Source organism: Pungitius pungitius, chromosome 7, assembly GCF_949316345.1.
Source record: "Pungitius pungitius chromosome 7, fPunPun2.1, whole genome shotgun sequence".
NCBI classification, from domain to species: Eukaryota; Metazoa; Chordata; class Actinopteri; order Perciformes; family Gasterosteidae; genus Pungitius; species Pungitius pungitius.
This window is the reverse complement of record NC_084906.1, coordinates 19,382,895-19,508,977: the sequence shown is the minus strand read 5'-3', so window position 1 is coordinate 19,508,977 and position 126,083 is coordinate 19,382,895. Positions and strand designations below refer to the sequence as shown.

At 49.3% G+C, this 126,083-nt stretch overlaps 3 protein-coding genes across 5 annotated transcripts; 2 read left to right on the top strand and 1 right to left on the bottom strand.

Annotated features, from left to right (window-relative positions):
* Positions 1-2,007: 2,007 nt before the first annotated feature.
* On the top strand, positions 2,008-9,978 carry tm6sf2b (transmembrane 6 superfamily member 2b). Its single transcript, XM_037469774.2, has 11 exons — positions 2,008-2,078; positions 2,234-2,341; positions 4,248-4,351; positions 5,502-5,599; positions 5,709-5,812; positions 6,736-6,818; positions 7,012-7,136; positions 7,572-7,673; positions 7,826-7,918; positions 9,427-9,546; positions 9,656-9,978. The coding sequence occupies exons 2-11, from the start codon at positions 2,262-2,264 to the stop codon at positions 9,890-9,892; spliced, it is 1,146 nt and encodes a 381-aa protein (XP_037325671.1). The 5' UTR covers positions 2,008-2,078; positions 2,234-2,261; the 3' UTR covers positions 9,893-9,978.
* Positions 9,979-14,485: 4,507 nt separating this feature from the next.
* hapln4 (hyaluronan and proteoglycan link protein 4) lies at positions 14,486-19,744 on the top strand. Of its 2 annotated transcripts, none has more exons than XM_037470782.2 (7): positions 14,486-14,585; positions 15,292-15,424; positions 16,223-16,412; positions 16,492-16,664; positions 16,743-16,858; positions 17,462-17,648; positions 19,102-19,744. In XM_037470782.2, the coding sequence occupies exons 1-7, from the start codon at positions 14,583-14,585 to the stop codon at positions 19,494-19,496; spliced, it is 1,197 nt and encodes a 398-aa protein (XP_037326679.2). In that variant the 5' UTR covers positions 14,486-14,582; the 3' UTR covers positions 19,497-19,744. The 2 variants fall into 2 exon arrangements, with proteins under 2 accessions (XP_037326679.2, XP_037326678.2); XM_037470781.2 differs by having other exon boundaries at positions 15,289-15,424.
* Positions 19,745-28,966: 9,222 nt separating this feature from the next.
* Positions 28,967-120,952, bottom strand: ncanb (neurocan b). 2 transcript variants are annotated; one of them, XM_062563354.1, is made up of 16 exons: positions 120,658-120,952; positions 100,995-101,071; positions 91,622-91,851; positions 91,366-91,534; positions 88,768-88,942; positions 87,110-87,237; positions 84,534-84,827; positions 82,876-83,673; positions 76,997-79,243; positions 67,110-67,226; positions 47,463-47,576; positions 38,514-38,672; positions 36,550-36,632; positions 36,136-36,280; positions 31,474-31,656; positions 28,967-29,174 (listed from the first exon to the last, which is right to left on the bottom strand). In XM_062563354.1, exons 1-16 carry the CDS (start codon positions 120,756-120,758, stop codon positions 29,044-29,046), a joined length of 5,151 nt encoding a protein of 1,716 aa, XP_062419338.1. In that variant the 5' UTR covers positions 120,759-120,952; the 3' UTR covers positions 28,967-29,043. The 2 variants fall into 2 exon arrangements, with proteins under 2 accessions (XP_062419338.1, XP_062419339.1); XM_062563355.1 differs by lacking the exon at positions 120,658-120,952 and adding an exon at positions 120,534-120,650.
* Between the last annotated feature and the right edge of the window lie 5,131 nt (positions 120,953-126,083).

The following is a 126,083-nucleotide window of genomic DNA, read 5'->3' as shown; positions in this document are numbered from 1 at the left end:
GCGGGAAATAAACTAAAAATTCCGGTAAAACCGATATTTGGACATAGTTCAAGACTAATAAACTCCTTAATTTCAACAGAAAATCACCTCTTTCACCATTTATAACTGGAATTACAATGTTAAGCAATTGTTTTCTTTTTTTACTTTTAAAGGTTATTGACCTAAATTTAGCCCATGCACAATACTGCTGCTGCTGCTGCTGCTACGGCTATTACATCCCTCCCAGTTCAACCACTAATGATAATAATAATAAAATGACTCACTAAGAAACTCCCAATGCATTACACAACTGCATAAAATGGTTGTTATGGTTGGACAACAGAATAAAGAATGAAAATGGCAATACGTAATAAAAAAGGAGAAAGTAGATCATTAAAACATATATTGAGATTTTCTTTTGTGCAACTGAGAGCAAATATGTGTCGTTTCTGTTTTCTACATCTACATCCCCTTGACTACATCCTCACAGACACGTCCTTTTAGGCGGAGTACGTGTTCATCTTCCTCCCGCAGGTCACCGGCTCAATTTGGCCTCCATCTGTCCACTCCACCTTATTGAACGACAGAGCTGGAAGTGCTCCAGTTCGTTTCCAGCAAGCACGCATTGCCACTGCTTTCCGGGTATAACAGTCCCCCCTTTCCCCCCACGAAGGCGGATGGTGGGAAGCAAAGGCAAAGCGTGCACGTGTGCGCATGTGTGTGTTTGTTTGTCTTCAATTTTAAGGAACTGGTCCTGACAGATACTGGAAGGGCCGTGCTTTGTCTCCCCGGTCTGATACGCAGCTATTGTTCCATGTCAGCAAAGTAGTGGCTGATGATACCGGATGGAAAAGCCGCATTTTGATCACACCACTATGATGCATGTCAGCTCATTAACATTGGACCAACATTGGATCGAACACAGTGACAGCAGGAACCTGTGATGTAACGGTTGGGTAACACAACGGACGGAGACGACTTCTCTGACGCTTCGTGCAAATCTTGACTGGAAAGCGTAAATGATGTGGTATCTCAAAACATGCTTCAATTCCATCGCTATTTTACTTTGAATCTGGTGCGCCCTGCTGGAAACATTCTGCAAACACTCGGTTTAAAGGGAACTGGATTTAAAGTCATCCATGTTTGAGAGGATGAATTCATCAAATAATTCAACAGTATGTCCAGGGCCTTGGAGAAAAAGAAAGCACACAAAACAGAGCCGTCCTACACACAATGATCATTTGCCTCCGATTTGCCTTCCCACTTCCTGTTAGTGTCTAGTTCCCACTTAAGTCATGTTTTTTGACGTTCATTGTGACGCCAGCCCAAGTTACTGATACTGTAAATAGTTCAGTTCATGCACTGTCGGTTCGGATGAGGTCGAAGGCACTTCCTTTGTTTGAATACCTTTGCATAAGAAGCAGAAAAAGGGTTGTCGGAAGAAGAAAAAAAAAAGTTGTTACCTCCATTTTCATTAGATGAAGAGGGAAAAATGTCCATTTTGTGTCAAAGAGCAAAACATGAACAGAAAACCAGACACAAGGAAAACCACTTCCACACCAGGGCCGGGTCTAGGCAGGGGCAAGAGGGGGTCTGGCCCCCCTCAAATAAATGTTGTGCCCCCTCAAACTAAATCTAGCAGCTATGTTGCAGAGCACAATGCCCCCCTCAAGATTTGTGCCTGCCCCCTCATACATGCCTGTCTAGACCCGGCCCGGTTCCACACACATCTGGTGGTTGATCTGGGATCAGGCTCCATATTTCATTTTACAATGCGTGCTTCAGTCTCACCTGATTGCGAAGCCTTTGTTTGAGTGTTAGAGTTTGTCATGGCACAATGCACACGTTTCATAAACGCAGCATTAAGTGCTCAGTGGAACGGGATTCACTTGAAAGCGTCTTGCTGCACGAACAGGAATGTAGTCCTGCTCACTAATACGACTTATGTAAATCTCTGAGAAACTCAAATTGCGCAACTCCCCCCCCCCCCCCCCCCCCTAAAAGCTTCTTTGTGTCCACTTCATTATTGCCCCAGTAGAGGCCATGTCTGCCTGAGGCCGGCGGTAACTTGATTAATCCAGTGAAGGGAAACCCGGACGGTAAGAACCTGCTCTACTTCTTCTCAATTCACGATTTCATTTCGTTCAATGGTTTGAAAGACATATTTTTATTTGTCCCCTTATAAATGTATTGACATGGTTTGAAAAATGATTTTAAGAGTGTGCTGTGTTGCTCGGCGCTGGGTGTGTTTCAGGGACGAAGGCCGAGCAGCTCTCACAGAGATGGAGACCTTGGTCTTTCTGTTTTCACTGTCGGCTCTCGGCGTTCTTTACGCCATGAACTCCATTCCCGAGTTTCAAGAGTAAGTCCAAACATTTACTGGTTTCTTATCGCTCAGTTTGGGGTTTGAATAACATTGGTTCTTTAGTTTGGTTCCTTAATTTAATTCTTTAAATAATACAGTAATTTAAGAAACCCAAGAGAGCTTGTAAAAGGAAGCTTTCCCACACCGGCTTGCCAGCAATTTATAAAAAGACATCTTTAAAGTACTCAGAAGAAGGAAAATTAATTAGATTAGATGGGATTACAAATAATACAGAGGGTCATTTGTTTGATCCTCAACTTTCAGTTTTCAGTTTGGAACTGCCAATGATTACTTTCATGCAACCGAAACACATACACGTATTAACATAAAAGGCTTTTACTAAACGAATCAAAGCACCAGCGATGTATGATATGGTGTCATTGGATGAAAATGCACTTCACCACCACCAGAGCATGCTGTAAGCCCACCGCTGGACCTCTGTCCACCATTCATTACCAGATATATGACCATTTGCCTCTTTGGTTGTGCAAACTCTCGAAATGAGGAAACCATCCCATTTCTTGGAGGGACACGCAAAATGAACTGGGAGCAAAAAGAAGGGAGTGTGAAGAGATATTTGTGGAGATGAAGTGATTTCAGAGATAATTCCCGTCCCTCTTATGTGTACGTTATCCGTCATGCCCGTTCACTGGGACACTACAGTGCTGAATGAACAGAGCCAGGGCTAAATCACACATTCCAACTCCCCCCTTCTCACTTTTCATTGCAAGATATTTCTCACAGACTTTTACACACCTCCTGTGTGAATATCTCTGCTGGGCCTTTTTTTTTTTTTTTTTTTTGGAGCGCGTGGACATTAACAATCAATGCAGGCTGGCACGGAGGAGTTTGATAAACTGCTCGTGACAAGCGATGCGCCTCGTGCTTTTACACTCTGCAAACGGTTAATCTTCCCTCCGCTGTTGAATCGGAGAGAGGTGGCCGGGGGGGGGGGGGGGGGGGGGGAGCTTCCCTGTCCTCCGACGATGCGCCGTTGTTTACCAGGCAGATGCCTCGAAGGCATTAATCTTTTCCACCTTTGACCGGCAAACATGCAGGCCAGCGTTAGAAAATCACATGGCCCCCGCCGTACGGCCTCCCACTCCTCTGCCCATGATTGATTAAAGCTTTTTGAAGCTGTGCTTTTAAGCCCCCGGTGGGCCTCCTCAGCAGCAGCAGCAGGAGAGGCGGAATACTGCAGATCTACAGTTCAACAAAGAAAAGTACACCAGAAGTGTACATAATGGATCAATAGCCGATCAAGAGGTGTGTCAAATAGTCTCATAACGTGCATGCACATGTGACATAGATCAATTTGTCTGGCAAAATGTTAGAGTTTTGAAACTAAAAGGCTCCTCTTTGCATTCAAATCAAGTTAAGGCAACCGAAGTTTGGAAAGATGCATCAAAAGCCCCTCTTGGATGTCCCATTGGTCGATAAAACCGTTCAGTGGATGAGGTTCCATTGCAGAAGATGTGATTGGTGTGCCCTCTGCGACGCGATGGTGCCCTTACAGTGAAGAAAGCCTGATAACCGCGTTTCAAGGACGTCCTTCTGGTGGAGAAAATGAGATAAAGGGCCATCGGTGATGGCCTTCCAGTCGAGAAAAGACGACGGAGCGGGCGCACTTTCTGCTCGCTGGTTGCATCCATCACACAGACGTCCCCTCACACTTCTGCATTATTACGACTAACCCCGAGTTGCGTAATCATCCTTCCCTCCTTCCGACTTCCCATTCATCATAATTTACTAATTTAGCACTGCGCAGAGGACTGGCACAACTTCCATGGGAGGAACTAATTAGTAAAGAGAATGAAGCAGAAAATCCGAGGGGGATTGGTGTCCAAAACCAAAGCGTGTCAGCAGTCTGAGTGCTAACGGTTGAATTCCTCTTCTCCCGCAGGCCTTACGTGATCCTGGGGATCGGCGCCGCCGTGCTGGTGGTGGTGTTTCTATTCTACTTCCTCATCACTCGTGCCAACCGACCCAAAGACGCCCTATTCTTCGGTATTGGACACGAACACAAAATGTTTCCAAACAAGTTCAACAAAAGGTTGAACTGTGGGCGATTTACATCTGATCAGTCGAAAAAAGCTGCTTAGACTGATCAGGCTCAGGGCAGATCTCGGCCACGCCGTTGTGACATTTCAGCCATTGTTACCACAATCGAGTCCTTGATTGACCTCGAAGCAAAGCTTTTGGAGAATGTTCCTGTGTGAGAGCCAGCGGCTGCCACTCGGTGCCCGGAAGCCGTACTAGTGTTGTGCAGGTGGAACCATGACAATGAGCACAAAGGCTGCGGCAGGTTCTTCTCAGCGATAGAGAGCCATAATCCCCCCCCCTCGCCCCCCCCCCTCCGCTATCTCACCTGTTAGATGCCAGAGATAAACCTGGTTGTCCCGAGGATTACAGGGACACTGGTGGTAAACAAGAGGGACGATATGTGTGTGCAGGTACATCGGTGTGTGAAGGACAGATAGGAAGGATGTAATACGACCGTGGTATCTGCAGAGAGTCGCCCCCCCCCCCTTTATAATGACAGTCTGTGGGCAGAAAGTGAAATGTTTAGCTCTGAAATGTCCAGTAGGAAGCCCAGAAGGAGCAGAGCTAATGAGACAGTCTTCAGAAGTCATCGTACCAGGTTTTGTGTAAGAATTTTCAATTCATGTGTGTGTCCACACTATAAATGCTGTTTTTTTTTGTGTGCTGGGCTTTCACCCTGTGGATAGAAGATGGCTGTTCACCGTGGACTTGATATGAATATACTTCATGGCTCAAGACTTCGCCCCTACGTGGGCCATAAATCACTCACTAACCATTGAAATGGAAATATCTTTAATGATCTTTAAGAACCTGGAAAAGCCTGGAAGTACCAGAGGCTCTTGGTCTCTGCGTTGCGTCTAAATCACAAAGGCCTCTGAATGACGTTTGATTAAAGCTGAAAAAGCTGCTTAACATTTCTTGGTTTAATGAGGTCTGCTTGTTTTATCTTTGGGTCTGACACTCATATTTTACACTGGCAGACAGTAACCCCGGCCCACCATCCCTTCTACACACACACACACACACACACACACACACCTTTTAAGAAAATTACTTATAAGATGAGGTAATTGTCTTCATGTTTTTATACCCTGCATGATTCTTGCCTTTGCAGTTTTTGCCGTGTTCTCCTTTACTTGTGTCATCGACCTGACAAGTGCCTTGGAATATGACGGCATTATCTCTGGCTTCATGGAATTCTACCGGAAGACGGTGGGTTTCTGGCTGTCACTCCTAAAATGCCGATGTTAAAAATGCACACAATGCTAACTCCAGTTCAACCAGCCGTCTGTCATTGGCACTTGCGATATCTGTGTTTTAGGGGGAGCCTTACCTGGGAACAGCCTACGCCATCATGATGTGTTACTGGGATGGAATCGCACACTTTATTATGTATCTGATGATGATCGGCAGGATAACAGACAGGTGGGCGGTTTATGCATCTTCTATGATAGACTGCACAAAATAACGGTATAATGCTGTTTTTATACAGCACTCTCCTGTATGTTTTTTAACAGTATTATGCTATTGTAATTTACAATAGATCATTTCCTGTATTCTACTGTAATTCTGTGGAATTACAGTAGAATACAGGAAATGTGGCTGCCAGTAGATTACTGTAAATTAACGGGGGAATTTGTTAGTGGAGAATTACGTTATTTTCATTTTTTTTCTTCTTAAAGAAAGAGTTTGGGATTCACATTTTATCCCATGAAATTCACCAAAAAGCCTGAATAAAATGCTATTTTCAGAAGAACACAGGGTGAGTTAGTCATAAAGCGCAGGCTGTGAGTTCACAGCTCACAGTGAGCGCTGCCTCGGGCATCATTGAGATGAAATCCTCTATTAAACAATGTCGGCTTTTGTACCATGGGGAGAACATCTTTTTACACTAAACATGTGATATATGTGAAACAAATATCAGAGCTCTTAGTCACACAAAGAAACCTGTTGAAACCTGTATTCCTTAAGGGTCACATAAAGAACCCTTATTGGAAGATAGAGTTTTTCAATGATTGTTGAAAGCACGAGTGTGAAAAGAACCATTGTACCACCACACCGCTCCTCGGTAATCTCATGGGACTTAATGGAATATAAAAGGTGGTACTTTCCAGGGAAGTACTTGATGGAATCGATGCAATATAGAAGTGCACCCTTATAAAATGGAAAAAGTTCTGGATAAAACCTCAAGAGAAGGTTCTGGGTGGAAGTATCTCCCCACACAAGGGTTCTCGTAAGAGATTCCCTAAACATTTACGGCCATGACCCTTTAATTTGGGGTTTGGAAGTTCCTCTCTGTTCCCTGAGCAATCTGACTTGGTGTAACCTATTGTGGGTTTCCCTCCCAGGAAGGGCTACCGTACCATGGGCTTGTTCTGGGCCGGCTCTTTGTGCGCCAACATGAGCGTGTTCATCTCCGGCATAGTGGCAGGTGAGCCTAATCTCTAATCTGTTCCTCTCTACCGGTCCCGCGATGACAAGCGTTGATCAAGAGAACATCTGCTCTGCCGCGTACCTGCGTTTCATTTGGCTTGATTGCAGATGTTGTCATGTTTATATAAAGTCCGTTCATGAGTAAAACATGACAAAAGTCTCTTTCTTACTTTTCCTACTTTTCGCTGCAGGTAAATATGGGTCCGAGATCCGTCCAGTCTTCTGGCTCAACTTTGTCTTCCTTCTGGTGCCCGTGTGGGCGGCCATCACGCTTTTCACTCGGCCCAAGGACAGACCGCTGATCGGGGGGTACAACGTAAGTCTTGTGCATGAATGGTTGGACCTTGGTGGAACGGTTTAGCGCAGCGGTGTTTGGTCCAGTTGAATGGGCTCCAGGCTGTGAGCGACGACAAAGGGCACCCATTAACACATCTTTGAGCTGCTGTAGTCTCCAGCACGCAGTGTGATGTATTTTGTGATGTACTCACCTGAATCTTTGGTAGCAAGCAGAGTTTGAAGGTTTTCCCAGTACTGTACTGGCCCTGAGCCCTCCGTCTTACTTTTGCCTAAACTCTAGTTTTCCTGGTCAGAGAACACACAGCCGCCATCATAAATACGTGGGAGGGCTCGGGTTGAGGTGACGAACCCACAGAAGGTTGTCAGACCGAGTTAGCCACTTACGAAGAAATGACAAAGGAGCATTTCCCCAGCTAGAAATAACTAAACAGTGATGGTCGGCTTCTCCTCTCAGGCCCAGCAAGCCCAGAGCATGAAGCTGATCTGGCGTCCTGTGGATCTGATCCTGGTGCTGCTCCTCTTAGCTGCCATGGCCTTCACTACCCTCAGAGGCTTGGTGAGTGCAAACCGCTGAGTGTTAAAAGGTTTAAAGACAGCGGATGGCGGATTTAGTCAGACTTCCTCTGCCTTTATGTCTTATCTTTGGCTTCTTTTGCTTCTCTTTCTTACACTGTGGAGTGTTCCTGTTATTTTGTCCGCCCTCTGTAGGCGGCTCTGGACTCTCCGCTGGAAGCCTGTTCCGTCTACCTGAGACACTACGAACCCTACCTGAAGGATCCTGTGGGCTACCCCAGAGTGATGGTGAGTGAATGCCACCCCCCCCGCCTGTTTTCACACATCCAGCCACACAATGGACCTCTGCTTTCATGGAAATCCCACCGAGCGTGCCCGAGGCCTTCTCCTTATCTCCTCCGCTCTTTTTAGCCCACGGCTGATTATAGGGTCGTTTTTCATCATTACAGCAACAATGAGCGAAGGCGTCGAGGCGCAGAGAGGCCGCCGCATCTTTGTGTGTCTCTCTCTCTCTCTCCCTCTCTCTCTCTCTCTCTCTCTCCCTCTCTCTCTCTCTCTCTCTCTCTCTCTCTCTCTTTCCTTTGCATGAGACGGATAACATATCACCACCGCGGCGCGGCTTTTCCGCTCATTCCACCACTCTCCCGATCCAGCTCGGCGGCGGGCGTTGGCGCCTTTTGTTCCTCTCGCACAGGTTTGTCGATAGGTCAACCGAAGACCTTGTCGGGGGGAGCGGGGGGGGGGGGGGCGCCGTCCAGTCACAATTGGGAGCCATTGATCAGACGGACGTACCGCATGCCGAGAACTTGATAAGCTAATCCCTCTCCCTAAGGCCCCCCCCCCCCCCCCCCATCAGCATCTCGCTGGGTGGGAGTAGAGTGTGTGCAGCATGTGAAAGTATGCGTCGGATTGCGGCCTTTGCTTATCTGTGTGTGTGTGTGTGTGTGTGTGTTACTGCGTCTGGGCGGTGCATTGTGTGCACCTTCTAGGGGTGAAGGAGGGAAATAAAGTTTGGTCGCTGTTTCCTCGCTGACCGACCTCTTCGTTCATTGGCGATGATGAAGCGGATGTGACAGATTACCGCGGCAGCACTAAAAAGACGTTTGGACAAAGGACTGAAGGACATTTATGATTGGAACTCATTAGAATTCATCGAGACCTCAGACCCAGAATGAAAAGAAAATGTTCACTAGTGTAATTTGACTTTTTTTTTTTTAAGCGGGTAACTGGCTTTCATGCACCAAATATTACAAGCAGAAGGTCAGGACGGTTTCTGTAATAACCTTTGTGTCATTTCTGCTAACGATGCAAATTAGTGTTTTAGAGACTTGTTTACATTTCACCTTACACTTACCTAACAAGTCACGGTGATGAATAAAATGAGATAAAATAACGCGGCGGTAATTGGACATTTTAGTATAGTATAGTTGGTTATACAACATCAAAGTGCAACACAATGTCTCATTAAGTCTTTAAAGATTTAACACTCAACAAAAGAGAATAAGACATCAACCTCCATTTTACTGCTAATACCTGTTAACCTTTACTTCACCTTTGCTGCAAAGTTCTATTATTTTTCCACACTTCTGGTGCAACTTTTATTCTGAGGGTGTTTGTAATTCTGCATTCCAAGCATTCTAGTAGACGGAGACGTTTTCCACTGGAATATTCTGTACATCATAACACACTCCAACAATTGTGTGTGACAACAATTTATGCATGTGGCAATAAAACAGATAGAAATGTTTAATTTAGCAGAAAACAAGTAAAAGGGTTCCACATCTCTGTTTTTGCAGATGCTGCACTTGTTCTTCTACGGACTCCCTCTGATGGGTGCATTCGTTTACGGCCTCCTCAAGCCCGGCTGCTCGTGGATGTCGGACTGGACCGTGTTCCTGGCCGGAGCCGTGATCCAGGTGACACCTCGGAATGTCAACTGCCTCTGCATCGATTAAAGTCCCTCGACTACCACAAACCTCTGTGACGTCTGCGTGTGTGTGTGTGTGTGTCTGTGACTCCCTGCAGTGCCAGTGGGCCCACGTCGGGGGGGCCCTCCACCCCGGCACCGCGGCTCCATTCCGCGTCCCCGCCGACGCTCTGTGGTCGGTGGCGGCGGCCAACCTGCTCTACGCGGCCGTTCCCGCCCTGGTGGCCGCGCGGGTTCACAGCAACCCGTATTTCTTCCTGAAGATCGCCCCGTTCCCCGGGCAGACGGGTCTGCCCAACAGCGAGGAGAAAGATACCAAGTACAAAGACAAATAGCCCGGCAGAACCTAGGCTTTGACTCGCCGAGGGGAGCTGTTTTTATTTCAAATGTCACACAATACACGACTGTCTGGCTCCACGTCTTTGGCTTCAGTGCTTATTTGAACGCTCGTTCCTGATGTTGTGTGTCAGCTGACGTGATGGATCGACATTCATTACTGTTCATCATTATCGTCCCCAGAGGACGAGTAGCCACCACTGACGTGTCCTTTGGTTTTTATTGCAACAGCTGCACAAAGAATGGCTTCTCGTGCAGGCTCAGCGGTTCTTGTGTGAAGTGATACCGGGTTTTCTCACTTAGATGGTGAACATTATGCCGTCTAATAATCAGCATGTTAGCGTGGAGTTAGCTCACCTCACCGCCTGCACGTTCAAAGGTTTTTTTTTGCAGTTGGCTCTTGGGCCACCAACGAATAAGGGTTGGTTTAAAGCTTTGAATAGTTAGCGATACAGTCTACGTGACTGGAAACAACTTACCTGAAGGCTTAAAGCTCTGCACTAACGGGATGTTTTCTGTTCAGATAAAACTACGCTCGGTAAAGTCACATAGCTCCTTTTCATCCAGCAAAAAGTCCCCCCCTCACCCCCCGATAAGAGGAAAAAGGCACGTGATGTTTGATTCTTTCTGAGTGAGGGGTTTAGAGGCAGAAACAGCCTGCTTCTCATTCAAAATGATTACAAAAAGCCACCCTGATGCTTCTAAAAGTCACTCTACCTGCCCGTGGCCTTCCTCCGCTTCCTTTCAGCCCATCGGGGAACAAATGGAGATTAAAGAACAATTAATGAACAGTCAAAATATGGCGAGCCGCTTATGATGCACATAAATCAACTGAGGTGCAAAGAGGACGGACGACATACAGTAAAGGGTAATATATTGTTATATTTATATATTATATGCAGAGGCTTCAGTTTTCTCACTCTTTTCAGGTTGTTTCAGATTTAATATTTAAAACATCTTACCTGACATTGGAACCATTTCAATTTATGATCTATTATTTATACTCTCTAAATCTCTGAGACACTCTGCAGGCATGCCCCCCCCCCCCCCCCCCCCCTCGTTCACACTTGTTCCTACACCTCGGCTCTACTCTGTTCCACATGAACACAAGCTAAACGCAGCGGGTTCTGGGGTTCTGGAGATCGCTCTACTGGACAGAGTAAACAGACGTCTGTGTGACGGAACCAGAGGAGCTTCAACAACAACAGTCTGCAGGCAGGAAGGAGACCAAACCAGAAGAAATCTTGTTTTTCCTATTTATATACACATAGATCATCATTTTGAATGTTAATTTGCAATAGATATAAATGTTTAACATGGAACTCAAGCGTCAAGCCCCATGTTCTATATTGAGTTGAGTGCATAAAAAATCCCAAATCCAGTACAAAGCCACATTTTTTTGATTCACCTTTTTTTAGATTTTAGTCATTTTTACACTACATGTTTTAAAGTATTTTGGCCATTGGCTATTTGGATATGAAGGTATCACTTCTGTTCTGCAGCCTCGAACGGGACGTCCCGTATCCACCAAAACTATCGACTGGCGCACAGAAGGTTCATGTTGCACATTCGACCGCAGTTTGCTGCAGGACTGTGATGTTCAGACGTGGTGGTGGTTGGAGAAGGCAGGCGGGGGCCTTGCTGCAGCCCCCACGGACCATTGCTGAGAGCTGAGAGAGCGAGGACGTGCCGACAGAACGTGATGCAGTCTGCTGCCGGCCTTTATCTCCTGTTTTTTTTTTTGTGTCCTTTGTGGGTTTAAGTGGGAAGAAGCCATCCTGCGTCCTCTCTCTGATCCACCCGGGGGGGGGGGGGGCCCAGACTGCGTTTCATCCTGCCTCCACTTTACATTCCTTGATCCTGTTGGTTTGTGCTCCTCCGCGGTGTTGTGGCCCACGAGATGAAGTGTGCGTTGTCTTTTCACAAAGAGGCATAAACAAGCACACCGAAAGTCACCGACACCCCTCGCGCGGGAGAGGGTTCCCCCCGTTGCACTTGGATTGGAAGTGTGAGGACTATATTCTAGCAATGCAACGCAGTGACGGACCCATCTCCTTCGGGGAGGGGGGGGGGACGCTTCCGATGCGGCGCGGCTATTTAAATGAACACAGTGTTCTCCTGACAGAGACGAAGGAGGTCATCGGCGCGGTTAGATAAAGCCTTTTAAAGCAGCATTGTAGCCCTTGTCTCCATCCCTGACCCATCAATAACGGAGAGCCTCTCATAAGTAATTATCCCCGGGTGCTTCGCCGAGCAATAAGGCCAACCGACAGACACCGAGAGGCCGACTCATTTAATTCACTCTCCCTCAGCAGCTTCTTCATGCTGAAGTGTAGCATCGGCCGATACTCGCACATGCCAGCGGTGCACTCTGTGTGTGTGTGTGTGTGTGTGTGTGTGTGACAGAGGCTTTAAATCAAATCAGCCTGCTCCAAACAGCTCTGTAATGCATTGATGGGAGTCGCAGGGGGATCCCTGCTGCAGATGTCTGCTCGGGCCGTGTGGACGGGCCCCGGAGAGTCCGGAAACAAAGAAGAGCCGCTTAAAGTAATGAGGCCTGAATAAATCATCAGGCTATCTGGTATCTATTTATCTATCTAGTTGCATTACCATTCATTTCTTACCTATTGCATCAGCATGCATTCATCACTGTGTGTCATTTGTATGTTTATTGGCCTTTATCATATTGACAGAGCAACACTGGACAATGATGACAAACACAAACAGACACACACAAGAGTCCAAGGGTTCAGACACAAGTTTGTCTTCATCATCAAATCCTCCGAAACGATGTGATGATTTGCAGAAACACGTCTAGATTATCATCACCTAGATCACATCATCATCCTCACAACAATCGGACTACTTTACTGAAGCTCCCTGCATGTTTAGGTCTTATTATCTAGAGCAGACTGCAGGCAGCATTACATCGTGCATCAGTAAGCACCGAACATGTGTTCTATCTCTGAAGCTCTCGGAGCTGCATCCGTTGATATTTGGCCCGACAAAACTGAGCTCTGCTGCATTTACATCGGACGTTTTCATGCACCGATGCACCAACGCGGCGTGACTGATGGCTACATTTAGTGATCCTTCTTCCTGATTGTGATTTGGAAACTAGGCTTTTTTTATCCAGCCCACCAAATCACTGCTGAATCAAATTTGTGGCCGGTTTCATCAGCGACAGTCACCTCCCTCGAAGGTAACAAGTCATCTTAGAAAAACCTCTGCCCACTTTATTAGAAAAGAAGATGCCCTGCACGCTTTCTCTCAGCTAGTGACAGATTTTTTTAGGAGGATCATATTTGTCTGCTGAGCTCCGAGGTCCTTGAGCTGGAGCGACTCTTCTGCAAATCCAGCAGCAGGTGGGGAGAGAGCAGTTCAGCTCATTTAAATGGTGACCAATACATCGTTTAAGATGCCACGCTAAATCAACTCCTGATGTCTCTGTAGCTCCTGCCGGTGCAATGCATCGTGGGAGAGAGCCCAGGCAGACGCCCCTGCAGCGATGCAGCATCTCGGCGCTCTACAAGGCGCTGCCAGCCGAGATGAATCCCAGCGGCACGGCTGGGCAGCTTCTCCTTTTTCCAGCTTAACACAAAGTGCAGCTGCCCGATGTCGAGTGTCCCGTCTCCTCTCGTTGTCGGCCGGCTGCCATCATCTCGAGGGCCTCTCCTATGTCGCCCCCCCCTCCCCTCTCATATGGGTAAGAGAGAGAGAGGCCTGAGTGTCACTGAAGCTGCACTTCATGCCGCTGGGGACGAAGAGCAGGAGCCTGTCGGAGGCTCAGAAACAGACGCGTCCAAATTCAATGAAAGGGCCGCAACGGAGGAAAATATTTTCATTCCAAATATTGATGGCACGTCGTATTAAACGTGTCCCGCGCAGCCGGAGATCCGGTCTCAGATCTGCCGTCATCAGCAGCACTGGAGCCGGCCTCCATCTGCAAACCCAGCAAAGTCAATCAAGCCATCGATCCAATATGGTTTCTCCTTTGAAGTCATTAGGGTTAAAATCTCAATTCAATGAACTCTAGCTTTTTGTAATGTCTGTGGTATTTGAAATAAAGTTAAAGTTAATCTGAGATACTTATAACCTGTTATCAAACATAATCCGACAGAATTTTGAGACGCTAAAAGCAACAAGAGAGAAAGTTGCTTCTGGTAGCTTTAAGTAAAAGTGAATACCAGAATATTTAAAGGATTGTATAGAAATGTATATATTGTATTATTAAAACGTGGAAAAACGATCAAAGATGCTCAAAGTAGATAACAATGTGTATTATTTCCTTCTGAATCGTTATAGTTCAGTCTCAATTGTGCCTTTAAATACAGTTACTTGAGTAATAACGGCTGCTGACATTCAACTTAATTAATTACTTTATTCCAATGTAAAAAAAGTATTTTTCACTCTTCCTCAGCTAAAGTAGTTAATCGATCTTTAATTCAGGTTTCACTGCATCACCCGCTGCACGCGCTGCGCTGCTGCGTCATCGGAGGACTGCGGGACACCGGCGGAGATCAGCGATGGGACCGGGAACAGGGAGAGAGAGGGAGGAGAGGGGGAGGGGGGGGGGGGGGGGGGGGGGAGAGCGCTGCAGCAGGACAACGCTGAGCCCGGCCGAGGAGGTGAACGGCACACGGCGGCGCACATCTGCTCCATCCCGGCGTTCATCGAGTTCCGGCGGCCATGGTGAGTCCACGTCTGCGCTCCATTAGCGAGGCTCTGCCGCGCGGCCGGGGACCTTCATCCAACTGACCTTGGTGGGGAAAGGGGGGAAAAGAGGGGGGGGGCGCTGGAGTGCGGTAAAGGGCTGTTTGTATGTGTGCAACGTGCGTGCTGCTTCGGTTAGTCCGCCTCACTGGGGCCTGTCCAGATGTGTTGTGCCGCGGCACTACGCAGGAGACGGTTGTCCTCAGGTGACCCTGACAGTGCATGCGTACTCATCGGAGGGGCTCACAGCTGCAGCATACTGCACGTAGCGGCTCCCGTGCTGCGTTGTTATGATGATGCAATGTAGATCGATCGATATGTGTGGTGAAAAGTTTTGCTGTGTTTTTGTTTTCGAGAAATGCTTGAAATCCATCAGTCAAACCCACGCGAACCGCACAGTGCTCCGAGCAACCGCTGCAGCCTCATCCATAACCCAGAGTCACGTGTCTTTTCTGGGGTAATTGTGGAGATTTCCAGTGTGCATGTATCGCTCTTGAGAGTTTTCCCATGAGCACCTTTTCAAATACTTCCTTCTCCTTCAACTGCCAAAAGAAAAAGCGCCAAACAGGGATTCATATCGATGGCGCTCCTCCTCTCACTGAGTTGATCCCCTGCTTCCCCACATTGAAGACGTCAAGCTTTGACCTTTGGTAACCACTGCTCTCGGTTGTGTTCCTTCCAGCAGTTCCTGCAGCAGCTCGGGCCTCTGGCCTTCGGAAAAGTGACCTTTGTTGTCTTCATCCTGACCTCCACCGTCTCAGTGGCTTCCCTGCACGTTGACACGGACAAGGGGAGGAGGAAGGTGGTGCACGTGCTCGGTAAGGAAAATGTATTTATTTGCTGCGTGTCCGGTTCTGGTTCAGGTGGCAGTTTTGATCACATGGTGCGATCGCCGTCCCGTGTTTCGGCAACGACACGACTGCGCTTTCATGGCCGCTGGTGAGAAACAACTTTGCAGAGAGCAGCGGGGACATGACTAGTTGCTGGCCGGTATGGATAATTGTCGGTGGCTTTATCCAGTCACAACAGAGCAGAAAACACACACACACACACAGCGTCAGAGCGAGTGTCTGCAATAAATGCAAATCGGTCTACTGGCCATCAGGAGCAGCGGCCTAAGGTTCCCATTAGTCTTGGATCATTTTGGTGAATTGCTGTGGAGACACCGGGCAGAGATGCTTCCATTGATATGCTGGACGTGGAGGCAGCGTAAATAAACAGCACACGATTCATTCTCCTTTGGACCCCCGACTGCGCTTTGTGTCCGTCACCAAGACAACCGAGGACTGTGTTTTTTTACGGTTAGAACAGAGAGTTGAGAGTAGTGTGATCGCAGCGTTAGAGGGACTCAATGGAGAATTGCTCACTTTTACACATTTTCGGGCCAAGAAAGCAGCTGATGTTAAAAGTTTATAAACTTTGCACTCTCAACATGTTAAGCCTCGAAAGACTGACCTGGTGACCCGACGCCTGTAACCATGGCAACTCTCGCCTGCATGGTGGGGGGGGGGGGGGAGAATGGGTTTATTCGTTTATTATTATCAAACCAAATATATCATCTCCTATAATATAACATCATTAAGAAATGTATGAAAAAAAGGACACAACTCCTGCAGAGGACGACACCGGGGCGGTGATCGTGCAGACGGCGCCCGGTAAAGTGGTGACGCACCGCGGCGGCTCCATCACTCTGCCCTGCAGGTTCCACCACGAGCCGGAGAACACCGACCCCGACCGCGTTCGGATCAAATGGACCAAAGTGACCCATGCGCTGCAGTTCCAGGACGTCTTTGTGGCACTTGGAAGGTGGGGACCTTGATTCGTCAGTTCGCTCATGTGCTGTCGTCCTAAACGGGTCTCACCAGTTGAGCTGGACTCCCCGCAGGCAGCAGCGCGTCTTCGGATCGTACAAAGGCCGCGTGTTTCTGGAGCAGGCCGGACCAGGTGACGCCTCGGTGGTCATCCAGAATGTCACGCTGGAGGACTACGGGCGCTTCGAGTGTGAGGTCACTAACGACATGGAGGACGACACGGGATTCGTCAACCTCGACCTAGAAGGTCAGCGTTTTTTTTTGTCGAACTCTCTCTCGCACGAAGCAACATGAGACGAAAGTGAAATGTTTCTGTCACCGTTAGGAGTGGTGTTTCCTTACTACCCTCGGGAGGGGCGCTACAAGCTCAACTACCACCAGGGGGAGGACGCCTGCAAACAGCAGGATGCCATTCTGGCCTCGCACTCTCAGCTGCACAAGGTGGGTCCACGCGACAGACTGTGGACGTAAGAAGTGGACACGGTCCCCCGTGACGGCACCCATCGGGGGGCGGACTGACCTTTTCTGAACCTCGAGTTTGGCATTTTAGCTCATTTGCAACCAGACGTTCTAGTGCTGGATGTGTCTCGAATCGATGCTAAGCTAGCTGCTAGCAGCGGGCGCTGTCTTGTTTAGCTAAAACACATGATGTGTTGAGGTTGCATTTTGCTTACATTATAATGTGTTCACCCAAGTGACTAACTTTCATATGAGGCTCTAAGTTCTAAAAACAATCAACGGACAATGTCATTGAAGCCACCTGTCAATCTCCATTTAGCCCCGCCCTAAAGCACATCCTCATTTTGCTCCAAATGGACCATAATTCACTAAACGAAGGTTGAAACCAACTTGCACTTTCACAATATTTATGATATAAAATCAGGTGTGACCCTTTCTTCAGAGTCATTTGAGGATGCAGGCATATCCCAGTCTAGACGTTTTACTGCAGGCCCATTTATTAAAGCAAGAAGTAATGGAGTTATGTCAGAGGAGATAAAGCTCTTAATAATGTATTTAATCCTTCCCGCTATCTATCCTCTTCAGGCCTGGCTGGAGGGACTCGACTGGTGTAACGCCGGGTGGCTGGAGGACGGCTCGGTCCAGTACCCCATCTCTCACCCCAGAGACCAGTGCGGCCGCAAGGAAAACCCCGCCGGCGTTCGTAACTATGGCTACCGGCACAAGGAGGATGAGCGCTACGACGCCTTCTGCTTCACCTCCAAGCTCAACGGTGAGAGGCAGACGCGTCGACCACAGCGGTGACCACGGCTCCGCGGCCGAAGATCAGAGAACGATCGCACCGCCGAACACACGCGTCCAACCGAGGGCCAACGAGAGGGAGAAGCCAGGGGATTGTTGCGGTACCGTATAGAAAGAGGGGGGGGTTGGGGGGGGGGGGGGGCATTGTGAGTGTCGGGCGGCGGGGAAACGATGGGCCTGCGTCTTTGATCCCTGCCTGTGATCTCTCCGGGCCTCGGGTGGTCGGATTCAGATCAGGCCTCGTTGGTTCCCGCCGTCCTCTGGGTTCCAAGCGTCGGCTTTCATCCCCCCCGGTTCTTTGATTTACGCCCCCCCACCCCCCCTCCCCCCCTTCACACACCTCCAGGTTCAGATCAGAAAAACTTGACCGCTGGATCGTTGAATGAATCTGCAGTCGAGCATTTATTCTTTTAAATTCTAATTATCTGTAGCGTTAGATTAGATTAGTCAGTGAAGAAATCATGTAATCTACACTACTTGGCTGAGATTATAACCAATTTGATCTCTCATTTCAACCTTGACAAAAGCACCTCTTTACTCTCGACATGAAAGCAAATATTTCTCCACGGCTCGATCGAATCGAACAATTAGCAAAACATACAGTCAGCCGCCCTTTTAAAAAAGTCTGTTTGAGAAATACATGAAATGAATCCTGCAGGAGCCTCTTGGAAGCTTGAAAGAGAATTGAAAACTCCTCATGCATTATGAAAAGCAAAAGTTTTCTTTTTAAATGATTTAGATGAAAGCCGAGGCTCCTCAGTAAATCATGAAAATTTTTTGGGACGGTCCCTCCAAAGCGCAACAAAGACGCTCTGCCAGTGCTTTAACTTGGCGAGAAAGATGAAAAGAAAAAGCCAGGAACCTTAAACGGTTGCTCTCGGCTTCCCCTGTGTGTTAATTACTGTGGACAGTCTGCTGTGGGCAGGAGGTTTCAGCTGTGGTCGTGACCGATACCGTTGCTCGGTCCAGCTGGAAGGTATTTTACCCGGCGTCCCCCCCGGGGGGGGATGCGAGACAATATTCTGCCTCTCTAATAGCCAGCGTAGGATCGATAGCCGAGCCGAGTGCAGGCCTGAGGTAGCTGCCGTTCTGGAAGAAACGGCCAAACGTCTTTGAGTCTCTTCGTCCTTTTGTTTCTTCCTCAGAAGAACTCGCGGTTCAGTTCAGTTTCGAAGCGATTCATCCAATCAGGACGGCGGTTAGGCAACAAAGCCCCCCCCCCCCCCCCCCCCCTCCGTGGGGAGAGATGAAAGCAAAGACGGAAGCGCTTTAAGAGTAATTATGAGTGAGAGAGTATTGGCTTTCGATTCTGAGGAGCTGCCCGGACGGTTTGTGTAACGATATTCTAAAGGACTTCCACTCAAAGGGCCTCCCTCCTTCCCTCCTCCCTCCTTCTTTCCTTCGCCCCCCCCCCCCCTCCTCAGGCAAAGTGTACTTCCTGAAACGCTTCAAGAAGGTGAACTACGCGGAGGCGACGAAGGCCTGCGCCCGAGACGGCTCGGCGGCGGCCAAGGTGGGTCAGCTGTACGCCGCGTGGAGGTTCCAGCTCCTGGACCGCTGCGAGGCCGGCTGGTTGGAGGACGGCAGCGTCCGGTACCCCGTGGTCAACCCCCGCTCGCGCTGCGGGGGCTCCCAGCCGGGCGTCCGACACCTGGGCTTCCCCGATAAAAAATTCCGCCTCTACGGCGTCTACTGCTTCCGCGGGAACGAGGAGGAGCCAGCAGGGGGCAGCGAGGCGACGACGGCGGCGAACACCACTCGGACGAGGAGGAAGAGCGGCGACGGCGGCGTGCCCGGGAACGCCACCAAGGGGATTTGAAAACAGGGGTGGAGGAGGGGGGGTTTTGGGAGAGGGTGGGTGGTAGTAGGTCACCTGCCTTCTCTCCACGTCCTGATTGGTCGACTGTCAGAAAATAAAGGCGTCCTTTTCCCAAAGGGTTGCATGTAATAAACAAAAGAAGCCAAGGCGGCATCTTTGTAACCTCCGGTCATCAGAGCAGCTCCATCAACACGTCAGATCCGGAGAGTCAGCCCGGGAAGTCCTTGTTTACGTGCGACGATGCGTCGGCCCCTAGCGCCGAAAAAAAAAACACTAAATATATATAAATAAGTTCGGTAACCGCCTGTGTCCGTGTGCCATGTCATTAGCCTAAGACCCGAAATCTCGTAGCCAGAGCTGAACCTCTAGTAAACATTGCACTTGCTCTACAACATGACAGCACCTTGGCTTGGACTAAGCAGGCATGTGTTGCTTTGGCTGAGAGAAGCAAAAAGCTGCAGTAATGGCTTTCCTCTCACTTACTGCACGTCCTCTAAGCCACGCGGGTCACCAAATGCACCAGGAAGTGAACCCGCGGCGACCTCGATCTCAGAGTCCGTCTGACGCTACAGAACGGATGAATGTTCTTGAGAAAAACAATAAAAGTCTTGTTTTGGGGTCTTGTATTTTTGCCTCTATGTGAAGTCGTATTGGTGGAGAAATTAGGGAAGAAAACTTGATTAAATGACAAATATAGCAGACGCGCTACATACATTTAGCAGACTGAAATTGGACTATTGGAAAAAATATAATACGTGGTTATCACACCTAACAATTTAAGTCATTTTGAAGTAATTACTGAAATATTATTTTTGCCATAAGTGATTGTTTGAGCTACATTTGGATATTCCCGAAGATTTCATCGTAGCTTAGCCTGTTAGCATGCTAACGTTTGCTAATTGGCATTGAACACAAAGTCATAACAGGTATGTGAAGATGAATATGAATGAAGACGGTTTTGAGAAATGGAAGTAATGAGTATATAAGTATTTCTATATTTATATTGCACTTTTTTCAAACACAGGTTACAAGAGAAAGAGAAAAATTACAAAAAAATATAAAGAAGGTCATAAAAGCACCGGACTATGTTTGTTTTAGTAATAATGTATTGGATCATTCCGCGTGCAAACATGATGCGTTTTAATGCTGCTCGGATCTGCGGACAGAGGAAATTAAAGCAGCTGCTTCCTTTCCCCGAGAAGGAGGAGCAGCCTGTCGCCCTCCAGCTCCTCATCCAGCAGCTCCTTCTTGTTCCATTACTACCAAAAATGTTTCAATCAGGAGAGACAGGCGTTAGACGAGGAAAGATAATTGTTTGTTATTGGCGCGTGATGTGCGATGATGATGATGATGATGATGATGAAGTCTTTGCTGCTTGGACTGTGCAGAGGGACAGGCCACGTCACGGGGACCACCTCCGTCATTGGTTGCTTCAACAACCACAACACAATGTTAATATTTAAATACTTTAAACGTTAACTCGTTTGAAGGAGACGTATTTAGATTGAATTTACCTACACGACACTTTTCTACCGTGCGGAAGGAGACTGAAGAGCGGAGGACGAACCGTCGTGCCGGGAACGTCAGAAGCTGCTGAGGGCCATGTCATCGTCATAGCAACTGGCCGCATGTGCTCAACGGCGGGACATAACAGGGACGAAACATGACCTTAAAACGCAAAAAAAAAACGAATCGCCATCACAGAGCCAATGGATGTATGATCCCGCTGAAAGATTCTCTGAAACAACGATGATGTTTTTAAGTCTCACTGAAGGATTGAGCAAAGTGTGGCTTGATTCACCATCACATTCATGCGTTTGAAGTCATCTAAAAATTCCCCTTTTCTGCAAACTGCTCGCGTGCTTTGCTTAACCACAGTGACACGTGGCGTCGCGTTGGGCCGACGGCGTCCTTCAGGAAGCCACACAGCCGACAGATGGTGAGCTCAACAGGCCCGAGGTCAGAACCCCCCCCCCACCTCCTTCCCCCCCCCCCCCCTACGAGGCACCAGATCAGAGAGGCGCTGGCCCTGATCAGAGCTCCCTCGCGCGCGCGAGAGCGAGAGAGAGAGAGAGAGAGAGAGAGAGAGAGAGAGAGCGAAGGCAGACAGGTGGAGGGAGGCGGCGCAACGTCGGAGGCCTCTTTTCACGGCAGATGTTTCGACTTGTCGCGGCGGGAAAGTTACCCTCCGACCGAGCGATCCGTCGCACCTGTGCAGATACGACGAGGCGTGAAAACACCAGGGCCGTGCACAGCTTTTAATAACCCCACGCCGCAGAGATCCTCTGCGTGATTACTGTGAAAGTGCTTCACACCGAAGCCGAGCGGGGTCGCCTATAGACGCCTTTAAAGAGGACTGTTCTTTGGTAGCGAGCTGGTTTTTAAGAGACAACAACACAAAGTCAGGGGGGAAGGACGCCGTGAAAAGGGGAGAGAGTAAGATGTGTGGAGGAGGGAGATAAGGGGGGGAGAGGGGGGGAAATGCAGGACTGAAGGGTACACAACAGGCTGAACCTTATCTCACCTCAGTCACAACCCCCCCCCCCCCCCCCACCCAACACCTACAAATCACTTAGTGGCTTGTGGGCACTTTCATATTTTAAGGAACTTGGAGTGACTTCCCAGAGGAAGGACACTTCTGACCTCAAGAACTGCCGAGGTCTCTCTGTGCTGCGGGGGACTCGTCACACGTCTTCCCGTTTAAATATTTCATGAGCTCATTAGGACTTCCCCCGCCGCCCTGGCCGGTTCGCTTCATGCATGAGCTCATCGTCCGCAGAGCGCTGGGCAGTCCGGGCAGAACACGCCGGAGAGTCCTGAGGATACAGAGAGAGAATTAAAGCAGCCGCTCTGCTGCCGAGGGGCAGTGCTCACGTCCTTAAAGTAAAGAATCAATGCTCCTGTGCTAATTTGCAAAATGTTCTGCAATCAGGTCATTCAACGGACTACAGGACCGACTACTTTTCAAAATAAACAACGAATAAATCAATGTTAAATCTCTGCTGGGAAGCAGCTAGGTGTTTAGGTCAGGGATCTTTCACTGACATTTTTAGGCCGACCAAAATGTTCAGTTTCCCTTCCGTAACATACATAAAGTAAATGCACTTGTACTGACAGCAGCTTATTAAAGCCCGATTTCCTAATCGTCGCAGGTCGGGGGGGTCATTTAACAAAACACTGCACAGTGTACACACAGCTGGCAGGGCCGAACGTGAGGGCGACAGTGTATGAAAGATCTGGCTCACGCTGATGTTTGCGCTGGCTTTGCTCCTCAGGTCTGACTCGTTGACACACACACACACGCGCGCGCGCACACACACACACACACACACACGTACACGCACACGCACAGACGATGGTAAAATAAGCTGTTAGTGAGCCGAGGCGGCGCCATCTGCAGCCGTCGTTAGGACGGACGTGAATGCGGATTCATGGGTGAAGCTGTTCCACAACCTGGCCGCAATAAAGATGAGGAAGATAAACAGGGTTAAGACGCACATTAATCTTTCACTTTTAATTTGCATAAGCGGCGTGGAGACAAGAGGAAAAAGTGCCCGTGCCTGCAGCTTTTGGTGTTTATCTCCGAGATAAATGCTGGGAGGAGAAGAGAGGCAGCGCGGCTCCAGGGTTAAGTGAGAGACTGTCAGGCGTGAGATGATGCTAAACCCCTTGTTGATTTTCATAATCTTCTTGAACTTTGGCAGCGTCATTGAGAGATAATGCAGGATAATACCAGAGATCCCCATTGATTGGCCAGATGGCGCGGATATCGACCCGAGAACAAGGTTACGATGAGCTGTCTTTCTGTACCTCTGATTTATCTCCTCATCTAAAACAAAACACAATCGGGACGAGCCTGGAGTATAAATAGTATGTTGTGTGATGTCCTGAGAGGTCTGGTCCTCGATGGGAGGTCCAGTCCCATCCGCTTGCAGATTTCCCCGACGAGAGCAGAAAAGGAGAGGCGTCGAGAGAAGAAAGAGGGGAAAAGGTTGAAGTCATGTTGCAGAGCAGGAATGAGAATTACAACAAGAGATTTGTGTTGATTTTTGTTGTGACGGTTTTTTTTCTTGTCGGATTTAAGTTTACGTTTTTGGATGAATACAAGACTTTAAGTTTTGAATCATTGGTGGTCGTCTTTATTTTGTCCACCCACGCCTCACCTTAAGGTCCCAACCTCTCGAGACATCACAGTTGTTAGTGTTATTAAAGCAATAAGGTACGAGAGGCTGTACTTTATTGTCCAATAATGTAACAGTTCGAGGGTGTACTCGAACTGTTACATTATTACATCATTTTAGGCTAACACAGTAGCATAAAAGCTAACCCAGTAGGATAAAGTATAACTCTGTAGCTCAAAGGCTAACACAGTAGCATTAAAGCTAACCCAGTAGCATAAAGTATAACTCTGTAGCCCAAAGGCTAACACAGTAGCATAAAAGCTAACCCAGTAGCATAAAGTATAACTCTGTAGCTCAAAGGCTAACACAGTAGCATAAAAGCTAACCCAGTAGCATAAAGTATAACTCTGTAGCCCAAAGGCTAACACAGTAGCATAAAAGCTAACCCAGTAGCATAAAGTATAACTCTGTAGCTCAAAGGCTAACACAGTAGCATGAATAATATATCTGTAGCTCAAGGGCTAACCCAGTAACATAAAGGATAACCTAGTAGCATAAAGTATAACTCTGTAGCTCACAGGCTAGCACATTAGCATGAAGAATATCTCTGTAGCACAAAAGCACGAAGGCTAACCCATAACTAGTAGCACAAACGCTAATCCAGTAGCACAAAGGCTAAGCCAGTAACGTAAAGGCAGCACACAGGGAGTCCCTAAAGCTCAAACTTGTTTCCAAAAGGCCTGGTGTCATATTTTTTTTGTGGCTGCAACAAACCTGAAACTTCTGCACAGCAACAAAAATGAGAGCTGAAGGTCATTTTCAGCCGTGAATTCTGTAAAGAAACTAATGAGCGCCGTCCTTGGAACTCACCGAGCTGAGCGAAAAAACATCACTCAGCCAGCCGAGAAAGAGGATGTTAAAGAGCCGCTATATTCAGTGTGATTGATGGTCGACAGAAAGCACAACCCGGCGCGGTGGCTTCTTCCGGTGTTTTGGAATAATAATGAAATGAGTGAGTCACATATCAGAAGGGATGAGAGGAACGAGAGAGAGACAGAGAGACAGAGAGAACAACAGAGAGAAGAGGTTTTTTATACAGGAGACAGTGCTGTGAGGCGATGAAACCAAGCACTGAGAAGAGAGGACTCTCACACTCGGAGGTTCAGGTGAAGGGAAGGTCTCCGAGGTGGAACAGCACAACAGTGGGCGGATTTACCAACAGTTTTCTGCCAAAACAGAGCTTCTCTCTCTTACTTTCTGCTCCCCTTTTCGCCCTCTTCCCTCCTACCTTTGATCCATTTCTCTCAGTCTTGTCTCCTCCTGCTTCTCCTTCTCTGCCTCCTACACTTTCCCACTGAGGGATTCGCCCTCAGCGACCTACGCTGTTGCTTAAACTATGTGCAGAAGATTTTAAACATATTAAATAAAATCATATTCATGATATTGATATGTTTGGCTCCGGAGAAATGTTTTACCAAATTCTAGGAGATCTGCAAATGCATCTGGTGAAGGTCAGCGAGACGCAGATTGTTCTCTGGCTCCAGAACTTGCAACTTGGAGACAATCTGAATATCTCAGTAAGCAGGAACGTGATGGAGGGAGGAGATAAACTCTCAGAACTTCAAAATCCAGTCAGAAAAAGTCTACGTAGTCTAAATAACTGGCTTTTGAGGGTGAAAGCAGAACCCTTTCACAAAGCCTCCATCAGGTAGGTGTAGCTTTCAATGTGAATGTTCGAGGGTACATGTAGGTGTGAAAAAAAGAAAGAGAGGAAAGGATCAGAGCGCTCAGAGGTAAACAAATGGGAAACACCATTTATTCCTTCTGATATCATAATTAAATTGCAACTCAACATACTTGGCTCTGTCATAGTTTATTTTTTTTACATCTTTCCTTTCATTTGAATATTTGAAGTTCTGTGAAATGCTGCAACGCTTTTTTTTAGATTTCATTCGATGCATTCAGCTATATTGTACTGAATTGGATTTGATTATCGTTTTATTTATTGTGTTATGTACTATTTATTTAATGCTCATCACAGAGTGCTGTCGTGGAAACACTATGTCTACTTTGTTAAGCACTTTGCAGGTATAAGTTGTTGTGGCAACCAGAAATTCACCATTGTCTAACTTTTCTACTAAAAAAACAACAACAATTTTATGTCATATGTGTAATTAAGGAAGGTTCACTCAAACAGAAGTATAACACTTGAAATTAACCAAATCAACACAAATAATCAACCCAACGAAGACAGTCGACGGATCCAAACAAGGGTTTCCTTTAATGATCATTTGTCATGTAAAGAATATAATACAATGACTGGACTGGAATGCATAAGAACACTCATCAATCGGTACGGATAAATACTCGTGGACCACATTCACATTAAGGTGTGTTGTCGACACACAGGCAGCTGAAGAGCCGGATGGTTGAGGACCAACTCGCTTCCCCGCACAAAAAAATAAATAATGCGAGAGCAGGAGGGAGAAAGCGAAAGGAGGGAAGATGGGTTTTTGTATCTGTGAACATGGTCCAGAGGTCTAAGCAACAAGCACACACACACACAGTCTAAATGGATTCAACAGAAAAAGAGTATCTACATCACAGAGAAGAAGAAATGTTGGTCATGGACTCTGTTTCGTCCCTCATCCTCTCACTGGACGGGCCGCGAGACAACCGGGGGACAACGGGTCAACGGATCAGGGTCACGCATCCTTCAGCGTCTACTCAAACCAACACTTAGGACACGGTTTGAGTCCTGTGTGTCAACGGAGACTTATTTAACCGGACTTTTCTCCACGGGACTTTATTCCCCCCCCCCCCGAGCACAACCCTTTCTTGAACCTGACCCGTCAGTCTCGTTGTTTTAGAACGCTGGGCTCGGGGTCGCAGCCAGACTCCGTTAAGTCACTCATCCTCACAATTAAGGCTCCCAGTAATGAGGCTTCATCTCGGTCCATCTGCCCTCGGGGGGGGGGGGGGGGGGGGGGCTTCAAGCAGGGGGGGAACAACGAGGGGAAGAGAGAGCCGAGAGGATCAAAAGGAGGAGTCCAAAGCAAAGAGTGAGGGGTCAACGCCTTTGAAGTTTTAGAGAGGAAGAATGTGATAAAAATGTGTGTGTTTTTGTTGTTGTTGCATGAATTCAACACTGAAAGCCGTATGTGAGGGTGTGGGAGAGAAGCTGTGAGAAAGTATGGCACCTTCAAAGGAGAGAGACAGAGAGACAGGAAATAAACCGGTCTCAGAGGACGGGGCCGAAAGCAAGATGTCCCCGACATCAAGAGACAACACACACACACACACACACACAGACAGACACACAAAGACCTCAGCAGGCTGTTATTCCTGTGGACTGCTCGGTGACAGGACTCTAACTCCTCGGGCTCCAATGAAGAACCGAGGAGGATTAATATCGGCGGGACGTCTAAACTCATTCGGGAGAAAAGCAGCAGAAACCCCAGCGTTTGTGTGTCAGAAATGAAGAGAAGCGAGAACAGCAGATCGATTTCTGACCTCAACGCGTTTTAGCTCATCCCGGGAAATCCATCCATCCGCTAGCTTGCTAATTCCACCACGGCTACACGGGTTTGAGGTGGTTTGGAGGCGCCATCACACCGTCACCGCTGGACCCAAAGGGTCCCGCCGCTCCCTCCCCAGGGTCCCGCCGCTCTGCGTCCCCTCGTGGTCTCTTTCGACTCTGAATTGAATTGTGCGAACAGCGGGGCTCCTGATGTGTGCTTTTTCTATTCATGCACCTTGCACTCCATCCGTCTTCCGATAGGAAGGGACGGGGGGGCCCCCTGAGACGCTTTGACAGCTGAGACAGTTCCCCCGCGTCCCCGCGTCCCGAACCTCCCAGCGGCTGTCCGTCAACCCGAACACCTCCCTCCTCCCCCCCCCCCGTCTTGTCATCACGGCGCCGCAGATAATGCAACTTGTTAATTAGGCATGCAGGAGATTAATTAAACTGATACAGAGGCGTGGGCTCACTTTCTGTGTGTGTTGTCATTGGCAAGGTGAGAGGAGACAAACAAAAGGCAGGGAATTAGTGTGCAGGGGATGGATCCTCCCACTTCATGTGACTTTATAGAACCCGATTACTGGAAAAGAAAAGTGGTTAGTTTAGCTCCTTCAATACTCCTCTGTTGAGAAGCACCGAGGAGAGAGAGGAGGTGATGGGAGATGGAGCGAGAACCTACAGGGGGGGGAACGTAACAGATAAAAGTGTGGGTGTGTGTTTGGGACAAAATCCTAGGAGCGCCAAAAAAAAACCCCCACCACTTTAACCCCCCCCACCCCAGCTTCGGTTCATGATCCAACAGGTCGGATGAAGAGAAACAACAGACGTCTGTTATCTCTTATCTGTAAGTATAATTATACGTGAAGTGAATCATTTCAACGTCGTTTTACTCGCTGTTTTCCAAAAGCACTTGGTGAGGAACTGATGTTTGAATATTGCTTTTGTTCTGAAGACGAGAATACTCTGTCACATGAGCAGAATATCCCATGTGGGGTTGCTCCGGTTTTAGGACCATGTGGAATGTGATGCTTCCTTCCTTTGTGCAATAGTTTGCGGAGGGACAAGGTCTTAAAACGCTTCATGTTTTCACGGAGTGTTAAAAAAAACTACAAGGAAGGACAAAGCGGACGTGGTGCAGCTCTCTGAGATGAAGGGACGGACGTTTGAGACGGTCTGACACAGAAGTGACTGATGGGTGACGTGATGTCGGGTTCTTTTTTTTTTTTTTTTTACATTTCTCCTCCGGGTTTTTTTTCTTCTTCTTCTTCTTTTTTTCTTTTTTTCCATATCTGATCTAAAGTAACTCACGATGACAAGAAGACACAACGCTAACAATCCAACAAAAGTTCAACTACAACAAAAATCAATCAAAACCTGTTTGAGTCGCGTTTAAGTCGAGTACAGTGTCTTATAAAAAAGCAAAGCCAAAGAAATAAACACAGAGTGTTTGTAGAAAATAAAGTGTCCCACAGACGAAAGTCAACAACACGGACTTTCAGTCACGTCGTCTCTACTCGTAGTTTGTTCTCCCCGAAACGGCGTCCGGCGTGGATCTCAACGTTTGTTTTGTTGTTTCTTTTTTTAAAAAACAGGTCAGCCCCGTGTTCCAGGTCGTCGTTGAGCTGGGGGGGGGGGGGGGGGGGGGGGGAGACAGGTCGGGGACAGGTTGTCCCGGTGACGCCCGGCCTTCGGCGTTGGCGCTATGGTACAGGCTGACTCGTGGGAGGAGAGGGGGCGGGGCTAAGGAGGGAGGCGGGTCCTCGGGCTGAGAGTTCGGGGGGGGGGGTAAGGGGGCGGGAGGAAGGGTTGGAGGGAGGCGGGGGGGGGGGGGGGCAGGCAAGTTGGCAGCAGAGGAAAAGAAGGGGAAAAAGGGGGCGTTCATCATCACTTTCTTTCTTTTTTTGGTTCAGACGTGGGCGTGGCTGTGGCCCAGCTCCCCTCCGTGGCGCCCCCCCTCTCTGTGGCCGTGCCTCTTGTGCTTCCTGCGCTCCCTCCGGCCCTTGTGGTGGTGGCGCCGGTAGCGGTGGGCCCGTCGGGCTGAGGTGGCGGAGCAGACAGACAGGGACAAAAAAAGGGTTCAGCAGATTGATCAGAGACGCGGGAAAAGGAAAAGTGAGTGACGAGCACCAGGAGCGTTGAGGTGCAGGGTCAGAGGTTAAAACCAGGTAAGAGGCGGGGCGAGGGAAGGTAAAAGAAACGGGTGTTTAGCGGCTTCCACCTCACTAAGGGGGAGTTTTTTTTAATCTCACATCCAGGAGCCGCCGAGCTCACCAGCCACTCCTTGGTGGGGAGAACTCAGTGCCAACAAAGACGTGTCATCTGCAGTGAATGATGAGGACACTGCGACTCTGAGCCGTAAAAAAACAACTCGTCTCAAAGTCGAAAGGAAAATCAGTTTTTATCCCTTTCAACCGAGGCTACATTATTACAATATTTCACCATTACTGTCACATTGTGATCTGAGTGAAATGAAATACAAGGCACAGTTTGTTGAATATGTATATATATCAACCCTTTTATATCTCCTTTGAAGTGGAAAGTAATTATTCTGAAACGTTAGGGAGGTTTATGCAGTCCTTTACAATCATTTTAGGGAGAAAAAAGTTTTATTTTAAGGCTCAACAAAAGATAATGCTTTTGAATAATAGTTCTTACTAAAATACTGTTATCGTTGTTTCTAAATGCTAAACGGTGTTGGAATAAGAGGAAGGAATTCAATGTCATCATTTTTCAATAGTGTTCTGCTGCAGAGCTCTAGGTCATGTGTGTTAAGGTGGAATATCACATGTGTGTTAAGGTGGAATATCACATGTGTGTTAAGGTGGAATATCACATGTGTGGTAAGGTGGAATATCACATGTGTGTTAAGGTGGAATATCACATGTGTGTTAAGGTGGAATATCACATGTGTGTTAAGGTGGAATATCACATGTGTATTAAGGTGAAATATCACATGTGTGTTAAGGTGGAATATCACATGTGTGTTAAGGTGGAATATCACATGTGTGTTAAGGTGGAATATCACATGTGTGTTAAGGTGGAATATCACATGTGTGTTAAGGTGGAATATCACATGTGTGTTAAGGTGGAATATCACATGTGTGTTAAGGTGGAATATCACATGTGTGTTAAGGTGGAATATCACATGTGTGTTAAGGTGGAATATCACATGTGTGGTAAGGTGGAATATCACATGTGTGTTAAGGTGGAATATCACATGTGTGTTAAGGTGGAATATCACATGTGTGGTAAGGTGGAATATCACATGTGTGTTAAGGTGGAATATCACATGTGTGTTAAGGTGGAATATCACATGTGTGTTAAGGTGGAATATCACATGTGTGTTAAGGTGGAATATCACATGTGTGTTAAGGTGGAATATCACATGTGTGTTAAGGTGGAATATCACATGTGTGTTAAGGTGGAATATCACATGTGTGTTAAGGTGGAATATCACATGTGTGGTAAGGTGGAATATCACATGTGTGTTAAGGTGGAATATCACATGTGTGTTAAGGTGGAATATCACATGTGTGTTAAGGTGGTAAATCTTAGCTTAGAGTTAATTTCAGTTATAAAGTTGGACAACATGTGGCTTAGCACCAAATAAATACATTAGTTAGCTATGCTAATGTTGTTAGCTGAAAGTTATAATTTCAGTTAAAGTTAAGTTTAGTCTGCTAACAAGATTAACAAAGTTAAAAAACTTGCTTGTTAGGTGCACGATATTTTCTGCTTAACGTCATGTAACTTAATTGAAATATTCAGGTTATGTTGTTATTCAAACTAATAAACGGGCGCCATCGTTTCCTGATGATTTCGTCTATCCTGTACAGTCTTTCAGACCAAAGCCTGAGGCTTTACAGCGAGACGACGGTTCTCCCAAATTGACCCTGTTTAAGAGCCTCCAGGCGAATAGACAGAACGCAACTTGCTGCACTTGTTTATTCTTTGTGCGCTAAAGAAATTGTATGATACCAAGTGTAAAGGTCTCATTTCTTACGGTTTTAGTACCACACCCTTTGTATTAACAAATGGTCCACAAAAGAAAAGACAGAAAAGTCTGAAAAGAAGACCTCCACCTGGAGCGTGGTGCACTTCAAAGGAGCCCCTCCCACTTGTGAGTGAGCCCCGGAGATTTCACTCAGTCTGCAACCACAGTCATCTTATTGCCTCCAATTATTAATAATGAGAGCAGCGGTTCGGCGAGGCGGAGCGCGCGCGGTGACAGCGGCTCCCGACGGGGGGGGGGGGGGGCGGGATTGCGGGCGGCTAAGAATAACAAAATGCAAATGTGACAATGACCCAACGCGTGGAAACGCTGGCGAGAACTCACATTTCACGCAGATGATTTTAGGCCGGTCCCACTTGCCGTTGGCGCGGCACTTGGCGGTGGGCACGTGGCGCTGCAGGAAGCCGTCGGCGCACTGGTAGCGAGCCACGGAGTGGATGTCGTAGTGGGTGCGCTTGCGACCAATCAGGAAGGCGTTATCCACGGTGGGCGGGGCGCCGCAAAGCACTGTGGAGGAAAGAGAGCGCAGGATATCCCTGATGTCAGAATCTGTAGAAACCTTTTTTCTGTACGTGTGATGAAAGTCGTATCTGTTTTTCGGGTTTCTACGTGTATTGTGGGTTTTAACGTCTTAGGAAGCCACTGACAGCACGTGGGAGGCTGTCAAAGCAACGCGGCGTCTCAGAGTCCCCCCCCCCCTCCCCAAAAATGTCCTCGCAAGCCGCCGTGGAGCGAAGGATTGACAGCGACTGACAGGATGGACGAGCCTCGGGGACGACTTTGACTCTGCTGTCAGGCGAGGGGGGGGGGAGGGGGGGGGTCCTTTTTTATCTTCCTGCGCCATTTCGTGCTGTGTGTAATCCTTACAACGAAAACCTCTTCATTGAGAAAATCCAAAAGGTTATTTTTCAATTTTGATGAAAAATAAAACAATATTAAAGGATCATGAACGGCATGTTTCTTTCCAGATGTTTCTATGGAAACTGAACACGCTGAACTCGTCCGGCCTTTTACAGGGAACTCGAGAGGAATAAGAGCTTCTTTAGGTTTCTTTGGATTTCACTGATGTGCTTGTTTGAGGAGTATTGATAATTAAACTCAACCACCCACTTAATGTGCATCATCTGGTTGTCAATAGTTACGAAGTACGAAAAAACGTCATGTTCTTGAGAACATTTTAGAGGGAAACAGCCTGTTTTATACTCGGCGTCACCTCTGAATAATCAAACGAAAGCTGCAACAAGCCATTCTTATAAAGAACCTTTTTTAGTACATAGTTGTTTACATGAGTTTGTCATACTGTATTGTATCTGTGCTGTTTGTGTCACCTGTGTGGACTGTGCTACTGCCTCATGGCCAGGTCACCATTGTAAATCAGAATTGGTTTCCCAATTGATTTTACCTGGTAAAATAAAACGAGGCATTATTCAAATAAGGCCTCCTCTTTTTGAGATGATTTGGAAACAGTTGTTTCTTTAGGACGCACTTGACTCGTGAGACGTGGTCCCTGCATCTGAGATACGAGTTCACGGAGCATCACAAACCCTCCCCGGCATGGCGGGGGCCTGTTTCGTGGCGCTCTGCCGCTCGCACTCGTTGTCTTTCTGATTCTTCACAGTTAATTTTGTTGGGACGCCCTCCGGCGTTTTGCTAAATGATGCAACGAGCGCGAACGCCTCCGCGCGTCCTGGCAGCGCCTCGCTGGACGCGTGCGAGCGCGGACCGAGCTTCACGCCAACGGTCTGGAGGTTTAAAGGTTCTTCTGGTGCTGCTGGGTTTACTGGTACTGGAAAAACAATCCAAATACTACTGCTATTGTCGAAAAAAGAAGGAATCCACATTTTATCGGTACGTCGAGCAGGACGGCGTCTCAATAAGAGGCTACGGGTGTTAGCTGCTGTTAGCTAGCTCTCACCAGAAGCTAACAACCAAAGCAGCTAATGAACCACATATAGATGAACATTTAACATGTTTTAATTATTAAACTTTCTTTGTCCAGTTTTTATATTTATATATATCCAGTTTTGACATTTATATATATTTATGCTGCCCCCAATTTCAGGGTATCTTTAGCCAACAGCGGTCTTGAGAGGCAATCAGGAAAATGTTTACGGATCCTGTTAATTCCCTTGTCCTTGTCCTAATACCTCTTAAATTCTTAATGAGCGAAAAGCAATGCCATTAGCGCTGAATAAAAGGTTCAATGCCAAATTCATAGTTTAATGTTGTGGAAGGAAAAGGGCAGAAAGCACTTTCCTCCTCACGATCGCACACTGGACGCAGGTGGAGGACTAAAAGGTGGTTTCCCGTCATCCCTCACGTGAACACCTTTCAATGACGGACGGATTGAAGTAGGATTAAACGAAAATGTCACTAGACGTGGGAAAAGTAAACGGAGACGGGATTTTATTTGACAAGCTTTAAGTCAGAAAAAGGCTTTTATGGATTAAAACCAGGAGGATGAATTGGGCCGCTGCAGAGGAAGGAACTCAGTTCCCTTAATAAAAAATGTACTCCGACTAGCTCAATCTTTTAAGCGGCAACGTAACCTTTAAAATAAAGGTAAGATTGGTAAACCTGACTGTTTGAGACAGAATATCTGGAACAGAGCCTTTTTTGCATTAAATGAGACGACAGTAAGTCACAGACCAAGGAAACTTCTAACCCTCTTTCCTAAATCTGTTCTTAAACCTTTCGATTGCGGAGCTGCCGTTTCCCTCTTGCTTTCCAGTCTTAGCGCTAAGCTAAAGGTGTCTTTGAGAGCGGCGTCGATAATGTCCAACGCGTCCCCCCCCTGTGGAACGTACCGGCCGAGGACGTTTATGAGCTTGATCATTTATATCTAAGCGTCCGCCGGATCTGCCTGAAATATGAGACTAACTGATCATATACAATACAAAAATATGCAGATGAATAAAAAGCTTTTCCCTCCCTTTCAGGATAAATGAGGGTCAAAAGCCACACAATGTGTGTCCTGCTATGATTACATTACACACCGACGGACACACCAGGTGCTAAAGTCGTGACGACAGCCCATCATCGCCCAAAGCGCGCGCTGAGGATGTCGCGCAAAATTAGACTTCCTGCCTCTGTGCATAATTACCCATCAAAATAAATGGAGCAATTTAATAATACTTGTCCTGTCCTTATCCGCAGGAGGGGCTCACCGGCAGCCGCAGAGTACGTGGCTCCCTAGAATCCAAATAAACGCTCTGTGCTAATGTTTAAAATCATTATTTCACCCCTTTACTTCCATGAAATGTTGTCCACCAGGGGGCGACTCGAGAAAAGGACTCTACTTCTCTCTTGATTCATTCCCTCAGAAAACATCGTAAACATGAGTTTAGGGTCTCAGTCCCTAGGTTTCCTCAAAACAGCACAGTGTTTATTTAGTAAATTATGATCCATAAAATGAACGCTTTAGGGCGGGGCTTTCTTATGACCGACAGATCACAGAAGTAGAAGGCGTCTGCGTAGCCCTCCTCCGTCCAAATATGGTCAAAAAGTGAGTTTGAGGTGCTCCGCTGTCGCCTCATCGACACCCAAGGGGCCCCTGAGCAGACCGAGCTGGACCGGACGGACCAAAGGCCCCTAAAACACTCGGCGGGGGGGGGGGGGGGGGGGCGACCGCCTGCACCGATAAGACTCCACGTTCCTCGGGGGGCGGGTGGATGAAGATGAAAAGAAAGTTGCAGCTGATTGCGGCTGACTGATTAAGGCCAGAGGCGGGCCGGATGCCGGGGACTCGTGACAGTTGGGCCTCGGGAGGTGGTGCAACTTCTCCCTGCTGGGGGGAAATAGCTTCCCCCCCCCCCCCCCCCCCTTCGTGAGGAGGAGAGCCTGTTTGGCCCCGAGGCTCCAGAGGCACTCTCAATGCGCTCGTGGCCTACGGCAGTGAAAGCATCTGTTGGAACACAAATAACTTGTTCAAAATGACATGTTGCCTTTGAGGCTCCTCTTACGTTCAGGGGGGGGGGGGGGGGGGGGAGCTGTTTGATCAGCTCCACATTACGAAAGGGTCAAATCCAAACGTCATGAAACTAACCCGCAGATTTATATTAGTCATTATTTAACTAGACTAGTCAGCTCCTGGTTCACATCCGCGTTGGACAACACGTCGTCACTTTATTATTTTAACCTATGAGACATCTGATCAAAGAGATTCCCTGCAGATATCGTATTTGCATAAAAGTCCTCTTAACCTTCTGATTGATTGTTTGAATCGAGCAAATTCACTTTGGGAGATAACGTAGATTGCCTCTCGAGCGTCCTTCCCACATACGATATTTTTCACGACAGAATTCCCAGCTCAGAGTGAATGTGTGAAGGTTGTGATCCTGTGATTGATGGTGTTTATGCTCGCAGCCAATCGGACTCATTGATTCATGGAGGAGGATTGCAAATAGAGTAAATCGTTTTTCTTGTTTTTTTTTTTAAGCCCCGATGAACGTTTTAATCCAGATATTCAAATAACACATTTTCACTCACCAGGATGATCTGTGCATCCAGGCCTCTGTTCCTGTTTCCTGTCTGAGGCCCATGATTTATAGCTTTTCTTCTAAAGCTTCAGAGTAACAGTGACGTTTTTTTTTTTTAGTCCGCACGCCCACAGTGGAAATGTTCCATCCAAAGCCCAAGGGAGTGGTGGAGAGGGGGGGGGGGTCTCTGGGGTAACAATATTTCTTTAAACTCTACCTCGCCACTAACGCGGCTGTCTTTCTCGTCTTCCGTCTCCAGTCCGACCCGAATGCAAATCTGTGGCAGAAATAAGCTCCTAACGAGGGGGGTGTGGGGGGGGGGGGGTGCGTGGGGGGGTGTTACGTCCACTGATCCAACCACCGAGTGTGTTGAACATACGAGCAGAAGGAACGAAGCGTTCGGAGGACGAGGATACGAGGAGCTCGCAGCCTCTCCGTCAGTCATCTTACGTCACCTGTAGAAGTGCCCGCCCCCCCCCCCCCACCCCACCCCCCTCGGTGCTCTCACCTGTTCCCTTCTTGCAGACGTAGGGCAGGTTGTAGTTGCACGGCACGTCGTTCCATTTGCCGTTCTCGTGAGCGATCATCACCACGCAGTCCTCCCCCCCGGCGAAGAAGTTGTCCGGCTGGTTTTCCCGCCAGTTCTCATATTGCTGCACACGGCGATGACAAAAGACACATTTCCTAAAGTCAGAGACTAAGCACTGATCAAACGTCATTTCTTTATTTTAACAATAACCAATTCCGGACTGGCCAGTAGTTTCTACATTCATTTCCTGTTTTGACTTTGTGATGTCTCTCTATGTTTTGATGGGAAATTGAGATACAAAACAAAGGAAGGAGAGCTGCTAATAAAACAGAAATAAATAGGTAGATTTATGGGTTATTCTTTATCCTTTAACGTCTCAAGCTGCATCCTCACCAGGTCCATCTTGTCCGTCCACTGGAAGTCGTCCTCCACCGTACGGTCGTTTAACCCGATCCAGGTGTTGTCATGGCTGAGACCTGAGCGGGGGGGGGGGGGGGGGGGGGGAGGAATAGATAAATGTGTGTTATCTTATGAACACACAGCTGCTGAGACATTTCCCCTCTTTGTCCTCAGCTGACAAACCGTCCGTGATGCGCCGCCTGAGACTTTGAGACAAAGGAAAGATCCCTAAAGGCGTTTTGGGTTCGTCCCGTCGGGGGGGGGGCGGCCGGTCCGCGTGCACGGCCGTGCGCACGTGTAGTGGAATTTCAATCCCGGTGTATCTGCTGAACATCATTACCGGGCTCATTAATCTCCTTAATGGCTCTGATCCCCTTACTGCAAGGGGTGGAGACGTCCATTTTCGAGGCAATTAAACAGACTTTTAGGTGGCTGTGCGCGTGTGGAGGAGAGATGGAAGGCTGCGTGCTGCAAGGTGGAGGAGAGATGGAAGGCTGCGTGCTGCAAGGTGGAGGAGAGATGGAAGGCTGCGTGCTGCAAGGTGGAGGAGAGATGGAAGGCGGCGTGCTGCAAGGTGGAGGAGAGATGGAAGGCGGCGTGCTGCAAGGTGGAGGAGAGATGGAAGGCTGGGTGCTGCAAGGTGGAGGAGAGATGGAAGGCGGCGTGCTGCAAGGTGGAGGAGAGATGGAAGGCTGGGTGCTGCAAGGTGGAGGAGAGATGGAAGGCGGCGTGCTGCAAGGTGGAGGAGAGATGGAAGGCTGGGTGCTGCAAGGTGGAGGAGAGATGGAAGGCGGCGTGCTGCAAGGTGGAGGAGAGATGGAAGGCTGGGTGCTGCAAGGTGGAGGAGAGATGGAAGGCGGCGTGCTGCAAGGTGGAGGAGAGATGGAAGGCTGGGTGCTGCAAGGTGGAGGAGAGATGGAAGGCGGCCTGCTGCAAGGTGGAGGAGAGATGGAAGGCGGCGTGCTGCAAGGTGGAGGAGAGATGGAAGGCGGCCTGCTGCAAGGTGGAGGAGAGATGGAAGGCGGCGTGCTGCAAGGTGGAGGAGAGATGGAAGGCGGCGTGCTGCAAGGTGGAGGAGAGATGGAAGGCGGCGTGCTGCAAGGTGGAGGAGAGATGGAAGGCGGCCTGCTGCAAGGTGGAGGAGAGGAGTTCCTTCACCGGGCTCCAGTTCAGAGACAAATAGAGAAAATAGTAAATGAAATGTTCTGTCACAGTCACTTACGTCACGATCCTTTTCATCGCTCATTTATGTGGCCGAACCGACTCGGCTCCCAGCGGGGGGGGGGGGGCTTCCAGACATTTAGCACCGGGTTGTGGAATAGACAGAAGGCAGGTGCTGCCATTGCCAGCTAGGTTCATATTAAAGTAGGAGGGTGGATATAGATCAATGGTGAAAGTGCAGCACGCAGACGGTTCTATGAAGGCCATGTAGTCGCCGATCAAGGGGCAGATCATCCTGCACCTCCTTTCTGAAGAAAAGTATTCCTTTTTGTCACCGTTTAAACGATGCATTTGAATTCTCCTGTTTGGAAATCGTGCGACTCCGTGCAGCACATTGGGTACACGTGTGACACCACAGCATGAACTCATCACTCGGGCAACCCCACCTTTCATCAGGAAACCAAATCAAAAGGAAACTTGTCCAATAACGACATCGGCCGCTGCAGAGTGTTTCATCAATAATCTGTTGGCCTCACTGTGTGAAGGGATCCTTCTCCGATGCGTGAGGCCGCAACGGACGCCGCTCGACCGGGGCGTCGCTCGCTTTCTGAAGGAATGATGTCACAAATAAACACTGAATTGCTGCAGCGGCTGTGGACTCGTGGTCTCGGATCGGCTTCAGCTAACAGGGCTGCAGTAGAAACGTGGTGGTGCACCCCAAAGCAAGATGCCGGACCCTGTAGGGCTGTCCGTCCCCCGTGTCGTGTCCCCCCCCCCACCCCTGGACCTCCACCCACCTCTGATGAAGCCCTGCTCTGCCGCGCTGTGGACGCTGGCCAGGTGGCCGCTGTGCTCCCTGCAGTCCTTCTCGGCGTCCTCCCAGGTGTGCCTCCGGCTGAAGTACCTGTAGCAGTGGCCGTGGAACTTCCTCCACGTGTGCTCGCAGCCCTCCGTGTCTGCAGGGGGAAGGAGGGAGGGGGGGGGGGGGACAGCGATTAGTCAAACAGGGAATCCATGTGGAGGGGAAATGTGGTTTTAATTAGTTGCCAAAAGATACAGAATAATAGGAAAGGAGGAGGACGACTTAGGACCCTAACCCGACCCCTTTCTCTCCTTCATCCTTCCCTTTGGTGCCCTCTGTGACACCTCGTCTCCTTCCCTCCATTCCTTCCCCTCCCTGGATTTTACTTTTAATCCGCGGCGGAGGCGAGCCGGCGGTGAGACAGCTGAGACCCGGCGAAGGGCCGTTTTAATCTATTCAGATGACAACAATCCTTAGAAATGGCTTCCAGTGGCTCGGCGCTCGCTCCGTAATTAAGCCCCCGTCACAGCGCTGTCAGCGCCTCTCCCTGCCCCCCCCTCCCCTCCCTTCATCTCTCCCATCTATCGCCCCTCATCTGTCTGGGGCTTTAGTTGTGTGACTCTGAGCTGTGTGTGTGTGTGTGTTTTCTGATTCCACGCCGGATTTGTTCACAGATGCTGGTTGGCAAATGTGCCCCTGAAAGTGTGGAAACGTATGTTGGGCCGATGTGGTACTGTCAGCAAAGCCCCCCCCCCCGCTGTGTGGGGATCAGGGAAATGGGCTCAGCTTCTCCTCCAACAAATGCGAAGCGACACCAGTAAATTGCGCGGTGCAAATGGGGCCGTATGGGGTCCTGCTCAGTATGCAGAGAGCGCCGAAGAAGAGACGGGGGGGGGGGGGGGGGGGGGGGGGGAGTCCACTATGAGCCCTTCTACAATACAGAATACAATATGGCCCCCCGAAACCTTCACACCGCATTCTGGATCAACGTATTTAACCATTTTACGTATATCCTTTCTCACAGGTCAAGTGTTACTGAAAAAGTTTGAACCACATGCTTTTAATAAAAGCATCATGCTTTATGGTTTACAAACTTAATACAAAAGTATTTGTATCTCCTGAGTGAAAGTGACCTGTACACAGAAACTTTCACACCCGTATTAATGCTTATTTGTATTTTAACGTTGTGTGGATTACAGCTTAAACGTGATAACGTCTTTTGATGTTTCTGTTCCGTTGTACATCTTTCACGGCGCCGTGTCACCTGACTGAGGGACACGTCGTCTCCTGCCGGCTCCTCCACTGGCCTCCATCACCGATATGGGGAACGACTCCCTCTGTTTGCACGGGGGAACGAGGTCTATCAGGGCGCCGGTCACACAGAACCGAGACAGGACAAACATTTAAATACGCTCCCGTCCGTCCAAACCAACACCGCCTGAGGGCTGATGGACATTATTAAACCAAAGTCCACACCGACCTCAAGTGCTGCTCTGAGCTGTCAAGCCCTCCGCTCCAGACAATTACCTTTAGTTTGTTCGCAACGATATAAAAGTTGCATAATCAAGTCGTGTTTCCAGTGATGAGAGGCGAGGATTAATGCAAATGTGACGAGCTTCTGAACCAGCTTCTGGTTTGATTCTGATGACATGAAGACATGAAACATCCTTTGGTAACTAGGACTTTCCACAAGGCCCATTGTCACACTTCACAGTCACATTGATATAATCTGTAAAAGATTAGAGGCAATGGTTCAAAACGTATAGAAAATTTCTGGTGCTTGGAAAACGACCCATGAATCTAAATCACTTTCATTTTCTAAAACTATTTAAATTGGCATCATGTCGATGTCGTATCCTACAACCACAGCGAGACAACGTGGGATTAAATTCTAATTATTTGTTTTAGTCTGTTGGTTTAAAATGAGCTTTCTGATTAGTCAGCATCTCACAGCTGTGAATCGTTGTTGTTGTTGTTATTGTTATGTGTCCCACAGACACACAAACATTTCTATAAATGAAACACACACATTGGATCGAGAGAATCTGGACTTTAAAGCCACATTAAAGCCTTTAAACCAGGGATACAAAGTACACACACACACACACACACACACACACACACACACACACACTCGTAGACGATGGATTTACATAAAATTATTCCAAGGAAGACCAAAAAAAGGAATTTTTGACCGACAAAGTGCCTCAAACGCGCTGAGTTGCAGAGTGGGAGGACAGGGGGGGGGTCGGGGGGGGGGGAGACAGGCAGAATGAGAACGTGAAAGAATCCCAGAGACAGAAAAGCGAAAGAAAGAAAAGCGCAGATGAAAAGTAAACAGCGTGTTTTTTTTCTTCTCCCCCTTCAGATCTTCGACGAGTCTCTGCTGATTCCTTCTCCCACTCGCTGACAGCGAGGCTCAAAGCCCGACGTCACATCAGCCTCTTCAAACATTTAGACGCCCCCCCCCCCCCTCGTTTGGGGAGAGGCAGGCGGTAATGTCTCAGGGATTAAAACTCCCACCGACTTTAGAGCGGCAGTTAGGAAGTAAAACAAATGGCGCACGGTGCCGTCTGACTGTTTATCTGCATCATAGAGGGATGTTTTCTAAAATCTTTTTTCTTGCATTGAACATATCTGCAAAAAAAACCAAAATATATTTTCAGGACCAGAAGTAGGTTTTGACCTCTCAACATTACACAGCATCTAACGAAATGGCACCCTCTTGTTTCTTTGTATCCTTATGGTTGAAATGCACTTATTGTAAGTTGCTTTGGATAAAAGCGTTAGCTAAATGACATGTAATGCAATAAGTCAATTTTCCAGGATTTCCAGGTTTTATAAGAGACACAAGCAGCATGTTATTGGCCCCCGCCCCTAAAGCATACCCCTTAGGTCATTAGGTCAGGTTTGAACTGATTAAGTTCCTTCTCCTCTGGTGCATGTTGCTAATGAAAGACAGAAGGAAGCGCTAAAGGAAGAGCTTCCTAACTCGGCCATCGCAGCACTTCGGCGTTTCCATGAGAACGTCGGAGGGAGGAAGCAGAGCGTCATTAGTGAGGAGCAACACGGACTCTCTCTCTTCATCTATTCTAACACCTGCTCTGATGCTTCCTCCCTCTGTTCTTCTGCTCGTCTGCCTGAACTTCCCTCCACACAGGATGAGAGGACGACATTTGCTTCAGGACCATTGTCTAATTAATCACCTTGAATGAGAATAACAACCCCCCCCCCCACACCCCCACCCCATCCTCCCTATCCCTCCAGCTTTCCTGTTAGGAGAGCAAGTGGTGTGGAACACACCAGCAGATGGAGGGAGAGGGACGCCTCGCTCTTACTGCGCTCTAATGGCTCTAAAAAACCAAGAAGCTCCGGGTCTCTTCTTCTCCGTCTCTCCCCAGGAGGGGAGGGAGGAGGGGAGGCAGGAGCGTCGTGGCTGATTGATGTGGGACGATTAGGGCCATGTGATTGACACTGAGGGCATAAGAGACCTGTAGCAGGTCAGCAGGAACTCTGAAGGGAGGTTATCACAAAAGGCTTCAGTGTGGTAAGAACTCGTGCAATAAACAACGAGCTGGTTTTGTTCTGACTTTGTCCAGATTCAATCTTGTTAAAGTCAGAAGAGAATCGTTATTGCGGCAAATAAACCATAGCCATGTCAGAGCAGTGGTACGGTTGGTTAAATGTTGTTAACAGCAAGTAATTACAGCTCTCGTAGGTCCGTGAGCGGATGCCAACTGCCTTCTCCTCAAAGTCAAATCCACTCTGCATAAATATACACCACGTTGTGCATGAGCAGCGACTCAACATTGGCAGGGAGCGGTTCCAAGGGACGTGCTGTGTCAACCACAGGAAAGTCAATACGCCCTCAAGATATGCAAGAAATCCCTGCAGACGTCAGTCACATGACCCTCAGTAAATGACCTCGACTGTAAGAGCACGCACACCAGAGGACCGGTGGAACGTCAGTCATCATAAGCCCTAAAACATCGCCGCTTCATGGTCTCTTTGACCCCGAGAAGGACCCCGAGCTCACCGAATGAACATCACGCCGTATCGATTGAACCGCGAGCTCATCTGCTCAGTGTTTGCTGAGCTGACGAATCAAGTGAGACGTGGAGTCGTTTCACGGGGGTTTCTTCTCCATCAACATCTTTTTGTCCAACCACAAACTCCTAAACGCCACCCCAAACTGCCGATTAAACGCTGCATGCTGCTCATCTAATAGTCCCAGTAACAGCTGTGCAGCCCACCGGGGGGACTTGCCACTTTTCTCCCAAAAGTCAAATATAAAAAAAAAAACCAATGAAATATTGATGGCTGGACATATGGCGGCGGGGCAACGAGAAGTAGATGCGTGACGCGCTGCCCTCGCTTCACTTTCCTCACATCTCGCCAAGCAGCGGCCTTGGGACCCATTCGCTGCGCCGCACCTTTTTAACGCCAGCTTTATGCTTCCAATCTGTCGACTTCCGTTAGCAGACAACAGACAAGAGAGAGAGACACTTTTAGCTTGTTTTTTTGTAGCACAAGCCGTATTTTACCGCTCGTACAAGGGACCTGATCACAGAAATGGGATGCAGTGATCCGAACTATGTTTTCGGTGGTGTTTCCGTTAGCTTAGAAGCTTCTACGGGACCAACTAGACACTCCCATTCAAGTTCTTTGGAAAGTGGCCTTAACGGAAAAAAACGGTTTGAAAAAAGCCCCGATGGGTGGTGTCCATTTAGATGGAGTTATGTCATAGAGGGTCCTCACAAGCATCACACTAACATCCACACACACACACACACACACACAAATGTACAGACGTACAGAGAGAAAAGTATTAAGAAATAAAGGCAACTTGGAACAGAGGCGTCTACCGTAGTGGAAGAGCAAAAGCATAAAAACCCACCCGCCTCCACTTTGTGGTGTTTTTCCTCTGTGAAAGGGAGCGAGGGAGGCGAACCAAACCGAGTGAACGATGGATCAAAAGACCGGAGGAAAGGGAGCTGATGAGATGGAACCGGCTAATGCTTCCCTCCGTCACTTTTCACTTCAGTCGGGCTCGGGGAGATTCGGTTCCTGCCTCCGCTGATTAGGCAGCGAGTCAGAGGAACAGCAGGTTGGAATCGAGGGAGAAACGACTGACTGATGTCTCTGTCGCTCCCATCGCAAAAACGCCACAAACATTAGCGTCGCGGAGCCGTGGGAAAAATAATTGAAGGAGGGATTTGGTTTTTGCAAAGCTTCAGCTACCGTGAGGATTAGAACGGCGTGAAAAGTGCTGAAAGTAGTATTAACCTTTCAAAGCTAAGGACAAAAAAAACCTGCCAACCCGACTTCCTTATCAAAAGAACAAAAGAAAACAATGTGTAAAATGTAAATGTCCTCCTCTTCTCTCTCGCTGAAGGACTTCAACACCTTCAACTTACAATTATTGACTCTAAGATGGGATCGCCATGGCAACAGGCCAGCAGTGGACCGGATCTACCGGTGGGGTGAACCGGGCTTCTCTATGCCTCGGCTGACTCGACCTGGCGCCTCAGTCGGAGATAGCGGTTACCGCGGCGATACTTATCAACTCGCTTTGTCGAGAAAGGCCCCCCCCCTGGCTCTTATGGTTGGAGGATTTGGCCGTAATTTGACTCTTCTAACCGCACAAAATGGACGGATAAAGGGGCGTCTTGAAAGATAATGGAATGATATTGCAGCAAATAGGGCGGAGGGGCGGGAAACATAGTAATTCATTTTACTATTCAACACACGGACAGGACAGGCCTTTATGTCCTTTCAAACAAAACTCGGTCAAATTGTTTATTTAAATGACTTTTATTAAAACTAGGAGATCAAACAACATCAATTCCAATAAATCTAACTCTAAAACGCTCATCCTACGGCACCGGATCACCGTCACACAGCAGACGAAGAGCACCGGACCCGTGAGTAGGACCAGAATTACTTCAGTTTATCATGCCGGTAAAACTTTATGATTTGTACTTACGGTGCGGATGGTTTCTGCTAAGCTGAATACACTGAATTATTATGGTATGTCATTTGCGATTTTACAAAAGGCCCCTTAAGAGTGCCTGCATAGGCAAATGGCACATTTCTTCCGCTGTTCTCGTGTTGAACCCTTCTGGATGCGCAAAGTGAGACAGGGAAAGACTACGTGACATCTAAACGTATGAAAGCCTCGGAATGGATCGGTTTGTTTCCAGGACCCCCCCTCCATCCCACCATCCATGCCCCTATGTATATCAAACTGAGATCACAGTGAAAAGGCAGAGCGACAGCTGGTGAGCAGAGCGCTTTTTTCACAGCTGAATCCTACATTTCTGAAAGGAGGCGAGAAGACAGCGACTTCAGAACGGCACAATCAGACCCGCTGCTCCCAATTAGGCGACGAGGCAGCGACGCAGCACGAGAGCCACGGCTTCAGTTTGTGTCAACATGAGAGGCACGTCCCGGTGTGTTTGGGAAGGAGGGGAGGGAAAACACACGCCGTCTAGGGCGTGCATACAACAGAAGGCTGCTATCATCCAAACCCGAGAGATGATCCCGCTGCCTTGATTCAAAGGAGACACACACTTCAGGTGACGTTAAAACTTCCTGAAACACAGGGCTACTCATTGATGTCCTATACAGGCTCCCTCCTGTGTGGACAGGGTGGGCTTGAAAATTGTAAAGGCAGCCACGACCACAGGGAAATTTCTTTTTTTTAAAGCAGTTACCTAAGTTAAATACTTAATTAATAGTTAAATAGAAAAAATATTTATTGATAAAAAAAATTAAAAATATTGGTTTACTTGTTTCATATGCATTATTTGACAAAATCTTTTTTTAGGGAAATCTTTTTTAACATTATTGATGCAAAAAGTATTTTTGACAAATTATTTTTTTACAACAAACTTTTGACAAAATATTTGACCAAACAATGTTTTTTGGACAATTTTTTGATTCTTTTTGCTGCAATATTTTTTAACGAAATAACTAACAATTCTTTTTGCCACTAAAAATATTTTTGACAAAATTTTCATTGACATAATCTTTTTTGACAACATTTTTGACAAAAATTTGTTTTGCTGCAACATTTTGGATGCAAAACAAAACAAAAATATAAATATATATTATCATAAAAAATATTTTTTGGCAAAAGATTTTCTGACAAAAGATTTTGAAGAATGAATTTTTGAGACAAAACATTTTTAACAAAATATTTTTTTACTGAATATTTTTTCATAAATATATTTTTTTTACTAAATATTTTTTTATAAAAGTATATATTTTTTTACTAAATATTTTTTTATAAAAATATATATTTTTTTACTAAATATTTTTTTATGAAAATATATATTTTTTAACTAAATATTTTTGCTAAATATATTTCGACAAAATCTTGTTTAAGGATTATTTTCATGAAAAAATATTTTCTGAGAACATATTTAGTCACAAAATAATATCTGACAAGTTTTTGAAGAATTGACAAATTTATCTTTGACAAAATATTTTTTCATGAAAATATATATATTTTTTGACAAAATATATATATTTTTTGACAAAATATATATATTTTTTGACAAAATATATATTTTTTGACAAAATCTATTTTTTTACAAAATATTTTTTGACAAAATCAATTTTTTGAAAAATCAATTTTTTAACAAAATATTTTCTGACAAAATATTTTTTGACAAAATACTTTCTGACATGTTTTTGGAGAATTTACAATTATTTTTTTTGCCGCAACATCTTTTAAGCAAAACATATTTTTTGACAAAATATTTTATATTTACAATACAATTATATTTACAATATTTTTCAAGGACGTTCTTGATGTTTCTTTTGAACAAAAAATCATTTTTGCTAAATTAAAGCTAAATTCACTGTAGTTTCTACAGCATTCATTTAAAAAATCCTGCCTTGGTTTGACTTCACTCTCTCCTCCTCCTCTTCTCTATTGATTGCTCAACCCACAGCAGAGCAGTAAAAAGCAGGATTAGAGACTGGGAGCCAGACAAAATAATTCGAAGTAACTTGAAGTAACATCTCTGCTCAGAGTTGAGGTCAAAGGGTACTCTACATCATTAGTCTGGCTCAGTTTAATGTGTTTCAGAGCAGTGCAGATCCCCTAAAATCTCCTCCTCTTCTCCCCTGTTCTCACTCGTTAAAATCTCCCACTCTTTGTCTGCAACTATCTCTCGTCAATTTCTAAAATCTTGTGTTTTATGTAAAGATGGATACATTTTTAATACATTAATGGTGGTTCTGTATTTTTGAAAGAAAACAAAGAAGATGGCTTTCAAAAAGAAACTCTTGCTTGTTTTATAACACGTTCTCATTAGGTCAAACAAATCCTGTTGGCACATCAATTTCAGGTGAAATCAACTGCTTTTAAAGATCTGCCTTAGTCTCCTAATGAATTCACCCAAAAACCCATTCAACCAACCGCGACGCCCACAGCAGCTGTTAGCTCTCCTCCATGATGTTCTGCACGGACGTGTCGGCCATGTTTCCTTGCAGGGGATTTACCGTAATGAGAGAAGAACCCAGCTGGACTCAGGTGTGAGAAGAACCCAGCTGGACTCAGGTGTCCTGTATAAACCAGACACATTATTCCAGAGGGCCTTTTGGTAGCCTTTCATCCACCGCCCACTTCCCCCACCTCCTCCGTTTGCACATCCTCGTTATCTCCGTCTTCCTCAACGGCGTTGTTTTCTCTCCATCTTCCGTCTCCAGGTCCTGCTATTTCAGCATCATCTTTCACACCCCCCCCTCCTCCCCCCTTCCCGTCACCTTGCTTCTCCACCCCTTTTGTCTCCTCCCTTGCTGCCTTGTCCTTCTCCTTTGTCCTTTTTGTCACCCCCTCCTTCCCCCTCTGCTACACTCAATCAATTTTCCTCTTTCCTTCCTCTCTGCGCTCAGAAAATAAAGAGTGGATTTTCTTTGCCCACCGCGTTACCTTTCTCACAGGTGGCCCCCCCGTAGCTGGGGAGACAAAGGCACACAAAGGAGCTGATCTCGTCGATGCAGGTTCCTCCGTTCTGGCATGGATTAGACTGGCAGTCGTCAATGTCTGAAGGGGGAGAAAAGGGGGAGAGAAGAAGATGGGGGGCTGGTTAGATGCAAACAAACACACACACACACTCCAAACCTTTTTAAACTCTCTGCAATTTTACCAAACGAACCCCTGGCGGGATCAAACTTTTTTTTCCAGGAGAGATTAGACGAGATTTGGAGAAAATGATAATTAAAGTGGATTGATTGAACTTCATCAGCGGGCGGTTTGGGACGCACCGGAGCGAAAGATGCTAATTTCAATTTGTTTGCGGGACGTGCAGCAGCGAGGGAGGGTGCGGAGTGGGTTGGGAGGGTGAATGCAATATCAACATTGGGTCTGAATGTGCACACTCACACGGCGGGGGCGCCGCACTGGTGAGAGTACTCAATCTGCTCGAGAAATAGTAACTGTGTCTCTCCGGCTGATCCGCGCCCGGGGGGGAGATCATTAAAACTGCAGCTGGCGATCTGCAACCCCTCTGCCATCACCACAACGGAGCGGGTCCCTCGAGGAGAAGGAGGGGGCAGGTGGGGGGAGGCGAGAGGTCACGGGAGAGGAACAGAACGAGGGAGAACGTCGGAGGAGAGGAGAACGATGCGGAGACGCGGCGACGGGAGGCTGCCGGGTCTCAGGGGTTGGACTACGGAGGCTTCGCAGGCAGACGCCGTTGGGTGACGGGGAGAGGGGGGGGGGGACCAGAGCGTCTGTTTGGATAAAAACAGCGTGACGGCCTGCTTTGGGCTGGCTGATATTAAAAGGCTGGATTTGAGGCAGGAGGTGCGTGCCCAGCAGGAGGATTTATTTGTCTGTCTGACATGTGATGGATGGGATAATAAAATATGAAAAAAAGAGAGTTGACTTTCCCAGCGGGAGACGCATAGACGCCACTCCACAGAGAGTTACTTAAGTCTAATTCAGAGGATCCAACGTCCAATTTCTAGTGCCGCTAAAAGCAAAACATTGAATGATTCAATTGACTTTATCAAGCAACTTTCGTGCACACAATGCAGCACAAAGTGGTTAACAATTGATCCTTTGCTCAGCTAAGGCCGCCGGATTGACACAAATAGCATCAGCCACAAGGTAAACAGCTGGAGACGGACTGTACCATTGTTCATAACGCTGGGGGGGGTGGGGGGGGCTGAGTGAGGAGGCAGGGAGCGGCTGTAATAATAATGAACTGCATGATGTGTCCCTGAAACAAAGCCATATACATCACGGGCGTTTTTCTACAGCGTAGCAGAAGGCCATTTGAGATCGTTGGAGTTTTAATTCGCCATAAAGGCTCCGCAATCACCACTGAGAGAAAAACATCACTCCGCAGGATTATCGGCCAATTGTGACAGCAAGAGCCCCCGGTCTGCGAGACGTTTGGCAGTGAAGAGCAGTCCCCCCCCCCTCGCTCTGTTAATGGTGCAAAGCGGCGTTGGTGTTGGAATGAAAAGGACAAACAGCAGCGCTTCAGCACACAAACGTGTTGGAGGAAATTAGGTTGTTTTTTGCAAAAATGTGATACGTTGTTTCCAGAATTCCATAATAGCGCTAACTGGGGGGGGCTGTTAAAACAGATTCAAACGACCCCAAACAGTCCATATTAAACATCAGCTCATGCGCACAGGACTCCGGAGGAACTCCCGGCTGGAGGAGCCCCGGGATGCCAGCCACTGGGGCGGGGGGGGGGGGCTTCCGTTTAGACATAAGTACGAGGTACATATTGGTTAGTGGGTATGTTATCTTATTGCACCCTGGTCTCCAAAAAAACTACACAACGAGACGGCCTCGTCTGTTACATCAAACACCTTTGAATCAAATAATGCATAAATGTGACCAGAGGAGAGTGACTTAAACTAAAATACACGCCTAAAGCTCAGGAGAAACGTGTCAAACTAACACGTGAAAGCAGCCACAAGCTAAACATCTGTTACACCTGTGCGCCACACCGCCTCCGTCCGTCAGCCCGACTCCACTCGAAGCCCCTCCACGTCCACTCTGCCCGGCGGGCTCCACCTGCTCGGGCCATCCGGCCCGAGCAGGTGGCAGCGCGCCGCGCGCACATGTGTGTATTTTGGTTGTGCATTTGGATTGTGTGTCCACGGCTCAATGGAACAACAAAACCGAGCGTGTTCACCGGTTCAGTCCCTCGGCGGGTCCACGGAGGGACGAGCAGGAACCAGCGGCTGGTTTCTCCACGCCGGCTTTGTGCACCTTTCCGCGGGGAATGGTTGTTGAACATGTGACCCCGGTATTGTTGCTCATCCCCACCGGGGGTGGTGTCGGCTGACGGGGTATCTGCGGGCTCACTGCAGGCCCGTGTAAACAGCGATTGCTCCGTTTTATTAATGAGACCTCGAGTGCAATCAGCAATTTCATGGCTATGAACCTTTGTGGGCTTGTTTTGCCAGGAGGAGAGAGAGAGAGAGAGAGAGAGAGAGAGAGAGACATTCACAGGGTAATAAAAGCTTGGAGAGCAGAATCCATCTTTCAGCCAAGGACTGGCATGCATTAAAACATTATTTTAGAGGTCCAATAACTCTGTCATAAAAAGGTAGGTCATGGTTGTCCCCGAAAGTTCTGCTGGTTGTAAAAAGTAGTAACTCTCCAAGATAATAAACAAACCCATGATGTACCGTTTGTTCACCTTAACAACAAGGAGTCTTTAAGCTTCCTTCTTCCTAATAACTAAGAAGCTATGGATGAATTAAAAGACCCAAATGACATAAAAGCAGAGAATGTTCTTGGATATCAGTGACGAAGAGAGGACTTTATATAGAGATCAATCGGTCCTTTAGTTTCGTATGGGACATGAACGGCGGCGGCCTCCTGGGTGAAAGTCATGTGACGTCCACGGACGGTTTAGTGGGAAACGTATCAGTGATGTCAGTCGAAAGCAAACTCGACCTCGGACGAGGCGCCTCTTCCTTTAAAGCGGCGCTGCGACGTGACATTCAGGAGATCACTGTTAAAAAGGGACGCGATGCGACTTGTGTATCGAGTCTGAATCCTCATCTCTGCTCCACAGCTCATTAAAAGAACCCAAGGACTCATTTTGGGGTTTTTTTCATGTCCATTCTCTCCTCCAAACACTCATGAATATTCAGCATCAGATAAAAGCTCGCGTTGGAACGAGAGGCATTTGAGGTGTTTTTTTTTTTTACTTGGCATTTTGTTGGCTTCAAAACAAAAATAGCTACCATTTGCTCGGGAAAAAGGTTTTAAGCGGTTGGCTCCGACTGTGAAATGAAGTGTTTGGTGTTCCTGTGTTTAGCTGCAAAGAAGGTACAGATGGCAGCTGCCCATTTCGAAAGCCAACACCACCACGAAACCTCAGTCTCGAAAAGGTCAGGAGGTCAGCCGCTCGCCTGACGACCTAATGGCCGTTTATACGTTTGATGTTTTCTTTAATTGGGAGCTGTTTAATATTTGACTCAAAGTCTCAGTTTCTGCAAAAGTAGATCAGAAATAAAACGCGCCGCATTAAAGAGCCGGTCCATCATTTGAATGATCACAAAGTCATTCCGTTGTTTGGGACACGGACGTTTTGGCATCAAGCTGCAACCTTCAAAAGCCCTTCATGTGGGATTCTGCATGAGGATGTTTGCTGGGCTCCCAGTTTAGTGGACGGGAGGACCAGTAAGGGAGGGAAGCCGTGACACAAGTCTATTCACCTTCTGACCCAAACTAAAAACTCTTCCTTTCCAGATGTCACTCACACCACGAAGCAGGTGGTTTTGTCCGTACCCTCCTGGTGAAATGCACCAAATGACATGTGACTCATTTCCAAACGTGGCGTGGCGAATGTTGCCTCAGCCAGTGCTTGCTTGCATGCACGCATAACCCCATTGGTTAGCTCGGCCTGTTAGCCCACCTCACTGCTGAGTGGGCGTTTCCGTCCGAAACAAAGATGGAGTCCACCGGAGGAAAGATGAAGGGGGACGGCGGTAATGAGACGGGGAGAGCAACGCGTCGTGGTCTCCTTCGTCCAGATGCCCACGCGAGGGAAGGGAAACCTCATTAAACGCTGCGTATTATCCCCCTTCCACACCAAACCTGCAAAGGGGGGGGGGGGGGGGGGGGGGGGGGGCAATCAGAAATCTGAACGCCGGCCAGCTCGCCCCGACATTCTTCCGCTGTGGACTAAATGCCATCCGTGCAGATCAGGCAGCGGTCGGATCAATTACACAGAGCACCTTTGAACCACCAAATGCCACTTGGAGACCCCCCCCCCTCCCCACCCCCCCCCCACTCTACCACACACAGACACACACACAGTGTCCAACCAACAGCAGAGACAAATCTGGTCACCCGTATTATAAAAATTCCCCTAATTGCCTCTGAAACCCCGGCGGCCGCTTTGTAACAACAAATTGTCACGACGTCCTGTAAAATGGAGGCTTTGAAATGGAAATGTTTGTCGCACAAAGGTTTTTTTTTTTTTTTTTTTAGTTGTTGTGTTTTTTTATTTTCTCAGCTGGAAGGCTCTTTGTGCTCGTCATCCTTCATTGTGCGAGGGCCTGGATGATTGACTTCCTTTTAGCTGGCTGAGGGGCATTGACATTTCCGTGCCCTTCTACACAGACGGGTACCTCTCTATTGAGCCGCCGCTCGGCCAAACCGCGCCCAATTGACCGCGCCGGGGCGTGTAAATAACCACCACGCCGTGTGTGTGTGTGTGTGTGTGTGTGTGTGTGTGCGCGGCAGCGTTAATGAGCATTTAACGATTCTCTTTTTCTGCACATGTGTGTGTGTTTTTATGAATGACACTGCAGGGAGAGAAAGAGCTTCCAGTGTGTGTGTGTGTTGTTCATTTCATGCATATCCACAGCTGCACAATGTGTGTGTGTGTCTGTCTGTGTGTGTGTGTGTGTGTGTGTGTTTGGTTCCAGCAGAGAACGAGCGGTGCTTTATTCATTATGTTGGTTAAGAGCCTCATTCTGCCCCCCCCCCCCCCCCCCAACACACACATTAATAAGACTCTAAAGCTGCACTGATCAATAGTTCTGATGGATCCAATAGGTCTGTTTGTGGTTGGGGTTTAGATGTTCTGGTCGACTCGCTGCACTGCCTCACATCTCCAGCAGCAGCTTACATTCACCACATGGCGGGAAACGCGAAGCACGTTAATAGTTCGACCCGCTGGCGCCACGGCGCCGACTCAAAGGTCAACCAAGAGAAACTACGGCCCCCCCCCCCCCCGGAGCTGCTGGAGGACATCACGGGGCGTCACTCTGTGTCCCAACGTTCTGCTTCCTCGGGAGAGAAGACGCTTGTCACAGAGCCACCCTCTGTTCTCTGTGACCCCTGGTTACCCCTTCTCACCTGACGTCAGCAGACATGGGGCGGCCATCTTGACTTCAAATAAAAGATTGACAGGGTTGTTTCTCAGTGCTTTATTCCTGTGCTGTTGCATTGTGGGTAGTGGGAGAAACCAAGTGTGGTGGCAAAGGAGGGGGTAAATTGTGTGGGGTTAGTGAGGTTTGCTCCATAATCATTGTTAGAATTATTGGTGGATGTGTACGGTGTTATGATAAGAGCTGTTAACAGAGGGAAATGGGGTAGGCAATCTAGTAAGACCGGGTCTGCACAAGTATCCCATGTTAATGGTCATTATTATCCCCATGTGATTAGGGCCCTAGAATTGGTGGGACCCAGGTGTATAAATGTCTCACCTAGTGGAGTAATCGGGAGTTGGTGGGCTACGCCTGGTGGGAGCGGTTGCACCTGTGAGCACCTGCACGTTACGGCTTGGGAAGGATGTGAATAAAAAACTTTATTGGCATACAACGTCCTCTGTCTACTATTGTGGAGAAACTCGGGATGTCCTTTTGACAAATGGTGTCAGAAGTGGGATCATTATGCCACCCAAGACCAGGCAAGACCGAGGTGCGGGCACAGAGGAGCAGGGGGGAATGGAGCAGGAGCCGGCCAGCTCTACGGAGTTACAAGAACCAGCTGCTGTTGGTAGGGGTGACGCCGTAACTCCGCCTGCTGTGGGCCCAACAGAGGGAATTGTCTCAGAACTGGCGGGCCTGGTTAAAGTCCTCCTACAGTCCCAAGTTGCCCGTGACGATCGAATGGAGCAAGTAATGGCTAAACAAGACCAGCGTTGGCGAAATATGCAGCACCAATTCCAGCAAATCCAGCACCAAGTGGGAGAAATCCAGGCCGGAGGGGACCAAAGGGCAAGTCAGGCCGTGTCTACCGCTGCAAGCCCAGTGCCAACAGAAGAAGGTACGTCGTTTGGAACTATCGAGCCAAGGTTAAACCCCTTGACCAGAGAGGACGACATTGAGCAGTTCTTAACAACCTTTGAAAGAATGGCTACGGCATGCCGGTGGCCCCAAGCTAATTGGCCGATAAGACTGGTTCCCCTGCTGACGGGAAAGGCACGTGGGGCCTATGTAGCCATGGATGGGAATGATGCTGAGGACTATGATAAAGTGAAGGAGGCCATACTTATAAAATATGAGATTAATGCAGAGATTTACCGGCAAAGGTTCCGCTCAGTAGAGATTCGGCCAGACGAGAACCCCCGTGAGCTTTATGTACGATTGAAAGATCTCTTCTCAAAATGGGTGAAGCCAGAGACGTGTAGTATTCAGCAGATGTCTGAAATTATTATCTTGGAGCAATTCATGCGAATGATAAACTCTGACATGGCAGTGTGGATTAAGGAGCGTGCTCCAGCCACAGCAGAAGAAGCAGCCAAGCTCGCAGATACATACCTGGCTGCCCGCCGGGAGACCCAGCACAGCTTTGGAGGTCGAAGTCAAAGGTGGTCAAGTAAGTCTGGGGGGGAAGGGGGTCATGCCCAAGGTATAGGGAGTGTTTTTGGTAAGCAAGGGGATAGAACTAAGAAGCAGGAAGTTAGATGTTACTATTGTGGGGAGATAGGACATACAAAGCCCAGTTGTCCATCCAGGAACCTTAAGCACTCGGCTGTCTGTCATGTTCGTCGCCCTTACGAGCCACACACTGTATCACCTGAGGCTAGGCAGACAGGCACCACAGACATATTGACACCAGTACTGGTGAATGGTCAGTCGGCTAAAGCCTTAGTGGATACGGGTAGCACTCAGACGTTAGTACGTGACAGCTTGGTTCCTGTGCATAAATATAGTACCCAGAAGGCCATTAAAGTTTGCTGTGTGCATGGGGAAGTGAGGGAGTATCCGACTGCAGAGATGTACATAACCGTGCAGGGCCAGACTTTTTGATGGAGGTGGCTGTGGCGGCCCAGTTACCACATGAGGTAGTACTAGGGCAAGATCTTCCCATTCTTTGTGATTTGGTTCCCAAAGTTCAGCCCTGTTATGCAGTAACCCGAGCCCAGAGGGCGATAGCTGACCTGCAGGAGATGCCTTTTGCAGATGTTGACTTTGATGTGCCAGTTGAGAAAAGACGCAAATCAAAAAAAGAAAGGCGGAAGTGTAAGTTTGAGGGTAGTATGAAAGCGGGAGGTGAGGAACTGCCTTTGCCCGACTGCGCTGTTAATATGACAATCCCGGAGGACATAGGTGAAATGCAGAGAAATGATCCGACTTTGCAGGACTGGTTCCAGAAGGTGTCTGTGGTAGATGGGGTTAGGAAAGAGGGTGGATCGGCTTTGATGGAGGAAAAATACATTTTGGAAAAAGGCATACTCTATCAGGTGAAAGGTGCGGTTGAAGCATTGGCAGTGCCGGAAGCAATGCGCCATACCGTGATTACTTTAGGCCACTCGGTGCCTTGGGCAGGACATTTGGGCAAGGCCAAGACGTTAGCAAGGGTTGGAAGTCGGTTCAGTTGGCCCAAAATATATACGGATATAACAGAGTTTGTTCATACTTGTACAGAGTGTCAGATGACATCGGGAAGGAGAGTGGCCCCGGCACATTTGTTACCATTGCCGGTCATTGACACACCCTTTAGTCGCCTGGGAATGGATATAGTAGGGCCCCTGGAGAAAAGTAAGAATGGGAATCGGTATATTTTAGTAATCTGTGATTATGCCACCAAATACCCAGAAGCCTTTCCCCTTAGAACCATCAAAGCTAGACAAGTAGCTAACTGTCTGGTACAGCTGTTCTCCAGAGTGGGAATTCCTCGTGAAATCTTAACAGATCAGGGTACGAACTTTATGTCGGTGCTGTTAAAACAGGTGTACCAGCTGTTGGGAATAAGGGCAATTAGGACCACCCCTTACCACCCCCAGACGGACGGTTTGGTTGAACGATTCAACCAAACTCTCAAAAGCATGCTGCGCAAGTTCGTTTCCAAGTCAGGGTCCGACTGGGACCAATGGTTACCGTATCTGTTGTTTGCTTATCGAGAGGTGCCGCAAGCTTCCACGGGTTTCTCCCCATTTGAACTATTATATGGCCGGCAGGTGAGAGGACCTTTGGACCTGCTTAAAGAGCGGTGGGAGGGACCCAAAGATGGAAAGTGCAGTGTGGTCCACTACGTGGTCCAAATGAGGGCGCGGCTGGAAGAGATGACATCACTGGCCCAGGAACACCTCAACAAAGCCCAGCAAACCCAAAAGGTTTGGTACGATAAAAGGGCAAAGGAGAGATCGTTGGAGCCTGGCCAAAAAGTGCTGCTGCTGCTACCCACCACAGAGAACAAGTTGCTAGCTAAATGGCATGGACCCTATGAGGTGCTGCGGAGAACGGGTAGAGTGACCTACGCAATCTCCATGCCAGAGCGGGGTAAGAAAACTCAAAACTTCCATATTAATTTGTTGAAAGAGTTCCACCCCAGGAAGGAGACCGGGGCCGTACAACTGTTTGTTCGAGTGGTCGGTGAGGAAGAAGGACCAACAGAGCAGTACTTCCCCACCAGCTCCACCCCACAAACTGTTGATATATCCCATCTAGAGCCACCTCAAAGAAGCCAGATAAAGCAACTGCTGGATCCCAGGCTGTTTCAGGAGAAACCGGGATGTACTAACTTGGTGCTACATGATGTAATCCTTAGGGAGATAACTCCCGCCCGCCAGAAGAGTTATCGGATCCCTGAACGCCTGGTGCCAGTGCTGAAGGATGAACTGGATATTATGCTCTCCATGGGGGTGATCGAACCATCCCTTAGTGAGTGGTGTAGCCCCATTGTTCTAGTCCCCAAAAAGGATGGTACCCTTAGATTTTGCATTGACTTCAGACATCTGAACAGCGTGTCTAAGGTAGACCCTTATCCAATGCCAAGAATCGATGAATTAGTGGAAAGACTGGGCAGAGCCAAATATCTATCCACCATAGACTTATGCAAGGGGTACTGGCAGGTCCCTTTAACTGCCAGAGCCAAGGAACTGACAGCGTTTAGAACCCCATTTGGGCTATTTCAATTCAGGGTTATGCCATTTGGACTGCAGGGGGCACCAGCGACTTTCCAACGTTTGATGGACCAGATCCTGCAGGGCACCAGGGAGTTTGCGGCCGCATATCTGGACGATGTGGTCATCTTCAGTGAGACCTGGGAAGAACACTGTCAACATTTGCGGCAAGTCTTGGGAAGAATTAAGGCAGCCGGTCTTACCATCAACCCAAAGAAGGGTACAATTGCCAAGAGAGAGATCAGCTACTTGGGATTTGTGATTGGAGGAGGAGTCATTCGGCCGCAGCAGGAGAAGATAGAGGCCATTCGAAGTTACCAACCTCCGACAACTAAGAAACAGGTGAGATCTTTTCTGGGCTTGTTGGGATGGTATCGGAGGTTTATACCTAATTTTTCTGGCAGGGCCTCTGTGCTTACAGATCTCACAAAAGCCACCGCGCCCAACAAGGTGGTCTGGACGGAGCAGGGTGAGCGAGCTTTCCAGGACTTACGAGAGGCAGTATGTGGAGATTCCGTTTTGCTTAGCCCAGATTTCCAGAGGCCATTCATTCTGCAGACGGATGCCTCTGGAGTCGGACTGGGGGCGGTGTTACTACAGGAAGTGGACGGAGACCGCAGACCGGTGGCATTCCTGAGTCGTAAACTCTTCCCTCGGGAAACCCGTTATTCGACAGTGGAACAGGAGTGCTTGGCCATCAAATGGGCCACGGATTCACTACGGTACTACCTGTTGGGAAGACCCTTTGTGTTAGAAACCGACCATCGGGCTCTACAGTGGTTGGACCGCATGAAAGACTCTAATGCCCGGATAACAAGATGGTCTCTCTCTCTCCAGCCCTACCAGTTTACTGTGCAATACTGCCCGGGAGCCAGGAACAAGGTGGCTGATTTTTTGTCGCGGATCCCAGAGGAGGAAAATAACTAAAATGGGTTGGTGACCCCAGCTCGTGGAGGGGTGGAGCGTTGACACTTGGGACGACAGTGGTCGTCTGCAGAAGGAGGAAGAAGTGTCACAGAGCCACCCTCTGTTCTCTGTGACCCCTGGTTACCCCTTCTCACCTGACGTCAGCAGACATGGGGCGGCCATCTTGACTTCAAATAAAAGATTGACAGGGTTGTTTCTCAGTGCTTTATTCCTGTGCTGTTGCATTGTGGGTAGTGGGAGAAACCAAGTGTGGTGGCAAAGGAGGGGGTAAATTGTGTGGGGTTAGTGAGGTTTGCTCCATAATCATTGTTAGAATTATTGGTGGATGTGTACGGTGTTATGATAAGAGCTGTTAACAGAGGGAAATGGGGTAGGCAATCTAGTAAGACCGGGTCTGCACAAGTATCCCATGTTAATGGTCATTATTATCCCCATGTGATTAGGGCCCTAGAATTGGTGGGACCCAGGTGTATAAATGTCTCACCTAGTGGAGTAATCGGGAGTTGGTGGGCTACGCCTGGTGGGAGCGGTTGCACCTGTGAGCACCTGCACGTTACGGCTTGGGAAGGATGTGAATAAAAAACTTTATTGGCATACAACGTCCTCTGTCTACTATTGTGGAGAAACTCGGGATGTCCTTTTGACAACGCTAAAGAAGACTAAAGTCTGGATTTTCACCAACCACGTGGTTAAAATCGTCTGGTGGCAACACAAAGGCTTAAAAGATGAGAAGATGAGACGTTCATCTAAACATGTCTGTCTGGATAAAGCGCCTCTTGATCTGGGAGACACTTGAACATCATGGTGGGACGTGGTTTGAATTCCAGTCTTCGTGAAGAGGCTTGAAACTAAAATAAATCCTACACATTCAAACCATCTCCACGATGGATGGAATCCATTACAGTAGATGCTTGTGTAGCCGTGTCGCGTAATAGCAGTGGATCCGGATCCTTTTTGATCGTGTCACATGATCCGAGGGGAGGCGTGAAAACAGCTGCTCAGTGGACCCTGAGTTGAGATTTTTTTTTGTCTTGTCAGCTGCTGCTTATTAGATCAAAAATGAAATCAAACGGTCGGTCTCAGGAGTCGAGAGGTTTGGGGCAAAATAGGGATTCGAACGTGTCTAATCTGTGACAGCTGTGGTGTGTTCTTCACGTCAAGGAAGAACCCCCCCCCCCCCCCCCCCGCTCAACTACACCACTGAACGATGTCTACAAGGGCGATTCAGTGAATCCAAACTTTTTGAAGGCACCAAAAGTCGCGACATTACAGAAACAAAGTGGAGCAGAAACTCCACTTTCTGTCAAATCATCCATCACGTCGATGGAGTCTGGTGAGGAGAGCCGAGGTACCAGCTTCAGCAGCATGCTGGAGATGGTGGAAATATTCAAAGTGCTTCAAATGAAGAACCCCCACCCGAACCTGTTCCTGTTTGTGTAAAACGCTCGCACGCTCATAGCGGCGCCAAATCGACCCGTCAGCGGAGTAACGTCACTTCTCTTGACTCCTTTTCTCATGTAAATAGGGAACACGGCCTGTTACTCGGCTGAAGGGTGCGGATGCGCGGGGTGGGGGGTGGGGTGGGGGGGGGGAACACGACGTCGCTACGGCGAACCGGCGCTGCCGGTGCGTCTGGGTTTTACCGGATGGCGTTGTGCTCAAAGACACAAAACCCCCCCTCCCCAAACAGCCCGGGAAGATTCATCTCACTTCACACACCGCTATGTGGCTGTGTGTTCACTGCTACGTGTGTGTGTGTGTGTGTGTGTGTGTGTGAGGTCCTTCGCTTTGGTGTGACAGCGCTTCTGCAACATTGGTACCGGCCTGGGAAAATGTAATGAGGTAAAGTGTCACAACATCTCACGTCGCTCTGCCAGCTGCGACAGTCTGACTCTGACAGTGTGTGTGTGTGTGTGTGTGTGTGTGCGTGTGCAGCCGCTGGCTCCATCTTCAGTGTCTGTTTATATTTGAGTGGCGGTGGGGGGGGGGGGAGGGGGGGGGGGGCGGTGGCCATGGAAAAATAAGCCAGGGGCTGTAGAAGCCAAACAAGCTGCTACAGCGCGCTGGCTGACTCCGTTCAGGAGGAGGAGGAGGAGGAGGAGGAGGAGGAGGAGGAGGAGGAGGAGGAGGAGGAGGAGGAGGAGGAGGAGGAGAAGGGAGGGGAGGAGGAGTTGTGGAGAATCAAAGCATTAGTCGACATGCTCTTATTGTTATTTTCTTGCTCTTCCATTTCCTCTTTGCCTCTCTTTCTTCTGCACTTCCTTCTCCTCTGTGACTCCCGAGTCTCGTCACCTTCCATTCGCTGTCGCTCCCTCTGGAGATCTCTGGATGGCAAGTCCATCCTTCCTTGTTCCCCCCCCCCCCAGTCTACCACGGGGGGTATTACCGGGCTGATTTCCTTTGGAGGAGGGTTTAACAGGTGTCCCATTGCGCCCCCCCCCCCCCCTCCTCTACTCAGGACACCCAGGGTGTGATCATTAACACTCTACCTCTTGGATGGATTACTTATGCTTTCACTTCTCCTTCCTCCCTCATCTGTCTTCCTACATCCCTTCTCCCTTCATTATTCATCTCTTGGCTTCCTCCCTTGCATCCTTCCTTCCTTCCTTTTCAAAACACTTCCTCTGCCTCTGTTTTTCTCTTGGTTTACTTTTTCCTCCTTTCCTTCCATCCTCCCATTTATGTAGCCCCTCCCTCTTCTCCTGGTCCTTACTCCTGTAGCATACAGACTTATAAAAGTACAATACATAAAAAGTCATCTTAAAGTGGAGCAGGTCCCCAGAGGGGCGAATGACAGGCTACTCTCTGTCGCTATTCCTGACATTCTTAAAGAGGAAATAGCAGAGTGGAATTATCTATTCTTTCCTTTGTCGGAATCAATTAATCACTGACAGTGGAATTATATAAGGATGTGTTTCTGAGTAGAAGGAGCTCTGATGTTGGATCTATTTAAATATCTATTTCTGAAGAAATGCACCAAACAAAGTGCCTGTGAAAACTCTTAAGGAAGAATGACGATTGATTATCTCCCTCTTCGATCTCTGATCTGCCACCATGGAGATCATGAAGTGACAAGGACACCAGCATGAGGAGCGTCTGCTTCTCTAGTTGCTTCGTTCCTGCTTCATTGTCATAGTTACATTTTTTGGGGCTGACATTCAGAATATCGTGATTGAAAACTGCAATTATTTCTCAAAATTAAAATCTACAAGAGAAACGATTAGACTGACATCATGTCTTAAATGTTTCTGAAGTATTTTTGAAACTCAATTAGATAATTAACTTCAAATGATGACGCTTTGTTACATGCATTTAAGATCATCTCGGCCTTCACGTGCATGGCTGCAGCGTGTGCACGTCATGAATAAAACACAGAGTCATAGAGTCAAAGAGACGTGTGTGTGTGTTCACTGCTGCATGAGTGTGCGTTGTTTCTGTACCTGATGATACAAGTGTGTGTCTGTTTGTGTTTGTTGTTGCGTGATTATTTCTGGCACACTGATTAACACGCCCCCCCCCCCCACGACCCCCCTCTTGTAAAACCCAGTTCCTCGTCTTCATGGGAAATCAATTTGTCCCCCTCTCCACGTGGCCAGCATTCATGCGCTTCACTTCCTCAGCTGCTGCCATACACAGACACACACACACACACACACGCACACACACACACACACACACACGCGCTGAGCTAAATCAAGCTCATATCAGCCACACGCACACATGCATATTTATTCTCTGTGCCCAACAGTGCTGACGACTAAATTACAAAAACAAGTAGTAAAGATGAGTCAACTCAAGATGGCAGGTGTGTGAATGTGTGTGTTTGAGAGAGAGAATAGGTGTGTGTGTGTGTGTTTGAGAGAGAGAATAGGTGTGTGTGTGTGTGTGTGAATGTGTGTGTTTGAGAACGAGGAGAATAGGTGTGTGTGTGTGTGTGTGTGAATGTGTGTTTGAGAGAGATAATAGGTGTGTGTGTGTGTGTGTGAATGTGTGTGTGTGTGTGTGTGAATGTGTGTTTGAGAGAGAGAATAGGTGTGTGTGTGTGTGTGAATGTGTGTTTGAGAGAGAGAATAGGTGTGTGTGTGTGTGTGTGTGTGGGAATGTGTGTGTTTGAGAGAGAGAATAGGTGTGTGTGTGTGTGTGTGTGTGAATGTGTGTGTGTGAATGTGTGTTTGAGAGAGAGAATAGGTGTGTGTGTGTGTGTGAATGTGTGTTTGAGAGAGAGAATAGGTGTGTGTGTGTGTGTGAATGTGTGTTTGAGAGAGAGAATAGGTGTGTGTGTGTGTGTGTGTGTGGGAATGTGTGTGTTTGAGAGAGAGAATAGGTGTGTGTGTGTGTGTGTGTGTGTGAATGTGTGTGTGTGAATGTGTGTTTGAGAGAGAGAATAGGTGTGTGTGTGTGTGTGTGTGAATGTGTGTGTTTGAGAGAGAGAATAGGTGTGTGTGTGTGTGTGTTTGAGAGAGGAGAGTAGGTGTGTGTGTCTCAATATGTGTGTTTGAGAGAGAGAGAGAGAGAGAGAGAGGAGAAGGTGTGTGTGTTCGAGCGAGCAAGAAACAGAGATAAAGAGAGAGTAACTTGGCCCGCAGCCCATTATTCTGAATTCCGCATGCGGCACAAACACACACATGCACACCCTCACACACACATGCACACACACGTGCACCCTGCAGCTCATTTCCATTCATCTCTGCAGTCGGCGTGTCCTTTGTTTCTCATTGTGTTGAGGGGGGTTTGGGGAGGGAGGAGTGTCCCCGCTGATTGACAGCTGGGGAATGGCGGCGCCCACCTGTATGCTCATGCTGTGCGACTGACCGCACACTACCACATGTGCAAAAACGGCGTTTGTACGTGGAGCTCCGATCGGACGGCGCTGTGGGCGGCGGTGGGGGAGGGCGCGGCCAATCCCGACTCTGATTAAGCATCCGATCGGAGACCTTTTGGCAAACTGGGACAAAATCGGCGGTCATCGGTGGCACAAAAGATCCACACGCCGGCATCGTGCACACACGAAACACTAACACTAACACACTAAATCTACAACTTGCTGTTTCTACAATTCAGTTTTTCTATTGAATAAATGGAATAAATCCTGATGAACTTTAGTAGATTGGTGTTTTTTAGAGGGCAGAACCAGGCCACTTGTTTCAGTTCTTGAAGCTAAGCTAAGCTAATGGTATCTTGTGGTTGCTGTATACGAGAACGATATCGACGTTCTGATACCATGTTTTTTTCCACTCTGATGCTGATTCCATTACCTGGACTCAGGTCCGATCCGGTTCCTCCAGGTGAATGTTGCTGGATCGGTGGCACTTTGCCGGATGTAGCTGTAATGTATCATTAAGCGAGGCGGCTACCTCGTAAGCTAACGTGAGTTAGCCGTCTCCCAGGTCCGGTGTAAATGAGCTGATGAACCATGGAAGCTGATACCAGAGGCCGTTCACACGCTGGTATCGGTTCAACTCCCCAAAATCGAGAAACAAGACTCGTAAGCCGCATGTTGAAGTTTATCTACATTCTATAAGAAGTTTTAGGAATCGGACCTCCCGCTCAGGCGGCCATTGATCGGAAACCGGTGAGTTACTGCAGGTCCAGTTGTATTTGTTTTAAAGGCGGTGCATTCTGACGCTAATGAGGTTCAGAGGACGATCTTAAGACACACAACCACACACACACAAACCCAGAGAAAAAGGAGTAGATTATGTTTAAAATAAGATATCAGAAGTTTCTATTGTTCAACCCTCTTTTCGAGTCCAAAGAGCCGCAGTAAAAGTCTTCAACATGTCTCCAGTCCATCATTAACCAAGGGATGAATGTGATGTCCTGCGGGGAGCGGCGCGGCAGCACCGGCCTCCTTTTCCATCCGTCTCCCCCCCCGCGTCCTCCCAACTCACCCAGAGATCCATCTGCAGCTTTTCCTCCTTTCACCCGTGTCACACTCTGGGGATATAAGTCAGCTCTATTGCTCACAGCACCGCCGCCTTCCCCCTCCAACCGCCCGATTGTTTGTCTCAACAATAAAACCTCCGTTATCCCCCCTGGCAGCCCGTCTCCCCCCGCCCCCACACACCCCCCCACCTCCCCCCTCCGTCCTCTTTGACCTCAGCAGATCGGCGGACACGCCGCTGAGGTGAGCTGGGTATTAATAGAGGAGACCTCGAGAGGAGCGAGTCTCAGAGGAAGAGTTACACATGACTTATGCATTGGGTTTACATAAAACAGGTGTGTGTGTGTGTGTGTGTGTGTGTGAAGGAGAAAATCTTTTGGAGCATATTGGACAGTTTGAGTGGAATGACTTTCATCCTGTGAGGAGGGAGGCATTTCTGTTGGAATACTTGTAGGGGCCCTTTGACGCCGCGATGCGAGAGGAACAGACAGGAGCGCCAGAGAGGGGTGGGAGAGGTTGGGGGTTGTGGGGGGAGGGGGTCAGAAATATGTGTTATTTGGGAAATGGCTGGGGGGGCTACTGGCTTGCTTTCAACCCCCCCCCCCCCAATCTTTGCACTTTGCGGAGCACCTTCAATACGGCGCTGCAGCGTGGATCCCTGCCAAGGAGCCATGTGTCAGGAGGGGCGGGGGGGGGGGGGGGGGAAGATCCTTAACCGAAAAGAAAAATGAGCCGAAGTCTTGTTTTGAATGGAAATAAAGCAAGTGTGTTATTTATGTAGAGAGCTGGGAGGCAGAGAGGAGGGAGGTGGAATTGTGGCCTCAGTGCAAAATAATAATAATAAAAAAATAAAAAAAACAAAGCCTCGGGCTTCCTGTCGAGCAGAAAACTTCAAGTGGAGGACATGTCTGCGCGCACAGAGACGATGAAACTGACCCTGGATGTCAGTGTGGTGGAGTCGGGGAGCGGTTGGCTGTGGACGCCATTTGTTTCACATGTTTTTCCATGTTTTCCTTCCTTTTTCTCTGACCGATGTACTCGAGGAGTCGAAGGCGGAGTAAAACGGAAGTAATAAAGATAAAGCAAGAAGAAGCGGGAGGCGGCGGTTATCTCGTCTAATTCATGCGAACGAGGGGGGGGGGGAAACGGAGGAGGCGAATCCTGGCGGGGCCGTGAGGAAGATGAATGGGGAGGAAGAGACGATCGGAGCCACTTCCTCCTGCTGAGAGGATCGTTTACCGTCTCGACCTCACTTCACATTCTGCAACAAGCGCCAGCAGCACACCAGCTGCTGCCCACACGCAAAGTGTTTGTCCCTATTTGTGGGTTCATCCTGATGCGAATGAAGGTCCTTTCACTGATCAGAGTGATTTACCTGACCCCCCCCCCGCCCTCCTGATGGGTGGATTGAGGTCTTCCTGAAGAAGGAAACCGATTGGTCGTCCCTCTCTTCCTGTTAGTCACCGATTTGTGCAGCTGAGACACGTTTACGTTAAACAGAAGTTTATACCTCATACAAAGTAGTTGCAATGGAACAAGTGAGTCGTTGCTTAGTGAGATATATTAAGCCGTGTCATTTCATCTGGGCGCTTTTTGTTTACATCTCCCCCTTCTATTTTCTTTACCACAACAAATGCCGATTCCAGCTGGGAGGAAGGCAAATATAATTCAGCCTCGTATCTCCACAAACGGTCATCAATCAGGCAGGCTTGATTGTGCCTCATTAATCACTTGAATCACTTAATCTGCTGCAGGAACCGGGACTCTTTGGTTTCTTATTTAGGGTGCCACACACGATGGTCCTTGTGTCTCCACTGACAGCACTCAATCAATTTAGACCCAGTTAGGAGTACAGATGGAGCCTTTTGAAGACGAGGATCTGGTGGAGCTGCTAACGTAGACACGTACACAGCTCTCCCCTCATAAATATTAACTGCGGACCCACGGTGGAAACATAGCCCATCAATAATGCAGCTCCCAAAAACGCTCCTCAAATAATTGCGGCTACGAGCCGAGTCCTGGAGGCCGCCTCCGAGCGGTGTTGCCTCTGTGTTGCCTCCGCCTCACTCGTCCATAAATCCTCATTCCTCGTGCAGAGGACATGGGCTGCGCTGGAGGGGCTACTCCACGTATTTTAGGAGAAGGAGAGAGAAGCCCAGGGGTTTGGAAATGCAACACGGAGCTCAAGCAGCACTTTCCTTACGGCCCAATTCCCGTAATGCGTAAAATTGTGGTCAAGCTTTTGGTGTAATAAGCAATTAACCTTGTTGCCTTTGGCCGTAATTCGTGGTGAAAACATCAGATACGCGGCTGTTTAGCAACATAATCAACAACCCCACACTTTAGTAACAGCAATTAAACCCTAATGAGGAAGGGAAGCGAAAGGAGTGCAGAAATAATCAGTAAATACCAAATATTTTATGAGTGGGTACCCTGCCAACATTTATGTTAATCGGAGTTAAAGCACATTCGTCACAAGCGACAGATCCAAAGTCTATTGATCGTCAATGTCGTTAATGCGTAGGCACACCTAAATGCTGCATAATAAGAATGGATAAGTTATTGATAACCAGACCCAGGGCAATAGGCCCCGCATGACTCCTGACCCCTGACCCCCCCATCTATGACCTATGACGGCAAGTAATGACCTTTAAAACCGCAGCTTGGCCTTTTGTCTCCGTGTGAATCACCAACAAAAGGCTCAACGTGTTTCCCAATACGCGTTCCACTATTAGCTGTCGGCACTATGGGTCGGCTAATAGATGCACTATATATATATATATGTATATATATATATATACATATATATACATATATATACATACATATCATTATATATCTATTCATGGTTATATATACTCCCCTTTATGTTCCTGTTTCCCTCAGCACTCAAACCAGCTGCTCCATCCCTCACTAAACCTCATCACGGCTCCTCTGTGGCCCATGTGTCCTGCATGGTCTCAGCCTCTCTCACACACACACACACACACACACACACACACACACACACACACACACACACACACACACACACACACACACACACACACACACACACGCACACACACACAGCTGGGTGCATGCAGCTTCCAATCAGCCACCTCTGTCACAACTGGCTGACTTGCAGCATATGGATAATCCTCCTCTCGAACAAAGAGGGGACAAAACAAGCCGTGTGCAAACGTCCCCATGAACCCGCTGACGTCACAGTGATGTCATACGCCGTCTGTCTGTCCCTCGCGGCACGGTGACACAGCGTTGACGCCTCTCGGCTCTGAGCAGGGGCGTAAATATAGACAGCGTGGGGGGGGGCCCGCGGAGGGAGGACAGGGGCTCACGGCAACTTTTGTTCCGTTGTCCGTTTGTCCATTCAGCGACTCGTCATAAGCCAAGCTACCGGGGGGGCCGTGACCTGACGGCGACTCACCGATCTCGCAGCTCTCTCCGGAGAAGCCCTGAGGACAGTAGCAGCTATAGCCGTCCCCCTCCTGCAGGCAGCTGCCCCCGTGGAGACACGGGTTGGTCTGGCACGGGTTGTCCTCCACTGTGAAGACAGACAGAGGGGAGAGAAAATGTGAATCTCACCATTTATTCTACAGCGAAGGAGCCCCACGGAGGTGCCTCGAATGCTGACAAACTGTGACAGGCAGTGAGCCAGCGCACCCCCCCTCCCCCCTCCCACTTCTCCCCCCCTCCCCCGGTCATTATCCCGAGCCCGTCCGGAGTGGGCCTCCTCGTCTCGGGCCTCCTCGTCTCGGGCCTCTGGGACTTTGTACAAGGTGAGGGATGGGGTCCACGTCGCCTTCTGTCGCCGCCCTGTTTGTCATGACTGATGGCCGCCGGGGCGAAGGACGATGTGCTGAGTCACCCTCCCCCCCCCTGCTGTTTCTACTGCCTCCCACGATGAGCCGGGGTCCCCATAAATTAGCGGATCGTGTCATGCATGCCGCCGCGGGGGGGGGGGGCACCTATCTTTATGGCATATCACGGGGGGGCGATAGACACATTTGATGAGGCCGAGCCTCTTCACGAGAGTTATTTTGGCGAGTGAATGGCGGAGATGGAGGAGATTAAGTCGTTATTACTGCCGTTATATTTTAGGACAGGACGGGGGGGGGGGCAGGCGTCAGGGTTTTGTTTATTGTGCATGCAGACGGCAGGGCGCCGGCTCGATGAAGTGTCTTTTTATCATCCGATCCTGATAGGATTGCAGCCCCTGACACAATCTGTCAGGCCATCTGATACACTGCATCTCCTCCATAACAACGGGCCGCCTCACTTAATGATGTATGAGAGCCCGCTGCAGATCCCCCGAACGTCGACCGTCCCGACCCCACCGGGGGGGGGGGGGGGGCAAAGCCATTCATTAAAGTGTCGGTGTGCGCGTGCGAGCGCATTCCGACCCGGACTCGTCGCGTACTGGTGAGATGTAGATAAACGTGAGCGTGGATTCAATTTCCTGTGAAGCGGGGCGACGTGGTGCTGCTGGTACCCAGGGCAGGGGGAGATGATGGAAAGTGTGTCTTTGGAAATAAATTTTTTTAAAAGCCATTCGCTGAATGAGACAAAAAAAAACATTAGGGACTCATTTCCTCGTTCAACAGCGGGGGGGGGGGGGGGGGGAGAGAAAAAAACAAAAAAACACGTCAAACCAAATCAAAGACAAAGTGTACGGTGAATGTGTGAGGAGAAGAAAGGAAGACAGCTGTTTGCACTCAGACTTCTACAAATACAGCACAAATGCATCATGAGAACGTTAACGTGCACCATCTGAGTCACACGTGCACGGTGTGGCATGCGAGGGTCCTCGCGTGGGGCTTTTTCGGTATTCAACCTCAGCTTCAGAAACCTCTCTTCAGTTTGAGTGTCTGCACAGTGGAAAAAAGGGCGAGGAGGCGCGCTGCGTGACTGACAGCTGTGGGGGGGGGGGGGCGGCGGCGGCCCATCGGGTCGAGTCACTGAGGGAGGGCTCGGGGCGCGGCGTGCAGGGAAGTGGAAAACACCTTTTGTGTTTAGGTACACCTTACGTAAGGCGTAGCGGTGTCCTGTGTGGACATGAACAACCTGTCCATCCAAGGCAGAATAGTCTGTTCATGTGTGTCGACCTGCACGAGTTAACTGCCATTAAAAGCTTCTCCCCCCCCCACACACACACTGTAGCAGCCCTGACAAACAGGGTCCGTGCTTTGCTTATAGTGAGAAGAGTTGAGTCTTTAAACATTCCATCCGGGGGGGGGGGGGGTTGGTTTGACATTTAACGTTTGTTTTGCAGAAGGGGAGAGGTTATGCAAGTGATTAAAAAAGGTGTGAGGCAGAGAGAGAAGGCTGAGGCGGAGAGGGAAGGGGAGAAAAATACAAATATGAGAGAGAGAGTAAAAAGGTCTGTGATACATTTCCTCCTCTCTTAATGCTTGCTGCTGCTGCTCATGATTAATTACGCCCTGGTCCTGAAATAGGTCGCCTCTTCCAGTTCTTCTGAGTGTCTTTCTGTTTCTGGGCTAAAGTCGGAGAGGAAAGGAGGAAGAGGAAAGGAGGAAGAGGCAGGAGGAGGACGGCGTGGTGTCTGCTGACGTAAAGTCTTCGTCCCTGACGTTGAGCGGAAGCAGAAACATCTCTTCAATCCACTGCAGGATTTATGAAACACGTTCTTCTGTGTGACACTTTTCTGCTCTTTGGGGTCGTGTTAAGTTTTTTGAAAAAGCCTCTCAGGAGGACGGGAGATTATCTGAGCCCCGTGGCCCATTTGGGAAGCTGCTCCCCGATGTCAACACACGCACACACGCACACACACACACACACACACACACACACACAGAGGATTTGGAATGGGCCATAAAAGAGGATTGCGATAAGGGAAATGTCTCGCGTCCCATGAAGTCTGAATCTGAGTGCTTTGCAAATTCGACATAATGGAAGCCCCCCATAAAAAGCTTGTGCTGACAGATACACCCAACTCAAACGTCTGCAACACACACTCTGAAAACTGTTCTCACACACTCACTCACACACACACACACACACACACACACAAGCGCACTTTCATTTACTTTATTTACACCTGCTTTTGGCCGCTGCGTCGCTGTGCCTGGACTCACCCAAGCTTGTAATAGCTTTGCTGAGACGGGGATCATTCCTTGGCCTGCTAAAGTGTCCCCCCCCCACCCCCCGCCCCTCCTTTCATGGGCGTGATAAGCCATCACCTGTGCCCCCCCGGGCGGCAGCGGCAGAATGTAACGCTGCACTACACCGAGGCAAACAGAGCAGTTCCAGCTGTGGGCTTCATCGCGCAGTGAGGAGAAAGGCGAGTATAAACTCTGCTTCGGTCACTCGGGGCGGCAGAGCAGCGACGGCAGGATTAAAGAGATGTATGCAAAAGTGTGACGGATGACACCTCAGGCTGGTCCACACGCCGAGAGCAACGCTACATTAGGAACCTTCTGCAGGTAAATTCATAGTCAATTAATTGGTCCTCCATCATGTACGCGCCCGAGATGTGTCAATCCCAGTAAGCTCCGCCCTTTGCGGTCTATTTGACTCTAAATGGACCAATACATCAAGCTGTACGGGAGAAGACCTGAAACTACAGACCATGATCTCATGTTTTTGGATGTTTACTCAGGGAATAAATCACGAAAGAAGTAGAGTCATTTTTCGTCGCCCCCTGGTGGTCAGTTGAGAGAATGCTTTAGGACACTCCCTCATTGGCCTTCAGAACACAAGGTTGGTTTGACTCTCTTTTCTTTAGCAGCGCTCACCGAGTCATCTGCAACGACCTCAGTGACCCCTGAAGTTTCCACCTCTCCCCCGACAGGAAGGACGGACGGACCAGAAAGAACCACGGATCAACCTGTCCTCCATCAGCCACGTCACTCATTGCAGATCAGCTACAATTACTGCCGGGGGGGGGGGGGGGGGGGATAGAAAACCTTTGTCTGCTGGAATAAAGATAACACGGCATCGGTGGCACCGCAGCGCTCTCGCATTACTTCCTGGTGACGGATGGGCAGAGGGGGGGCGAGGGCCGAGAGGTGGAGCGGGACGGAAGCAGAGACGCAGGTGGTGCCGGTTACTGCAGCGAGGGCCGTTACACCGAACCCTTCAGTGGGCGGGGGGGGGGCTGGGGGGGGGGGGGTTCATAGCAAGCTTCTGCGGCATCAAAGATAAACCCCAATATACCACCGGGACGGAAGAGGAAGAGTTCAGAGCTTTATTACGACTGAGCCTCTAAATTGTGCGTCTGTGGAGGTGTCACTATTTTTGATTGACGAGTGTAGCGATAAAACAAACGTGGCCAATGCGGTTGTTGAGACCACAGAAGTGCAGCCCTATTAATCCATGGGAGGGGGGGGGGGGGGCATACTGTATGCCATAAAAGCGGTAAAAAAGAGAAAGATAACGTAACCCGATCGATCAGCACCTGCTCGGCTCCCCGGCGTTCCCGGGGGCTGGCAGGAAGTCGGCGCTCAAGGACGACGCCTCGGATCCGGGCCTGAGCCTGGCTCGACCACGAGAGGCGGGCCGGGGGGGGGGGGGGGGGGGGGGGGGGGGTGACAAACGAGCATCGATGGGCACTGCAGGGGAGGGAGGCAATAAGACGGAACTCACAACAGTTGCTGAGACTGAAAGGAGAAGGAAAAGATTTACGTTGTGAGGTGCACGCCCCAGATACCATGTGACCTCTCGTTGCAATGGAAATATAAGTCTCCTAGTGAAGCGGGTGCATTAATTATTACTGAGCGTGCTGAAAGCTGCAATCAACACCGGATTACTCAAATGAAAAGACTGCCAATGTATGAAACTGTTCCCAGTTGTTATTTATTTACACGGCGATGTGATCAATTTACAGTCTGCAGGCGTCACTTGTTCTTTGTGACTTATAGAAGCAAGATGATTGGATAAAGGTCATGAAATGGGTACAGTGAGTTCATCATCCATTTGTACATTTTGTACATTTGTAGAACTCCTTTCTACAGAATTCTCCTTGAGGTGTTTCCATATCGGACCGAACACAGCGACCCGACCAAAACCCTTTTGTTCTTTTAGAAATACGAATTATGGCATCCGGCCCCGATTCTCAGTCCGTGGCCCCTTGTTCCTCATCTCTCCTCCAGCAGGAAACCCAAGGTAGCAAAAACATAGGAGGTCTGGGATTCATAACTGGATACAAAAATAACTTTTGGATTTCCTATTGAAGATAAAAAGGAGGAATTATACCATGTACATTTGGGGTTTATACCTACCCAACATGTGCATGACGAAAGAACAGAAAAGAAGTCCAATAACACTTATAAGTTACAATATCATTTTATGCTAAAATCATACGGAAATAGCATATAATTGAGAGCCGATTTCAGAACAGAGCTTCTGATCCAAACACACACACACACACACACACACACACACACACACACACACACACACACACACACACACACACACACACACACAAGCTATGAAAATGCGTGACACTTGCAATTAGCCACAGTGCCAGCACCTTGACACAGCAGGAAGCAGCAGGAAGCAGCCCTGTGCTCCCCGTGAGCATCACACCGAGTCGGCGGCGGCGGGGGGGTGGGGGGGGGGGAGAAATGGAGGGTCTTTTGTTACGAGAGCGGCATTCCTGGCGTCTCCATTCGTCCTAAATAAATTGCATTATCTGGGCTGTCAGAGTGGAAATAAAATAATCCATCTTGGCTTATCATCACAAACACATTCTATCCACCTTTTTTTCCCCTCATCGTGCGGGTGCTAGTGGTGAAATGAGAATATTGAATCAAGCGTATTCCTCCGTTTAAAAAAAAAAAAAAATTAACCAAAGATGTTGTGCACGCACAGAGGACTGAGAGCTTAAGGCCGCGTGATTGCTCAACACATGTTTGGCTGCACGTCGAGCGCTGTACGTGTCTTTAGCTTTTTTCCTTTTTGTTCAACACGGAAATAGTCTCAAAATCAAATGAATTATTAATTAATGAATGCACACAGCTCTCAAGGGAAAAACGAAGTTGATTTGCACACAAGAACTGCGTCACATCTGCAGGCTGAAACTCACAGAAGGGACGCTGGCTCCTCCAGATCCCTCCAAGCCTCCATTGTTATTTGTTACAGATACTTTGACCAGACACCAGACCGTAATCTACACCTTCACATCCAGTGAGACTTGAGAAGGGGCCGTTTGGATGCCTTGAAGAGGACTGTGGTCGTTGTAATGCTAACGAGGAGCAGAAGGAGGTACTGCTGTGGACGGGGATGGCAGCAAACCACAAATAGACAATAGACAGCGACACATGACTCCATTTTTCAGTCTTATGTACCCCTTTAAATCAAAACTCAGATCCTTCCAGTGACCAAAGCCGAGTGGCCGCTACTCGCCCCCCTCCTATCGACCCCCAGGAGGAACGGCCTGTTAGACACGCACGGAGGAGTGAAACCTTCTCTGGGGAAGACGCAGCAGATTCCTGACGTCTAATCTCGTGGCCCCACAATGCCTCCGTTGTAGCGGCCGGTCACCAGGTAATAGTCTCGTCCCGCTCCGCGCAGCCACACAATGGCTCCACACACGGAGGGTCGTGTTCCCCCCCTGACAGCACCCCGCCAAAGCCCTCCGACTCCATCACCTCCCATCTGGTGGAGCAAGCCCTCGGGGGCCCGAAACGGGCCGGACATTAAGAGTTCAAGATAGAGAGTTCTGTGAATTCTATTGTTTGTAATAGGGAGACTTCCTGTCATCGGGTTTAAGGAGGCATATAAATGCTAACGACTCCAATAAAACGGGAGGAGAGCGCTCCAACGAGCAGCTGATGGTTTCATCTACAGTTGTTTGTTCGGCCAGCTCCTTGTTACGGGCACAGCGCCGAATACCGTGAACCCTCCAATCCAAACACGCAAAGTTTAGGAGCGACACGACAAATTCACTCTCCACGCACGTGTGAGCACGATGCTTAAAAGTAGGAGAGTTAACGCGCCACATTTGGTCTGCACCCGACTGACCAGCAGCAACAACAACAACATCAACAACAACAACAACAGGTTTCTTTTGCTGCCACCAGTCAGGAGTCATTCATCCGCCATAATGGGAGCTCTGGGTCCCGCGAGTTTGGAAATGAAAGACAGCGGCCTGCTGGAGTCTGAATAATCACCAGGTTTTGTTGCAGCAGCAAAGATAATAAAACGTTTTGTGTGATGGCAGAAATATAAACAGCATGTTTAAGCAATTTCAGGTGTTATTTTGTTTCTTTTTAGGACCACGACCGGAAAAATTAAACCCAAATTCTGTTGGTGCATGAGCTTACACAGATGTTTTTATCGTTGACTGTAACTTCTGTTCCCCCAGCACCGGTGTGTTTGGACTGAGCCTTTTGCCTTCCACACATTGAATTATTTAGTCAGCGTTTCAGTTTAAACGGCCCAACAACAAATATTTGCCTTTTCATATCGCAGCTCGACGCTGAACAACCTTTGGCACTCGCGCACAGATGTGTCCTCGCTTCTTCAATGCCCCGAGTACACATTAGGCGAGGCGAAGATAAACGCTAGTTGGCGTGACCCCGGGGGGGGGGGGGGGGGGAGCAAAAGTCGCAGGGGGCGGGGCTAAGCGCAGCGTCAATTATGATGCCCGTTGCATTTCGGGAGTCGGCCACCTGAATGGAACAGGGGCCATGATTCGTGCCACTAATTGCGGCTGTGTTTACCCTGTAGAGACCCGTTCCTAATGGAACACGTCCATATTTGATGCCATCCACGTTGCCCCGGGGGTTACGCAACACCCCCGAGTTATCGGTGCACCGATTACCCTGATTTAGAAGGGCTGATCCGAGGCGGCTGGTTTTTAGCAAAGGGAGAATCGGGACCAACGCCGCGCTCCATCTCGCCACTGATGGAGACGAAGGCAGTCGAGGTCACAGAAGAAGCGCGTCTCCGACGTTCGATTTTTTTTTAGCCGCCTTTCGCCGGTTTTGGTTGTTGTCGTTTGCTTTTTTACAAACCTGCCTCCCATCTCGAGTCCCTCGAAAAGCAAGAAAAATATGGAGAATTGTTTGACGTGCGTTGTGAGCCGACTCCTCGCCACAGTGTACTTAAGCTCATTCCCGACACTGGGGCGGCTCCGTTATTCCCCCCTGGTTAACCGGGCACTCAGTCAGCAGCTGAGCGGTGTGCGGCGCCGCTTCATCTCACACCAAGATAGAGCCCGGTGTCCCTCGAGGCCGTTCTTTAACAAATCACATTCATTTTATATGCAGCAGCCAATAGCGGAGGATTAGCTCCCTGCGCGAGGGTTTGATTCGGGGAGAAAATGGAGGAATTACAACCGTGAAAAGAAAGAAAGAAGAACGAGAAGCAGACAGCGGATGGATTTAAGGGAGGTGACAAATTTGTTGTTAAATGGACGCGACGAGGATCAGATAACGGCGTGAAGGCGACTGACCGCCCCCCCCCCCCCCCCGCCCCGAGTTCAAGAGGCCATCAAATTGTTTCAGCCGCGCGCCGTCACAAAGAGGAGAAATAAGAGTTGGGAGAAAAATCAATGGACCTCTTTCTCTATGCAGCAGTCCACCAGCCGGCGGACCAACTGAGCATCCATCCACCGACCCTGATAACACGCCGCCATTTATCTTACACACACACACACACACACACACACTGGCTCCTCTCCTCCAATTGTGACACTCTAATTGGGCTGAGGGCCGGGCTGCCGTGTTAGCGATGTCGCCACGGGGCCGGGACCAGGCTTTATTCCTTGGGATCAAGCCGGCGTTTTTGTAAGCCGCCGGACCGCCGGCTCTCGACGCACCTGCGGGCCACTCGGCTACGTTTCCACGCCGGGATTATCTGGGCGTGTAACTTTTCTTGTGCTGCTACAAACTTTCACAAATACTGACTTTAGGATTACACAATATGGAAATGAAGATATGAGTTATTTAAAAAAGAAAAAAGGAATAAAAGGCGACTTTTTTTAACTTTCTCACAGTGAGGGATTAAGACATATTCAGTGTGTGTGTGTTGGTGAGATATGCGGGGTGGATTATGGAGGTTTACTCCTGAGAGAGCCTCGCATGCTGGTGCTTCTTAACATACATTTAGTCCGTGTGCGTGCGCGTATGGCCGCCCATCTGTGGGGGTTTAGCTGGAGGCCAGAGCGAGCGCGGATAGGATGTGGCGTGTCTCTAGCGTCTTACCGGTGTCTTATCGCTCTGATACGTGGCCAAATAGGACGCAGAGGGGCGGAAACTGGCCTTGTAATCGAGAGGATTGGGAAGAGAAATGCAAAAAGAACGGAATGGATGAGAAAAAGGAAGAGGAGCAAAGAAAAGATGAGCAGCAACGTGCTGTCTGGATTCCCAGGGGAACGTTGTTGATGCAGCTTCTGATCATTGATTGAAGAGGTTCATTTCCTCCCACCTGCAGCAGAAGAGAGGACACTCTCTCTCCACCATTTCTTGCTTTCCGTAGCTGTCTATGCACCCGCCCTTTCCCTCCGTTCTGTCTCTATCTCCCTGTAATGGGAAGACAAACCTTTGCTGTAATGCTCTCTGTACGTTAACCGCAAAAGGTCACGAGAGGGAGCGGCCTCCTGCGTCTAATCACTCGGCTGGAGAAGCTCCATCCAAATGTCATCCTGATACAGAGGAGCAGCGTCACCTCGTACTCCTCCCTTCTTTCGTTTTCTCTCTTGTAATAAACATGCCACCGTTCAATCTCCAGTTACATCAACCCGGATCTCTCGAAGTTCACTTTGATGATTGGTGGGGTCACGGTTATGTTTTACACAGCAAAAGCAGTTTGTGTTTCTTGTACCCAACAGTTATTGTCAAGTTTGGGCATTGAGCCCACCGCGAGAGAAAGAGAGAGAGAGAGAGGGGGGGGGGGGGGGGGGGCTGGGGGGTGACATGGACAAACTGGAGAACGAGAAGCGGAGACGTGACCGCAGACGATTACGATTCCCATCTTGTCGTTTGTGTCTCCATTGATTCGTTTGGGGACAGGGACCTCGGCCTCTCGCCATTTCACCTCGTCGCACTCGCCGCGACCCGCTAATTACTTCAGTGAGACCTACTCGCCGTCACCTCGCTGCACCGCCTCGCTGTCGGGAGCGGTCTCGTTGAACCCAACCTCGGGGGGTGGGGGGGGGGGGAGAACGAGCCGGGATTAAGAATGCATGATGCGTGTCGGAGCAGCAGAGGAGTGGGGAGAAAAAAAACCCATAAGAGAAAGGAACGGTGAGGGCGTGCGTGGAGGTCGGGTGGATGTTTCTGATGGTGGAGCTCGGGTGGAGCGCTAACAAGCGGCCGCAAATGATGACGTTCAGTGATCACGTACCTGATGGGATGAACCCAAAGGCCCAGTTGGGCCCGACGGTCCCGAGAGGGTCGCTGGCGTCCTGGTGGTCCTCCGGCTGCGGGCTGGCGCTTTTAAAAGGCGTCCACCGGCTCCCCACCACGAAGGACTCGGACACCGCCGACCTGGATTCCATCTCCGTGGCGGCTGCGTTGAAACCCGACGCAACGGTGGTCAACCAAACGGCGCCCGAGCTGGTTTGAGGCCCGCCGCCGAGAGCCGGAGCAGCCGAGGGGTCGGCTGTCGTTTTCTCCCCCTCCTCCTGGACCCACGAGATGGAGATGGACGCCTCCTCGGAGGCGGCACTCTCCGAGGGGTTCTCCTGTGGGGTCGTCGCGGTGACGGGGTCCGTCCTCAGCGCGTCTCCGGTCGTCTGAAGCTCGGCCGCTCCGAGGGTGGTAAGCGCCTCGGCGAGGGCTCCGGGGGTGGTCAGCGCCTCGGCCAGGGCTCCGGGGGTGGTCAGCGCCTCGGCCAGGGCTCCGGGGGTGGTCAGCGCCTCGGCCAGGGCTCCGGGGGTGGAGGTGGCCGCCTCCGCTCGGCTGGTGCTTTCGCCGTGCGTCCCGGTGAGCGCCGACTCTGAAGTACTTCCTTCTCTTGGCGAGGGCAGCGAGGTGGGGTCGTGGGTGGGGTCGTGGTTGGGGTCGCGGGTGTAGAGGATCTCTCCCCTGGCCCCTTCTGTCCGGTCCGGCTCCAAGGAGCCCCCGGGTGGGGTGGTGGGCTGCTGCACCACCTGCCACTGGGACGGAGAGGTGTGCTCCGCCACCGTCACCAGCTCAGTGGGGCCGAGCGAGGGCGTCGCTTCAGGGCTGCTTTTGGCTTTCAATCCGAACCCGCCGGGGAAGCTGCTCCCGTCGCTGCTCCCCTCCATCTCCTCCATCTCCTTCCCCTCCATCTCCTCCGTCTCCTTCCCCTCCATCTCCTTCGTCTCCATCTCCTCCGTCTCCTTCCCCTCCATCTCCTCCATACCCTTCCCCTCCATCTCCATCTCCTCCATCTCCTTCGCCTCCATCTCCTCCGTCTCCTTCCCCTCCATCTCCTCCATACCCTTCCCCTCCATCTCCTTCTCCTCCATCCCCTTCCCCTCCATCTCCTCCGTCTCCTTCCCCTCCATCTCCTTCGCCTCCATCCCCTTCCCCTCCATCTCCTCCGTCTCCTTCCCCTCCATCTCCTTCTCCTCCATCTCCTCCGTCTCCTTCCCCTCCATCTCCTTCTCCTCCATCCCCTTCTCCTCCATCTCCTTCCCCTCCATCTCCTTTCCTTCCATCTCCTCCGTCTCCTTCCCCTCCATCTCCTTCTCCTCCATCTCCTCTGTCTCCTTCCCCTTCATCTCCTTCTCCTCCATCCCCTTCCCCTTCGTCTCCTTCCCCTCCATCTCCTTCTCCTCCATCCCCTTCCCCTCCATCTCCTCTGTCTCCTTCCCCTTCATCTCCTTCTCCTCCATCCCCTTCCCCTTCGTCTCCTTCCCCTCCGTCTCCTTCTCCTCCATCCCCTTCCCCTCCATCTCCTTCCCCTCCATCTCCTCCGTCTCCTTGATCTCCTTTCCTTCCATCTCCCTCCCCTCCATCTCCCTCCCCTCCATCTCCTTCCCCTCCATCTCCATCTCCTCCATCCCCTTCCCCTCCCCCTCCATCTTCTTTCCTTCCATCTCCTTCTCCTCCATCTCGCTCCCCTCCATATCCTGCCCCTCTATCTCCTTCATCTCCTTCCCCTCCATCTCCTTTCCCTCCAAATCCTTCCCCTCCTTCTCCTCCATCATCTTCCCTTCCATCTCCTCCATCTCTTCCCCCCCCATCTTCTTCTCCTCTTTCTCCTGCTCCTCCATCCCTTTCCCCTCAATCTTCTTCTCCTCTTTCTCCCGCTCCTCCATCTCATTCACCTGCATCTCCTTCTCCTCCCACAATGCAGTGCTGGCTGCCGATGGGGAGTCGGCGTCCTCTCCCTCCTGGTCCTTCCCCTGGCCTGAGTAGTTGTCCGAGTTGTCCTGTCGAAGGGACGGGGGCAGGGTCATCACCTCGAGGGGCCCCACTTTGGCCTCCATGGGACCCCAGGTGGGCCGCATGCCCGCGTAGGGCACATTCCCGGGGGGGCCTAGTCCGGAGGCACGCATGGATTTGATGGCCCAGCGAAAGTGGCTTCCGGGGGCGGGGGCCGAAGCCGGGCCCCGGGGGGCGGATGCGTTGACATGATCGCCGGGGTGAGACGTCTCGTTGGGACCAGATGCATTGAACCCTAAAGGGAACAAAGACACACAACAGACTAATTAATGCCTTTCCATTATGGGGGCGGAGAGGATGGGGGTGGATTTAATTTCTGTGCATGTGGAATTAGCAATTAAAACAAAAGCCAGGCTTAAACTGAGCCCCCAGTAACTGTCACAGGGCGGGGGGGGGGGGGGTGTGTTCAGCGGCTCCGTCGGTTTGTGCTCATCGCATCTTTTCTTCTTTTCTAAACAAATCATTTGTATTCGGGTTCGTAAAGGAACCCAAAGCGGGAATAGACAACTTCCCGCTCCCCGACTTCCAGAAGGGCTTATTGTAAGACAATAGCTTCCCGTTGTTCTGGTGGCGACTCGTTCCAACCGAGCCTGAAATGTATCCAATTAAATGATATTGTGATTAATTTCTAATGATTTAACTGCTCTTCCGCCAACAGCCCTGCCCCCCCCCCCCCCTCCCCCCCTCTCTTCTTCTCCCTCAGTCGCCGCCAGACGACACGGCGACTGAGCTTTATGCAAATGAATGCGCATGATGTCGTGTGGCGATGTTAGCTAGCTAACGCTGCGTTTTGATTTTTTTTAAATGGAGGCTAATTTCCCAGGAGGTCGTAGCCGGCGGCAGACAGGACCACATGGTGAACGCCGGGCTGAGAGGGAGCCAATCAGAACGCCGCATTGTGAATTTAAGATTTCCTGCTGTGGCCTCTTTAGAATTTAAGACCACCTTCATCCTGTTTGGGCTCACCATGGAACAGATCAATAAAAAGAAAAAGAGGAATTCTGCTTAGCTTTTGTTGCTCTACATACATCTCATTTCCTTTTCAAATGTCCCAGTCAGTTCTGTTTTTAGCATCAAATAAACCCATCAAGAACATATTATAACTTCACTCAATTGGTCCTGAACCTCAAACAAAAGTTTATTTTTTCCCTGAGCTGTCACGCTGCAAAACAACCTCCAAAAAAATCCCTTGCAATTGCTATTCCTTCCAATGATTAATTCATTTTGACTTATTGGTTTTACATGCGGAAACTGTCACATTCCCGAATGGGATCATCTATTAATATTTAAATTCTCTCTCTCTCTCTCTTCTGAAAAGGAGCCACAGTGAAGTTCGGTGTACTATCGCTGTGCATGATGGACTCTGAAATGGGCTTTTGAAGGTTTGTTGAAGATGTGCACATGCAAATGGAGTAAAATAAAGACCCGCTTCTTCCCTAAAAGTAGCCGTCGGCTGTGATTCCCTCGGATGTTACTTCTAGTGGAGCTCATCAGCTTTTCAGACCCAAAAGATGGCCGCCGACGCTCGTGCACGCCGGGCCAACGGAGGGAGGACGCAATTTCACACTTCTCTTCTCTGCCCCTGTTTTCTCAATTCCCCGTGGATTCTCCTACCCCGAACCCCCCTCCACCCCCCATCCCCCCCATCCGCGCTGTTTATTTAGATGAAGTGGCCCGCTGGACCTCATCAGCTCACGGCGTTAAAACCGACACCGTCTGCACCATCAATGATTCACTCTGTCCTGGTGTTGGTGTGTGCTTTTCTGTCCTTTTTTTGTAAAGGTTGTGTTACCGGGAGGCCTCGGCTAGCGTTGCTCCCGGCGTCACCGCTCGGCTCCGTTTGGCTGTCTTTGGTTCAGTAAACATGGAGGAGGGGGGGGGGGGGGGGGGGGAGTAACTCGTCCCAGCACAACAAATTGCCACGAGAGAGAGAACATGCCCAAATATGTCCATGCATGAAATATTAAAATGTGCCGTAAATTATTCAGAGCGTCCGCCGGCTTGCCTGGCGCCCAAGTGAGCTTCACGAGCCCGAGGTTCCATCTCCATAAGAACCGCGTGGACCGCGGTAATTGTCGTATTAATAACCCAAACATAGCCAATTACATACTTTTTACTACACACTCCGATGAAGGGGAGAATGATTAAACACATGAATCTGCCGTGATCATCGACGTAATGACCCGCGTGACGAATAAAAAAGGGGCCGATTAGGCGTAGGTTTCGGATGGCTGGCGCTTCGGCGAGAAGAAGGTTTAGAGAAGCCCCGGCGCCGAAAAACCTGGCAGAACAGACTCGTAATAAACCCGCGGCTGCGGCGGTAATTGTGTGGCGCCGCAGTGAGTGGTGCGGCCGCGTTGACTCCACTTTACCGGAGTAAACAACCCTGAGAGATTCCCCCGGGTCGGGTGGACATGATATTAAATCCTGAGAGGGAGACGCAGAGAGGGAGAGAGGGAGGTGAGAGAGAGAGAGAGAGAGAGAGAGAGAGAGAGAGAGAGAGGGAGAGAGAGCGATGGCCCCGATGCGACCTGCCGTTATGGCATCTAATAAAATAAAAAATAGAATTTAGAAAAAGCCCGAGGAGAAGTTATTGGACGGCCATGGGAATCATGTCAGGAGCTCCGACACTCAGCACACGGTCGGCTATCACATAAATTGCGTCTCTGGCGGGTTTCTTTGACGGACAGCCGGGTCCTGCATGTCGAGCTTATTCAAATAATACTTCCGTTTTTTTTTCGGCCCACGAGGGGGCTTTATATCATTCAATAGAATATTAAAAAAAACATTCTGATCGGCGAGGGAGATCATTCGAGTCCCTGCTCACACTTCAGAGGCCTTTTTTTTTCTAAATGCAGAAATTAATTTGATTCAATGTTTAAATTCTGATGTTTCGTGGTTGTGCTCAGAGTCCCCCCCCCCCCGCCATAATCAAAAAGGCAACAGGGCCCCATCAGTTACTGAGGGTTGTGGAGATCCAAGGGGAAGCCTGCGGCGTGCAATAACAGAGTTAACTCAGCTCACTGATGCTGGTTTAAGAAGAGACATCAGCTGGGCAGCTTTCCCTCACAGCAACATTAAAGAAAGAGAGAAACGACTCATCCTCGACTCCCCCCCCCACCCCCACCTTTCACTTCCCTCCCTCCCTGGCTTTCCTCGCTGCGGCGATCATTACTGCCTACCTTCAGAGAGCCGTTGAATGGAGGTGAGAGCGGACGCCGGCGCGGCCTCCTGGTTAATTGGACGCGGGTCGTGAATAATGCATCAACCCGGAGCTCGGATTCCCCTGAACACCGCGGTGGTAACCAGATACGGAGAAATTAACGGGGGGGGGGGAAACGTTAGTGGAAAAATTAACGGGGAAAAAAATGGTAGCGGAAAATTTGGCGGAAAAAACCCCTGCACTTTGATGTTGATGACATCACAGCTCTTTGATGTTGATGACAAAATTTTACGGGAAAAAAAAACGTTAACGGAAAATTTTACGGGAAAAGAAACGTTGGAAAATTTAACGTAAAAAAAACGTTAACGGAAAATGTAACGGGAAAAAAGCGTTGACGGAAAAATTACAGTGTAAAAAAGGTTCCAATTAAATCTACAGCACTACTTTAAATTGCCCTGCAGAAGAAGAACTCGAGGGAAAAGAGTGCAACAGAGAGGCGGAGACTTGATAAAGAGGGAGACGTGAACGGATCCTATAATCCCCCCCGAGATTCACGGTGAACGCATCAGGTCTCAATTTGAAAGAAAACCTTTTCCATTTACGCTCGTTTATGTCTTGATCCCATAACCTGGCTATTGGTTTAAAGGTGGATTGAAATACACACACAGATCAGGGGGGGGGGGGGAGGGGGGGTTGTCTCGTACCGTCGGGTGGAGGGTGGTCGGCGGGCGAGTCGGAGGCCCTCTCTCCCGTCTGAGTGCTTTGGACCGCGGGCACCAATCGAATCAGCGGCATCAGCTCTTTCTCCTGCTCGGACAGGCCGTCCGGACGCCGCGGCCCGCCGGCAGGCGTCCCGTGGGAGAGACCCCCGCCGCCGCGCTCCGTGATGGCGTTGTCCACGCCGCCCTTGTCCACGCTCGCTTTGGGTGAACCTGAGGCTTCGCCCTGCGTCTGGTTCTCTGCCGATTCTTCCTCCGCCACCGCCGGCCCCTGGTCCATGTCCTCCGCCTCCTCGCCTCCTCTCCAGTACCTGAAGGGCTTCATCAGAGCGTTGACAAACTCAGCCAACACGCTGTTGGTATCGTGGGACTGGGGGGTGGAAGACGGGACGGGTGATAACGTGGGGGACGATCCAAAAAACCCGCCTCCCCCGCCGCCGTCTTCTTCTTCTTCTTCTTCTTCCTGTGGGTGGGCTGAACCTCCATGTCTCTCCAGGCCCGTGGTGTTGCCGCCCTTTGTGTCATTCAACTCCTCGCGTGCTGCCCCCCCCCAGCCCTCCTCCGGGTTGAGGTGAATGACGACGTGCTCTCCGGAGATCTCGGAGGAGTTGTCGATCCCGCCGATGGATCGGACTCCCGCGCTGTCCAAGTCCACCGGGCCGGTCCAGTCGGAGGTCTCGGCGAAAGGGTCCCGGTGCCCGGCGTCGGGGGCGGAGGAGGCGGGCTCTGCTGCTGGGTTCAACACCTGAGGCTCCGCAGCCCGGACCCCCGCCGGCTGCTGGGCTGCAACACACACACACACACACACAAAGCAACATTTCAACAAAAGCATCTTCGCTTTTCTTCCACTCGAGCGGCTTTATCTCCTGAACACAGAACCTCACACTGCAGTCAACCGGTTATCGCGCCGCATACAGGGTTCAGTTCGAGGCAACCTGCCGGGCAGAAGGTTTGCAACACGTGGCTCGGATTTTTCACCCCCCAAAATCCAATCGTCTTTAAATTGCGTTGGTGCAATATTAATGAGGTTGAATCGACGAGATTGTCTACCCGCCGCTATTAAACAAAAGATTGGATTTTTCTTATGTTTCTATCAACGTTTATCTGTCTGAAGGACAGCAAATGTTTTAAACATGAATGTCAATGCGCAGACAGCTTTTGCGCGATGCGGAGGTTCATCTTCAGCTGTTTGTTTTGACAAACGCTCCCACGCTGTTCCTGTTGACTCGAAATGATTGGGTTATGTCGATGCTTTGCCTCGGCAATAATTTTTACAACACGGCATTGCGACGGATGAAAATGTCAGGTTTTTTTTCCCCCTCTATTTTAAAAAAGTCAGTCTGCACTGTGCAAGAATCAATGCAAGCCAGAAAGGAGATGAGCTCCAGATGAAGAATTATGGACTGGATAATCTACAAAGTAACAACATCAGTGAACAGAACTTCCAGTGTCAGTTGGCTCGTGATGAAAGACCAAGTCCGAGACGGAGAGGCCCTTCATTCCTCCGGGCTGCAGCGACAGAAATGTCCCACAATCTCTTAAGCAACTACTACATGCGTGACACAAACAGGTCGGCGCCAATTAAAACAGCCCGACTGAGAGCTCTGAGACCCCCCCCCTCCCCTCTGTCACGGCGGCGGTACCTCGGTAGCAGAAGGCGTCGTACAGGGCCGCGGTGTCGGGGAAGCCGGTGCGGTTGGGGTTGTTGTACACGGTCCGCACCCCGGGCTCGTCCCCGCCGCAGTTCTTCCGGGGGACGTTGATGGGGTAGCGGCAGCTGCCGTCGGCGAGCCAGCCGGGGTCGCACTGGTCCAGGCCGGCCTGCCAGGCCAGGTACAGCTGCCCCACGGTGGCCAGCTGGGCGCCCAGGGAGTGGCAATGGGTGGAGGCCGTGGCCAGGCTCAGCTTCTGCGGCACTGAGGAGTGGAAGACTTCACCTGTGTGGGTGAATTAAATGATATTGTGATTCATTTCGAATAATTCGACTGCTCTTCAGCCAACAGCTCTGCCCCCCCCCCCCCCCCCCTACCCCCTCCCCACCTCGGCTCCCTCACCCACCGCAACAAAACTCCTATGAAGCCATTTTCTAAGCGACCAGTGTTACAATTTTGATATGACCCGTAAAAACTCGTAAAACCTTCCATGACGAAAACATATTTGAATGTGAAGTCATTTACTAAATGATCATCATGCTGCATTCTAGAATAATCCAAACTAGAGATTGATACCATAAATTGTGTACTGAGGGAATACATCAAGTAGAAAATACACCCCAAAACAGAGGAGTCGCCCCCTGGTGGTCATTAGAATACAGAGGGTTCTTTTCAAATTCTGAGGTTGCTACCTGTAATTACATGAAAAGTGTTGGGAGGGTTATGAAAAGAATTCTCATTAATATGATTTGTGATTGAATATAAAAGAAATCATGATTAACTGAAAAGTATTTTCCTTTCTTTTCATTTTACCAAGATTTTAACTAAACTAAAGAAAACCGAACCCTGCTGATATCCATGCAGAGAAAGAAAAAGACACATGGTTTTGTAATGAACAAAAGACATCATTAATTTAGCTTTTACTTGTTTGTGTTTTTTTCCACACACAAAGCACAGCTAGTAATTTCAGTTTGATTGAAGACAATTATCTGCCAATTGTCCCAATCAGGTTGGTAATTTCCCTGAATGAAATCGTCTGCTGCTGGATGCAGAGTCCATAGGTGGTCCTGCAATCCTCTCTGCTCCGCAGCTCAGTCAGACGTGGGCTTGTTCGTACCTCTGATACTCTGATGCTACTGTAACTCCTACCGCTATTATGTTTAATAACAGTTGTGGACCGAGCAGCTCACAGCAAGTGACCCAGACAGACTGACCCCCCGCGCGTGTGTCTGATTGTGCTCAAAAAGACCCGCGCTGCGCTTATGATTGTTCGGTGGAGTATGCAAATATCACAAACCCCCCCCAACGGCCCTCCGCCGCCACCGCCGACTCGTTCATTAAGTGGATGCGGAGCACGAGCAGCGCCGGTATCTGCCTTTTCAGCCCAGGACGGGACCGCCACACGCAGCAGCACCCCAAGGTGTCGGGGTCTCAAAAGTCTGCAGGTGCATGCTGGGAACGGTTGGCTTTATGGGGGCGTGAGCCCTGCGTATTCCTCCCTGTTTGCAGCATAGTCAAGAGCCGCTAATCGCTCGGGCATCACAAGGAGGTGGAGGGCGGTTTGGTCGTGATATCGGGGGGGGGGGGGGGGGGGGACTGCAGTCAATGAGCCGCTTCTTGTACACTCTCGCTACAGATGTCGTGTCCCCACATATCTCCCATGACGTTGACTTTTCACTGCACGTCCTCGGATCCAAAGCAACACACTCGCCTGGTGAAAAGAGGATTGAATGAGCGGTTCTGGAGGTGTGCTGAAGGAAGCGCACACACACCGACATTACGATGTCAGGTTATGGGCAAAAGGGGAGTTAGCTTGAAGGGTTCACTTCATTGTACCTTCGTGGAGGAAACCAGAAACTGGAGTCGACCTTGGGATTAATCTGGAACCACGAGCAGTGCGACGCTGCTGGGAGGAGTGGAGGCCTCCATCTTCCTTAACCACAAGTAGTTTAAAATCCATCACATCCCCAAAGAGGTGTGACATCCTTTAGAGTTTGTGGAGTTTACGGTCGACCGGGGGGTGAGCGGAGAGCGAGGCCGTGAGTAGCTCCTGTCATCAGTGCATGAATGGGGGTGAATGGGTGAATGATAACACCGAGTGTAAAAGCGCTTTGAGTGTTTTTGGAAGACTAGAAAAGCGCTGTACAGTCTATTTACTGATGTTTGCTTTGCCCCACCGGCCCTAGTTACCGTTGTTATGGCTGTCAAGCTTTCCCAGGTGAAAAGTGGGCCTCCTTGTCAGCTGGTGACCCCTGTAGGAGACATGCAAACTAAGGACCAGATCGTTAGCTAGACAAGCTAACGTTGTGGCCTACGGTATCTTTGTAAAAGTTTTATGATGACACCAGTGACCTCCTCAGCTTTCATCTGCTGGAGGTTGTAACATGACAGCTGGACTCAATAATGTCTCTCTTTCTCCCTCCCGCTTCCACGGCCTCTCCTCCGATTGACCTCTCCCTTTCTGTTTCCACGGAGCGTTGTCCTGTTACAGCGTTTTTGCGACGCCCATCCGCGACCTATTGACCCCGATGCACGACTGAACCCGGTTCGAAGCTCTCAACTCCTACCTTGAAGCTGCTTGGCAAAGCAGTAGACATCAAACAGCTCATCGGGGGACCTGTCGCCGTAGTTACGGACTCCAGGTGAGTCCTCCCGATCGCCATAGCAACCGGGCCGAGGCGACTGGATGGGATACCTTAAGGAGAAACGGGCGACACAGAGCGTGAGTGAAAACCCAAAAAGGGATTAATACCGTGCGGCCATGAAAGAAAAAGGCAGCCGCTGACACACACACACACACACACACAGGAAGATAAAAACAGAGGTACACTTTCATCATCTCCTGCACAAAATGTTCCAAATACATTACCCAAAGAACAACGTGAATAAACAGACAGATTCCGAGCCGGTAAGTGGCTGAAATGCTAAATGCTAAAGCGAGCTATACTGAAACATTCATTACACGTCACAACAACCTCAGGAAATCATTTCAATAGATACAGTATCTTGCTTCCTTTAATTATTCTGCCCGGAGACCTAGTTTCACGAAAAAGAAAAAAAAAACACCCCGTCGTTTCACTTGAAATTGTTTCAAAATGTGTTTGATGCTCCAACAACATAATAATTGCAGTGGAGAGGAAGGGGGGCAGAGGCAGGAAGTCAAGGAGAGGTTAAAAAGAATCAGGAATTCTTCCAGCGGCTTGGCGAGCCTTTCGGGGGCGGAGAGAACAGTGATCTATATTCCCGGCTCCAACTGAGCAATTATTCCACAGGAACATTGATTGAAGCGGCACCAGGTCGCAGGCAAAGAGGCTGATTAAAAGATTACGGCGGGCGGGCGGGGGCTTGTGGGGTCCTATAGGAACAGACAGGACACACCAAGGCAGACACAATCAAACGCAGGTGACATCACCATGAAGCTGCATCGCTTCTCCCAGCAGCGACCTGCTTCCATGGGAACAAAGGAACTGGGTCTCGTAACGCGCGTGGCCTCTTTGTCTCTGCTCGCCGATGGCAGATGAAGCGATGGCTGTATCCCCCCACCCCCTCCCAACCGCATTAATTGGCCGCTTTCCTCCTGGCTGACGTGTAGATGACTCCCGGGTAAAAACAACAAGAGCGTAGGAAGCAAGGAGGTACGACAGACGGGCTGAGGATGTGAAAAACTGCCGCTCTGCTGTACAGAAATGTTCAAATGAGAAGGTAGGTGTGGAGTGTGAGCAGAATGAAGCGCGCGCAGCAGCCTGACGGGCAGTTAACCGCCTTTACTGTGTGCAAACAAGCAATTAGGTCCAATTATGCGGCACAGTTTTGTGTTCCTAAAAGCTCCGAACAGAACTAAATGACTTGCAGGTTGCGACACTTCACATTTTGACGGAGCACGTTGGCAGAACGCATTTAATTACGTTTGATCGTGCGGCCAATCATCTAAAATATATCGGCCCAAAACAAGCCTCCGATAGCGATTTTCAAAGAGCAGCCTGGTCCAACAAACAAAGGCTGCCAGCACACCTCCCCAGTTCCAGCCGGCGGCTGCTAATTAGCATCCACGGGAAGAGATGCTAACGTGCTGCTGCAGCGTGATAATAAGGGGGCGACGGACCCGACGCTACGACTCTGGATCTCAGGCTGTGTGGCTTTTTATCGGGCTGTCATTTAATCAAAAGGGAGCGGTAACCATAGTGACAGACCGTCCTGCCGTGGAGGCTGAGGAGGGGAACCTCACCGCACGGTCCGGTCGGACAGCCAGCCGGCGTCACAGTTGTCGTATCCATCAGCGAAGGTGGCCTGCAGCTGACCCGGGGTGGCTATGACGGCCGAGTTCTCCAGGCACACCCTCTTGGCGTCGGCGAAGGACAGGGCGTAGCGGTCGTGGGGGGCCCGGTAGTGGAACAGCACACCTGGAGCCAAGAGACACGGCCGTTGTGTGAGAGCAGATAACAATGCAAAAAAAACAATTGGAGGTAGATAAATGGAACAGAGTGAGACACGACCGTATCGGCTGTGAAAGGGGGACATACGTTCCCCTCGCGGTCTCCGGAGGGAAGAGCAGGAAGGCACCGCTTGTGTGGCGCCCCCATTGGAGAACCATTGGTGTCCCATGGCGATATCGCTTAGTACTGAAGAAGTTGTTTAAAGTTGGACTGAAATCTGGATTCTCCTCACTTTTAGCAGATGCAGTATAATTATTTTGGCAATACATTGCATGTATTTATCCATCCTTTCAAAAGCAGGCACGTTAATTTGGAGAAACATTTGCTGTGTCTTCCACATGTCGCACTCGCAGTGCACTTACTACTCGCATGGTTTGCACTGACAGGTCGGGCCCAACGCAGCGCACTAGTAAGAACACACGGTGCAGAAGTGTAGTGACAGATGCATCCGAATTGAGACACGATCGATCTTTTGAAGTTGCCAGGCGACGCGCTTCCAGTGATTTGAATCAACGAGTCCAACGTGAGCTGATTGACGATAAGTCTAATTACCACCGTCAACATCGCCAGTTGGAAGCAGCATTTCACGCCCCCGCCGGAGGACGGTGGGGGAAAAAAAGACAAACAGAGACTTACAATATGCTTTCCCCCTGTGCCATGTGCTGATAGTGGTGACACTCCACACCAGTCGATGCCGCGTGGACATATCTCACCACTGTCCTCTAATTGGTGAGAAGCAGAGGATTGAACGCTCGATATGTGGCGTGAGAAGGATGCGAGACGGAGAGGCTCAGGCACACACTCAAATCGCTCCGTTAGAAGATCTCCGTGGATTAATATGATATTGATAAAGCCGAGCAGTCAATACCTGCTAATTAATACTTTAAGCACTCAGTAGAATTAGCGTGAGGACGGCTGGGATCCGCCGTCTGGCGTGACGGCCAATTAAAATTAAGCCCCGGAGATGGCTGGACCTCGCCAGCTGCGTAATTGGTTTCTCTCTGAAGGAGTGGTTTTCGTGGCGCGTTAATCGATGGGCCAGCGGGGCGCGGGCGGCCTCCGCGGCGGCGTGGCAGGGGTCCCCGCTCGCTGAGAGAGAACGAGGCGACGCGATTACATCAGACAGCCTCCCGGATGAAGTGACGGATTCACAAAGACGGCGTTGGGCGCAACCCGCCAATGCGAGCTAATGAGGTGGAAACCACGCGGGGTGCTCTCGGTGTCGGGGAGACGTATCCTTTGCAGGGCGCCGGGTGAAATAATAAGGCTGCTGGGCCTTCAGAGCGGCCCCCCCGAGAGTCGTTATTCTAGTAGTGGCTCATTATCAAAAATAACGAGTGACCTGGAAATAAGCGGATGAAAAGCTCCGCAGGTCTGAAATGCCGTCGCAGAGCCGTCGTGGTTCTACTGCGGTGGGCTGCTTCCAGGTGAACCCGGATACCGACCACGCCGTGGATGGTTTGCCTGTTGAGTCAACGCTATCAACGGCGCCGGGTTCCCACCTCATTGGGTCGGGTTCGGGCTCGCCGCACGCAGACAGCGCGCGAGCAGGCGTTTAACGTGTTCCAGTTCCGTCGTAAACACGGACAATAAACAACCGACCCGGGTGGAGTGGATGTTTCGTCCTGGCTCATTGTTATTCATAGTGGAGGAGCTTGGGAACATTTAGGGGAGAGCTGCACACCACCCGTGGAAGAGGAAGAGTGTTAATTATGGACAGTAAATGATGTATAACGCAGAGAATGAAATAAACAGCGTTAATTACTTTCTGTATCACGGCTTGTCATCAGTTTATGTAATATTGTATTTGACGAGATTATATTAACGCAGAGAAATAATGAGGTTTGGGAGAATAGTGGCACATTCTTGTACTGTATGTTCTAGTGAAGCTTTATTGGTGCGACTGTCCAGGGTTTATATTACTGTCCAACACATTATAGATTACAACCAGTAATAATAGCAGGTGGATGAAACTTTAATTAATTCAGAACCCTTCTCATCAACATTTGATGAAGTCTTAGCTAGCGATAATTCTACTAATTTAAAATGTTCTCTATTAACAGACGCTTTCCAAGTGTTTTATGTGTAATTTAAACACTTAAAAAGTTTGGTTTAATTCAAAAATTATCTTTCTTTTTTGTTATTTTTAAATTTAGGTTTGATAGCTGTTGGATTATCTCAATTAAATGACTTAACAACGAACAACTCTTATGTACTAGCTTCTAGTGGCTAACCAGCTAGCTAAGCAAGCTAGCTGGCTACTAATAGCATGTTTCCTCAAAATGTGAAGAGTTGAACATTAACCAGCACATCCTTTTCTTTGTCAGTGTGACAAGCTAAGTTTGTTCCAGCATCACAACTAAATTCAAAATGGCTGCTTTGAGATTCACCTGTGACCTCCAGGGGGACGGTGTCCTGCTCGTCGCTGATGCCCACCACGACCTCGCAGCGGTACAGCCCGGCGTCGCTGGAGCGCAGCCCCGACAGGGCGAGGCTGGCGTTGTAGCGGTTGTTGTTGTATCCGGGCAGCGTCACGCGGCCCTGGAAGGCCTTCTTCACCTGAGGGAAGGGGAAACGTTATATTCCCGTAGAAAACAAAAAAGCTGACATCATAACTGTGGCTGCCGTCGTTATCTGGCCTAGCACCTTGACCACGTTGTCTTTGGCCACCAGCACCGACTGTTCCTTCTGCAGGCCGTCGGAGCCCCTCTGGCCCCACACCTTGGTCCACTTGATCCTGGGGGGCTCGTGGGACGCACCGGGCCCGGGGCGGAGGGTGAAGAGGCAGGGGAGGAGAGCGGTCTGGGACAGCTCCTCGCTGATGGTCTGATGGGTCACCTTGCGCATGTTCACCAGGGCGTCGGCGCGGGCTTCGCCTGACGGGGGGGGGGGGGGGGCAGTGAAGGAGGTGGTGGGGGAGGGGGGGGGGGGGGTAACACAATCAATGTCGTCTTTTGAATTATGCCACAGGACGCCATTCCTCATTACACTGAAAATATGTTGGGTAATTGCTTCTCGATGCGTGAGACGCGCTTCTCCTTCGGGATTCCTTTGTTCCATCCGACCCCCCCCCCTTGGTCGCGGCGTGAAAGGAACAGAGGCTCATTGTGCCTCTGTGATTATACGTTATTGATCCAGCAAACCATCAATGTGCAACTCGAACAGCGTGAGGCATATTGTCTCAATTTTAATGAATGCAGGAAAAAGGATTCACAAATTGTAATCCGGGATTTACACATTAATGACGCCACAAATAAGTATTATTATACATAAATGACAACAAAATCCACATAGTAATGCAGCAACGTGCAAATAAGAATGTATATATATATATATATATATATGTGATAGCTAAGTGTGTAAAAGTATGTGTTGAGAGAGCTGTTTGTTTATAAATCCCAAAACACATTTGCGCTTTCTTTTGTGTGCACGGTGGCAGGACTACATCGTGGAGGGGGAAGATATCAAAAGTGCTTTCATAAGCCATTCATCAAACCTGCAGGTGCATTATGGGATCAATATTAACCACCTCTTTGCAGCTTAAAGCGTTGCCGCCGCCGCCGACATCCAGATACAAATATTACTTTCATCGCAACAATTGATGACGGAGTGAAAGGGCATTATTATAAGAATATCAGGGTGCCTTTAGAAGATACCGGTCGTTGTGTTTTGCAATATTGCACTGCATTTTTCTTTGTTTGTCCCCCCCCCCCCCTAACTCATTTTACAGCGGGAGAGTCACATCATGCGTTATCATTACGCTCTAATCCTGTGTCACCTTGCCTGAAAAGACAGAGGTGGCTGATTCCCATTTCGGAGGTAGATGTGGATTCCACTCTCACAGAGTGGTGATACAGGTTATCGCCTCGGAGCTCTGAGGTTTACCTGCAAACTCCCTATTTCAGATTATTCTCCAGCTCTCTTTTATCAGTCACTATTCCCTTCCTTTTCTCTGCTGGCAACGCTGGCAAAACCTGTCCCAGTGTCTAATCAAATTAGCTCCAAAGCCCCGGCGACGCGGCGTGCATCTGCAATCAGCTCGCCACTTCGTTTTTTGTTTACGTTTTTTTTTTCCTCACGTGCAGCCGCGAGGTGGAAATTTGAGTGGAAGCACGTAGGACGGAGCGAAGAGAGAGATCCCGACGAGAGGAGACAAAGGAGCCCTCCCGAGGTGGACTAAAGGAGCGAATTGATTCATTTTCGTTGGAGTTTGCTCTGTGTGTTTTGTCCTGATTCCGTGGCGTCTGATTGGACGCGCTGCAGGGCGCCTCCCGCCTGTAATTAAATGGCAGATCGTTGGAACGATGTCTTTTTCCGGCGGCTACAAGCACGCCGCTGTGCTTTGACCACTCCGACCTTCGCCCCCCCCCCGGCAGTGCGACCGCCCGCCAGCATTGAGATGAGCATTTTCCAGGTGTTTGCTTATTTTTCACCTGGCAATCTTATTACTATTTTTTATCGACAGCCTACAGATGTTCTGTGTATTTTCTTTTTTTTAGGATTAGATTCTTTTTCCCCTCCGGTCCTGCTGAGAAAGTTCACTTCTTGATCCAGATGAACTTTATTCAGTGATTGTCCATTTTGCAGTAAGTGTGGGCGAATAAACAATGCAAGGAAATTTGGGCAAACTACAGATGAGCAGAATCTCAGAGTAGCCAATGGCGACAGCCGGGTAGCCGAGTGTTGCAAGGCTAAACATTCTGGAAGCACATCTGAGGAATGGATCAATAGCATTCCCAATGCACTCGCCTCCCTATCCCGCCGGCAACCCCCGGCTCCCGACAGCCAATTGCAGTGCGGCCCGCCGACCCTGCAGGCGATCGTTAAAAAGCAAACAAATGCATGAACAACAGGAGGGAAATGATCCGAAGTTGAAGAAAAAAACAAAACAAGTAATCAAACAGAGGAGCAACTGTAAAGTTATATCGATATTATATTACATGAACCTGCTAGCTGTGCTAGCACTACTTACGCTAATGAGGCGGCAAGGGTCAGAGGTCGAAGTGGTTTCAGGTGATGAGAGAACTTGAGAGGCAGCTGATACATGAGATTTCCTACATGCTACATGCTGCACGATACATGCTTCATGACTCTGAGGAGCTGAAATCAAATTCAAATTATTGCTCCATGTGTACATACGGGTGTCGTCGCTGGTGGGGTAAAAAGAAAAAAAAGAAGGGTGGTCGCCTTTCTTTCTAGAAGCAGAGGTGCATACGCCGTTCCTCCAATTTCACCCATAGTGTTTGAACTGTACAAGGGTGTGTATATGTGTGTGTGTTTGTGTGTGGGTGCGTCTGCACTTCAATGCTCTCACAAGTGTTCACATATCATCTGTCATTTGCTATTCATCGAGCCCACCCACAGACACACACACACACACACACACCATTTCTCACTCCTCACTGGGTGGATAATGTGACTTTGAGCACATACAAATAGAAGGCGTGTGGATTGCTGTCATTGCTCATTCCTGCAGTGTCTCAACCCCCCCCCCCTCCTCCTCTAACCTCCCCGCCAGAGCCGCCCAACATCAGCCCTCCCATCTCATCTTCTCTTCCCTGCAGACGCACAAACACAAATAAACACACACTTCGTCCCTCTACTCTCGGCCATATAGTCTCAGACAAGCGCTACGTGGGGGAAAAATATATATATATATATATATATATGTATATGTATATATATCTCAATAATTCACAGTTCACAGTCTGTTCAGTGCAGAGATAATGTGACCGAGTTTGCTCAAATATCGGTGGCAACAAATTCTGTCCTCCAAAGATATTGCCGTGGACGTGTCCATGTGCAAACCTACTCCCTTACTTTGACTGGAGAGAAAAGCCATTTCGTTTAGTTATTTCTAGCTATTTTCCATCAGTCGTTATGCTAAGCTAAGCTAAGACAACTGGCTGCCAGCTGCAGCTTCATACAGTCCCCAAACCCAGAAAATGTGCCCCGCTGCTTGTCTTGAGTCTAAGACAATGTTTTTTTCTTCTAGTTTTATGAAACGCATCATTTATTCACAGAGCCGACGTGCCAGTTGGTCCAACATTTCCTTTAACGAACTCCAATTGGCCGTCTTAGGAACAACAGAACTCTGCAGAGGTTAAAATGCCAGCTCTGTGATTGTTGACTTTCTACAGCAGCGAGAGAGGGTAAAGAGAAAAACGAGTTCGTTTCACTCGATGGCAGCAGCTGTGTTCGTTTCCCCCTCACGCTGCCAGAGGAAAAAAAACACAGGTATGGAAGAGGTGAACGTGCACACATCGACTGGAGCGTAACAGCGATGGCTGAGAGGGGAAATCCGAGGAGAACACAGAGGGAAGGAAGCCGGAGGTATGTGTACCCGGCAAATTGGAGTGATGCGATGTGGAAAAGGACTCGAGAGGGTTTGATGGGAAAAGCTGAGATGCACTTTTGAGATTCAGCAGGAGGTGGACTGACACGGTGTCACACACACACACACACACACACACACACACTCAGAGAACACGTCGTTCATGGGAGGCTTTCAGTTCCCGCTCCCCGCTGTCGCTCTCTTTGCTTTATCCTCCTCGAGGATGTAGTTCTCGTCTTTGTTTACCACGCACCTTCAAGCACACACACACACACACACACACAAACGCACGCACACACACGTAGCGAGTAACGCACGGTCCCTGAAGACAATCGAACTGCGCATTTCTGAACCACCTCGCTTGTGGAAAAACAAAAGCAGGTTTCCTTTGGCTAAGAGCCGTCGGCGCTGCTTAATCTGCTGGCCGGGTCCTCGCCAGGTTCCACCTGGATGAGCAACGTTTGGGGAACATTAAGCCACTTTCGTTGCCAAAAAAAAAAGAAGCCAAAGAATCTTCCCAAACAACAACCCCCCCCCCATCCTTCAGCCCCCATCCGCCTCGGCGTGTGTTCCCTTCACTGCCGCTAAAACAAAATAAAATAAAACCAATCGCTGTTGAGAAGTCACAGCGTGAAGGACACCAGGGGATCGCAGTGGAAACAAGGAGAAGAGAAAGCAGTGTTCTCGTCCTTTGTGGTAATGAATGTAAGCCCGCCCCCCCCCCCCCCCCGATGCCACTGCCGTATCAAATCTACATTTAGATGGAAACGTTATCACGAGCTTAACCCCCGAGAAGCTTTCTTTTGTTCGATATCTATCCGTGGTTGATATTGCTCTTCGTCATTCTCCATACTAGGCTGATGAAGAGGAGGAGAAATAATGAAACCGGACGCCCCTGACGGGCCGATCTCTCCTCGACCTCGCGGTGCGTCTTTGTGCGTCCGCGTGGTCCCCCGCAGGGTCCTCGCTGGCTCCTGGAAAGCTCGCCTTCCAACGGCTCCGCACACGGAGCGCGAGATGCCATTTTCGCTGGAATAGGACACACTTGGCCTCACATCGTCGCTGCCTTCTCTCCGACTTGCCGGCGTCGGACCCGTCAGCCCCCCCCCCAGCCCAGTGCTACCGGGACTGATGCAGTGCCGCCTCCATTAGCCCAGGTGTCAGCTGATTGTGTGTGTGCGTGTGCGTGTGTGTGCGTCGTAAACCATGACGGATGAGCTGTCTGACGGAGGCGTGCCGCCATTAGTTGATCTCTGTGTTATGAAGTGACAGCCGATACAACACAAACGGGTGGACCTGAGCGGGCCGGGGGTCCGAGTTACTGGTTCTCTTGGCTTTGACCTCGAGCGTGATGGCTGTGGTTCAATGCGCGAGGGCGCCAGGGGAGAACGGGGTTCTCAATGCGCCTCTACAGGCCAATGTGTGCTTTAGAACTTTCTAGAACGTTTGCTGGAATGAGCTACGTGAAGTCTGTCACAGTCTCAGTTTGTGTGCCTCGTCCCACAGGAAACAAATACTCGCTAGATGTCTTAAGCAGTTTCAAACAATTTTAGAGACTTTCTCTCGACAAGCTAGCAAATGCGCCATTAGCTGGTGCTAGCAGCTAAAAGCTAGATATAGAAGTAGCATGATCTTCACCTGAAGGGGATTTTAATTTTTTTCAGTTTAAACACTAGACAACATTTTGGGATGAGCTGGAAGAAGTTGAATCATGTTCGCCTTCTGATACGAGTAGAACATCTCAAGGTATGAGACCATGTCAAGTTTTTCATAGAGAGGGGGTGGAGGGGGGGGCACCGAGAGACAAACGGAGAGAGCGAGAGCAGCGCAGTCTTAATCTGCGATATTGTTCGGGAGGACGGAGAGGATGCTGGCACGGCCCTGGCCAGGCCCCGAGAAATGATAGATAACCATGGCAACAGAGGCAGCACATATGGAAACACGACAACGATCAGGGCAGATAACACACACACATTTACCTTTGTGTGGTGCGTGGCCTCTTCAAAGAGCAGATCTGAGGTCATTTACTGTATAATGTATAATGTATAATATATAATGTAATGAGGAGCCACTGCATTTCTCCTTGTTTGATCGCTGGACTGTGTTTCCCTGCAGCACGCACACACACACACACACACACACACACACTTAAGTGAAGACAAGAACAATGTTCACAACACACTCCTCGCTGAAGTTCCCTGTGTCTGTGTGTGTGTGTGTGTGTGTGCGTGCGTGTGTGTGTCTATATTTGTCTGTGCACATTCACTTTCGCCCGTCTAAGCACAGCAGGTCTGCCAGGCGGACATCACGCAGGGTTTGGAAATGATGTCTCCATGCTGACATCCCCCCGAAACATCCCTCTCTCTCCCCCTCTCCCTCCCTCCCCCCCTCCCTCTTTCTCTCTCTCTCTGTCCACGTTCCATCCTGCGAGCAGTTCTTTGATAACTGTGATGAAACATCTCACACGATGACCTGCGTGCAGCTGCAGACTAAAGCATTGAAGGGCTGCTCCATCTAATCATTTGTTTATTCTCATTAGCTGTTTTATTTCCTCAAAGACCCAAAGTGCACAGGTTTTGCTGCATAGATGTGACCTGACATGATGACATTGTCATAGAGAAACACACACATAAATGTAACTTTAAGCCTAGCTGGCACATTGAGAAACGTATGACACATTAAAAACAACTGACTGACTGATGATGATGAAGAAGACCAACAACTCTGAGGAGACAGGACAGATTGTGTTAATGGAGTCTTGTCGCTTTGAAGAGAGCGACACCACAACTAGAGACAAGATAGAGAGGAGACAGTATTGGAATTATTATTCCATTTAGCTCCAGTCAACCCTCTCCATTGGCCATTTACGCGCTGTTTTATCCCTCTTTACTAACCCACCAGACTCCATTAACAAAAGCACTCATTTCCCCTCGCACAATAGGATCCACAGCTACCGAAACCCTTTTAGTTACTTCCAAACCTGGCAGAGCCAACGCCAACGCCGCATCACTCCCACCATCGCCGAGAAGCCCACTTTTAATCACAGCTTTTTTAACGCTGATAAAAAAACAACCACACTGATGTAGCTGACCCGTATTGAGGCTGCAATCGTGATCAAATGTATCAAGATCAAGTCAATATAACCTTTCTGAAATAACCAAGTCGCAAATGTGAGTTATCAAGATGGTGTGGGTTTGACGTGGTGATAGTGACCCAGACTGCCTCCTCTGGTCTCATCATCCTCTCCCCGTGACAAATATCAACCGCCTCCCTGCAGCGCTCCCTGAGCCGACTGCTCCCGGGCCGCGTCAGGCTCCACGGGAGCCTTAGCCCCCCCCCACCCCCACCCGCCTCTCCCGGCCTGCTGCCGTGACTCATTTTGCGCCCTCTGAAGCATAATGATGATGAATTTTATCTCGCGCGGGCACGCAGCAACGCTCCCAAGTTCACAGAGAGACGTACTCGAGTGCTTGTACACAAACGTGCGTGTGTGTGCTCACGCCATCGTCCGCACGCGCACGCACGCACGCACGCACACACACACACACACAGACACTCTCACTCACACAGAGACATGTGCAAAAAGCTCACCCTAATCTGTCCTCATTCCCCATGTCCCACCTCTCTTTCCAATCTCTGGGCCTGTCAAGCAAAGTGTTGTGGGGAGGAGGAGGAGGAGGAAGGGGGGGGGGGGGGGCTCCCTGTGGTCTTCTCCCTCCCACTGACTGTTTCCACAGTCACTCAGCCGAAAAGACAAACACTAAAATGCGGGAATGGAGGAGAGAGGAGACAGTAATACCCTCAAAAACTGTCATCAGGCCCCTCGGAGGTGATCTGTCTGTGTCTGTCTGTGTGTGTGTGTGTGTGTCTGTGTGTGTGTGTGTGTGTGTGTGCGTGGGTGGGTGCCAGATGTAACCTGAGGGGTTTGTACACACAAACACACACATATACACCTCGCCTTTTCATCATCTCTCGGCTGGCGGATCGAGCCCCGAGTCACAGGAGGAACCCGGCGCTTTGACCGCTGCAGAAGGCAGAAACAATACGTTACAGCGGGCGAGGGTGGGGGCGGCGGGCCGGGAGGGGAGGGGAGGGGAGGGGGGGGTTTCTGGACATGCACACAAACATGTATCATGCAGCGGGAGAGCACACGGAGAGGCCGCAGAAGGAGGGGAATGAGTGACCGCAACACTCTCACTGGGACCCTTGAAGGCTCCGTTTTGAAACCCCCGCCTGCATCCCTCTCATTAAGGGGAGTTGAGGGTTTGAGGGTGTAAAAAATTCAGTGAAATTAGCATCCAAACAGTTGCAAAAGCGCCAAGTCTCTCCGACAAGCGTTTGTACAACCCGGTGACACATAACGAGAGGATTAACACCACTAACTCTCAGCTTTTCAGCCAAACCAAAGCTGGTTTTAATGAGCCTCTGCAAACGTATATTAGAAATAAATATCTCGGAGATTTAACAAAATATCAAAATGATCCTTCCTTCTCTTAGAAATAGCTAAGAGGATTAATGTGCGTCTCAGATCTGTTTTGGTTCCTCCCGCCTCGTCTCGGGAGCTGTGTTTTTGTAATTTGGAGCAGATGAAAACGGGAGCATTAAGTGGGCTGGATGCTAAGCTGTGAAGTTTGGGTCAGGGGAGACACACGGAGGACAAGTCACGAGCCCACGGGCTGCTGCACGCATCACAAGTAGGGAGCATTCAGACGTGGGTAGGCGGGACACTTTTCTAGCGCCGCTGTCACTGACACTTGAATGACAGGTAGATTTGACCAACGTCAGCTGCAATTTGGCCCGTGAACAAACCCGAAGTGAGTTTACAGAGGCGGGTTATTTGCAGCTGTATTCTCCACTTAAAGCCGGGGGGGAAGGCAGATGTATTTTTGGCATTGTGAACTCCACGAGAACCTTTCAAGTACTAGTCTTTCATTTCAGACACAATTAACATCATAGCCATCGGGCTCCAGGTGCCGTTAGAACTGAGGCTGGCGGGCCCGTGAAGCGCTCAGAGGAGAGGACAGCCAATAGGAACGTCCTGTGGCTGGCCGAAGAATCACATCACACGCCGTGAGCTACGAAAGCCAGGCGGAGGCCTCGGAATGTGAAAAGTGACGCTAATGGCCGGAAGTGCCTTCAACCTTATTTCTATTGTCCAGCAGGGGGCGACTCCTCTGGTTGTATAGAAGTCAATGAGAAAATGACTCTACCCCTCTCTTCTTGATTTGATCAATTTGTACTTGCTGACCAAGATGCAATGCATCATGGGGCAGTTGGGCATGTGCAACAAGCTCATGTCTCACACTAATAATAATAATAATAATAATGAAATGCGGTTGGAATCCGGGGCCTCCTGCAGCGCTAACTCAGCACGCCTGGAAATGCTAACGTCAAACTCTGCAGGATGATGTGCGGTTTCTGACCGATCGCTCAAAGGTTTGTGCACGTGATCAGACGAAGCTTGAGTAGTTCGGTCAGAAAAAAAACAACTTTGCAAAACCCGCCCATTCACCGCGTCTCAGTCGCCATGGTTACACCATCAGCCCATTGCGGACTTTAAGTGAACCAACCCGGGAGCGATTGGCACAATCACATCGTTGCTAATCTCATCTGGTGACCGTTGCACGTTAACGAAGCACTGTTGAAGGCCCCCCCCCCCCCAGCTGAGTGGGCACGAGGACTCACCTGCGGTCTGAAGCAGAAGGAGGGCCAGCAGGGTCTGCAGTCCGCTCACAGGCCGTTCGTCCCGCATCCTGCCGCACCTGGAGACACACAGACAGAGGGGGGGGGGGGGGGGGGGGGGTAAGTGACGTGAGTGCACAGAGGAACATCAACACATTACCCTTGTGAAAGGCTTGGATGAGTCACGCGGCGCTACTTCCTCTTCATGTGGCTTTTTCCTTCTTTTTTCTCTCCTCTCACACATGCGAGGGCCTCGGGGCAGAGGGCGGTCAATTCGTTCTTCATTCTAATTTAGCGTTTCATAATGTGGGAGTGAGAAAGGCTTCTGGAGCCTTTAATGGCTACACAAATAAACTGGATTTAATGGCGTTTTATTTTCGTATGACAAAGAAATCATCTTTACACCCAAGCTCTGTCCCTGATGTAAAAAAAGAGTCTTTTTCAGGGTGACAGAGTGCTTAAAGCAATCCCAGCATGCACTGGGGAGAAGGCAGAGGGGAGGAGGGGGGAGGGGCTGGCCTGTTTCCCAGTGTGTCCCATGGAACGCAGATGGTGGGCTCATTCCCGCGCTCTCTGGAAGCACCTGGCACGTCTGTGGACTGAGAACGAGGAAACGACGCGGAAGTCGGCGGCGCTAAAAGACAGACGTCCCGGTCGCCACGGTGACGGAGAGGAGTTTTACCGCTGCTCTGCTGACAGAGCTGCTGTCTTAAGACGGTTGAGACGGGATCTGTGGGAGAAGACAGAGGACACCCTCGTGCAGTTTACCTTGCAAACAAAAGCTTGTTTGGGTGATATGCGGTTTGGGATTATCAGAGCGCACCAGCTGGGTGCAGAATAACAAGAGTGAGGCAGAGGGGGGGTGGGGGGGGGGGGATTCTGATGCATCTTTACAATAGAAACGAGAAAATAAGCCGACGGACTTCTGTGTTCCCTCGCTCCCGCGATGAAAACTCCGCCGAGCAGGAAAATATCAAAGCGCCGTCAACGCTGTCACGTTAAATATAGAAAAATATTGTTGTCGGGAACAGGTTGATGTGAGTTGTGTGTCTGAGCAGGTTGATGTGAGTTGTGTGTCTGAGCAGGTCGATGTGAGTTGTGTGTCTGAATAGGTTTATGTGGACAGATTTGGGTTTTTGGGGGGGGAAGTAACTGGGGAATTTCTCTTCAAGTCCCCAAAACACAGACGCTGTGTGTAAATGGTGAATGTGGTGCGGCCTGAGGGAAGGAGAAGGGCTGGAGAGGGTCATGGGGGGTGTGTGGGGGGGGCACTTGATTGCAGCTTCCCCAAACAGACCCTTAACAATTAACAACATCTGAAGAAGTCCAGCGTAGAAACTAAAAGAATCCGCTTGATGGTGGACAACCAAAAAACAACCAGCATGATCTATTTTTTTCATACACATAAATGTCAGAATATCTGGACAGTAAAAAAAAAAAGCCACCTGCTTTGCAAATGTGATCCAAGTGAGTAAATAACAGTGTGATCGGGTCTGCCTCCATGTAAAAAGTGAACTTGGGGAAACTGTTCTTCTGTAGAATTGCATTAAAGAGACAAGACCGATTTGTAAATTTGTAGCAGAGGCCTTTCTATTGTGTTGCTCTTTGGTGGGGTATAAAGATAATTATGTTCAAATAGAATGGGCGGCCTGACAAATGACGTGCATTATTAAATTCGTAAGGCAGCCCTAATTAGCGAGGAGATTCAGAAACTTGATAACGCACTAGAATGTCACATCTAGTTTATTAAAATGAAGCTAAATAACGTTTCTGCTTTTGTGCTACAGCTTCCATTAATCGGCATATTTTACAAATTAGATCGTGCAAGTACAAACCGCACGTATCCGCTTAATGGTCAGTTTGAATCCTTCCTTTTTTCGCTCTTCAGCAGCTCCTCATGACTTCTCACCCCCATCACACATCCCCTCCGCTGTTGGCCGGTTTCTTTGTGTTTGGCCTCCTCTTACATTCACTGCACAGCAGTAGAAAAAGCTTAGCTTGGTGGTTCCTGTCTGGGCTTTGACCTCCGTGTAACCAGATCTTCCACGTCTCCCCCCATCCTGCTGACTCGCTGGCACATGATCGCACATGATCAGGGAGCCAAGCCTTTTGGTGCAACTATCGCTGTCACTCAGACTAAAATTGGGTAAGAACACGAGCAACGCTGTTTACTGAAATCAGAGATGGCCGACGAAAATGCTTCTATTAGTTTTGCGTCTTGTGGGGACAGTCAGCAGGATGCTATTTATAACACAAGAACACATGTTTGGTTCTGCGTGATGAAGCGACTGTGCAGCTAAACCATTAGCGGCACCCCTTCTCCCCCCCTCCCCGCCCCCCCCCGGGCTGCACCTGAGGGATCTCCTGCTGACACTCTGTCAGGGGGGGGGGGGAGCCGTGGTTCAGACCCAATCCCGCCTTGGCTTTGATTGCTCCAGACTTTTGCTTCTCCCTTTTTTTCTTGTGCTTCTCTCAAATTGTCCCCACCGTGGTGCATTACCGAGAGGCCTCATTAATCCCTCCGGGCCGCCTGTCTGTCACTCCATCACCCCACGCACACTTTCCTTGTGTGTGTGTGTGTGTGTGTGTGTGTGTGTGTGTGTGGGGGGGGGGGGGGGGGGGGGGTATAGTCCCATCAATGTCTGTGTAAAAGTGAGGAACGAGGCCACCCTTGGAGGGACAAAGGAGTGTTTTCCTCAGCGGGAGGGTATTACCAGGTTTTAGAAGCTGTCACACTGTGTTACACATAAATGGCTTTTCGCGGTTCACATTTTCTGCGCCAACAGGGTCGGTTCCGTGTTGTCTCCTGTCTTACAGCGGGCATCGTCTTTGGGAGGGCTCCCTCTGTGCTGGGGAGTCACCGTGCGGGACAAAAAGCACTTAGGAAGAAAACAAGGGTTGAGTGGGCGGCTGTGTTCCAGCTTATAAAACCTGTTTGAGGAGGAACACAGGGTCGCAAGGACAAAACAAATAAACGGACACCGCGGGCCAGAGAGCATTCTGGGAAGGAGACGGGTCGGGTGAGATCTAGAGGGGCCGGATGTGGGACAGGTGTTAAAGGCCAAAGCTTATTTCCACCACAACTCAAACCTCAAATGCAAAGCCTTGAATCCTAAGCAGCCATACATTTCCCATGATGCTCTGCTGGGCCCGAGCGGGAGCTGCTAGAACCCATGTGACGGGAATAGGGCTGTGTTGTTTTATCTTGTGACTGACGCTGCGGCCTCTTTGCGTGGGAGCGCAGCTGCGTGGCGCGCACGTGGCGGAGAGAGCCGTTGGCGCACACATCTGTGCGCGCATCTCAACTCTGCAGGCGGCCTGTGCCCAACTCACAGCTCCTCCATGGCCATCGCGCTGCTGTTTTCTCATTTCATCTCATGCAAAGCGTCTGATGACTGTTAGAATGAAAGGTGCCGAATGCGCCTTGTTGTTCAGGAAAAGGTGCAGTTAATCGGGAAGCGAGGCAAAGGGGGGACGGAGGGATGAAAGGGGGGGGGATAAAGCCGAGGGATGAAAAGTGCTGTCAATTACAGCCAAGTGTTCCGCTGCACAGCCGGCGTGCACGAGCCCCCGCGTGTGCTTTTCATTCTTCAATTTTAAATACACTCGGTGGGCCAAATGGTAAATGGTGAAGGGGGGAGGGGGGGCAGATTATATAGTAAGCCATTACTTTGGGCTGAAAGCCACCCAGGTGTCGCTCCTAAAGAGGAGAGCCGGCCATTGGCACCAGCAGCACATTACCGGAGGAGGAGGAGCTCACTCTACTGTACATGAGGATGAAGAGGAAGGGGGATGAAGTAACATACTGAGTAAAGAGGGAGAGGGGGAGGGAGGGGGAGATTCCTCTGAAAAATGAGGTGACAGAAAGCTTTTTACGTAGGGTGGGGGGGGGGGGGGGGGGGGGGCGGCGTGCAGGCAATTTTCAAATGTCCGAGGCCTCTTTGCAAAGCCACTTTACACCGTGGCAAATGTTAAACTTGTTCTGGGCGCATCAAGGTCCCCTTGGCCGCCTGCTTGTCTTCGCCAGGAATATAAATACGGCTTGAGGGGGGGGGGGAGGGCACATTCAGGGTCCACATAAGCATGTGTTTATATGGATTTTTATGTGCTTTCAAGTCTCAGCAAGGCATATATTTTCATATTTTATTGTTCCAATCAATTCCTATTCCAACTCCATCAATGAAGTTTTTTTTACAAGTGAAATCATCGATTGATCTAAAAAGTTTTCACGCTCCAAAAAGTTGGTTTTACAATTGATGGAAACCGAAAAAAATTGTAAATCCTCCCATTTTATAAGCTGCAATATTTTCACACTTTTGGTTTGAAGAGGTTCATGCCCCCAGTGTCCTCGTTTAATGGACAAATCCCTTCCGCATTGCAAGATTTAAACGGCTGAGAGAGAAAAAAAAGCACACAAGAGTGTTGATTTAGTGACGCTGTAAAAATCAAATTCAAATCGAATGATTTAAAGACAGTAAACATCAACTACAGCTAGAGCCCCCCCTCGGCGTTAAAGCTGGAGAGCAACTGCAGGGCCAGAAACGGGGAGAAAGGAATACATTCATGGACCCCCCCCCCCCCCAATCAGGGTATATGTGTGTGTGTGTGACGTTTTCATCCCACTTCCAAAATCTCAAATCCGGTTCGATCCACTTCTATCGCTCATTAAATCATCTCAATACACGCTGGGAAGCATATGTGCCTGTGGCCTCAATGTCCTTAACACACACACACACACACACACACACACACACACACACTCACACTCAGCAAGCACAGTGGCGGAGGGTAATCGGCTGCTTTGATGTGCAGTTAAATCATTCTGAATCTCATTAAAAATCCCAGTGTCCGTGTCTGCCAGGTAGACACTTCCAGCTGGGGCACCTGGGAGGACACACACACACACACACACACACACACAAAAAGACACTGACAAATCACCAAGTCAGCGGGATGCGGACGGCAGATGGTGTGTTTGTGTCATGTTAATGGCTGTGTGTGTGTGTGTGTGTGTGTGTGTGCTACGTCTCATCCATCACTGGGGCCACCTGAAAAGGAGCGTTTGAGCCCATGAGGACGGAGACAGACTGGACTTTGTCCACCTTCAGTGAGGCCGCTGCTTTTTTTTTAACAATTGTGTGCTCAGATTAATTCAAATTCAAAATCAAGACACAGCCGAGGCGGGGGTGTCCCGCGGGCATGATGTCTACCTGGGGACTGTCCAAAAGAAGTGGGCGTAGTCGCTGGGACGTCCCCCATAGGTTTGTAGACTACGGTTACCGTGGTTATTGCAAAGAGGAACACCTCTAAGACCCTAAATGAGAAGGTAGCGGAGAACTGTTCATTTCTCATGGACTTCCATACAGTCAGACTTCTTCTTGGAGAAAGTGCATGTTAAAAGAAACTAGAAGGTGATGAGGGACAGAGAGAGACAGAGGCAAGACAAATGTCAGAGTACAAAGAATAAATTGAGCAATAAAAAAGGCCGATAGAACATCGGAATTTGACAAGAGTGGGGGGGGGGGGGTGGAGCAGAAAGACGCCGCTCTGCGATAAAAACGTGGGCAAAGGGAATCGAAGGGTGAATAATGAAAGAGGGGGAAATCAAACAGCCCTAGCGCAGAGTAAAGACTCCTGGGGGGGGGGGGGGTATCAGCCGGTATTGAAAGGACCGGGATTAACGATGGGGGGGGGGCTACCTGTTGGTCGTCCCCGGGGCATCAACCGGGGCCCTTCAAGGAGGTGCATTCCATGGCACGTGTCTCTGGTTGTTCTTGCCTCGTTTGGAGTCGAGTCTCCTCCTCCTCTTTGTCAGGAGGCTAATATCCCCCCCCCCCCCCCCCCCAACCCCCCAAAATGAGGAACTACTATTGCTTGAAGCTTCAGTGTCTATCTGGTACCAAAGCCCCCCCCCCTTCAAAGTTTCTAAGCATCCTGTTCAAAGGTTTTCCACCAATGAAATTCGATGGTGTCTTGCACCTCGCAACTTCGCGATCCCAAATCCCCCCGCCCGCCCCCGCCCAATCGCCCCCCTCCCCACCGTGATCTCGTAAGCTATACAGACGGCCCGATAATTGGATTTGAACAAACCTTTTAACACAATTTGCGGCAAAACCTCGGCGGTCCGAAGCGACCCCTCGCTGAAGACCTCCATGTGAATGTGTGACCGGTACGTGCAGCGTTTTTCTAATGTTTGCTTTCCGATCTGGACAAGTGTGTGTGTGTCTGTGTGTGTGTGTGTGTTGTGTGTTGTGTGGGCAGAGATGAGAAGCCCTTCGAGTATGAAGCCCCCCCCCCTTGAGACAGGAACAAAGAGGCCAGACTACATCAGGCAGGCCTTTGATCAGCTCAGCTCCATCGTGCTCCTATCAGTAATTGACAACCCCCCCGGATCAAGGAAGCTCCCCCCCCCCCCGGCACGTGCACACTTCTCATGTTTGCACGTGCTCCGAGATGTCGCCATTTGGCCCCCCCCATCCCGCCTCGAGACATGAACTTTTCTGCTCTATTAATCTCCCGACCGGCCTGCTAACACTGGACCGGGGAGAATTAAGAGCTCGGTCATAAAATGCTTATTCATCTCCGCTGAACCCACCCTAGGAAGAAAAGTGAGGGGGAGATGGGGGGGGGGGGGCGGGAGAGGATGAAAAAAACAACAGGCGCCACATACTGAATGTAAAGTGATGAAGTGATTTAGTTTCTACTGCCGCCTCATTGGGAGCAAATTAACCTGCTTTACGGTGGAGAACAGCGCCAGCGGCCCGTAAATCTGATGCTATTCATCATAACTCGCACCGGCTCGAGAACAAGAAGAACAAGAAGAAGAAGAAGAAGTGGGGGCTTATCATTTTGATCCCGTGAGCTGACATACTGAGGATGAGTTGAAGCACTTCACTCAGACGTCGGTGTGTGTTTTTTTTTCCCAATTAACCATCACACACACACCGGACAGATGAGAGAACCCGAACTGTTAATTGTGCGTTTTCCACTCCTGACAAGCTGTCACTTATACTCAGATGCAACTGGTTTGTCTGATCCTGTTTGGCTTGATGGTTCTCATTGTCGTTGTTGCTTTAGAGCCGAGCCATTAGCCCGCCATACATCAAGCCCTCGTGGCGTGTTTAGTGGCTAAGTGTTTTGAACCAACCGGTTGGCGGCGGCATGAATCTTCCCGGGGGGGGGGGGGGGGGGGGGGGGGCGGTGACCATGGCTGACAGCGGAGGCCACCTTCCATCACGCCGCAGGTAAACCCTCCAACCAGAGGCCAAGGTGGACCCTTTAATTCCTACTTTTCTCATGGGAATGAATCAGCGAGCGTTGTCATTTCTCACCCCGGCCGCGTGACGCTCTGAGTAAGAGATTAGAAGCCGCGCAACGCAACTGAACCCGGTGACAAACGAGGATACGTCCGCTCGTTTGAATATCGGAGCACGACCGGCGTCCCAACGTTTACCTCCTTCAGCCTGAGCTGTAATTACCCCCCCCCCCCCCCCCCCAGCTGGAGACGCTGGGGCTTTGTGAGACATCAGAGGAGGCGGGTTCTGGAGACAGCGAGGGCCCGAAGGGACTAAAGAAGGAGTAGGAGGGAGGTGAAGAACATCGGAGGGGATTTAGGAGGAGAGAGAGCACGTAAAGGTACCACCATCTTTGCTGATGGGACAGAGATCCGGGCCAGTATCCTCCGAACCATCTGATTGTCCACAGCGGCCGAAGAAGGAGCCATTACTCAGTGGTCTATAATTACTTACGTCGTTTGTTGCTATATAAAAATGGTCTGAACTTTAAATTTAGCAACCAATCTGACGTGCTATATTGAGATGTAGTAGCTAGATCTAATATAAATGATAATATATTGGAATGCTTTTCTATGAAGACTGAACCTTTATTACACCTGCCGTATTTTACGGGTGGTTCTGCTACTTTCTGCTTTTCTTCCATTTCATCTTGACAATTTTATTTCCCCCCTCTGTCTCTCTTAACAATTTCCTGCCCCATTCCTCCCAGTTCGTGGGAGCACTGATGAGAGACCCTGCAAAGGTCTCCCCCCCCCCCTCTCCCCCCTCTCCCCCCAAGGGCAGAGTTTTCTTCATGGGCCACACGAACACACCTTTGTGCATTTCTAGGAGAGGTATAATTAAATATGAATCATTCTCTCTCTTCTCTCTCGGAGACCCAGAGCAGGTGTCGGGCCCTTGCTTCCATCCAAACCCTTTAATGACTAAATTGGGGCGATTAATTACCCTGATCGGTGACGGTAAGCACCACCTCGTCAACCTGGACTCTCGGCGGTGTAAACAAACCGGACCACTCGTCCTGAGGCTGGCGGCGCTCCACCGGAGAAGCCGCCTCTTCTCCGGTATTCGAGCACTAGCCCGAATCGTACAGTGGATGTAAGAAGGAGGAGTCTGGCAACCAGTTAGCATGGAGAGTAGCGGCACCCGAACTGGATCAACCTTGAATCTTTGGCTAAAAGACAACCAACCGCTCCTCTCCCCCGACCTCTCTCTGGGCTCGCTGCCCTCCGCCTCCCCTCCACCTGCAGCAGTTTGTCAGGCTGCTTGGGCTAATTACACATCTCATTACAACACCCCCCCCCCCCCCCCCCCCCTCCCTCATGGAGTGGGCCTCCATGATTCAGGCGGAGGCGGTCGAGAATCAAATAACAGGTCCCAGAGCCAAATTACAGACACCCTCCATAATTACCTACAGAAGAAAATGCTTCTCGTATTTGACTGAGAGCAGTGATGGGGTAAGTAATCGGGGGGATATTTGTGAGATGCACCCGGTTACCTAACCGGATGGATGCGCTTCAGCCACTTCATGCACTGCAGCCCCCCCCCCCTTGCTGCAGCGCTGCCAGCACCAGGGTTCCATTGATATTTGCATTTGTCGAAATGTTCTATTTAATATGATCTCTTCTCTGGCCTTCTGTGGCCTTCCTGCTGACGTCACTGTTTGGTGGGTAAGGCAGCTGGCTGGGTGCAATTCAACGGGAGACCCCCCCCCCATCAGCCCATGTGTTTCTATGTGATTGTGCCTGTGTATGTCGCCTTTATTCGCTCGTGTCCTGTCTGTCTGTCTCTGTAACCGTTTTCGACTTTGTTAAAGTGTCTTTGAGACTACTATAAAAGCGCAATATAAATCAAATGCATTATTAGAATCCACAAATTCTAACCGCGCGGCCAGTGCACCGACGTGCAAGGAGTAGCGAGGACCCGGCTAACGGAGCCGTTTGTTACGATATCAACTGCGTCAGCGTGTGGAGAAACACCGGATGGAAGTAGAGGGGAGGCAGAGCTGTGTGTGAACACAAATGTGACATTCACAGACCTAGATGAGAGACTACCTCTCCGTTCTATTTGTTCTCTGTTTGTTTACCCCAATGGGCGGAGAGAGGCCACCGTTCGTTTCTCTTGTGCGTCTAATTCCTCCGGCTATCCAAAGCGTTTTGTACATTTCCACAGGACGAATCCCGTCGTGTCCAAACGGCCGTCTTTAATTCCAACTGCTTCACTTTTCCATTTCTAACGCTGCAGATTCATTCTAAATATCGTATTATTGGTACACTCGTGAAAAAAGGGTGACTTGAGAGTAAAGGCGAATGAAAACAGAGTCTGTGTCTCTACGGTTTGCTGCCTTCACTCCATTAGTGGGCCTCGTATGGAGAGTTTCTACCTCGGAGTATTTTTTCCCTCCTCATCCGCTGTGACGGCTACAACACCACAGAAGAACACCTGCCATCACCTGCCAAGGGAGGGTGGGGGGGGGGTGGGCGAGGAGAGCACTTCCTCTGTTAGACGGTGTGAGCAGCGCAGTGGGTTGGTTCAAGGGATTTGAGATTTGGGGGGAAAGGCGGAGACACAGATGGGATGGTGTTTGATGTGTTATTCGGGTGAAATAAACGCTTTTCTTTGTAATGTCTTGTGAATGTTGTCTTACAAAGGCCCCCCCCACTCAACGGAAGAAACAACAAGCGCGCAAGTGCGTAGTTGACACGGTTACCGTGGTTACTCTGTTACCGGCGGAGACTCCTTACACGCTCAGGTTCTAACGAGGGCTCTGAATAATTAATGACCACAGAAAGCGAACGCTGCGATGCGTCGCGGAGGGCGCCAGCGGCGACACGAGGCCGCGTCCGGCAAATCCAGCAGAGCCACAAAGAAGAGACGCATAAGCAGCCTTAATCTGTCTCTAGCTATTTCAGATGAATCATTGTTATTTCAGCGCACCCGTCAAGTTCAGGAATCAGGAATCAGGATTAGTTCCATTGTCCCCCCCCCCCCATGAGGCCTAACTCAACTCATCGGGCCGTGTTCACATTATGTAATCACATCTGTTAACTGATGTAAGGGAGTGCTGAAGGAGGATGCACAACAGAGGGATCTCTCCTTGAGTCTTTTCATATTTTGTTTCCTTTCTGTGTTGAAATGCTGTTGAGAATGAAGATTGATGACCTTTGTCGAGTCAGAAAGCCTGTCACTAATAAGTTAATTAATATTCCCCGGTTATATCACATTGATTATGACATTCCACTTCCCTCTTGACTCCATTACCGTAAACACCTATTTAATTTCATCTACTATATTACTGCTGGTCAGACTTTGCCACGTCATGTCCACACGTCCAGTAGCAGCAGGGACATTTAACAGAAAATGTCCTCTTGTAGCGCTGCTGGAACAAAAAGTATTTTGTGCAAACTCTTCAATTAAAGTAGAGATGTTTCACGGTTGGTTTCACAGTGCTGGCAGTTAAAGAGCCATGCTACTACTGTTTCACCATTATTTAAGGTCTACAGTGACCTTCTTCCCAAAGAATACCGTGTAAATCTTCTATTTCAAACCTTCGCTCTCATAAAGTTTTGACTCTGTTTAGTCATTTATGTCAAATCCAAATCCGCAAAACTGGCGAAGAGAAACCCCCAAATCAAGAAAACATGTTCTGGGAGACAAATTATCCCCAAATGAGGGTTGTAAAAGTGACACTTTGTTCTTTTAAAATCGTGGTATTTCTGAATTGAACCCCTTTGTAGCCATTTGCACAACAGCAGGCGCAAATCTTTGCCTTCCACACATGTACGGAGCTTTCAGAACGCCATCACCGCTTCACCACGGAGGGATAAGGGCGGCGGTGGAGCCAGTTGCTGTGGCGAAAGGGGGGAAAACCACCACCGTACTTAGCGGGAAACGCTTGGCGACGAGCTCCCCCCCCCCCTCAGAACCACTGGCCCTTCAGAGTGTCCCCGGCGAAGCCACCCGCGCTGACCTTCTGAAAGGCGCCGCTCTGCCAAAGAAAAGCAAACACCTCATTTATCTGCCGGGCCAATGCAAAGAGCAGCTGCCTGGGGAGGGAGAGGAGAGGGGGGGGGGGGCTGGCTGGCTGGCTGGCGTTTCTGACAAGATGAGCAGCCTGAGCTCCTGGCTTTGCCGCTTGGACGTGCACGGCTGCTGGATGGTGAGAAGGCGGAAAAAACTGGGGGAACTCGAGCACCTCCACCTGAGCAAAGCGACACTTCGTCGAATCGAAGTCTTGAGAAGTCATTTAAAAAAAACGCTAATTTTATTCCAGCTTTTATTTTTCAAGTGCCACACAACCCGATGAGCTTCTCCTGCAGGGGTCGAGGGAGGAGAACCGGCAGCCAATTAAGGCCGTTTGTAGTAATGCACTACAAGCAACAAGCGGCGTGATTGCTGCGGCGTGAGGCGATGGCGTGAAGACGCTGCCCCGTCTAAGATCCTGATTAGGAATAAATAGCGTAATCAAGCTGCGTGATTGCGGGACCGGCCCTCTTGGGGGAAAAAAAAAGTTGGATTGTAACCTTGATGCGTGTAGAGGAGGAAGGAGGAGGGAGAAAGAAGGAAGGAAGGAAGGAAGGAGGAAGCAGGAGGGAGGACAGAACGGGGTGGGGGGGGGGGGTTGCAGAAATGAGACCACACACAAACAATTACTGACCTGCGAACTTTAAATCCACTCCACATCGCTCTCCTGCCGCCTCGGTGTGTGCAAACTCTACTATCGTCGATTCTATAGGTTCATGGGGGGTGGGGAAACGTTCTCCTAATAAATCACAAGGGAGTGTGCTACTCGGACTGTGTTGCAATTCTCGTGCACCAAAGGCACAAAAAGGAAGCGGCGTGCACGGTGCACGGTGGAGCGTGCACAATGAGGCCAACGAGGGGAAAAACCTCCTCTCTCCACAGCCGCAGACAGCGACGTCTCTTTGGAAAAGCTCCGGGAGGCGGCGCGTTCGACCCTCCCCTCGTTTACTGCTGAGCCGGGGCGGTTTGACGTGGGGTGGGATGTGGTGGAGGGGGGGGGGGAGATAACCTCAGCTTCGGAGTGTCTCCGTCTGTCAAAACAATGAAGGTCACGCTAAGACGAGGCCCAATTAGGACCCGGCCTCATTCGCCTGAGGTGTCTGCAGCCCTGCAAGCTTAGACGGGCCTTGTGATGTTCTGTGTGTGTTTTTGGTGTGTTTGGAGGCGCGTGTGCACATGGCGAGCGGGCGGGCGTTGGCGCGTTTTGAGGGCACACGTCGTAGTGTGCGTTAAAGCAAAGAAAAGGGCATTAGCAGAGAGGCCTTTTGCTTTTTTTAAACTTTTGGGGCAATAATGTAGCTGCAGGACGGGGAAACACATAAGATAAGAAGAGTCACAGTCAAACAGTGATTATCCATCAGTGAACGCAGTAGAAACGTGTGCCCCCCCCCACCTATGCACAGACAGACAGTGGTCAGTGATCAACGGCTAAGCCAATAGTCCAGTGCGCGGAACAATCCATCACAGACAGCAGTCCCCGATCAATCCGAGCACAGAGCTGGACCTTCGGGGATAGCAGTGCTCTCCAACGAAGAGGGGACACACACACACACACACACACACCGGCCTGGTCTCAGGCATCAGTTGCATCGGTTCTGAGACTGAGAGCGGTTGCTAAATTCAAACAACTGTGACAGTAATTAATGATTTAAAGGCTCTTTTCGTCGAGTCCTGACGGATCTTACTGGCACCGGGATCCGATCGGCCGCACATCAGGCCGAAGGGGGTCCGGCCCCCGGTCCATTCCGGCACAATTTAACAAACCGAGTTCTCCGTCATCTCCCGCCACCCACACGGGAGGTGAGAATCCTGTTCACTTACTGCAAATTTAAACCCACAAACTTTATGTATTTTCCTACTACTACTACTACAAAAAAACACTTTTTAAATAACAAGATGTCAGGGGACTTTGCTTGTGAAGAATATCTTTGATTCTTTTTTTAATCTCTTCTGGCATGAAATCCTTTGATTTGAAAAAGCAGCCGATACATCAGGAAGGATGAGCGCCAAAAAATAACAAGGAGATGTTTTAAAATGTGCTTTTCCACCGACCAGTAACAGTCACTACTTTGACCACAACATAAATGACATCAGGCAAGTTCGCATTGAAGTGTGGAGTGGACATTTGTGAGGTCATCTAATCAGATTGGGGGGGGGGGGGGGGGGACACAAAGGGGACATATGTTCGGTCTGGGTTTGACCTAGAGGAGATGTCCGGTGATGCGAGAGAGGATGCAGAATCAGGGCGAAAGAAGGTGTGTGAAATGAAACACACACACACACACACACAAGCAGAGAACACACACTCGCACAACGCAGCGCTTTGATTAGCATCTTTCCCGACTGACTCGCGATCGACCGGCCGCGGCGACGCCTCTGCGCTTTCTGCATTTTCCACAACTTACTCTCCCTCTCCATTAATTCCTGCGGCGTGACACTTAATTACGAGACGAAGCCCGTAAGCACTCGGGCGGTTCATTCGGGAGTGTCGCGGCGAGGGGAAATATGTCTTTGGAGCTTCTGCACAAAGCACCAGAACATGGTCATTGTCCAGGAGCCTGGTCCATAAGAAAGTGCGGCCACGGAAAATGACCTCCATGTTCAGGCGGGTGGGTCACCTCGTTTCCATCCTGATTTGGGAAGCCAATAATTGGGTTTTTATTTTTATTTCTTTGCTTGCTCTGTGTTGACTAAACGCAGCGAAGGCCATTTGAATAGAAATTAGGCTTTCAAAATGTAATTGTCTCGTGAACAATGAGAGAAACACTCGCAAAATAAATGTCCTTCCTCTTCAGAAATTGTCACACATTAGGCACAGGCCTGGTGTAAAAAGTGCCATGTCCTTACTCGCTCACCCTCCAGACACACACACACACACACACACACACACACACACACAGATACATCGGCGTTATGCCTCTGTGCTTTGAAGGCAGCATGCGTCGTAGAACCATGTAAAAACCACTTTGGGGGCGCATTGGCAGTCTTATTACGGACTGTAAAACGGGCGGTGACTCTACTGGTAGGTCATGTGACCCGCCACCAGCCTCGCAAATTCCACCTTAGAAAAAATTAGATGGTGTTCCCAGTTTTTCCATTCGGCACGGAGCGAATGCTCAATGGGGAATTAAAGTCTGGTTGGCACCGGTTACCACAAAATTTCACTGCTGCTCATTGTAAAGAGACAAGTTCAGAATAAAGAGGAAGGATGAATGGGTGGATGGACAGATAGATAGGTTGATAGATAGATAGATAGATAGATAGATAGATAGATAGATAGATAGATAGATAGATAGATAGATAGATAGATAGATAGATAGATAGATAGATAGATAGATAGATAGATAGATAGATAGATAGATAGATAGATAGGTTGGTAGATGGAGCGAAGGATGGACGGAGATACAGACAGACGGGTGGATGTCTTGTGGTTAATGATTAACTGTCCACAGAGAATCTCTTACTCTCTTTTGGGTTCATCACACACCAACAACTATCTATACTTCTACAGGGTCAAACCTCTAAATGAGACCATCTGCTGATACCCATCCGTTGGCCAAAGTGACATGGACCACACATCCAGGTGCCACACAAAGGCACATTTAGTAAATGCTCTTTTTGAGGACCAAAGGTTGGTTATGGGCTGCCTTCTATGTCTTTTCACTCGCCCAGCCGTGTCTCCTAGAAATGATTGCACATTGCAACAATACTGAACTGTTAATTAGGTTTCTAGGGTAACCTACTTTATCCTGGATTACTTTTGACCATTTAGGAATAACGAGATCACCTCAAGTCTGCAACAGCCGAGGTCGACTCGACTGAAGGATGAACAACAAAACGTGGCATCCATCCGGGGGGGGTTGCTTTGCCTCTGCGGTGTAAACTAAGTACTTGTGTTGCGTTTCAAACTTTGCTTTAGACTGCACCCCCTAAATCTGGGAGCAAATGTGTTTCCCTAGGAACATATTTAAGGTCTAATTTACTGTAGAGAAGTGTTATCATAGAACAAGTTGTGCGTGGCTCCAGGGAAACACCTACACACAGCACATTCATGATCCTCAAGGGATGAATCCAAATGTCTTTGGTGATCCAGACTTTTCCTTCAACATCACCATGACGCTGACATTTTTTTGTTTTTCAGTGATTACTATTAAATAAATGCATCGTTTTTTTACTAGAATGTAAGAAGCACGGAAAAGTAATCCAGTGACGTGAAAACATTGAAAGGTGGTATTACCTCAACAATATCGAGATTTAAGAGAATTGTGATTCACCGCTCTGCGCCGTCGGAGAGACAGACGGAAGGATTAGAGGAACCTGTTCTTTATGGTTGGTGTATGAAATTAAAGCCACAACAGATATTTCCCCACGCCCCCAAAACAAAATACACCAAGAACAAACCTTTTGAAGCCAGAAATGACAGAAATAATGTGCAGAAGCAGTCCATGCGTGAAGCTCTTTGGTATTTTGTCATTCAGTATGGACTGGAATTATATGCTGGAATAACACAACGGAAGGAAAGTCCCATTGTATCAGACTTTGTGAGACTCCAATTATTAACCGATATCAGAAGCAACAACAAAACAAACGAAGCCACCACATGAAATATGACGGAAGTGGATCAGGGTGCAAAGGACCTGGATGAAATGAATTATCCAACTTTGATATTCCCGCCCTTACGTTGATGCGATCGCCCCCCCCGCAGCCCCAGAGCCGGATCTCTATAAGTATCCCACCTGGTGCCTCAGCTTCACACAAAGCCCCCGGTGTGTTGACTCCAGGCGGGCAAGGTGATTTAGAGGAAGACGCACCAAATTCCCCCCCCCCCCCCCCGCAGCAGCAATGGCTTATAGCGCTCTCCTTCTAACCACTTATGTCTCCATTTACTTGAGCCTTATAGCTCCCCGTATTTTTTTGTTTTTTTTTGTTCCTCACACCCGAAAGGTTCCTTTTGTACCTCTGCAAATTAAAACTGAAGCCGCAGCGGGAAGCCGGAGAGAGAGCGCCGGTCCATCTGTGGTGTTCTGAAGCGCTGCCTGTTCATCGGAGTCTGTGCGCCGATGGTGCCGGGGCGTTTACTTCATATAATGAGCGCTGCACCACGGGGGGAGAAAAATAAAACTGGGGGGGGGGGGACACAGGCAAAGCTGTCCGGTTGCTGAAACCACAAGAAGGGCCCCACGGGGAGCTTCTCCTGATTCAGACAGGGAGGCTCTCACATCACGTCATGACGAACAGCTGTTTGCTGCTCCTGCGGGGGCTTGGGGGGTGGGTTTCATGAGGTGAATGATGGGGACCTAATCCAATTCAGCTCTACTGACATGCCCCCTGACTTTGACAAAGCCGGCCTCACAACCAAGTGGTGAGACAAAGGAAGAAAGGTAGAAAGCCCCCCCACCCCCTCCCCCAATCACTGCAAGATCATCCACTGTCTCCCTGTCATTAATTCAGCAGACAAAAACTGTTACCAGATGTCTTTAATTATTTATAGTTTTTAATGGGGAAAATGCTTCCTTTAAATAATACATTTGGTGGGAGAGAGGTGCAGAGCTTGGTTTGGGTTGGGGGGGCTTTGATGAATATTCAAGAGGTGCGTCTGGAGAGATTGTGGTAAACTACCTTCTCCCCCCTTCCCCGCCCCCCCCTTGCTCTAAGCCCCCCCCGGGCTTTGTTTGCTCTGACACCGGCCATGATGGCCCAGCTGCGCTGCTCATTTGCTCGGCTGGAGGTGCCCTGTCTACAGCTCCACGCGGCTAACGCCAGGCTATTAAATGATTAGCCACAGCAAAGCGAGCGGCGGCCCACTTAGGCCCGGCTCCATCTGCTAGGCGGTGTCAGGGTGGAAGGAGGACACTGGGGATGGGGGTGGACTGTCGATCAGGAAGATTGACGTCCTCAGCTAAGGTACAGCCTTCATTAAGGCAACGAAACGAGCCAGTGACCAGGGGGGGGGGGGGCGCGCAGCTGAAGATGAACTACGGGTCAACAGAATCCGCTGCCTCACGCGTGTGCATGTGACGCGTGTGCATGGGCGGACGGTACAAAGCGCACCCTCGATCGTCCATATCCAATCGGAGAGGTGTGTGAGTGTTTTCTGGGCTTAATTGGATCAGGGATGTCTAACTCTACCAATTAGTCTCCCTCTGAAGGAACCCAGCAGCGTCCCTTCTTCCACCACAGTCTAGCGAAGCTGCGAAATATGCTTCAAGCACACAGTGAGCGACACGCAAAACAAACGCGCCACAGTGAACGTCTCATCTCCCTCTATAGACTTCCAAGGATTAAAGCCATCAGCGGCAGCGTGGCGCCACTCGCCTCCGACCATGGGATTGGTGGCTGGGGGTCGTCCGACCATCTGGACGGCGTCACTGAAGCCCAGAGATCCTCCGCGGCAATACTGAGCAGTCGCCCGGCCGCTCTTCCTCGTTTGAGCACGGCAGAAGGTTCATTGTAGGAATATTAATGTCTCGCTTTTGAAGAATAAAAAAAAGCGAAAGTTTTCCATTCTCTCGCTTGGTTACGGCTCAGGTGCAAAAATTTTAATTCTCGCCCATTTCTCGTCTGACGCTACAAGCAGCCGCGTGGATGAGGCGCATTTTGGAAATATGTGAAAACACAACCTTGTGCAAAGAGCAGATAATTCTATGAAATCATTCCAGCGTGTTACCTCCCCCGCACTCTCTTTCTTTCATGCTCCTTTCAGCCTGTCTTTCTCCGAAGGTCTCGGCGCTGCTCTTGGCCTTAGCCGCGGTTGGAGTCAAGCCATCGGGAAGCAGTGAACCTCGCTCCGAAGGCACATTGTTCGTCCATTGTGATGCCTCATCACACACAGGATGGGAAAATGGGGGGCAGTGAACTGGTAATAGCGCAGAAAGGAACACCTCTTCTGAGAACAATGGCGGTATCGGCGGACCTCTGCCGAAGTGATGGAGTTCAACCGGAGCGGGACGAGAGAATGCGAACAGACGGCGAATGCAGGGTTGGGGGGGGGGGGGGGGGTGGGGGTGTAAGACGATCGGAGCAACAAACATGGGGATTTCCTGCAATATGCATGAGAGGGCAAAAGGCCGAGGGGAGCAGGAGGCTGCAGGACACGTAGAAGACAAAATAAATGTGGTCCAGGTAGTTCACAAACACTAAATCACTAAAAACACAAAAACCTCAAAGTGGCAGAGCAGGTGACCAGCTCACAACAACTCACTCAAACACACACACACACACATAAATGAAGGCCTACGCATGGCTGCTCAGCTGGTGAGAAGGGAACATCTCATCTCCAGCGAGAAACAGAATGGTGCTGGTTGTGTCTCGGTATGGGTTGGGAAGCCAGATACAGGACGGCCCAGGTGTGGGGCCACAGGAGGCTGGGGGGGGGGGGGGTTATGTAGCAGGGCAGGGGAGCACGGGGATCGATCAGCGGATAGGCCAGACTACACGGCACAGAGAGAGAGAGACTGGGAACCATTTCACAAACTGCTTGGCAGAATCTCTGCTTAATTTCCCAGCGGTGGGAGGGGGTGTGTGTGGGGGGGGGGTCCTACCCTCACTGCCTTCCTCCACCTGGTATCCGAAACGCCTCCCACACTGGCCAGATGGCCCACAGATGCATGGACCTCGGTTAGGGGGGGGGGGGGGGGTAGTTGCACGGCAGCAAAGTCCCCCCCCCACCCCCGGGCAAGAATGATTGAGGGACCCATTCCAGTGTCTAATAAGGTCCAACAAGAGGTGATGATGATCACACAGATCCAAATCTTGCAGTGACCCTGTTAGGCTGAGAATCCTCTTTTTTAACTTGCTCAACGTTTCTCCCAAAGTGGGGGCTGCTACTTCAGCCTGTCACATTAATTACTGGTTAACAGTATTACTTGTTAACAGATGCCCCATAACTGGATATTCATGGCATCATCCAAACGGACAGGAAAATCTCAAAAGGGGTACAATCTGGCAATAAAATAGTTAATGTTTGTTTCCTATAAAGCCTTTTCCTCTATTTGGGTGCAAGAGCATCATGAATAAAATAAATTGTTATGAAATCAAAATGCATTTCTGACATGGCAAAACGATTAATCTGTTCCACAAAATGAAAATCAACCTCATGCAAGCAGTAACTGGAGCAAAATAAAGTGTGTTCAGGGGTAATTGAATAATAACCTTACAATATCTACTCTCCTCTTATCCACCTTGGATTCCATAGATCTTTGTCTTTGAACAGAATTGAGAGGCTCACCTCCAGTTGTCCTGAACGTAAGCTGAAAGCCACCTTCTTATCCACCGCAGCTTTACCAACTAGACCCGCAGTCTGCAAATGCGTTTAGTCAGAAGAAAGAGCAACTTGCGCCACTCCGCCTCACCTGCAAGTGAGGTCCGATCCGTGGGAATGTGGAGCAGCGCGAGCCGCGGGTCTGACGCGGTGCAGGTGGAGGAGCGCCGCAGCCGAGCGCAGCTCCGGCATCCAACAGGAGAAGAAGAGAAAAAAAACCCGAAACAGAGCAGTAGTGGGCTCTGTGCGCGAGGCACGCTTATCGGTTCTGTGCACGGTTGGTCTCGAGCGTGCGTCTTCCGCGGGCGGCGGGGAGGCGGAGGAGGAGGAGGAGGAGGAGCGCCGGGACGGTGCTCACCTCGCCAGCAGCTGAGCGCTACTGAACAAAAGAGCGCTCCGAAGGCTCCGTGTTCAAATAGAGGTGGGCGGGGGGAATGGGGGGGGTGACGTAGACCCCTGAAGTTTTATGCATCCCGCGACATCGCATTTCGGAAACTTCGTTCCAAAGCGCCCGGTGGCTGTGACCGGATTACCGGGGGTCTCTCTGACTGGCGACCCCCGTTAGGTGTGATATGAATGACGCAGCCTTTAGTCCGGATCCAGGGATGGAGGGAGAGGGGGGGGGATTTAACAATGTGATTTGGCATCCCAGGGATACCGCAGGGTCCATAATCCCATAATTTTGCTTTTGTCTGAGCGCCATTAACCACCTCTGGGATAGAATTACATTGTTTGGCTTTGTGGCATTGACCTGAGGTTTGCTCGCTGTGGCTTAGACTATCAAATTAGATGCAGGCTCATATTGGATTGGGATTGAGTTGGCGGGCCGCGTGGAGGCCTGCTCGGTGCGCTTATAGGTCCTTAAATGGCGGTTAACATGCAAATCCTCATCACGGTAAGAAAAGGTTCGGTTAAGGGGATGCCTGCAGTCATTTAAAAGAGCCGTGTTTACATTCAGAGGCAAGGGGGGGGGGGGGGGGGTTACCACTTTGTTGCAGATATAAAATAATGACCCCCCAGGAGACGGCGAGGCGCACACGCAGAGATTAACGCTTAGGTCAGCACAGTTGTGTGTTTTAAGCCTTTTTTTTGTTGATTTAAAAAAAAAACATTCTTTTCACAATGTGTGTATACTTTGGATGACTATATGGATGAATTACAAAAGAGGCCGAATGGACATAAAAGTGTCTCACAAAAGCCACACCAACAAAATGTTGCTCAAAATGACCACAAATAAACATGAAATGACTAAAAAGAGACGCAACACCGCTGCAAAGTAAGAAGGACACCACAAATAGATTTCCAATCTTTGCAAAGGTGCAAAACAATCAAGAAGAGATACAAAACAAGATCAAAGAGACACAAAATGACGTCAAAGACACACAATGACTACAGAAAACATCCCCAAAAGACACTGAAAGACGATGCAAAGGGCCAAGAGATGCAAAAGGGACACAAAATGACCACAAAGAGACACAAAACGACAACAAAAAAGGGCTTGATGACTGGAAAGTCTCGTTGTTTTGACTCATCAGAGGTGGTAAGTGCCCCTCGCATGTCTGTGCCCGGGGGCCCATTGTCTCATAATAACCTCATGCTCGAGAGGGGAGGTTGTAATGAAGGTCACTGAAGGGGGGGGTGTAGTGCTCCATTGCAGCCACTCAAGACTCAAGGAGCTGTCCGTGGTGCTGATCGGGTTCAGCGTAGCTACATCACAGTGCTGCTTTCAGATGGAAAACACGTGTCAGCTGAGGATACACCGTGAATAAATCATTGCCAGCTCAGTCGTGAATGTTGCATGGAGAAATGTCATCCAATATCTCAGCTTCAAAAGGATGCTTTTCACTGTAAAATGTCTCACCTAATGAAAAAAAATAATAATAATGACATCTTCCTATGAATAAAAAATAATGAAACAATTTTTCTGTCGCACAGTATGTTCCAACCTTCCATTGTTGAATATTTCTGCCACACAGCCAACGGGGGACTCTCGTAAGTTAACACGGCGCAAATCCACAGAGTGATTGTTTCCGGTCCTCAAGTTGACGTTTGACAGGTTCAAACCTCCTCTGGACTTTTGGATGTATAAAGGTGTCTAAAACGATGAGGGACAGATTTTCCTCTATAGTAAAAGTGGATTTTTGAAAAGTACCTAATGCTGACCTCATTTGATATCGGGCATTACATGATTACTATGCTAACACCGTATGTCTCCGTATTAAATTTGCTGCTCAAAGGTGATGGCAGTAAAGCCAGCTTCCACACAGGTATTAGTCGTGGTCCAGAGAACAGCCAACAGGCCAAATAATGTAGAGATGTGAACATAAATATCCTACGAGCACCAGCAGCACAGGGTTTATGCAGGTACTGGTCCCCAAAGTTATTAAAAGATAAAAAGAAAAGAGCAGTACCTCAAAGCATATTATAAAAATAACAGCAAATAAAGGGACTTTGCAAGCGGATTAATGTATTCTCCTTTTCCAGCCGCAGTCAGCACATGATCTTGCATTTTATATGATCTGCAGTTTATTCAAATTTTTGTTAGAGCAGAAAAGAGACCATTAGTCGGGCCCGGAAGAGTTGAAAGCATGTTATTCAGTAACAGACCGGGAGGGAAATACACATTTTTAACACCACAAAAAGACAAACTGGTGGTAAAAAAACAAACACATTCAGATTAGGATGAAAATGAATATTGTGACGTTCAAGCTGAACCAATCCCTTGAATAAGAAGCCTCCCTTCTATTTAAACAATTTCAGAAAAGCATTGTTAACCATCGACACTGTGACACTCATAACCGTACCAGCATATTGTAGTGAATAGAGATAGATGTTGGGAATAGCATTTGATTGGTGATTAGATGAGAAAATACAAGGGGCCACGTTAACGAGCGCTGCAGAGAGAAGCCCTTTAAAGACACGACTCATTTCGGTGTTTGTGTGAGTCGGGGCGGGATGAGGAGTTCGAGGGATTGTTAGTTTGAATTTTGCCGCGTCCCTCGAACTCCTCATTCCACCGCGACTCACACACACACACACACACACACTTAGACAAAGAGAGAGCAAACAAAGAACGCGCTCCTATCGATCCCTGGGCTTTGTAGCTCTGGGTGAATGTGTTCCACTCGTGCAGTCACTATACTTAGATAAAGCACATATTTGACGTGCTGGTTGGAGCTATGAGCCATGTGCAGCCACCTTTGGTAAGACATTACATTTTGTTCATACCTTAATTAGCCGAGCCACAAGAGTAATTAATCCCTGGGGAGTTGTCTTCTTAAAACAGCGTCCCGCCATCCCTAAAACCCAAAGGAACAATTAGGCACAGCAGAGAAACACGTTTGTCCCTCGGACCAATTTAGTTTTGGAATATCAAGTTTGCTCCGACCTCCTGCTCCAAGAGGCCGGCTGTTCCTTTGGCCGTTCCTTTGTTCACGCAGAGATTGGAATTCTGGAGGCGTCACAATCACGAAGCAGGAATAACTTGCCAAATAGAGCGTTTTTTTTATGCCCACAACATCTCAAGATACATACAGTGGGAGAGAACCCAAAACGGACGTGAACAAAGTCGTCGAGACAATGAGCGACAGGGCCTCGTAGTTCAATTATAACGAACACGAGGTGTCCTTGCAGCTCGTCTGAGACTGACGGCAGCGCCGTAGTATTTATTCAATTGAAAGTTCTGACTTGACAGCAGCATTCATCCAAAGAATGTGTGTTGCATTGAGTTGCTCAGGTTTTTCTCTCGACGTTTGCTGAGCAACAAACAAGATAAATGACAAAAAGCATCCACACCAGCTCAAAATACGGAACCGAGGGGAGGACATGAGGACGGGCACCAACCCGACGTGGCCAGCCTCCGGACACAAGTCAATGAAATCAATAATTCTACTTAATTAGATGTTGAATATTTTGTATAATCTGAAACTCGATGAGTGTTCACAGCAAGAAAGGAGAAGGATCCTGTGCTCCTTTGCCCCAAGAATTGGGTTTCATTCCATTATTAAATGATTCGTTCTGGCAATCTCTTTGTGGGCCCAAAGGTTAGCAGTAGCGGAGGGTCGGTCGATCTGAAATAACGATACGATAGGCGCCTACGTCTGGTTTTGAAGATTGATTCCTGCGTCAAGGGGATCAATACTAAAAACAAATGGATCTCTTCTTTTCCTCAAAGAGTGCAAAGGTCGCGCCCCAACTGTTTGCTTCTCACCACTGTTGTGATGTGATCGACACACGATGCCTTAATTAAGAGGAGCGAAGCCCCGGTTGTGAATGACGGTTACGGGCATTTTGTGCTTTTTCCGTCTTGTTATTTGCATTTACACTTTAAAACATGAATCCTACATAAAGGTTTGAAGCTTGGCTTGCTAACTAGGTGGAAAAGAAAGCAGGAGTTTCTAACATCATCCATCTGAAAAGCCCCAGCTCTTCTATCAAGATGATGATCACTGACGCCCCCCCCAAAATGATTACCATGGCAATGACAAACCAACATGGTTTTGTTTGTACCCACAGCTTGTCAAAGACTTTGCTGATGAGCAATTAGTGAACAGGCAGAAACGAGCTATAGACGTGAGCCTCACGTTCAAATACATACATTTCAGCCAAAGGAAACGATTGGACGGGCTTTTTTCGGGCCCACAAACAGCGCCAGATGTCAGGTTTTTTTTCATTTGATGCCGCTGTATCAAATAGAAACCTCATTCTGCATCGTTGGCAACCTCTAGTTAGCACCATCGGCGCTACAGAGCGCTGGGTTGGGCCAACAAACAGTGTTCTTGTAACAAAGGAAAAGCTATGTGGGAGGGGTGTCGAGGGGCAGTGGGTGGGGGGGGGCGCTCCTGGTGCTGCTCAGCACAGATATAGAAATGTCCGACACAAGCACTAAAAGGCAATCAACAAACTGCATTTGCTCATTTGTCACGACTGAAAATGGGCGCCGTTGTGACGGGTTAAATGACCTAATGGCAAGAATTAGAAGGAGGGGGGGGGGAAGCAGGTGTGAAAAGAGACGAGTCTGTAAATGAGGGAGTAATGAAGCCCAGCAGGTGGGAGCAGGTGATCCATAATGAATGAAGCTCAGGAGGGGAGGAGTCAAGGGATGTCATCCGGGGCCCGGGATTGGTCTGTAATGAGGAGGCGACCAATCGGAGAAGCTCTGGACCGACCCGGTGGAGAGGCAGGGAGCAGAAGAGGTTCAGCTTGATGTTTAATGATGTTCCTGTGCGGTGCGAGCGAAATACCGAGCAGGGAGGTGCTGAAAGGGTGAGTATTAATATTCAGCATTTCCCCACAAAAAGAACCACTCGATACCGATGTGATTTTGTGGCACAAACACGGAGCGGCGTAAATAATGATGCGCTTCAGCACTGCATTGTAGCGAAAAACCCCCACTGAAGTGGAGACTTAACATTCACAGTGCAGCCCCCGCCACTGAAGGAAATAAAGGAACATGATTTACTAAACGCTTCCGCTTTATTGAAGACTTGAAACTAGCGACTGAGAGCATAAACTCAT

Excerpts from the sequence above, each read along its gene's own strand:
- tm6sf2b (XM_037469774.2), top strand. The coding sequence starts at position 2,262 with ATGGAGACCTTGGTCTTTCTGTTTTCACTGTCGGCTCTCGGCGTTCTT. Across the intron at positions 2,342-4,247 it reads TCCATTCCCGAGTTTCAAGA|GCCTTACGTGATCCTGGGGA; the intron begins GTAAGTCCAAAC and ends CTTCTCCCGCAG. Across the intron at positions 4,352-5,501 it reads CAAAGACGCCCTATTCTTCG|TTTTTGCCGTGTTCTCCTTT; the intron begins GTATTGGACACG and ends TTGCCTTTGCAG.
- hapln4 (XM_037470781.2), top strand. Across the intron at positions 16,665-16,742 it reads CGTCAACCTCGACCTAGAAG|GAGTGGTGTTTCCTTACTAC; the intron begins GTCAGCGTTTTT and ends TGTCACCGTTAG. Across the intron at positions 17,649-19,101 it reads CTTCACCTCCAAGCTCAACG|GCAAAGTGTACTTCCTGAAA; the intron begins GTGAGAGGCAGA and ends CCCCCTCCTCAG.
- ncanb (XM_062563354.1), bottom strand. The coding sequence starts at position 120,758 with ATGCCGGAGCTGCGCTCGGCTGCGGCGCTCCTCCACCTGCACCGCGTC. Across the intron at positions 79,244-82,875 it reads CGACCACCCTCCACCCGACG|GGTTCAATGCATCTGGTCCC; the intron begins GTACGAGACAAC and ends TGTTCCCTTTAG. Across the intron at positions 36,633-38,513 it reads AGAGCAGGGCTTCATCAGAG|GTCTCAGCCATGACAACACC; the intron begins GTGGGTGGAGGT and ends CCCCCCGCTCAG.